The 144179-nt window shown below is 47.5% G+C and overlaps 2 protein-coding genes across 5 annotated transcripts in view; one reads left to right on the top strand and one right to left on the bottom strand.

Annotated features, from left to right (window-relative positions):
- FAM131B (family with sequence similarity 131 member B) overlaps positions 1 to 45224 on the top strand; it is a 51259-nt gene extending 6035 nt beyond the window's left edge. Inside the window, exons 2-7 of one of the 4 annotated variants that reach the window (XM_039518374.1) lie at positions 30418 to 30527; positions 31842 to 31877; positions 39266 to 39359; positions 40191 to 40388; positions 40686 to 40829; positions 41327 to 45224. In XM_039518374.1, the coding sequence (XP_039374308.1) occupies positions 30418 to 30527; positions 31842 to 31877; positions 39266 to 39359; positions 40191 to 40388; positions 40686 to 40829; positions 41327 to 41871 (1127 nt within the window). In that variant the 3' untranslated portion in view covers positions 41872 to 45224. Of the gene's footprint in view, positions 1 to 30417; positions 30528 to 31841; positions 31878 to 35335; positions 35691 to 38701; positions 38737 to 39265; positions 39360 to 40181; positions 40389 to 40685; positions 40830 to 41326 lie in introns of those variants that run through there. The other 3 variants (XM_039518364.1, XM_039518379.1, XM_039518387.1) reach the window with 3 other exon arrangements.
- A 14570-nt stretch (positions 45225 to 59794) lies between these two features.
- CLCN1 (chloride voltage-gated channel 1) lies at positions 59795 to 130749 on the bottom strand. The gene is made up of 23 exons (XM_039495906.1): positions 130551 to 130749; positions 108723 to 108876; positions 107111 to 107242; positions 105355 to 105483; positions 105111 to 105244; positions 102910 to 102987; positions 101913 to 101991; positions 96115 to 96240; positions 91837 to 91921; positions 87109 to 87210; positions 81987 to 82071; positions 81340 to 81489; positions 78810 to 78879; positions 77207 to 77317; positions 76898 to 77111; positions 76356 to 76489; positions 75866 to 76092; positions 75357 to 75462; positions 72615 to 72700; positions 63438 to 63476; positions 62829 to 62933; positions 61582 to 61668; positions 59795 to 61028 (listed from the first exon to the last, which is right to left on the bottom strand). The coding sequence occupies exons 1-23, from the start codon at positions 130737 to 130739 to the stop codon at positions 60636 to 60638; spliced, it is 3015 nt and encodes a 1004-aa protein (XP_039351840.1). The 5' UTR covers positions 130740 to 130749; the 3' UTR covers positions 59795 to 60635.
- Positions 130750 to 144179: the final 13430 nt, after the last annotated feature.

The raw sequence follows: 144179 nt of genomic DNA, 5'->3' as shown, positions 1-144179 counted from the left end.
AGTATCTCTCTGTCTCTCTTTCCTTCAGGCACTATAACCAAGTTGGCATAATGGTGGTAATATTTATGATGTGTACTGTGGTAGTGCCTAGGAGCCCGAGTCATGGACCAAAATCCCATTGTGGTAGGCACTGTATAGTCACAGAACAAAAAGATTGTCCTGTTGGCACTCTTGCTTTTTTTAATGAATCTGAATTTCGGCATCAGAGTGTCTTTGTCCAGACCAGTGGTCCCCAAACTTTTCATCTGGCGGGCGCCAGATGAAGGACCGTGGCGGCGGTGAAGCACCCGCTGAAATGCTGCCGAATTTCTGTGGCGTTTCGGCGGCGACGCCTCTCGATGATTTAGATGCCCCCGCAGGTGCCATGGCACCTGCGGGCACCGCGTTGGGGACCCCTGGTCCAGACCATCTTAGTGCATTAGGGCTTGTCTACATGGGGAAAAAGCTGACAGGAGCTGGTGCACAGCAGCTCTTCTACACTAACTGCCTACCTGGACACACTTACTGCACATGGAGAGTAACCCTTGTGCACATTAGCTTAATGCTCTTTGGAAGTGTACTAAGCCAAATTGCCTGATGGCACACTTAGGGTACGTGTACACAGGGATAAAAAAGCCTTGGCTGACCTAGGTCAGCTGACTCAAGCTCATGGGACTCAGGCTTTGGGGCTGAAAAATTGCTTTGTAGACATTCAGGCCTGGGCTGGAGTCCAAGCTCTGGGCCCCTGTGAGGGACAAGGTCCTAGAGCCTGGGCATCTACACAGCAATTTTTAGCCCCACAGCCCAAGGCCTCCAAGCCCAAGTCAGCTGACCTGAGCCAGCTGCGGCCACGCTGCAGGTCTTTTATCCCTGTGTAGACAAACCCTTAGTGCTCAGTAAGAATGTCCACATGGGGAGTTAGTGCGGAGTAGCTAGTGCACTTTAAATTCACACCCAGGCTTACTGCACACTAACTTGCTGTATAGAAAAGACCTTAGTCTGGTAACACTGGCACATTGTTTTTAAACTTTGAACAAAAGATTAAATTGACTTATTGGCAGTGAAAGCTGCCACATTTACAGCATTGGAAACTGAAGATCTGTACTGATCTGGTACCTCGTGGACAGTGGTTGTGCCGGTGTGACAGCCTCTATCATGGCTGACATCAGAGACCCAGAACAGAAAGCCAGCTTAAGCTAAAGTGCCGGGTTCCATAGGAGGGCCTGTAACAGACTCACATGCTTTATGGATTCGTTGTAATGGTAGGACACAACACACAGAGATCACGGAGTGTCTCCCAGACTGCTGCCAGCCAGCTGTAAGAGCAAGAGATTTCAGTTTTTTAAAATGAAAACATGGAGTCTGGAGCACAGTTATGTGCCAACTTCCAGAAAAAAAAGGTTATTATGCAGCTGCATAATCACATTGTACAAGGAACCCTATATTGGATTTATAGTACAGACAATGAAAGAAGTTAGTTGCCTTGATTATAGCTGTGGCAGAGCATTACCCTGCAGAGCTGGTCAGTGTGGTGAAGGCTCCCCCTCCTGTAAAGCAGACTTGTTGGTGATCAGTTTTACAGCTTCTTCATGTCAGAGACCATGATGTGGGTGGCCAGGCCTGCTGGTTGTAGTAGGAGTCAGTCACCAGGAATAGGAGCCCAAGGTCAGAGCAGAAGTCAGGAATCAGAACCATGGGTCAGAACTGGGTTACCTGGAATAAGCCAAAGTGGAGCAGGGCTGGGAAGGAGGCAGGAGCTACCACAGCTGTGGGTAAATGCTTTGAGCAGCCATCAAACTTTGGCTGCTGAGCTTAACAGCTGGTCTGATGACTCTTCCCACCAATCTGGCAGTGTAGCCAATCAGGCAGCAAACAGGCCAGCTCTGCTGGTTAGGGTGCCCAAAGATTGGCTCTTCAGCAGGCCCCAATTCCTGACAGCTCACTAGGAAGTAAGTTCAGTCATGTTAAAGCCAATCTCTCTTGAGCCAGTTGAACCACTCTCCTTGTTGAAGGTGAAGATTTCTCAATAAGATCTTGGAAGTAGTTAATTACTCTGCATGATGTGTTTTGTAAAAACTAATGGCAATGCAATCTCCCATTGACTGAGGTGTATAATCAATCTCTTCTGGGTGGAAGGTGAGGTGCCATCCTGGGTGAAGCATGCTGAGTGGTTCTTTCCAGTTATTACACAGAGTGACACATTCCCTTTCCCTGGAGAGAGTGATTGAGCAGCTTCATGACTGAGCAGCTCAGTAGGCATATAAATGAAATGGGATTTTATGACACCTTGCAACCTTATATGAGGACATGGAATGGCTCAAAGATGACAGTGGCATGTACAATGATGGAAGGAAGACAGTTCTGCATATTACTAGTCAGGACTAGAGCTGGGCAAATAATGAACTTTTGGCTTTGCTATCAATTCCTAACAATAAAGTGTGTGTGTGTGTGTGTGTATATATAGTTTCAGCTTGAACTGAAAATGATTTTTAAACTTTCTTTAGGAAATTAAAGAATACAAGAAATTTCATTTTCAAAAGACTACAAAATTTCCCAAAATAACTGAAATGTTTCATTTTGATTTCAAGCATAACACTTTTTAATTATGTTTTGATAAAATTAAAAAAAAATTCACATACATTTATTTTGAATAAAAAATTAGATTGTTTTGTTTCAAAAATGTCTAAACAATACATTTTGATTTTTTGATTGAAACAATTCAGTGAAATTGACAGGAATTCATGAATTTTTTTTGGTGTTGCCTGAACTATAATTTTAACAGAAAAAAGTTTCAGTTGAAAAATGTTGCCCACCTCTGAGTAGGACCATAATTTCCTGAAAGGTATGTAGTGTCCCCCATAATATAGAAGAGGGAGGACTCAGGTGTAGTCTAGATTTAATATTTAAGTTGACATAGCTACAGTGCTTAGGGATGTAAAAAAATCCACATCCCTGAGCGACAGATACACTGACCCAACCTCCAGTGTAGACACAGCTAGGTCAACAGAAGAATGCTTCTGTTACTGTCACACAGAGAGATGGAGTTCGTACAGCGATTGAAAAACCCCTTCCCATCACTGTAGTCGGCATCTACATTAAGGAGTTATCTTGGCAGAGCTGCAGTGATGTAGCTATGCTGCTATAGTCCCTATAGTGTAGACTGGGCTCAGTTGTAATGAGTATAAAGGGGAGTCTTAACTAATGACTTGTCTTCACTGCAACAATTAACTCAAGTTACTGAACTCACACTAGCTTTGCTAGGGTGAGAGTTACCATACTGCAAAACAACACTGGAGTTATATGCAGTGTATTTATAGCCATGTTGGTCCCAGGATATTAGAGAGACAAGGTGGGTGAAATAATATATTTTATTAGACCCACTTCTGTTGGTGAGAGACACATGCTTTTGAGCTACAGAGTTCTTCTTCTGAAGAAGAGCTCTTTGTGGCTCAAAAGTTTGTACAGATTGATTTGATTAGCAGCATGGAATGACTGGATTAGCAGAGTGGTTGGATTAGCTACTGATGAATTGTATCTCAAGCTGTTGCATTTCTACTGCATCACTAGCTTGAGCATCAGTTCTCAAGCTTCAGCTCACCACCATGATAGGCCAACTATCTTGAGTTAAAAGCACTACTTAACTCAAGCTAGAGATTTTTTTGTGTGGACATGAGTCAAGTTAGGGGTAACACTCAAGTTATCTGTGTTGTTGTAACCCTTCTGCCATTCAGAGTTGGCAGAAACGAGGGCTGGGTTCAGTATCACGGGGTTTCTTTTCAACAATACAACACAAAACCAGCTAGAGCCCCCACCCAGTGACCTGGAACAATTACATACCACTCACTGGGCGCCTCGAAGAGGCAATACTTCCCCTCTTGCAAGCAGAGTCTGAGTGTAGCAAATAAACTTTTAATAAAAGGAGATAAGTAACCTGGCATTAATTTGGGAAAATGCCACAAACAGGGTTCATTAACATAAACCATGAGCAAAAGACCTACCCTACCCCACCTAAGTAAGTTGGGCAGTATCCTTTTCCCTCAGGTTCTTAAGTCCAGCAAACAAAAATCCCTTTAACATGCCCATCCCTTCTCCACCCCCCACTCACAGTTGTTGTCCTGTATCAGTGCAGGCCCAGAGTTCAGAAGTACATCCGCAGAGTTCACCTCCCACCCTGGGTAGAAAAGAAGGCACCATGCTTGCTCCACTGTCCTGGCATTCACTCACCACTCCTCATTGCCAGCCACCTTGCTGGCCACTTGCCAGGATGTCTTCAGGTGCTACCACTTAACACAGCTCTCAGTGATTTTAGCTGTTAGTGGGGGATCCTCACTGCTAGTGCACACTGGGTATTCCCTTGCATCAGAGACACTGTCCCAAAGCAGATCTAATGCTGAAACCTATGTATCAATGATTTCAGCTCTTCAGTGTGTAAGACAACTCTCAATTGAGCCTAAATTAGCTCTTTTATTACCCAGTGGCAAGAAGACAGGTCAAATGAGCTCTTAAACAGCACCCACCCTCTCACCTCTCATTGGTCTTTGGAACCCATGTCCCCTGCCTAATGAATGTTGTTTAGTTTAGGGTGAGTCCTTCAATCAGGGTATGCCAAGCATAGTTCTGCTGCCTTTGATGCACATACCAAGGATAACAACCCCTTGTTACTCCTGCCTCAATAACAAGGAGCCTGAGGATCCAACACTAGCCAAAAGTGATCATTTGGGCAAGCAATCCCATCTTGCTGAGCACCTAGGCAGAGTGGGTGTGTCCATGCAAATGAGGTCAGCTCCTAAAGTGTTCTTCCACAGTTCATCACTAGATGTCAGGGGAGAGCTCATTCACACCCTGCTTTCACTGTTTTCAGCCAGCCAGGATGAGGGCAATTTAGTCTAGTGGTTGGAGCAGGTATCAGGCCAAGAGATTGGAGCAGGCATAAGGAACCAAGGACTAGGATCAGAGCTGGAGTCAGTAGTGAGAAGCCAAAGTCAAGGGTCAAACCAGAGCTCAGGAACTGGATACCAGAGCGAAGGGTCAAGCCGGAGGCCAGGAACTGGAGCGAGCAGGGTAGCACGCAAGGAAAGGACAATACAGAGGCAAGGCAGGGGCAGCAGAAACAAGGTAACACAGGAGCATGCATGGGCATGAGCATGAGCATTGAGCAGCCAGAAAGCTGCTGCTGCTGGCTTATGAGCTGGCCTGCTGTCCCTGCAGCCAATCAGGTGGCATGGTGAATCAGGCAACCTGCTGACCAGCTGTCCTGATGAGACTGCTTGGAGATTAGGTCTGCTGCAGGTCCTGATTCCAGACAATACTCTCCTCTGTAGGGCACCATCTAGGCCCTGGGGTCGGGTTTCTAAGGGTAAGCATGCTGAAAGGCACGCAGGAGAGCTGGGGCATGGAAGTGTTCTGTACATTCCCATGAATGTTTGTCTGGGATGTACCCATTCCAGTCAATTACATATTGTAGTTTCCCTTGGACCCAATGAGAGTCTAGAATCTGCTGAAGCACACGTTCTTCTTGGCTCTCTATCCCAAAGCCAGGTGTCAGCTGACGGGATAGGTCAACATGTCATTTGTAAGTTGCCCTGGTGACTTCTAATTTCTTCTGGGGTTCTTGGAGTGCCTGCTGGATGTGGGTTGTGAGTTTGGTAGCAACAGGCATTGATGATTCAGAGGGGATCTCTGGATGAGCACAAAGATAGAAACCATAATTAGTGAGCAAAGAAGGGAGTCTGTTTGGTGGAGACCTCTATAGCTTTGCTGTAAGCAAACTCAGCATGAGGGATCAGGGACAATCAGTAATATTGATGATAGATTTAGGGAGCCATGTAGTTCAAGGGCTTGACTGACTTGTTCTGCCTGCCCATTGGTCTTTGGGTGACAGGCCACTGAGGTTAGGGCATTGATACTCAGGTGGCATAGAAATTCTCACCAGAAGTAGGAAATAAATTGGCATCCTTAGTCAGACATTATCCTGCAGGCATGCAGTGGAGATGAAATATGTTGATCACAAACAAGCAGGCTGTCTCCTGAGCAGAGGGAGGAGGCACCTGCAATGGAACAAACACTATCTTGGTTAAGTGGTTGATCACCTCTAGAAAGCATGGCTTTGGGAGGGTGGTAATTCCATGATAATGTCCATGGAAATGATGGTCCACAGTTGAGGTGGAGTGGGTAAGGGCTGGAGGAGACCCAGTGGTCTTGAATGAATGGGGGTCTTGGTCTGGGTGCAAAGGTCACAGGACTCTACATAGGATGCCACAGAGGTACATACAGCAGGTCATCAAGTTCCTGTTAAGGTCTGGGCCTGGTTGTGGTGTAAGGCTTGATAGGTTTGGATGGCAAGGTGATTGCTAGGTAACAGAGTGGTCAGAGGCTACAGTGCCAGAAAGGACCTTGGAGAGCTTGGGAATCATGGACATTGTCTCTTCACCCAGTTTGTAGTACTCATCCTTTTGTGACAATGCATCCGCCTTCCCATTCCTTGTCCCCAGCTCGTAGGTGACCACAAACTTGAATTACATCAAGTGGAGGGACCAGGGTGCCTGTCGCTGGTTCAGGTGCCTGGCTGTTTTAGGTACTGCAAGTTTGTATGATCCATCAGAACTTGAACCAGGAACCTAGCACCATCTAGAAGATGCCGGTCCTTGAGGTAAGATGATATAAGCAAGAAATTCAAGGGTGTCCCAGTCAAACTCTCATTTCTCCAGCTTTGCATATAGATGAATCTGGTATAGCCTTTCAAGAACACTATGCAAATGCTGGTCACGAAGAACTGGGTCTTTGGAGAAAATCAGAATGTCATCAACGTACATAATGACAAAGTGGTCCAGCATATCTTGGAATATATCATTCATAAAGTGTTGAAACGTTACTGAAGCACTGCATAGGCCAAATAGGAAGACTACATATTCATAGTGGCTGTATTGAGCATGAAAGGTGGTCTTCCACTCATCCCCATCATGCATGCATGCCAGATTATAGGCACCACACATCTCTATCTTCATCAAAATACTGGCCACACATAACTGATTTAAGATCTTGTTGATAAATGGGAGCAGGGACCAGTTTCATATGGTCACCTTGCTCAGGGCCCAGAAGTCAACACACACATGCAAAGAGCTTTCCTTCATGACCAAAAAGACCGGAGAATCCACTTGGGATGTGGCTGGGCAGATGAAACTCTTCCGAGCTTTCTTCTGCAAGTTTGGGTTCAGAGAGAGCATATGTCTACCAAATGGGATCTTGCTTTTGAGCTTGAGATTGATCAGCCAATTGTAAGTCCCATTCGGAGGCAGGATGTCTGCCTTCACCTTGTCAAAAACATCAACAGAGTCTCAGTATTTGTGGGAGATCTTGGCTGTCGCAGATGGAGCTGCAGGGGCACTAAGGGTCCCAGTGGTTTTGCTGCCTGAGGGTGAGGGTCTTCCAGCACATGACATGAACCACAGAACATACCAGTCTGGTTCTCAGATCCTGGGAGGCAGGGTAGCCAGAAATATCTGGAGTTAATGTGTAGGATCCCCTTCCGCCAGTGAATGTGGGGGTCATGGGTGGTAAGCCAAGGTATACCTAGGGTGATGGGAGAATAAGGGGCATGGATTAATCCAAATTGTAGGATTTCCTAGTGCCCCCAGAGGGTGATAACCATTACTGGCAAGGTTACTGGTCCCAAGGAGAGAAGAGACCCAGTAAGAGTCTCAACCAGATCTGGATAGTCCTTGCATATGGTGGGAACCATATGGGTCTTAAAGTTCAAGACCATAAAGTTACCTGAGGCCCCCCGAGTCAACTAGGACCTCTAAGTGAATCTTGGAGCTTACTGGTAGTAAAATCAATAGAAGTATTCGGATCTGCATCGGAAACTGGATTGGGGGTCCTGAAGTGCAATTGTGGTCCCATGGGTGCTGCTGGGAATTACCAGAGGTGGGAGAAGACCATCTCTGTCTGGACCCACTCCTCCTGGCTTGGGACCTGGCATTTCCCACCCCTGGTTCCATCTGAGTCTTCACTGGATATGTCAAGGCAAGATGGCCAGGTTCCCCACAATATAAGCACCAATGCCGGGCATTAGGCTTGTGCTTCTCGGAGTCAGAGAGGTGCGGGAAAACCTGGTTAGCTTTCAAGAACTCTGGTGCCAGGGAAGCTCTGCGTGCTTGGAGTGTCATGGGTGGGGTGAATGGCAGCCTCTGGAAAATTGAGGTACACTCATGCCGCAGCTCTGTGAGGCGATCATTGATTCTGATGCACAAGTCAAACAGATTGTTCAAACTGGATGGAGGCTCCACCCACATAAGCTTGTCCTTGATATTCTCGTTTAACCGCAGATGGAAGTGATGGCTCTGTGCTGTCTCATTCCACGCAGTGCCAGAAGCCAAATAATGAAATTCAGCAGCGTACTTGGCAATGGGCCGGCATCCCTGACATAAGGCCTGAAGGGTTGGCTCAATGGTCCACACCTGGTTGCTGTCATCCACGATAAGGGACATGGTTTGAATGAATTACTCTAATTGTCACAAGAGGGGGCAGGACTGTTCCCGAAAGTGGGAATCCCAGGCAAGGACTCCCAGTCAACCACACGGGCCTGGTCCATGGGGAATGATCGGGAGTGTAGGAGAAACAGGAGCCAACACTGGTTCAGGAACCCACAAAACTTGTCCCAATCTCTGTCAAATTTGTCAGGCAGCAGAATCTTTGGCTCCAGGGAGGGTGGAGTAGGAGGAGCCAGCAGAGCAACCTGCTCCTGTAAGGCAGCATTCTCTGATTGCAGGAGAGTCACTTGTACCTGAAAGTTCTGGACAGTGTCCACCAGTTCCACTAGGACCTAGTAGGGTTCATGTTTGCACTGAGGATCCCTGGCCCTAATTTTAGGGGATGCTCAATCTGTCATCCAACTGGTCTGAGAATGACCTAGCCTAGTGGTTAGAGCAGGCATCAGAAACCAGGGACTAGGGTCAGACCTGGAGTCAGTAGTCAGAAGCTGGAGCCAACGGTCAAGCTGGAGTCTGTAATCAGAAGCCAAAGACAAGACGGAGGGCAGGAACTGGAGTGAGCAGGGCAGCACCATAAGGAGGGGTGCAAGGCAGGGACAGCAGGAACAAGTTAACCCAGGAGCAAGCAGAGTGGTGGCCATGAGCACGGAGTAGCCAAGGAGCTGCTGCAACTGCTGGCTGAAGAGCCAGCCTGCTGGCCCCTGCAGCTAATCACGTTGCATGACCAATCCAGCAGCCTGCTGCAGGCCAGTTGTACTGATGAGACTGCCTGGAGACTAGCTCTGCTGCAGGCCCTGATTCCAGACAGCTGTGAAGACATTTCCTGAGACTGTTGGACAAAGACAGACCCTGTGTGTCTCTGCGTTTGTCCAGCTCCCAGATTGACTAACACAGTTTGTGCTGGCTAGTGTCACTTCACACAGCCTCCTTAAATCCCGGTTTGGATTGAAACAGAATAGACTGCTGATGACACTAGAGCATCATCTCCATTTCTCCAACAGCCACTCTGATTTCTATGGTGCCTCCATGCTGAAATCTGCAGCAAACTTAAATTTTCCACAGCAACCTGAACTGGTTGGAAAAATATTCCCAAAAAATTAAAAACAAAGGAAATTTTCAATACAGAAGAAAAACCCAGGAAAACACAGGTGCTATCGAAACTGATGTTCGTGCCTTAGTATGTAAGTCTCTTCTATCAGTGAAAGGCAGTACTAACCTAGTGCCCCAGCATAGTGGGACAAGATGGTGAGCTGCTGGAAGAGCCACTTTTTGTATGAAATGTAAAACTGAGGTTCTGACAACATGGGCCATTATAAAATTGGCATTTTGTTGTAAGAGTAGGATGATAACCCCAGAGTCATGGCTAAATTCTAATTTGAGTAACTACATTTCATCTGCTTAAAATTTTCCCAGAAGCTTTAATTGCATATGGTATTAATCACTTTCTGTATGGTGTCCTGTTAAATGGCTGTTTTCTTCCACCCCAGAGATGGCTGTGTTTCAAAGATAGAGGAAGTGAGCCCTACATATAGAGTCTCCATTCCAGCGCTCTGGGAATCCTTTAGGCTGAAAAGGTGTTATAGAAATGTGAAATATTATCCTTATTATAATGTTAGATCTGTTTGCTTCTGACACAGCTTACCATGATGTGGAGTGTATGAAATGATATCTTCATCAAAGATCATCTCCACGTCTGGCACAAATGGACCACTTAGGGCGCGATTCCACTACTATTGTAATCATTATTATTGTTTGTTTATTATTTGTACTGCAGCCCTAGTCAGGAAAGTAGACACCATTGGTCTAGGCCAGGGGTTGGCAACCTTTCAGAAGTGCTGTGCCGAGTCTTCATTCATTCACTCACTCTAATTTAAGGTTACGCGTGCTGGTAATACATTTTAACGTTCTTAGAAGGTCTCTTTCTATAAGTCTATAATATATAACTAAACTATTGTTGTATGTAAAGTAAATAAGGTTTTTTAAATGTTTAAGAAGCTTCATTTAAAATTAAATAAAATGCAGAGCCCCCCTGGACCAGTGGCCAGGATCCAGGCACTGTGAGTGCCGCTGAAAATCAGCTCGCATGCCACCTTCGGCACACGTGCCATAGGTTGCCTACCCCTGTTCTGGGCCCTGTACATACATCGTACAGATAGACCCTGTCCCCATGTGCTTATGATCTTAGCATATAACAAACTAACAAAGGGAGGGGACAAGTAACAGTGAGAACGGTCATATTCAATATAGTAAGCAGTGGTCATTAACACACTAACTGCATGGCTATTGTCAAGAGTTTTGTAGGCATCACACAAGAGGTGAATTTGAAGGTGAGATTTTAAGGGGGACCATGGACAAAGGAGGCTTTGTGGATGTTTATGGGGCATGCCTCCCATGCATAAGGGGCAGAATGGGAGAAAATACAAATGGGCGAGAGAGAAAACTGGCATTTTTGGCAGGGTGGAGGTGGGAGTCAATAGCTCAATAACATATTAGAGTTATGTAGGACTAAACCATGAAGGGCCTTAAAGGGAAAGTCAAATTGTGTCTGATACAGGTGAGATCAGTGGTGGGATGCAAACAAAGATGATCTTAGCAGCAGTGTTTTGGATAGACTTGGGGGGGTGAATTTGTTGAAGACAAAAAGGAGAAAGTTGCAGTAGTCAAAATGGAAGATGATGGGAGCCTGAACTGGAGTTTAGCTGTGTGGACTGAAAGAAAAGGTCAGATATTAGCGATGTTGTGTAGAAAGTAGTGGCAAGATTTAGACACAGCCTGGATGACTGGTCTAGTCTACAGAGAGGGCTGAGTCAAAGGTAACACCTAGATTGTGGCCTGAATGTCTGGGAGGGTATGTCTACACTACAGGATTATTCCGATTTTACAGAAACTGGTTTTTGGAAACAGATTGTATAAAGTCGAGTGCACATGGCCACACTAAACACATTAATTCGGCAGTGTGCGTCCATGTACCGAGGCTAGCGTCGATTTCCGGAGCGTTGCACTGTGGGTAGCTATCCCATAGCTATCCCATAGTTCCCGCAGTTTCCCCCGCCCATTGGAATTCTGGGTTGAGATCACAATGCATGATGGGGCAAAACAGTGTCGCGGGTGATTCTGGGTAAATGTCGTCAGTCAATCCTCCCTCCGTGAAAGCAACGGCAGATAATCATTTCGTGCCCTTTTCCCTGGATTGCCCTGGCAGACACCATAGCACGGCAACCATGGAGCCCGTTTAGCCTTTTTTCACTGTCACCGTATGTCTACCGGATGCTGCTGACAGACAGACGCGGTACTGCAGTGCTACACAGCAGCATCCCCTTGCCTTTGCACGTTAGCAGAGACAGTTACCAGTCATATTGTACCGTCTGCTGCTGTCATGGGTGCTCCTGGCTGGCCTTGGTGAGGTCGGCCAGGGACGCATGGACAAAAATGGGAATGACTCCCCAGGTCATTCCCTTCTTTAAGTTTTGTCTAATGGAGAGTCAGTCCTGCCTAGAATATCAGGCAAGCCTACTAAAGAACCAGAGAGGAAAACAGCTGCTCCAGGTCAGAGTCCCAGACATCCCACGGAAATGATGAGCTGCATGCCATTCTAGGGGGTGCCCCTGCAACAACCCCACCCCTTGCTTCCCTCCTCCCCCACCCCTCCTGGGCTACCGCGGCAGTTATCCCCCCATTTGTGTGATGAAATAATGAAGAATGCATGAATAAGAAACAACACTGACTTTATTGCCTCTGCAAGCAGAGATAAAAGGTGTGGGGGGAGGCAGTCTCCAGCTGCTATGATATTCCAGGCAGGACTGAATCTCCATTAGACAAAGCTTAAAGAAGGGAATGGCCAGGAGTCATTCCCATTTTTGCCCAGGTGCCCCCGGCCGACCTCATCGAGGCCAGCCAGGAGCACTCAAGGGATGACGATGACAAATACCACTCATATTGCACCGTCTGCGGAAGGGAAGGGAAGGGGATGCTGCTGTGTAGCGCTGCAGAACCCTGTCTGCCAGCAGCATCCAGTAGACATGCGGTGACATTGAAAAAAGATGAGAAACGATTTTTTTCCCTTTTCTTTCATGGGGGGGGGGGAAGGGGCTGACGACATATACCCTGAACCACCCGCGACAGTGTTTTTGACCCTTCAGGCTTTGGGCGCTCAGCCAAGAATGCAAATTATTTTCGGAGAGTGCGGGAACTGTGGGATAGCTAGAATCCTCAGTCCCCCCTCCCTCCCTCTGTGAGCGTCCATTTGATTCTTTGGCTTTCTGTTACGCTTGTCTCAGCTCCTTAAGTTTCACGCAGCACTGTGTTGAGTCCCTATTGTGGCTTCTATCATAGCCTTGGAGATTTTTTCAAATGCTTTGGCATTTCGTCTTTTGGAAGGGAGTTCTGATAGAACAGATTCATCTCCCCATACGGAGATCAGCTTCGGTATCTCCCGTACTGTCCATGCTGGAGCTCTTTCTTGATTCTAGGACTGCATGGTCACCTGTGCTGATCAGAGCTCTACGCTGGGCAAACAGGAAATGAAATTCAAAAGTTCGCGGGGCTTTTCCTGTCTACCTGGCCAGTGCATCCGAGTTCAGATTGCTGTCCAGAGCGGTCACAATGGTGCACTGTGGGATAGCGCCCAGAGGCCAATACCGTTGAATTGCGGCCACACTAACCGTAATCCGACATGGCAATACCTATTTCAGCGCTACTCCCCTCGTCGGGGAGGAGTACAGATATTGATATTAAGAGCCCTTTATATCGATATAAAGGGCTTCGTTGTGTGGATGGGTGCAGGGTTAATTCGGTTTAATGCTGCTAAATTCGAAATAAACTCATAGTGTACACCAGGCTGGAAGGAGGTGGTATTGGGGAGGCAAGCTGGCTTCTGGGGAAAGATTAAATGGCAAAACTCCTACTAATTTAAGTGGAGAAGGATGAAGTCTGTAGTTGTAGTCTCATCAAAGGGTATGTCTACACTCCAGCTGGGATGGTGCTTCTCAGCACAGATGAACAGAAACATGCTAGCTCTGCTCAAACTAACACACTAAAAATAGCAGTTTGGCCACTCTGGCCCAGGGATGGCTTGGACTAGCCTCCCAAATTTAAGACTGCCTGATTCTGTGGGTACATGTTCAAGTGGCTGGCCTGAGCTATCGCGGGGACAGCATGAGGATGAGCTCACTGCTGCTGTCTATGCTGAACCTGTGGCCAAAGGAGGACTTTAGTGTCTCGGACTGTCACCCTGGCACCTTTCATTCACATCAGATTAAAAGTTTAAATTAAAAAAGTAATTGTGTTCACTAGACGTGTTTTGCTTTCCAATAAAGTGTGTGTCTGCACTCTGCTCTTGGGCTCTAACTGTGTTTATCCTCTCTTAGCAACCGCACATCAAATGTGCTCAGTTTTACAGCTGGTTGGAGGAATTTATTTTGGAGAAGTGTTATAGCCAGTGTTATGCAGCAGAGGTGGTGAAGCTCACTTTGAATGGGGAGTGGGTGGAGTCAGGGCAGCAGAGCTGAGGTGAGCGATCAGGGTCTCAGAGATAGGAGAGAGCAGGGTGGGTGCTCTGCAAGGGGAGTGATGGGAGCTAGTGAGACCTGGCAGCGGGGAGTGTGTTTCTTACCTGCTCCTCAGCTAGGGTCGCCAACTTTCTAATTCCAGAAAACCAAACACCCTTGCCCTGCCCACTGCCCCACCCCTTCCCTGAGGCCCTGACTCACCCCTTCCCAAGGCCCTAGCCCCATTCACTCCATTCTCCTCTCCCTCCATCGCTTGCTCTCCCCTGTCCTCTCTCACATGCTTATTTTCACTGCAAGGCTCTAACAGGCATATTTATAGTTTTGACAGATGTACTATGCTAAGTTCAGGTTTTATTTGTTACAGGACGCTAGAGCTGGCAGCAAAATAGTTAAAAAGGGTAATTAAAAAAAATTAATTTCACAGAGGTTTTCATGATTCTTTCCCTCCCCTCTTCCCATTTTTTGTGACCAGCTCCATCTTTTTTGTTCACTAAAGTTATTGTAATTTTATGTGTGGAATTAGGACCACACATTATCACAGCTACAATGGGTCCATTAAAGGCCCACTCCTGAAGCCCAAATACAAATCCATAGAGCACAACCACAGAAATGCACCTGTCCAGATACCCATATAAATAAATCTGTAGAAACTGACTCCCACACCTACATGCAGATACACATGTGTATTCATGTGTACACATCTAGCATGCACTAACACATATACTTCCACATTATTTAATATTACAATTGTTGTTCAGTGTTTAGAGACCCCAACTAAGATCAGGGCTCCAGGGTGGTAGGTGCTGGACATACACATAAAAAGAGAGAGTCTGCAACAAAGAGTTCATAATGTAGCTAAACAAAGGTGGGGAGAAATGTATGATACACTGGCTCTTCTTCACTTACTAGTCAGCAACATTCACTTCTTAAGAAATAATATATTTCTTTTAGAGTTCCTGTCTCTTTTAAAAACTTGTTATGAAATGAATACACACATATTTTGTGTCAATTTTTGTGTGTGTGCAAGCCAGGAAAACAAACAAAAGCCAAAGAGTTAGGCTGCAAATTTTATTCACACAGGTATACACACATGCGGCAATACACACACCTCCCTACACAAAGACACACAGTCTCTTACACACATACAGTGCATGCATGCACACACTTACCTACACAGAGACACTTTTTCATACACTTTTTCCAGGGCCTGCCTAAATCACCCAGCCGGAAAGGGAGGAGGGTGGGCTGGAGGGGAAAAGATGGGTGGGGCTGGGGATGGAGGAGAGAGGATGGGGAGGGAAAGAGGCCAAAGACGAGAGCAAGGTGGGAGAGAGAGGGGTCAGTGAAGGAGAGAGGAGGGGGTGTGGGGGGTATGTGGGGTGGATGGGGAGGCAGAAGGCTACAGGTGCTTGAGGATGTGGGGGGCACAGGGGTGTATAGGGACATAATGGGAGTGCAGCAGTGTATGGAAGTGAATGGGGTGCAGGGCTGTGGGGGGTGAGGGACATGGGGGTGGTGGATCTGGGAGGTGGATAAGATGGGTGGGAGAGCGCTGTAAAGGGTACAGGGCTGGGATGGGAAGGTGTGGGGTCAGGACAGGATGGAATGGGGAAGGGATGCAGTGAGGTGGATGGGGGCCAGGGGGGACAGGAAGGGATGCAGTGAGGGAGATGGGGGTTCAACCCCATTCCCAGCACTTGGAGATGGGGATACACGTACCTCGAACTCCTGGGTGCTGGCAATGGGGTGACAGACAGACCGCGGTTCGCTGCAGGGCACGTGCTGCAGCTCAAGGCCAGCCACATGAAGAGCGTGAGGAGAAGAGGGCCAGGCAGCAGCGAGAGAGGTGTGCACCACGCGACCCTCAACTGCTGCCTGCTGAACACACGCGAGTCATGCTCACGCTGTGCGGTGCAGTGCCACCACAGACTGGACAGTCAACGGCCCGGTCAGCAGTTCTGACCAGAGCTACCAGGATCCCATTTTGACAGGGCGTTCTGGTTCAAAACCAGACACCTGGTCACTGTATCCTCAGCCTGATCCTGAGCACTGCAGTGGCCTCCCCAGCCCCTGTGGATCTCACTTTTGCCTCCACTTCCTCCTCTGGCCCCTCCTCACAAATGCACAGTTTACACAGAATGATGTGCTGGGGGCAGATACCTAGATCAGCCCCCTACAGTATTTCCATTGCATGGGCGCTAGCCCCCACTGCTCCGAGTCCCACTACCCCTGTTATACAGGAGGTCAGGCTAAATGATCTAATGGACCCTTCTGGCCTTTGAATCTATTAACACAATCTAGAATCTGTGAACAGAAAATGGTAAATTTTGTTGTTGGAATGGAAATGTATTGTTACTGTTAATTAATTATATTTTCCAACAAGCCCTATTCAGTTTACACAGATATACTCTCTAACCACCAGCCCAACAGACTCAGCTTGGGCTCTGAGTGGCAAGCTGGGCTCTTTCCTCCTCCCACATCATCACAAGTAAACAAGGTTATGCAGGCCAAATTAGGCCTGTGTTGATTCTTGTGCAACCTCATTGCCTTCACTTGGTGCCTCTGTAGCTCCTGCTCAATCTCTTTTCTTCTCGGTGGGTTTGCACAGGGGTCATTGATTGGCATTTGGTAAACAATTCTTTTGATGAGGCCCAAAATGGAAAAGTATCCAACTTGCACTCTCAGAGCTGTGCTATCTCTGCAGGGCTAAAATGTAGAAAAGAGCAATAAAAACTTATTTTTGTCATTAAAGATGAGTTAGGACTCTAAATAGACATGGGGGTTGAAATTCATCTCTGTTAGATAAGCACAAGTAGGCTGACCAGATCGCAAGTGTCAAAAATCAGGACGGGGGGGTAATAGGTGCCTATGTGAGAAAAAGACCCCCAAATCAGGACTGTCCCTATCAAATAAGTACATCTGGTCACCCTAAGCACAAGGTGTGTATGTACTACTTCAGTTCCACTAAATCCCTCTTTTGAGGACAATAGTGCCTGTGCTGATCCTCTGCAGAAGAGTGAATTACTACAAACCTTTGGAGTCAAAAGGTGCCATTTTTACACTCACAGGATTATACATGAATAGATAATGTCATTCAATCAATTTTACTTTATATATGTTTGAAATATCCAGGGCCCAAAACTAACCAAAGATTATAACATATGGGACCAACCCCAGTAAACCTGCACCTGAAGATTTGCAAATAAATGCTATGGACCTGGTATTTGATCAGGAATATTACCACTGAAATAAATGCAGTTCTACCAATATAAGTGAGAGGAAAATCAGGCCCATTTTTAATACACGAATGTTTCCAACAATGGCTGAAATGTAGCACTGAGATGATTGTTTCCACTAGTTACTCTTCAAAAGGGAATATTCTGTTTCTGGTGCCATTGCAGTCAAAGCAACATATATTTCCTCAGTCACTGAAAGAATATCTTATTTTATAAATTTAACTTTTTTCTATTCATGAATCACTCAAAGAATGATCTGAACTTCTACAACTGTATTAATTGTTTGCCTAATAGTTTATGAGGAGAAATGAATGAATTTCATTATTCAGGGGGTATGATTGGTCAGCTAAGTTACATTACAGTGTTTTTGCTCCCTGATGGGATGATGGACACTTTAGAAACAGGAAATTATTTGTAAAGAATTAATAATATGACCCTACCAGTAGCAGTGGAGGGAAATCACTATGTTTATTTACAAATCACTTCTTGTATTATTTGACCAGCTTTAATTACAAAACACCTAAAAATGTGATAGGTACACACTCCATACCGGTGTACAGTAGCATCACTTCCAGCTCCCAATGACATTTACAACCAGGACCAAGAGATAAAACAACATTTAAAAATTGTACTTTACCCTAAACCAAATAAGAAAAAAGACAGCATCAGGCCTATTGTATGAGCAGGTGAAAGATTACAACAAATTAGATTGTTAGCAGGCCTGGCACAGATGACCTTATTAGAGTCAAATGAACAAAACACAGGCAGACTTACCAAATATAGTATCAATGATTACAGACTGGAAATAGGAACTGAGAAAACATACGGCCCATTGGAAACCCAAGAAGAATGGACTTGTAAACATTATGATAGAAGAGAAATTTAAAACAAGACACTCTTCGTACAAAATACAAAAGGCACAAGAAAGAGACAGAAATAGAAGAAAGTCACTAGAAAAAGAAAAAAAAATGACCCACTAAGAAAATCCCTGTATGTGTCTGGGAGAACTGAAAGACATGGCAGGACATATGGGACAGAATGTGACAGCCTGAGCCACTGAAATAGAAATGGGCAGTAATATAAAAATCCAGCCTAGCCCTTGGATGTTCCATGACATTTGTCACAATGTGGGTGAGTTCACATTGCTTTGGGAACTTTAACTTTTACTTTAAAAGTGGGCTGAATAGGGAAACAAGTGTTTGTGATGCCCAACCTCCATTTTTATTTTGTTTTATGTTTTGGTTTTTTATGGTGTCTGATTTTTTTTTTAAATCTCTTTGATCTTTCCCTTAGAAATACTAGGATCACCACTTTGGCTTTTCCTGATTTGATGGATGACCAGAGGACGTGAAGCTTTCCTGCCCTTTAGTTGTTGAAAGGATGGTAGTGTTAAATTGTTAACAAAGAGATCTTTTTACCAAACTGTTTGTCAGATGTTTGAGTTTAATTTGTGTTAAACAGAAACAGAACCCACCCTTCCCTCCAAAAAAGAGCTTTACATAAACATTCTGACTAAAAATACTTTCCTATTTCAGTTGCACAGGTTTCATTTCCTTTCCTGTAATGCTACATCCTACTAGTTTGCCCGTCATCTGTAGGGTCTTCCAGGAGAACATCGGAATTTCTAATGTAAAAAACTGCTGTAAAAAAAACCCCCAAGAAGACTCTAAAACGAACAACAGCTACAACAAAAAACAAATAACCCCCAAAACAAAAAGACAACCCTTTCAGCCCTTCCTTATACATTATACAGAAACAAAAAAGGTCATAAACTCAATTTTCTTTTCATTTTCTGGTTGCTCATCATTTTAACAGGTATGGCAGAGCTCTGATCTTGCTCCTGTGGGTCCTGCGCTTCTAGGCGGTTTATGCTAGCCTCAGTGGCTCACTGTGACCTTCCATGTAGCCCTTCTCTCTCTAGGGCCAGGGTTACAGTCTACTGAGCCCTTTTCATCATAGGCTGCAAGGAGGTTGGTGAGGGAACTCCCACAGTCTCTGTTCAGCCTCCTGTCCTGACAGGGACCTGACTTCCCCTTCCAGGAGATGTTCCTGTAGTGGTGGGTTGGGGGGAACCCGGGCCCGCCCTCTACTCCGGGTTCCAGCCCAGGGACCCTAATGGTAGCAGTTGTTGGCAGCCAACCTTTCACTGCCAGAGTTGCTACATTTCCCTGGGCCACTTCCCCACAGCTCTCCTGCTTCTCCCTTCTTCCCCCTTACCTTAGGGCTCCTTTAACGATGTTTTAGGGTGTCTTCAGTAACCAGCCCTTCAGCTGCACTTCCTCTCCCCTGACTCCCCTGCCTGACTGAAGTTAGCCCTTTTTATAGTATCAGCAGGGCCTTAATTAGAGTCAGGTGGTCACATTAACTGAATGGCCTCACCTGACTCTTTACAGATTAATTAGAGTCAGGTGTTCTCATTAGCCTGGAGCAGCCCCTGCTCTGGTCACTCAGGGAACAGAAAACTGTTAATCCAGTGGCCAGTATATCTGCCTTCTGCTATTCTGCTGGCCTGGGTCTATCACATAGGGCAATCAACTTGCTCACATTTGGAAGGTGATACCCTCAAATTAGCTATGTGACCCATTGACCCTTTAAAAAGGTCTCATCAACTTTATATGTAGTTTGAGCAATACCTGTGTTCTGGGAGAGGATAGAAGACCAGTTATGGAAGTAGCAATGGGTCAGAGAGATAATGATTAGTAGAGACTGGGATAAAGGTGGGTAAGGAGGGCAGAGTGAGAACATCGGAAGGGGAAAAAAGGTAAAATCAGAAAAGAACGTGAAAGTGCAACTTAAAAATGTAGATTTTTTTGTTATGTAAAGTATCAGAGGGGTAGCCGTGTTAGTCTGGTTCTGTAGAAGCAGCAAAGAATCCTGTGGCACCTTATAGACTAACAGATGTTTTGCAGCATGAGCTTTCGTGGGTGAATACCCACTTCTTCTTCTGCTTGCATCCGAAGAAGTGGGTATTCACCCACGAAAGCTCATGCTGCAAAACATCTGTTAGTCTATAAGGTGCCACAGGATTCTTTGTTATGTAACTGCACTCAAAAACAAAACAATGTAAAACTTTAGAGTCTACAAGTTCACTCAGTCCTACTTCTTCTTTAGCCAATTGTTAAGACAAACAAGTTTGTTTACATTTATAGGAGATAATGCTGCCTGCTTCTTATGCCGACTACCAAAGTGCCATGCTGTTCTCACTTTCAGGTGACATTGTAAACAAGAAGCGAGCAGCATTATCTCCTGCAAATGTAAACAAACTTGTTTGTCTGAGCAACTGGCTGAACAAGGAGTAGGTCTGAATGGACTTATAGGCTTTAAAGTTTTACATTGTTTTATTTTTAATGCATTTTTTGTGCATAATACTATATTTGTAAGTTCAATTTTCATGATAAAGAGATTGCGCTACAGTCCTTGTATTAGGTGAATTGAAAAATACTATTTCTTTTGTTTTTGACAGTGCAAATATTTGCAATAAAATATAAGCATAAAGTGAACACTGTATGCTTTGTATTGTGTGCTGTAATTGAAATCAATATATTTGAAAATGTAGAAAACATCCAAAAATATGCAAATAAATGGTATTCTATTATTGTTTAACAGCATGATTAATCGAGATTAATTTTTTAATCACTTGACAGACCTGATATATATATAATTCTCTGTTGAATTCTCTGGACATTTTTTTAATGACATTTTTTACTCCTTTTGAGTGCTCAAATAGCTACATCTAGTGACTTTTCAGGGTTTATCTGGTGACTTCTTGGTATGTGGAGTTGGCAATACTGCGAAGAGCCAGTAAGGTGGGGTGAATTGTGCCTCCCTGCTTTAGGGAGCAGCCTGCTTTGTCTCTCTCAGTTATGTGGTTCTTTTGTGTTATTGTTCTGAATGTTAAGCAATAAAGTAGTGTTACTTTGCAACCCTCTGGCAAGAGTATTTTATGTTTCTATTTAACTTTGCTGTGTGCATGCCATGAACATAACAACCTGTTCAGGAAAGAGAGTAGGTGAAAGAGACGAGGAGTGACACTCTACATTAAAGACACCATTACCTGTTTTAGAGATATTGATAAGTCAGAGGCACAGTATCTCGAATGTACAGAGATCAATATGCTAACAAGCAGGGGGTACTTTTGTAAATTATAGATAATTGTCTAACACAAAGGTATTGCACCCAACACGAGGTACCTGTTTTGGGCCTCATTATGATGGATAAAGATGAATTACTCGCTGGACTGGAAGTTTTGTGGTTGCCATGGGGACCAGTGATCATGACCTGATTACATTCAAACTGGGCACTGATGCAATCACTGCTGGAATACTGTGTCCAGTTCTGGTGTCCACAATTCAACAAGAATGTTGGTAAATTGGTGAGGGTTCAGAGAAGAGCCACAAGAATGATTAAAGGATTAGAAAATCTGCCTTCTAGTGATAGAGTCAAGGAGCTCAGTCTTTTTAGCTTAACAAAGACAGACTGTCAAGGGGTGACTTGATTATAATCTATAACTTATATGGGGAACAAATATTTAATAAAGAACTCTTCAATCAAACAGAGAAAGGTATAACATGATCCAATGGCTGGAAGTTGAAGCTAGACAAATTCAGACTGGAAATAAGACGTACATTTTTAACAGTGAGTGTAATTAACCATTGGAACAATTTACCAAGGGTTGTGGTGGATTCTCCATCACTGACAGTTTTTAAATCAGGATTGGATTTTTTAAAAAAGATCTGCTCTAGGAATTATTTTGGGGCAGGGTAAAGGCGTTCACTCACTGCAAGTGCACCTCCTTTCGGATAGGTCTGGGAATGAGACTCGCCCTGTCCGGCACCCACTTTTGCTAGTTGCTCGGGCTGTGGCCCTTCTCTCTTTGTGATTCAGAATGCTCCATCTTCATGACTCAGCCGTCTGTCCAGGTCAATATATAGTCCTCCTCTTCTGGAGTAACAAAGTCCACCATACACTATCTTAGACAGTCTTCCATTCCAAATCTCCACGTCCGGTGCCACTTTCCCAGTGGCTGACTGGGAAACCCAGGCCCTCCCTCTACACTGGGTTCCCACCCTGGAACCAGCAGCTAAGCTCTGCCAGTTCCATTCCATGCTGCTGTTTCCTTGGGCTTCCTTCTTCCCCACAACTTCTCTGGGTTGACCCTTCTTTCAGGGCTAGGATCCCAGGACTTATCCTCTCCCCTGAGTATCCTCCTCATCACCTCTTTGTTCCCAGAGAGTGACTGCAGACTCCCCTCTCCGCAGCCCTCTGCTGCTGTCAACTTCCTGCCTTTATACTAACCAGCCTGCTCCTGCCTAGTTGGGCTCCATTAAGCCTGGCTCTCCTTCCAGGTGCAGCCGTGTACCAGTACTGGCCTCTTAGCAGGGGCGGCTCTAGGCACCAGCAAACCAAGCTGTTGCCTAGGGCGGCCAAATCTAGGGGGCGGCAGGCTGGGCCGGTGGACCTGCCGCAGTCATGCCGGCGGGAGGTCCACCGGAGCCGCGGAGGACCGGACCTGCCGCAGGCATGACTGCGGAGGGGGCGCTCGTCCCGCGGCTCGGCTGGACCTCCCGGAGGCATGACTGCGGCAGCTCAAGCGGAGCCGCCGGACCCGCGAACCGTCCGCAGCCGTGCCCGCGGGAGGTCCGCTGTTCCCGCGGCTCCGGTGGAGCTCCCGCAGTCATGCCTGCGGCAGGTCCGCTCGTCCCGGGGCTCCGGTGGACCTGCCGCGGGAGCTCAACCGGAGCCGCGGGAAGAGGGGACCCGCCGCGGGACCGAGGAAGGGCGGCGCAGCGCACCGCGCTGCCTGGGGCAGCCTATTTTCTAGAGCCGCCCCTGCCTCTTAGGCCCACGTTAACCCTGTCAGCACTTGTGTGGGCTACACACCTCGTCACAGGAAGTCCTATGACCTGTGTAACACAGGAGGTCGGACTAAATGATCACAATGATCCCTTCCAGCCTTAGAATCTATGAACCTATGAAAAATAGACAATCCCAACCAGTATATATATCTTTCTTGATTGTGATATATATAATTACACTTGCTGCCTTCATGAACAAAACTGATCGTGAGGAAAAATTTAGACAGAAAAATATGACTGAAAATTGGGAGCTTTTAAGAAGAGTTTTTTTAGCTGGCCAAAAAGACATGATTCCACAGTCAAGGAAGAGGACAACTTTGGCTAAAAGGTGGGTTCAGTGGTGAAGTGATGGCAGTATTTAGAAATAAAGGAACAATATATAACAAATGGTAAAAAGGGGAATTAGAGTGCAATCAGTATAAATTAGAAGCTATAAAGTGGAGAAAATGTGTAAGGAAAGATAAAGACATCAGGGAAAAATCCATGGCTGGCAGGGCTAAGGATAACAAAAAGGAGTTTTTAAAGTACATTAGGAACCAAAGAACTCCTAGAAACCTTAGAAATCAATCCATTTCTATGCGGTGACGGTAAAAATGTTAATAAAGATGCAGAAATGGCAGAAGTGTTCAATAAATATTTCTATTTTGTATTTGAAAAGAAGCAAGATGATGGACTCGTAACACATGGGAATGATGAAGTACTTTCCAGGCCATTATTAATTAAGGAGGATGTTAAACATTTTTAAATCAACAGGCCCAGATAACTTGCACCCAAAAATCCAAAAAGAGTTGGCTGACAAGACCTCTGGCCTACTGATGTTCATCTTTAATACAGTTTGGAATATGGGGAAAATTTCAGAAGACTGGTTATGCCAATATTCAAAGAGGGCAAGCAAGATGATCCAAATAACTGCAGGTTGGGGAAAACTGATACAGGATTCAACTGATGAAGAATTAAAGGACAGGAATATAATTAAGGCCAGTCAACATGATATGATGGAAAATAAGTATTGTCAAACAAACCTCATTTAATTTTTTGATGAAATTGCAAGTTGTATTGATAAAGGTAACTGCATAGTAACTGCACAGTAAATGCAAGGTAACTGTAATATGCTTAGGGCGTGTCTACACAGGGAAAAACCCGGAATAGATATTGCACAATAGGTATTGCTGAATAGCTATTCCTCAATAGTTTGCTGTGTGAACACTCTTACTCTGCCTTTGTGTGGTTTAGCTTAATCCACTTTGGCAGTAGATAAACCTAAACCATAGAAAAAAAAACAGGAGTACTTGTGGCACCTTAAAGACTAACAAATTTATTTTAGCATGAGCTTTCGTGAGCTGCAGCTCACTTCTTCGGATGCATACACACTCTCATAGACATAAACCATAGACACTCTCAGGGCTTGGCTACATTGGAGAGTTGCAGCGCTGGTGGTGGCTTTACAGCGCTGCAACTCACTCACCATCCACACTTGCAAGGCACATACAGCGCTGCATCTCCCTGGCTACAGCGCTGGTTGTACTCCACCTCAACCTGGGGAATAACGACTATAGCGCTGCTGATGCAGCGCTGCTCCTCCAGTGTGGCCATCAAAAGCTCTGTTATTGGCCTCCAGAGGTATTCGGAGGTATCCCAGAATGCCTGTTCAGCCACTCTGCTCATCAGTTCGAATTCTACTGCCCTGGCCTCAGGTGACCAAGTGTCAGACCCGCCCTTTAAATGCCCCGGGAACTTTAAAAATCCACTTCCTGTTTGCTCAGCCAGGTGTGGAGTGCAATCAGTGAATCTTTCCAGGTGACCATGGCTCCACATGGCAAACGAGCGCCAGAATGGAGCAATAGCGAGTTGCTGGACCTCATCAGTGTTTGGGGGGAGGAAGCTGTGCAGTCCCAGCTGCGCTCCAGCCGTAGGAATTACGATACCTATGGGCAGATATCAAGGGCCATGCTGGAAAGGGGCCATGACCGGGACGCGCTGCAGTGCAGGGTTAAAGTGAAGGAGCTGCGGAGTGCCTACTGCAAAGCCCGCGAGGGAAACCGCCGCTCCGGTGCTGCCCCCACGACCTGCCATTTTTACAAAGAGCTGGACGCGCTACTTGGGGGTGACCCTACTTCCACTCCGAGGACCACGATGGACACTTCAAAGCAGGGGGAGGAGGAGGAGGAAAGCGAGAGTGAGGGTACTGGGGTGGGGGGAGACACCCCGGAGTCCCAGGAGGCATGCAGCCAGGAGCTCTTCTCAAGCCAGGAGGAAGGTAGCCAGTCGCAGCAGCCAGCACTTGGTGAAGGACAAGCAGAGGAGCGGGTTCCCGGTAAGCGGCTTTTATTTTCAGGGCTGAAATTTTTCGGGAGAGGAGGGAGGGTTAGGGCTGCATGCAGGCATGCCTAGATGCGGAACAGCGCATTGATGTGGTCTATCACGTCGCGGTAATCGGCCTCTGTAATCTCTGCAAAAGTTTCAGCCAGAGCGTGGGCCATGCGCTTGCACAGGTTTCTTGGGAGAGCCACTGTGGTCCTTGTCCCAGTCAGGCTAACGCATCCGCGCCACTGTGCCGCGAGGGGTGGGGGGACCATTGCAAGACACAGGCAAGCTGCATAGGGGCCAGGGCGGAATCCGCGTTGCAGTAGAAGACCCTCCCGTGCTTTCCAGGTGACTCGCAGCAGTGAAATATCTTCCAGGATAAACTCCTGTGGAAAAGGTTGGGAGACTGTTCAGTGTAGGTGCCCCCTGCAGCTGTTTGCTTTCCCCAACACACAGAAACCCTGAGGACAGTGCAGACCTGAAATAATCAGTCCCCCTTACTCACCATTTCGGGGCTCCCGTGGGTTATGTGTGCTCTCTTTGGGATGGGAAAATTATGCTATTGTGAAGACTGTTACCCTCCTTAACTGTGGGGGAATAACTATCTGGTATAAACAATGCTGCCTCTGTTAAGTGTTGCATTTTTGCCTTTACAGATGCAACCTTGAGATCTCGGCTGCCTGTGTTATCAACGACTGAGAGACTACAAAACCTCTGGAAGAAGCCGCGAAAAAGCAAACAAGACATGCTGCAAGCAGTTATGCAGCACTCTGTCACAGAGAATCAAAAAGTGCAGGACTGGAGGGAAAGGGAAAGCAGGATCCGCCAGAGAAATGCAGCAGACAGGAAGAAAAGCACAAAGCAGCTGATAAGCATCCTGGAGCGCCAAGCAGACTCTATCCAGGTGCTCGTAGCCATGCAGGCAAAGCACTACCGTGCCCGCCCTCCCCGCTGCCCTTGTCCCAAAGCTCTTTCCCTTGTGTCCCCATGTCAGCTCAAAACCCCCTTCCCCAGCATCCAGGTTCTTACCACCATCACCAGCTGCCTCCAACACCTGTATGTTCACCAACCAGCCCTGAGAACTACGACCCTTACCCTCTGCACTCAACCCCCCTCACCATGCAGTATAGCCATCCTGAAGTGCAGCAGTCATTGCACAGCACTCCAGACAGGACATATTCAAACCTGTGACTGTACAGTTCCCCACCCCACCCCTCTGCCCTTTTAGGTTCCCAAAAACTTGTGTGTCTGTCTGTCTTTCAATAAAGTTATATTGTTTTCAATAAATGAAGTCTTGGCTTTGAAAAGTGTCTTTATTATTGCAGAAAGTCAAAGATACCTTAGCCCAGGAAAGAAACAGGCACTGCAAATCAGCTTAGCAAACACAGATTCCTACTAACATTGTAACCACTGCACTTCACTCCCGTGCAAGGCACCAAACATTACTGTTGGTTTTCAGCCTCAAATTCCTCACTCAAGGCATCCCTAATCCTTGCAGCCCTGTGCTGGGCCTCTCTAGTAGCCCTGCTCTCTGGCTGTGCAAATTCAGCATCCAGGAGTTGAACCTCAGAGGTCCATGCCTGACTGAATCTTTCACCCTTCCCTTCACAAATATTATGGAGGGTACAGCACGCAGCTATAACCGCGGGGATGCTGCTTTCCCCCAAGTCCAGCTTCCCATACAGAGATCGCCAGCGCCCCTTTAAACGGCCAAAAGCACACTCCACAGTCATTCGGCACCGGCTCAGCCTGTAGTTGAACCATTCCTTGCTACTGTCAAGGCTCCCCGTGTACGGTTTCATGAGCCACGGCATTAACGGGTAAGCGGGGTCTCCAAGGATCACAATGGGCATTTCGACATTCCCTAATGTGATCTTCCGGTCTGGGAAAAAAGTCCCAGCCTGCATCTTCCTGAACAGGCCACTGTTCCGAAAGATGCGTGCATCATGCACCTTTCCGGGCCAGCCTGTGTTAATGTCAATGAAACACCCACGGTGATCCACAAGCGCCTGGAGAACCATGGAGAAATACCCCTTCCGATTAACGTACTTGGATGCTAGGTGGGGTGGTGCCAGAATAGGAATATTCGTCCCATCTATCGCCCCTCCACAGTTAGGGAAACCCATTTGGGCAAAGCCAGCCACAATGTCCTGCACATTCCCCAGAGTCACGGTTCTTCTTAGCAGGATGCGATTAATGGCCCTGCAAACTTGCATCAACACAATTCCAATAGTTGACTTTCTCACTCCAAACTGGTTCCCAACCGATTGGTAGCTGTCTGGAGTTGCCAGCTTCTCCACCGGCAGGGCAGCTCTCAATCTTGTGTCCTTATGCCACAGGGTGGGGGCGAGCTCAGCACACAGTCCCATGAAAGTGGCTTTTCTCATCCAAAAGTTCTGCAGCCACTGCTCATCATCCTAGACTTCCATGACGATGTGATCGGCGTTCCACGGTGCTGAGCATGTCTGTGAATGCCACAAGCAATTTCGTGTCGTACGCATTACGCGACTCGCTATCATCGTCGGACTCCTCACTGTCACTTTGGATCTTAAGGAATAGCTCAACTGCCAAACGTGAGGTGCTGGCGAGACTCGTCAGCATACTCCTCAGCAGTTCGGGCTCCATTTCCCACAGAAATTGCGCTGCACAGAAACCGTTGAAATAGGCAAGATGGCGCCAAACGTGGATGGAAAAATAGGGATTGCTGGTATGTGAAGCGATGCATCACGGGGCGTTGGGACAGGAAGCAGAATGACCCGCACCCTCCGCCCCCTTCCCACAACCCACGGCGCCAGAATGGGAAGAGGTGCTCTGTGGGATAGCTGCCCATAATGCACCACTCCCAACAGCGCTGCAAATGCTGCAAATGTGGCCACACTGCAGCGCTGGTAGCTGTCAGTGTGGCCACACTGCAGTGTTTTCCCTACACAGCTGTACGAAGACAGCTGTAACTCCCAGTGCTGCACACCTGCAAGTGTAGCCAAACCCTCAGTGTATAATAAGAAGGTCCACACAGGAACTTAGTATGGAATAGCTATTGCACTTCAAATTCACACCTTTCTTTATTCTGCACTTAGACAAGGCTCCTAAACTTTTGTAAGGCATTTGATTTAATACCACAGAACATTTTGATTAAAAAATCAGCACTATACAATGTCAACAAAGCACGCGTTAAATGGATTAAGAACTAGCTAACTGACAGATCTCAAAAAGTAGTAGTCAATGGGGAATCATCATCAAATTGGCATGTGTTTTTAGTGGGGTTTTACAACATTGGTACTAGGCCCAGTACTTTTCAAAATTTTCATCGCTGATCTGGAAGTAAATATAAAATCATTGCTGATCAAATTTGCAGATGACACAATGATTAGCAGAGTGGTAAATGATGAGGGCAGGGCAGTTATACAGAGCAATCTGGATCACTTGGTAAACTGGGCCAATTCAAGCAATATGTGTTTTAATACAGCCAAATGCAAAATTATACATCTAGGAACAAGGAATGCTGGCCATACCTGAAGAATGGGGGACCATATCCTCAAAAGCAATGACTCTAAAAAGGATTTAGGGATCACAGTGGACAAGCAACTGAACATGATTCTAAATGTAAATTATAGATTCTAAATCAGTGGAAGTGACAACTGATCAATGGATTGTTTTTGCTGTGGGAAAAAAAGACATGCAATTCTTGGATGTATAAACAGGGAAGTAGTGAGTAGGAGTAGGAAGCAGAGATGGCATGGTATTTACCAGAAGTGGGTTTTACCTGATAAAATCAGGGGGGGAAACTAATTAGTCCCAGTTTAAGGCATTTTCTATTTTAAAAACGGTTTCATTAATGCACACTACATTCCACTTAGTTTTAGTTACATATTCAAGTTATGGTGACATAAGGCAGTAGATTTGTAGATTTAGAGTTGTACAAACAAAATGTAAATCTGCAGTGAGTGTAATACTAATATACATAATTATAATCCTGAACATTGGAATGTCTGTATACATTCTGGTTCGGTATTTTCTCAAGGAAGTTGTACAGGTCATGACTCATTTCAGTTTTCAATATTATATAAACAGAAGTCAAAAACATTTGATTATATGAAAATGACAATAATGCAGAGTTGCAGGCTTGAAGCATTAAGCAATCAGAAGCATGCAGAGTTGCAAACTACTAGTCCAGGTCCACTTGGCCATGCAGCATCCTATAGCAGAAGACCAACTTTGTAGTGGATAGACCGCACCTATTCCTCAGTTTTGAATGGATGTATTCAAAGTTTGAAAAGATTCATTCTGTGCTTGCTGAACTTGCTGGCCACTGATGCCATTATTTTTTACAGTTTAACCTAGGTTTAAGCTAGTATTTACCCTGTCCTAAACTAGTTTTTCCCTGGAAATTGCCAACTCTGGTAGAGAGGTGGTTTTACCTCTGTACATGGCATTGGTGAGATAAGTACTGGAATACCGTATCCAGTTCTGATGTCCACATTTTTTAAATTGGAGAGTCTGCAGAGAAGAGCCACAAATTTGAGAGCTGGAGAAAATGCCTTAAAGTGATAGATTTAGCAGTGAGAGAGCTTATCAAAAAGAAGACTGAGTGGTGACTTGATTATGTTGATAACTACCTTCACATGAAAAAAATGCTGGGTACTGAAGGGCTCTTTAATCGAGAGACCGACAGAACAAGAACCAATGGCTGGAAGTTGAAGCCAGACAAACTCAAATTAGAAATAAGGCACAAAATTGTAATAGGGTGATTAACCACTGGAATAAACTACCAGTGGTGGGTTCTCCATCCCATATCAGTGCTGGATACCTGTCTAAAAGATATGCTTTAACCAAACACAAGTTATTGGGCTCAATACAGTGGATGAAACTGAATGGTCTGTTATATACAGAGGTCAGGCTAGATGATCTAATGGCCTGTTATGGCTTTAAGCGTTATGAATCTATGACACACACTCCTTCCTTTGCTCAACTCTGAAGCAGAACCCCTTAGAGCACTGTTTAAAGTGATGGAATCAAGAAATCCTGACTGGATGTTTTGTCCTGGCAGGGAATGAGGTGATTGCAGTGGACTGGAAGGGATTGAAAGATGTGGACCAGATCAATATGGACAGCACCAGCTCATTGCATGGCAGTAGCATCCACCGACCCTCCACTGAGGTGAGTGCCCATCCTATGCCCAAGGGGAGAAGACTGGAAAGTCTCAACCCCACTGAATACATATAAAAGGTCTGGGGTCACCAACCTCAACTGGGAAAGGCACAAAAGTTTTCCTTGCACTAGAGACTTTGGGGCATCAATTTTCAGAAGTGAAAGCTTTGATTTTCAGTTCCTAGAGTAGAACATGAAAAGTAGCTCAGGGTGAGTCTGAAAACCATTTCAGTCTGAATTGCTTGAGTGCTGGCTTAGATGGGAGGCCCTGGCATAGAACAGATCTACATTGTTGTGGGGAAACAAAGAGCATTTTAGTCTCTCGTTGCATTTTTTAGGGGGTATTCACGGTTAACTGCTGTTAAATTATTGGACAGTATCTCCTGTGCTGATTCATTTCTTGTTTTGAATGATGCAGCTTCTGTAACTTAACACATGAATTTTCTTTATTGGAATGTCCAGTGCATGCAATCACAAGACCTTTCACATTAAACAAAAAGATCAAGGCTCTTTTTATTCAATAGCCATGCCATGTTAATTTACAAAGCACATACAATTTTACACATTACAAAATAACAATATATAAGAATTGCATCTTGATTCAGCATTTCTTCAACTGTGGAGTGTAACTCCCAGAAACTCCTGTTTTAGGGAGTTGCGCCACAAACAGGAGATAAGTAACTCAAGGAGATCCTCAATGAACTAGCACTATAGGGGCAGAAGGGGACACTTGGAACTCGTTTGCAGAAGGAAGATTGGCTTTGTGTGGATGTATTTAATCATTTCAGGAGTGAATGGCTTTGTAGCCTGTTATAGAACCATTTTCGACTGAAATATTCGTTTTCTAGCTCACCTTTGAGTGAGTCCGAGGGCAATGCGGTTCCCACAGAGGGTTATGCACTTGTTACTGCCCTGAAATAAGAACCTGACAAATTCATCCTCTTTGAAAATATCTGACATTGCCAGTGTACAATGTTCAGCAACAGAAGGCAGTGTGAATGCAGGGAGTTCCTATCAGAGGGTTATATATTGTCTGTCTCTCTCTCTTTTTCCCTCTCTGTTTCTTTGTATATTTCCAATCCCTTATGTCATTAACCATGGCCGCATACATACAGACACCACAGTGATCAGGAGGGAATGAAGCCGGGACCTTCAGAACCAAAAGCACAAGACCATACCACTTGAGCTAAAGGAGTAACTCCTTTATCTGTGAGTAAGTAGCAGGCTGTTATAATCATTAGGACCAGCCACTAGAGAAATACATGGTCGCACACACTACACCCATGTGTTATATTAACATGTTCTCTTTCTTCTCTTCCATAGCAAACCCGGACAGATTTCTCCTGGGATGGTATTAATGTGAGTATAAACCTTGAAGCCCTCCTCCTTTCATGAGAGGCAGCAAAGGAGCATTTGCACAGCTGATGAGGATGTTCACGTTTCCACCTGGTGGAAGCCCAGGATTAACAGAATGTGTCTAACTCTGTCACTGTGAATAGTGAACACAATTATGGAGATATCTCTGGGGGCCCAGAGTGCCACTGGAATTCTGGGCATCATTATGGGGTCTCTGGCTGTTGATAGACCTTGCAGTAATATTTGGGGGAGTATCTGTGTGTTGGTGGATTTGGGTTGTCTCCAGGTCCCCTGTTGTTTTGCTAGTGAAGATAGCTATGGGATCTGTAGGTGCCATTGGATCTTGAGCTGTCGCTAGCCATTTTTGGGTGACTATGTGTGATCTCTGAGGCTGCTAGATTATTCTGGGGTTTCTGGGTATGGCTGGATTATTGAGGTATATCTGTGGCATATCTGGTTATTAATACTCTTGGTCAGGGCATAATATCACCTTCAGAGGTTAGGAAGAAATGTATCCTTACGGGACAGTGTTATACAATGAGGTGTTTGGGGTTTTATGCTTCTCTCTGGAGTATTCAGCACTGACCACTGTTGTCAACAGGGAGGAAAAAAAACCAAGCAAAGGCAAAGATTAAAAACAAGGCTTTTTCCATGCACTGTAAGAAAAGAGAAAAGATACAAACCATTGCTCCTACTTCTCCCCCTTTTTGCAGGTCATCTTTAAGCTGCAGTGACCGTATTTGTGTTCGTTTTCTCTGCTCGCTAGTGCAATATCAGTGCAGGGGAAAGTTTCCTGGTGCTGAAGCCATTTGTATTGGTTCCCCCAAAAGTATTTCTAGCACTGGCAGCTCGCAAGATGTGGGCTCTGAAGTTCATGTCATGTGATTATTGGGACTGCTCAGCAATGGAGCAACCCACACCCCAAAGGTGCAAGCAGTGCAGTAGGGTTGCCAACTTTCTAATGGCACAAAACCAAACACTCTTGCCCTATCCCCTACCCCACCCCTTCCCCAAGGCACTGCCCCTTCTCCAAGGCCCCACCCCCATTCACTCCATCCTCCCTCCCTCCATTGCTCGTTTTCCCCCACCATCACTCACTTTCATTGGGCTGGGGCAGGGGGGTGGGGTGCAAGGGAGGGTGTGGGCTTCAGGAGGGAGTTTGCATGCGGGAGGGGGCTCAGGGCTGGGACAGGGGGTTGGGGTGCAGGAAGAGGTGTGGGGTGTGGGATCTGGGAGGGGGCTCAGGGCCTGGGGCAGGGGGTTGGGATGCAGTCTCTAGGAGGGAGTTAGGGTGTGGGAGGGGGTTCCGACCTGAGAGAGGGAGTTTTGGGTGTGGTTTCTGGGAGGGGGTTAGGGTGTGGGAGGGAGTTCTGACCTGGGGCAGAGGGTTCGGGGTGCAGGTTCCAGCCGGGTATTGCTTACCGCAGGCAGCTCCCTGCGGTCAGTGGTGCATTGTGGCTAAGGCAGGCTCCCTGCCTGCCCTGGCTCCGTGCTGCTCCCAGAAGCAGCTGGCATGTCCAGCCCAGCTCCTAGGTGGAGGGGCAGCCAGGTAGCTCCATGCCAGCAGGTGCCACCCACATGGATCCCATTGGCTGCAGTTCCTGGCCAATGGGAGATGTGGAGGCAGAGCTCAGGGCAGGGGCAGTGCGCAGAGCTTCCCTGATCGCCCCTGTGCCTAGGAGCCGCAGGTTCATGCCGGCCGCTTCCCGGAGCAGCATGGAGCCAGAGCAGGCAGGGAGCCTGCCAGGGCCATCCTTAGGATTTATGGGGTCCTATGCAGTATTATTAAACTGGTGCACCTATGCCCAACGGCAGCCCGGGCTCACGTGTATTTTAGATAAGGGTGGTCTTTTGAAGGATTTATTTAAAAAAACATATGTCTGAAGATCCAAGCATTTAAGGCTAAAGATGAATACTCAGATTGTGCATCTAAAAATCTATGCAAGGATGTTTTAGAGATGTGATTTTATAATCTTCAGCAACACACTAATGAAATATTTTTAAAGCAAATTTTAAACTAAGGTCCTGTAGACTAACATGTTCTGAGTAAATATACAGTCATGCACAACTGTTTTGGTCAGTAAATTCAGAAACTGACAGTATATACATGGAGGTTGGCAAATGCCTGTTAAATGACTTCATTACCCCTTGAATGGCTCTTTAACAGTTTCAGTGTTGTGCTAATAGGTCTGGCAGGCTGGGAGGCCTTTTCACTTTTAAGTACTAGATCCCCTCGGGAGGAAGACTCACCAGGCTGCAGCAACCAGCTGTGGTGGGAGCCTGCAGGAAGGGTCAGAACAGGGATAGGAAGAGGCAGGAGGGTGGACACTAAGACCCAGGGGTGCTCCAAATTTCCGGGTGCCCTACACAGCCACCTATGCTGCTATTGCCTAAGGACAGCCCTGGAGCCTGCCTTAGCCCCACGGCACCACCGACTGGACTTTTAATGGCCCAGTCAGTGGTGGTGACCAGAGCTGAAGGGTCCCTTTTCGACTGGGCATTCCAGCTGGAAACTGGACGCCTGGCAATCCTAGCGCCAGGTACGCTGTGACTCCAAGGCAAGCACTATAAGTACTTCAGCAACTGGGCCTTGTAGGCTTAGCCCTGATGGGTCTCGCTAACCGCTCAGACACATGACCAAGGGAAAAGATATTTTCCTAGGGCTGGCAGGAAGGGGAAAGATGACAGATACCCTAGTTACAGAGGATTAAACAGTTGCAGTTCAAAGAAAGCAAGAGTAGTTCCTGTTTGGGTCCACGGGGAAGGCCTATAGACTATAGACTGTCAGGACTCTTCAGGCCTAGTGCCTGGGATGTCCTCTCCAGCCCAGTCTCTATTCACGCAAACAGGAGTTTGCATGTTTCCAGGACAGGCTCAGTTAGTGTCTCACTGGGGCCCCTCTGTACTGGCTCCCTGTCCAGCTGCTGCTGCTCCCCCATAAACTCTGCACAGCCCTGCCCCCAGCTGTGATGCCGGGCAGTCACAGCCCGATCCACACACAGCTCTGCAACTGTTCCCGCCTCCAGCTTCTCTCCAGCGCCCCGCTGCCACCATGTGGCCACTGCTTCAGCTCCTCTTCCCACAACCCCCACTCCTCCTCAGCTGAGCCCAGCCACCTCCTGGTTCAGGGCCTTTCTCCATACATGGCCACTAGCCCGGGAAAAGGGAATGTACAGTGTGGAGAGAGCTGAGGGGAGCTGTAGTTTCCTGCTTTGCAGATCCATCGCATTAACTGTATTAGCTGCCCTTCACAGGTCTGTTCATACTTATATGATTGTCCACAGCTAGGTGTTATGCAAAAGAGAGTACATGTTTTCTTGTTGGTTAGCTGAAATAAATTGATACTCAAGGGGAAAAATATACAAGTGAAACCAGGTACTACATGTAGGTTTTGCCACAACTGTCAGGGGATAAGGAACCTCCCCCGCCCACTCCCTCTCTCTCACACACACACACACCATTGAATCCCTACATTGGCTTTCCATTGTCCATCACACTTTTTATCAATACCCTACACAACTCTACTCTGGCCTAAATCTTTGACCTTGAATCTTATCGCATTGCCCTCTATTCCACCAGCGACAATCAGCCTTGAAATCATATTCATCTCCTTTGTCCACTTCCATCTTTGCCCTTTCCCACTCCACCCCATGCATGGAATGCTTTCCTTGACCTCATCCCTATTCTTCAGGCCGTCTCCTCTGCACATTCAGGTCCTTAATGAAGACTCATCTCTACCACAAGCCCCAGAAGAACTGTACCAACAATAACTCTGTGTGTCTCACCATGTACAGTACGTGGAGCTGGTCTCCAGGGGTAAATACATGTATCAGATGGCTCAAACTATTTTGTGCTTCCCTATCTTTCAGCCCTCATTGTGCCCACTCCCTTGGGACTCCTTCCAGCACTCTGTTCTCACTCAATCACCATTTTTCAAAATCAGCCAGCCACAGAGATGTTTCCTTCCCACAAGTATGATTTTCTCCCCCTAATTGCACCTGCCTGAGATCCAGAATAGATGAGGCTCAATCCCAGGCCACTGACAGATTTACATTTCAAATCTCGTGACACTGCTATGCTAGAAATAGGGACTTCATATCACTTGAAAGGGAATTCCCAGCTTCCAATGGGACAACTGGAAGTGCCTGAATTATCAGATCTTAAAATCATTATTTGTTCATATATCAAAATGCTATTTAATAAAGACATTATTTGGGGTTTCCATGGCTTCATATGAGCCCTGTACAGTAGGTAACTCGAGCAACTGGATACAAGGATAGAAATATACTAGTTAGAGTCCCAATAAAATTTGTAAAAATTCTTTTAAATGTTCCTAAAATAGTATTCCTGTAAAATCTGTGGCATGTACAGAATCCATGGTGGTGTGGTAGAGGAAAAAGTTTTATTGGCTCTTGGATGATTTGTGGCTTTGTCACTAGTGAGTAATGGAACCATCCCAAATTTATGCTGATAAAATCCTTGCACTAAACAATATCTGCATGCATTCCCTGTATATACAATTATTTACACTCCAAGGACCATTGTTTCAAAAATCCCTGTTGAGCACTTTCTTGAGCGGTTAGCCAATATTTGGGGCCTTGCTGAATTATTTCAGTTAGAAGGAGAAATTGATGATACAGTCAAGTATTTCTATGGTGCAAACCTGTTTGTTTACAAAGAATGTACAAAGTCCTGTTTCCCTGATTGCAGTAGAAACAAACAGCAACAGGCAGTTTCCTTGCTCACAGTTCCAAAGCCTGCCTTTTCAGGCAATCCTGTGTCCCAAGGAGCTCTGTCCCTCTGCTTCCTTTCATGGCCATGCTCATAACTGCTCTCTGGCTTTCTTGTTGCTTTCTCCCTTTGACACAGGAAGACACATACAGAACCCTATTTAATCAGTGGCCCAGATCAATCTCCAGGGAAATCCCTTGGCCATATTGCTTAGCTTCAGATTGGCCTTGCATATGGCTTAGTGCCCTGGATGGTGGCTTCCACTGTCTCCAGAAATCTTATTCCATAGAGGCATTTAATTGCTTCTTCCATTTAGCCTAAATGAAGGGTAGCTAGCACACTCATCAGCCTTAGCAAGTTCTGTGATTGCCCCTAGATCAAACAGTTGCTTGATAGCAGCTATTAACACCTTCCAGCAAAACAGTTCCATTAATTTTGAGTGTCTTCATTTTTGGGTGCCCAGCTTGAAACACTGTGGGCCTGGTTATAGGATGTATTAGAAATGGAAACAAAAGGGCAACAAAAAACATCAGAGATATGGAACAGATTCCATATGAGGAGGGATTAAAAAGACTGGAACTTTTCAGCTTGGAGAAGAGATGATAAAATCATGAATGCTGTGGAGAAAGAGTATAAGGAAGTGTTATTTACCCCTTCACATAACGCAAGAATGAGGGGTCACCCAATGAAATTAAGAGGCATCAGGCTTAAGAAAAACAAAAAGTACTTCACACAATGCACAGTCAACCTGTGGAACTCATTGCCAGGGGATGTTGTGAAGGCAAAAACTATAACTCTAAGCCTCTGACTGTCAAATGTTGGAAGTGGATGACAGAGATCACTTGATGATTGTCCTGTTCTGTTCATTCCCTCTGAAACATCTGGCATCAGCCACTGTCAGAGCCAGGTTACTGTGCTAGATGGACTATTAGTCTGACCCAGTATCATTCTTATGCTCTTATGATTTTCAAAAGGGCTGTTTACCTATATCTTCACCTGTAATTGGTGGGAGTGGGAGCAGTGGTTGCTCAGCCCCTGTGAAAATCAGCCCATAGGTGCCTAATTTTATAAGCAACCCCAAAGTCTGATGATTTTGGCTGGAATGTATGAGGGAACCTGGTGGATTTAGCTGGAACAACTAGCTCTTGTGGAGGAGCATGTGGAGTTCAAACCCTGTCATTCTCAAGGAAGAAGGATTAATCAAGGATTAATGTATTCCTAGGAGAAACAAACACCAATTAACCCCTGGCTTATGTGGTGGTTTAGTGTCCCCCTCTCTCTAGAGTTGAGGCTGAGCATAGGGAAGGGAATGGCTGGGAGTCACAAGGATGAGGCCATTATTATTGTTTGTTTGTGTGTTTATACATATATATATATAGCTGTGAATGGACAGAATAAAGAGGGAATCATCACTGACACATGCTTCTTCATTTTGTTTTTTTCAATACAGATTATTTAAAACGTGAGAAAAAAATGGTCAAAAGCATATTCTTCCCCTGTTATTACTGCTTCTTGCCTCCTGACCTTTTGAGCTGTGTCACCTCCTGTAACGATGCGGCCTCTGGCAGGACGCAACTGAGAGTATCAATTCAGGACAAATTGCTTAGAGCAGGGCAGTCACAGCCCCAGGCTGGTTGTTCTCCACCTCTGAGCACACCAAACCAGCCAAACAGAGAGGACTTTGGTCTCACCACACTGACTAACCATAAGTCATACAAGCAATTCCCTTAGACACTCCAGTTTCCCAGTATCACCACCAGGGCCACTCATTATGGGGACGAATGGTTATGAAAACCAATGCCCCAGTAAAAGAAAAAAGGTTCTCCCGATCCCAAAGGACCAAGCCCCAGACCCAAGTTAATATACAAGTCAGATCTTACCCACAAATCACGTGGTTGCTAATCCTTTAGAATCTAAAAACTAAAGGTTTATTCATAAGAAGAAAGAAATATAGATGAAAGTTAAAATTGCCATTTCTGTATGTAATTTAACCAAAGTTCTTGGTTCCGGCTTATAGCAGTGATGGAATAAACTGCCAACTCAAATCAAGTCTCTGGAGTACATCCACCGCTGGGATGGGTCGTTCAGTCCTTTGTTCAGAGCTTCAGTTTCAAGCACAGCTCCTCCAGAGGTCAGAAGCCGGATTGAAGACAAAATGGAGATGATGATGATGCCTTTTATAGTCCTTTTCCCATGTGGCTTGTGCTTCCTTTGTTCCAAGCACAAGCCACCCTGCACATGGCATGGAAAAGCCTTAGAGTTCTGTCCATAGGCATATCCCTGCATGCTGTGCTGAGTCACAAGGTGTATCTGCCTTCTCTCAATGGGTCAGTTGTACAGCTGATGGACCTTAATGGGCCATCAAGCAGGCTAGGCAGTGCTGATGCCAAATTGTCTGGGGTGTAACCCAGAGGCATAACACAAGTTTGAATTACAGACAGTATAGAGTCAATATCTATAACTCTAAATACAAAAATGAATCATGCATACCGATAGCATAATCATAACTAGCAAATCATAACCTTTTCATGGACACCTTATATGCCTTCCTGAACTCTTCAACTGATCTCTCATTTCTATCCCCTTCTTCTCCTTCTCTTGTTTTCTTTTTCCTTCATCTGTCCTTCTCTTTCACACCTTCATGCTCTCTCTCTTTTCAGCTGTCCATGGAAGACACAACCTCAATTCTCCCCAAGCTGAAGCGGAACTCCAATGCTTATGGAATCGGGGCTCTGGCTAAGTCGTCTTTCTCTGGTGAGAACCTCTGACCTGGGTTTATTTGCCACTGCTCCTCTCCCTTTGACCTTGGGCCTCTCCCCATTGTTTTCCCTGCTGCTGCTTCACAAACCCAGGTGTCTCCCCACTCTCTGTTCAACCTGAGACCTCTCCTTACCATTGCCCCATACCCTGAGGCCTCTTCTACTTGCTGCTCTCCCAACTGCTGCCCCTTAATCTGAGGCCTCTTCTCACTGCTCTTCTAATTGCTGCCCCTTAACCCTTGTCCTCTCCTCACTGATCTGCCCAACTCGAGACCTTTCTGATCTGCAACTGCCTAGCCTCAGGCCTATCTCAGTTGTTGCCTCTTAAAACTTCAAGTCTGTCTCATACCCCTCCGGATCTTCTCACTGTGCCCCCATGCTCAGACCTCTTCAATTTCTTTCCCTCAAGACTGTCCTGGGAGAAGACCCTTTTTCAGTCTCCTAGATCATCCATTTCTGGGATTTGCCTCTTGTACCCACTGTTCCCCTAACACCGAACTCTGTGCTGGGCAAAAAAGAGAATTCTTTCTCCAGGCTCTTTCACTTCTGGGTTTCTCCTCCTTTCCTTACTGTGCCCCCAGTGGGACCCCATCCATGAAATGATGGGAAACCATATCAGGGATGGGTATGGAGAGCAATTACAACTCCTGGAGTTGCTTAATAGGCCTTTTGAGCCCCACAGCAAGGGAGGGAGGGGGCACCATCTAAGGGAAGGAGTCCAGGGGACGATGGGGGAGCCCCTTTCCAGGGAAGGGTGAATAGAGTGACAAATAGCCGTGGAGCTGTGTAATAGCCCCTGCTTGTTTTCTGATGTCTGGCCCCTTAGGGATATCCCGCAGCATGAAGGATCACGTCACGAAGCCAACGGCTATGGGACAGGGTCGTGTAGCTCACATGATTGAGTGGCAAGGGTGGGACAAAGGTAACAGCCAGCAACAGCTGCATACACATGAGGCGGTGCGCAAGGATGCTGATGCCTACTCTGACCTGAGCGACGGCGAGAAGGAGGCCCGATTCCTTGCAGGTAGTCCTGACTTCCACCACACTGGGGTGCTGGGGTGTCTGAGAGCAGAGAGAGAAAGGGGAGCCGGAGAAGAGAATTGCTGGGGAATGCACACAGATGGGGTAGGGAGGTGCAGCTCAGATGAAGGCCCGGGGGACTCGCTGGGGGATATGCTTGGTGAGGAGGTGCAGGTCAGAGCAGGGGATATCATTGAGGCAGGAATAGATAGGTTCAGTGTTTCAGGGGTGTCAGTGAGGTGGGGGTAGGTGGGGAGCTCCTCATGTCTCCACTGTCTCTCCCTGTCTCTCTCTGGCGCAGGGGTGATGGAGCAGTTTGCCATCTCTGAGGCCACTCTCATGGCCTGGTCCTCCATGGATGGTGAGGATGTGAGTGTCAACTCCAACCAGGAGAACCCAGCAAGCAACTACAGTGAGAACTACCAGGAGCTGATGGAGAACCAGGGTGAGCCCTACCCCCTCCCGCTGGTCCTGGGACATCCCTGCCCTCCCCCATCCTTGCTGCCAGGTTCCTTTCCATCCCTACTAGTTTCTTTATCCTCTGTGGGGGTCAACATTGCCCTTTCTCGTGAGTTGAGATCTGGCAGACAGAGGAATATTCCCCACTCATGATGCTGCCCATAGAGTCAGGGCCCAACAGACAAGCTCCAGACCCCATTCTCCTGGGCCTCTGGGCACAGCAGGGGAGGCCAGCATCACCTGTTATACGCAGGTTCTGCAGATTTGTCTGTCTGCCATTTCCAATGGCTCCCATCTTGCCCTCCCTCTCTTTTCCTGTCCTCCCTGACCCCTCTCTCTGTTCTCCACTGCCCCACTCTGTCTCTTACTGTTTCTGTTGTCCTGTCTCACTCTCTTTCTCATTCTCTCTCTCCAATTCCTCCCTTTGCACTCTTTCTTTCCCCCCTTCACTCTCCCCCTTTCTCTCCCCTTCTCTTTCTGCAGATCACATGGCCCAGACACAGTATGACAGCTGGCCTCACTCCTATGTCTCTCAGGGCATGTATTGCCTGGGCTCCTCTGATGCTTGGGAGACCAGCGACCAGTCCCTCATTGCTTCCCCAGCTACTGGTTCCTACCTAGGCCAGAACTTTGAGGAGACCCAGTCCAACCTGCAGGAGAGCACAGTGATTCAGAGTAGCCTCATCCAGCAGCATCAGATGCAGCAGCAGCAACCACAGGCCCTGCTCCAGAACCCGGGGCTTGTTGACATGTGGCCCCCTCAGACTGCCTCAGTGGGTGGCGGTGGGGCCGAATCCAGCACATACATGGGGGTGCATACAGAGGAGGAAGGGAACCCACTACTGGAGAAGGCCCCGCTGCTAAACAAGAAGACCTCTCCAGAGGAGGACGATGCTGTATGCCGGGACCTGGAGTCACTGTCACCTCGGGAGGAGCTGGAACATGCCGCACTCAGCCGCAAGGTCTCGGATGTCACCTCGTCCGGGGTGCAGTCCTTTGATGAGGAGGAGGGGGAAGCAAACAATTGATGCTGCCAGTGAGGAATCCGTCACCACTACCAAATGGGAGAGGGGAAGGGGGAATGAAATGACAGGAAAACCTCTCCCAGGTTCCCAGGCGGACGCACCTGTCATTCTGACATTTCATTTTTAACAAAAGGGAAGTAAAGGACTGGAGGTGTTTGACAGGGTCGGAGCCCTCCTTGCCCACCATCATGGACTGATTCCGTGGCCCCCTGTTCTGGACAGCATGCTGGGGGCTCAGGGAACTCTGGACTTTAAATATTTTTGATACAAGGGTTTGGCTGTGGATTCAGACTGCTCAGATGCTGGGATGTGGCTACCAAGATACAAACAATGGCTTGAGACAGGGATATGGCTGTATGGATAGGATCTATCTTGGCAGAATTGATGTTGTTTTGGGGCTACAATCTGCTTTGATCCATGGGATATGTGAATACAGAGTTTGTTTTGAACAGGGCACAAGGCTGTGCAGATAGAGGTTGCACTGATAGAGGGATTATGGCTGATATACAGGATAAGGCTGTATGGATATAGCCACTGCACTAATAGGATGGATGAGCTATATGATAAATACTGTACAGTTCTTTGACATGAGAACCAAGGCTCTGCAGATACAGACTGTACTGTGGTATGGATGGTGAGGCTCTGTGGACAAGGGCTGTGCTCTGGGATGGGTGGCATGACTCTGTGGATACGGGCAGTGCTCTGGTATGGATGGCATAGCTCTGTGGATACAGGCTGTACTGTGGTATGGATGGTGAGGCTCTGTGGACACGGGCTGTGCTCTGGTATGGATGGTGAGGCTCTGTGGACACGGGCTGTGCTCTGGTATGGATGGTGAGGCTCTGTGGATACAGACCTAAACCCATACGGCAACAGCTGTGCTTCAGTCTCTTTGAAACATTTTTCTTTTGCTCCCTCTGACATGTCTGTCTGCCTGGGAGCTGCGGGAGAGAGGGGGGAAGCTATTTCCATATGGTGTTGGGCACTACATGCATGGGGAGGGGTCACCTGCTATTTTCTACTATATAGACACGGTAACATAAAGCTGAGTTTCCCAGAGGATTTGGGAGTTTGTCCACCTCTGTGCTGCTGGCTGAATCCTTCCCTCTTTTCCTCTTCAGGGAGGCCAGGAACAGCAGGAACAAACGGTATCACCATTTTCCAGTTTATATTGGAGTTTTGTTGCTGTTTCTTTTTCTACAGTTTTATATTGCCGGGTAATGGTTCTAAACACAGTGGTTAACAGAGGGAAAGGCCTGTGGGCTGGCCACCACTGACCATAACTACCATACCATGCTCAGTGTCCCCAGTCCCTCTGTGGTGCCAAATGTGGATGGAGGAAAGGGGGTGGGAGGGGAATTTTTCTCCTCCCTCCTGTTCATTTCTCTTTCCTGCTTTACATTTTCTGTTTTTTCTTGACAATGTAAATATTCCTTGGCACTGTTTTCTTTTTTTCTCATTCCTCCCATCTCTCTTTCAGGGGTGGGGAAGGCTGGGTTATGGGGTTTTTTCCCCATTTGTACGGGTTCTATATTTTTTTTAACAAAGTTTATGATTCATGGACTGATGGGGTTTTGATCCCATGTGATTCCCCTTCTTGTTGCTGCAGACATACTGCAGGAGAAAGGACTTTAAATAGGTATTTAACCAATTGTTTCCTCGCTGCTCTTGCTAGGGAATAAACAGGAGGCAAAAATTGTGTGGGGGCAATCATTGTTCAGACAGCAGAACATGACCACCAGGGGATAGTAGAAGTGTTGGGTGTTCGCTGAAATATGGGCAGTGTGTAAGCAAAGAAATGCCAACAAAGGGCAAGTTAAGGGTGGGGGACTGGATAAATTAACAAAGCTGGAGATTGCCCTCTTTCTGCACTACCCCGAAGGCATCTCATCCCCACTTGCTCCAAGCCAGAGCCGCTCTGTTCAACTGGAATACAGACATTTGTCTCCTCTCTGTCTTCTCCTCCCTGATGGTCAAATTGGTATTGCTGCTTGCAGGATGGGAGAGTGAGGTATGTTCCTCTTCTGATCCAGATTTGGAACCCAACCCACCTAGCAGGGAAGGAGTACATATCAGGAGAGGAGAATGTAGCAGGAATATTATCCAGGAGGCTAGGAACTGAGACAGCCACAGGAAAACAGAAGTGGATCATGTCCAGGAGTCAAGAGGAGGGTGAATTAGACATGGAGTCTTGGAGATGGTATTTCCGCCCACACCCTTTCCCACCTGCAATTGGGATTATAGGGAACTCCACAGTGAACTTCTGAGTCTCTCTGGCAAGCTCCGTTTCAAGAGGACCTGTCTTCCCTCTCCACTGCACCTCTAATGGAAACGCCACTGGGAGGAGTGTTTGGGAGGATTATGTGAAGCTGACGCTTGGGGGTGGATATGCGACAAAAGCATTTGTTACCACCTCTTTGTCCCCATTTCTTTGGAGCTTCCCTGTCTCTCCCAGGGGAGGTTGCTCCTTTCCTGGGTGATGAGGTTTCAATATCTACTTAAATATGTTTACACATTCTGGTGCCACCCTCCCAAGGTTGAGAAGGTTGGATAAAGCACCTCCCAAAATCCTGGGAGGACTCATTATCCTGAGTTTATCTGAACTGCTTTGGTCTGGCTGCTGCATGGATTGGGGAAGTCTCACTAGCAAGAACAGAGAAACTGGGAAAGCATGGGCACTGCAGCAGATGACATACAAATGAAAGTTAACTCAATTTTTTTTTTTGAACCTTCAGGGAAACTGAAGTTGTGTTTCTTTGGGGTGTTTCTTTTGCGGTGGAGTAAGGTTCAATAAGCCTGCTTCTTATTTTTCTGAACCATTCTGCTCTGAGGGCCTAGCCAGGACCAACCTGGATGTTTACGATAATTATATTTCAGTGTCTCTTCAAATGTATCCTGCTCCCACCTTGTCATTCACAGGACCAGGACAAGGGGGTAATCTTGGTTAGGTCTATTTTTTTTTAATGAAGACAAGTTGTGCATTTGGTAATATGTGTGACAAATGTATGAGGTGCATTTTCTCCATAGGAGAGAAGTGACAGAGGGACACACATTACATGGAAAACAAAGACTAAAAAAGAAAAAGAAAAGAAATTTACCTTATGAAAATCCCACAGAATGTAATAGCAAGTGAAAACCTTCCCACAGAGTTTTCTGACCGCTAGAGAATTATACTTCTGCTACAGAATTCTATAGCCCAATTTCAAAAAGCTTATAGATGGGATCTCATTGTCTATTAAACCCTACCGGTGTTTAGAGTAATTTCTACAGAAACCTATTATTTTCAAGTTCTTAAATTCTATAAGATTTTCCCATAAAGATCTTGCTTTTTTGCAAATAAAGATCTTACCTTTTTTGCACACGCACAAAAGAATTCCCCTGGTATCCCTACCATCCAAGAACACACATGCCTTTCTCATTGCCAGGAACCTGACTGGACACAGCATTCCCGTGGCCTCCAACCATTGCCTAAGTGAGACCCAAATGGACAATATTAATCACAAACTGATAGGTCACTTTGAGTCTCCTGAAAAATGTGATTCTACCTTAAAAAGTGACTGTATAAAAATGGGCTTGTCTTATGCAACAGACCTGCACCCTGCCTGTATCCAGAATCAGATCTTCTCACGTTGCTAAGGTTTTCAGAAGTGACACATGGTTTTGGATTCATCAGTTTTTGGGGGGCCAATTTCAGATGCCTTAAGGCTCCCTGATTTTCAGCACTTTCTGAAAATCAGGTCTACTGAAAGTATCCAAAAACTGAGAAATGCAAAGGTACTAGTCCCTTTTGAAAATCTTGGCCCTAGATTTTTACTTGCTTTTTACTCAAGTTATCCCTGCAGAGCCAGCCTAACTCAGAAAGAGGGTAATGGAACCTATTCCTTCTTGTGCAGCATCTGCAGAATTGTTTTCTATGTTCTAATTAGTAACACCTGTGCCAACCTCCTGAGGGCCATGGGGTTACCACAGGTGTCATTGGGGGCACAATTTGACTTGCAGATTCTTTATTCTAGGGGATGATCTGGAAAGAGTCCAGCTTGACTCTCAGAGCCCAGCTGAGTTTGCAGGGCTGACAGTCAAAAACAAACATCTTTTTATTTGTCAAGTAAGCAAGTTTGATCTGGAGTCGTCACTTGTGAGCAGAGCTGTACTCATGAAATATTTCTGAAATTGCTTGAAGCAGTGTAGCTAGAGGGTTCCCTGCCTTTGTTTGCCGTAAAGCCATTAAGACTTTAGCAGGAGCCATGACTTCTGTTCTTTGCTTAACAGAGAAATGTCTCTTTAAACGTGGGTGACTCTAGCAGTTGAATCAGCTCTCAGACAGGCAGAGCTCTTTCGCACTCCTGTGCCCTCTACTGCCACCAGCTGGCCAGTTCACATTACTGTTGTTAAACCCATAAGTTGTTCATGGGTTGGGCTGAGTTGCGTGTGGGGGGGGACAGGGTAGGTAAGAACTGGCTAGTCCAGAGTAATGGGATTTGGAGTCTTTGCCTCTAGGGCACCAGTTCCAGTGTGTCCCTGTGAGTGGCTGGCTCAGGGGAATCATGAAGTGGGATATAGGGTCTTTCATCTCTAAAGCACAATTTTCAATTTGGCTCCAGGTTGGGGTAACTGACTGAATGAATGGGACAAGGGGAAGGTGCCTTTCATCTGTAGGGCATCAGTTCCAATACATCCTTAGGTTTGGTGAAATGGCTCAGGGAGTTGAGGAAGGGGACACCGATCTTATCGCTTCTAGATGACTGGTTCCAATCTGTTCCTACTTCGTAGTGACTGACAGTCATTCCCATCTGGCAGCTCTTCGGTTTCCATGTGAATTGGCAGATCTCAGGCAGTGGCTAGTCACCCTTGCCAATTCCACCCCTTTTCTTTGACTACGCTGGGACTTCGGAGCTGAGAGGGAAAGGTAAGCACCACAGATAAGTCCTGTCCTGTGATTGTAGGGCAGCGGCAAGTCTGTGGGAAGTATTGGGCACTGTGGTGGGTTCCTGGGGTGATACAGCTTCTGCAGCCAAGGTACATGCCTATTTTCATGCCAGGTCCAAGGTAACTTGAGTTTTGGAATAGCCCTGAGATGTATAGGCTGGCCACGTGTGTGGCTAAAGCCTAGACCATCCTTACTATGTCCAGCAAATGGAAATTGTCTGTGGAGCCAGCAGGACAGCCAGGGAAAAGGACACTATTTTCTAAATCTGAAAAGGTGTGTGTGTTGGAGAAGGGAGGGAGGCAGCAGGGAAAAGGAGGGAGTGGAGGAAATATGTCAGCAAAAAAGATGAGAAAAGCTTTTTAAAAAATAACACCCCTGCAAAGGAGCTGGAGAGGTTAATCACAGAATAAGAAAGAGACTATCCCAACCTGGTGTATGTAGCTCAAGTGCTGTTACAGAGCTTAGTACTGCATAAGTAGGCTTGGCAGAATTCGATTTTTAATATATAATTTTGATGGATAATATCAATATTATTTTTAATTATTTTTTCTAGTTTTATCTATTTCAGTTTTCACAGTTGCATGAAATTATGGGGGGTGAAAATGAGGGAGGTCAGACAATGATTATTTAATGACAGATGTTGAGATTCAAAAAGTTATATAGCTTCATAAGTGTTAAAACACAAATTGTCAACATGTCATGTCAAAATATACAAAGTAAATATCTTTAGATCAAATGCAAAGTTCTCAAGCAGCATTTTTCTTACTTTGCCTAGCTGTAAATTTCATTTGTCAATGGAAATATTTTTTCATTAGTTTGTGTGTGTGTGTGTGTACAGTGAAATCAGCATTTACTGACCATTACCAATAAAAATCTAATCCTTCCAAGCCTATGCTTAGGCCATCTAGCTCGCCCTTCTGGAAGACAAGGAGGGGGAGGGAGATTTCTCCACACTCAAGAAGTTACCTACTTCTTTCCTTGTCTCCCCTGAACAGCCAGAATACTGTATTCCTCCTCCTGTGGGCACCAGCCAGCAACTGCCCCAAGTAAGAGCCCAACCCTGCTCCAACTGAAGTCAGCTGAGACTTTGCCTTTGTGGGAGCAGGGTGAGGTCCTGAATCACCAGACTCAGTCCCATTTATCTTAAATGTCAGATTAATTGTCCTGACAGAGGGAAAGATAAGTAAAAGGTAAACACCCCTCAATACTCTGGAGAGCAGCACAGGCTGGCATTAAGCTTAGCTGCACAATCCAGAAAGGTGTCACCTCAGCCTTCCCATGTAAGGAGAAGGTCCTTGCTCTCTCACAGCCTAGAACTGTTCCTTCCTGCCAGCTCAGACTATCTCACACTAGCTGGTAAGAGGGAAAGTTTCTCCATCTCACCCCACTTTGGATTTTCCTCATGGCTTGGTTCAGACATTTCTAAACAATGGGAAATGTCGTTTTAAGCTGCTGTTACCAAAAGAGCCTTCCAAATACAGCGATCGCCAGTGATCTGCAATCAGCATATTTAACGTTCTCTTGAGAGAAGTGGAGAGGAATTAACATTTGCTGTTTAGCTGGAGCTCAGAAGAGGGAGTCTGACAGGGATGTGCTGTGCCTTAACTCAGGGAACGGAAGGATAAACAGAGTGATATGTAGAATATGGATCTGATGTGCACCCATTAAATAGCACAGCAGAGGCAGTGTCAGTTATGAATGGAAGCCAGATGGGGCCCTCTTTCATATCACAGTTGCTCCCCAGGTGAGATAGATAGGGCTGGATCTGTAGGAGAGTGATAGACATCTGTGCCAGATCAGTATCTTTCTGTCTCTCTCCCCAGCACAGTGTTTCTCGCTATGCAGAATGTCTGGCCCCTTGCTGGAGATCACAGGCCCCTGCAAGCACAGACAGCTGTCTAGGTTTGTTGGAAAGTGATACAGACCAGATGGTCACTGTGTTACCAGCCCAGATATGGCAGGGTCTGCATTGGAGCACAGAGACCATCTGGGTCTTTGTTATATATTTGGCTCTTCCTAGCACAGACAGTGCAAGATATGTACAGGTGTGTGTGATGTGTACCAGTTAGGCTTTTTTTGGACATTTTTGTCCTTCCCTTGTATGGATATGAACAGGTCTGTACAAGAGTAATATGGACCAACTGGGGTTGTGCATTCCTCAGCACAGACAGATCTGGATTGGAATAGAAGGAATGTAACCAGGCCAGGCCCCTGTTTTGGACAATATTTCCACCCAGACCCTAGGATTTCTCCTGGAAATGTAGGGACTGACAGGTTATCTGTTCCGTCATGAATGTTGCTCCCCAGGTCAGTCAACAAGGCATCTGCCTGTTCTAGAATGATGGTTAGGGCTCCTGGTTAAGCTAAGTGGTACACTTAAGAAGGGAGGGTTGCTATCTTTCTATCACTGGTTGGGTGGGAACTCAGCCTCCACTTCCACCTTGCACTGAGTCAATGCTCAGTGTCTTCAGAAATCCAGTCTTGGTTCTGCTCCTCCCAAACTTACAACTAGTGTCCATCCTGTCAGGCAAAGTTCTTCTCCACCCAGGAGAAAGTTCATGCACTGACAGTTAATTCCAGGATGCCACAGCCATCCAGTCCAGGTTCACCTGAACCCCAGAGCCCTTTGCAGGAGGGATAGAAAACCAGTAAAATCATTTCCCCTTGTTGCCCTGCTCCCTTTCTAGAGGTCACAAATCCCATTTAGGTTCTTGACCTAAATGCTGTGCCCAGTCCATTCCAGGCAAGCACAGGCATCCACTCCACTTCTACCCACTGTTTCCATGTAGTGCGCAGATGAGCAGTGTGAAAAGCAGAAGCAGCTTTGCAAGTGTATTTTGTTTGATGGTTTCTGTTTATCTTCTCTGGTTTTGTGGTGTCTTGCATGATTGGGGGAGTCACCAATGGGTCCCCAGGATCCTCCAAACTACAGAATGAGCCTCAAAAATCATTTTATAATGAGCAGGACTTTTTTTAAAAGCTCTTTTCGGGCTTGGGTGGGTAAGGGCTGGGGAGTGGGAGGTACAGTGATCTCTGGGTGGTATGGGTGGGTGGGAGAATGGGGCGTGGTGTCTTGAAGCACGTTTAAAAGCAACCAAAGGTTTGGGGCTTAAGATTTTGTATTCTCAACATATGAAACTGCTTTTGCGTAAGGGGACAGGACAAGGAGGGGTTGTAGCAGGGCAATGTAAAGACCCTCTTCCCCAGCTGTGTGTGATTTTGTGGGGGACTGAATGGAGATTCTTTTCTTCCCTCAAGGATGCATTTTGTGGAGGGCCATGGCTCTTCATGGGGAAAGAAAGAACAGGAAGAGAAGGGGTCTGTCATTATAACCCTCCTACCCCTGCCTTGTCCCATGCCACCGCCAAATAAACAAAAACAAAACTGATTTGCCTTTGGTCTTCCAGCTCCAAAACTTCTTTGCCTGAAATCTTTTCGCTGGTTATTCGTCGCATGTTTTGATAATATGACTTATGAGAAAAAATCTCTATAGATATATATATATACCCTATCTATAAATATCTATCTATATATATATATAATATATATATATAAAAATTATACATACGGACATAGGAAACTATATGGCACTACACACCTCCATACCTATGTGTGGCAGCAGCCACTAAAAAAGGAGAGGATGTAGGCCAAAATGGCATGTACAGTCCTTATGGAGATATTATTAAACAGAATGTGGTCTTGCCATTCTGGCTGGTGGAAGTGTTTTATTTCTGGGGGGAGGATCCAAGGAACTTGCGTCTGAGGAAACAGTATCCTAGCAGGAGTGGAGGTACAAAATCATTGATAGGAGTAAAGCCAGAGCATGCTGGAGACATATACAAGGATAGGGGCAGTATCTCATGCTGGGCAGGTGAAAGATCTTTTTGCACTTCACTATAAAAAGATGACACTTCATCTGCAGCCATTGTGTCACAGAACAGAGGTCATTGTGCGAGCCCAACAATGTCTGTTCTGACACTGCTGCCCTCTTCCCTTATCTTTTCATTTAGCTGCGGTATTCATTTTCATGCTGATATTTCTCCAGAGTCTTTCATCTCAAAGCATGTTACAGACTGTACATATAAGAGTCATTCAGTTACCAATGAAATGCTGTCATCTTTGAGATGGTTCACAACATGCTAGACAGCAGGTCAGGACAGAACAGGCAGACAAATCCAGCAGCCAGATGAAACCACAGGGAAGGTTTAAGCAGGATGAGATCTATAATGACCTTGAGTAATCCAGACATTGGCTTTACATCTAATCCAAAAAACTGCACTTCTAGCTGCATGATGCCCCTACCAGTGTATTGGGGTAGTGGTTTAATGTTGACTCAGAGGGGAGATGCCCCTATGGAGTCGCCAACATTGCTGGCATCTCCTTGCAGCTTTTCCAAATTGGTTTACATCTGCCAACCAACATAGCTTCCAACACTTGAAAAACTAATGACCTAATACATCTCACTGTCAGGAAGGGTTTGCTGCTATTCATTCCAAATGTTTTTTACCTTAGTTTCATCCCAATACTTCTAGTTGTACCCCCTTTGCCACCTAATATAATTTCTCTCTTCCTTGGTGTGAACATACTGCAGATATGTCTGTACTATTGTGCCCCTTTACCTTAGATGTTGCTTTCACAAAACATACATCATTAACATCTCTAATCTTTCCTTGTCAGTGAGTCCCTCCAGCCCCCTAACCATTTCTGGTACTTTTCTCTGAACTACCTCCAGTTTGCCAGTAGTTGTTCTTGAAGTGGGGTGCTCAGAGTTAAAATGCTCCAAGTGTGCTTGCACCAGAGGCACAGAAGAGGGCTATCACTTTCTTGACCCATGAAGTGATGCCTCTGCATATACCAAAACCGTATTGGCCTTTTTACTGCCTGTTACACTACACACAGATGTTTAATTTGCTGTCTGCTGTAGCTTTTCAAGGTCTTTATAAGCATCTCTCTGTCCTAGGATTCTCCTCCCACTGAGTGTATTTTGGAGTCTTTTCCCCAGACAAGTTAGCTTTGTTTTCCTGCTATTTTCTTATCCTGTTATTTTCTTATCCCATTATTTTCTGTCCCAGTCTCAGCTCTCTGTAGGTCTCTTTCTTATTATTTCTCTGTCCTGTCTGGTATTCACTGCTTTCCCCAAATTATCGTCTGTGAGTTTCATTAGCCATGCCATTTACTTCCTCTTCCAGATTATTCATGAAGATTTTAAATAAGATTGGACCTGGAACAGTCCTGCTCGACACCTCCCCACCTTCTACTTTGCCATTTGCCAGCATGATTTGTTTACAGTTCTTCAGACAGTTCTTAGCTGCACATAGCAGTTCTCATATCCCAGTCACTTTGAATTATGACTGAGAGTGAGGACAGGTCTACACTTATAAAGCTGCGGCACTTTAGTGAAGCTGCTACTATGCTGACAGCAGAGCTTCTCCGGTTGGTGTAGTTAATTCACCTCCACAAGAGGCGGTAGCTATGTTGATGGGAGAAGCCCTTTCCTCAACATAGTGCTATTTACACTGGGGGTTAGGTTGGTGAATCATACAAACACCTCATTGGACCAAAATCCAAGTATGTTACAACTCCTGTTTTCTCTGTAACCATTTATATTGTATATCTCAGGAGCAAAAGGCAGCCAAGTTTGTTGGCAACTTATTCTTCATAAATCTTCAGTGCTGCCTTTTGCACACAGTTCTGTTGCACTTGGGATTAGATGTTAGGTTTTGAGGAATTGTAGCTTCAGCTCCTGTGGCTGAAATGCTGACTTTATTTTAGTGATTTTCCTTTTTCTACCTAGATTTTTTTCTTTCATTTTCCTTCATTATTCAGAGTCACAGATGACTTTGCCATTTATTATTGGGCAGCTTTAAGACATTTATTTATATACAAATAAATAGTTTACATTTTAAAATCTGTCTTCATTATGGTTGTTTAAAAACTTGTTATTGATTGGAAAATAAAGTCAGTAATAGCTCTTTCATGCCCTCTCTCTCCATGTTTGTCTCTTTCTAGGTATTTATACTGATTAATCATCACAGTAGTAGCCAAGTTCTTCCTTTAGCATCTTCCAGCTCAGGAACTTTGAGGCCTTAACATTAATGAACTGAGCCTCCCAATGCCTCTGTGAAGGTACCATTGGTAACTATAATTCTCCCCACTGTATAGGTGGGGAACACAGAGGAACAGAGTGGAGACTGGTTCTATTATGGCTGCTCTGTGTGAATCCACTGAGTTGTGTGTGGGAAGGAGAAGGAGGCCCCAGGAGCACTGTCTACCCCTTAGCACATCTTGGCAGGAGGCAGCTGCCAAAATGCTACTGCTGCCTGTGCTCAGAGTGCACTGGGGTGGGATATGCCTGGGCACAGAGGGAAGTGGGGAGATGTGGAGAAGGCCTGGCTTCCCTTCCACCCCATATACCAGCCATTGTGGAAGTGCAGGCCTGTGGGGAACATGTGCTATATCTGTCTTTCAGCTGCAGCAAGTACCGCTGCTCAGCTCCCTCCCTCAGTGCCTCCCTCCACACTGCCTTGTTACTGACAATATCCCCTCCCAGGACACATACTCCACTCGCAAGAGTCAGAAGTCTGGGTGGGATTGTCTGTCTGCTCTGGAGAGAAAAGGGCTCAGGAAATCACCCAGAATCATTTTCTTTCACCCTTCCCTTACTGCAGTGCTCTCTGGCTAAGCACTGGGCTGGCAACATCCAGTGACAACAGGCCACTCTGAGCATGTGGAGTATTGCATCCTTCAAGTGAGGAGATGGGAAAGCGCAGAGGTATAGAAAGGCTAGGGGAGTTGGGCAGGGCAAGGTGGTGCTAGGGAGAGATACAATCTGTTTTCAATTCCATATGCTCCAGGGCTTCTTGGCTCTGAAGGGTTCAGTTTTGTAGATGAAGGTTGAGCATATAGACCTAGGTTTGAATTTGTAGAGAAAGTTCAAGGTGATGGTTCAGTTGTGGGATGAAGTTTACAGGTTTGGGGGAAAGATTTTGGTTTTAAAGTGAAGCTCCCTGTGTGTGTTTTATGGGGTAGAAGCTAGAGATTCAGGTTCTGGAGTGAAGGTTTGGGATTCATGTTGTGGAGCAAAGGTTTCCAGGTCAAACTTTGAGACTTCCTGCAAAGGCGTCAACTTTCTAATGTACCAGGGGGTGTTCGACCCTGTAGCTCTGCCCCAGGCCCCACCCCACTTCTTCCTGCAAGCCCCCACCCCCGCTCCGCCTCTTCCCGCCCCCGCTCTGCTCCCGCCCTGCCCCCACTCTACCTCTTCCTCCAAGCCCCCACCTCCGCCTCACCTCTTCCTGCCCCACACCATGTTCCACCCCGTCCCCCAAGCTGCCCAGCCCTTGCTCCTCCCTCCACCCAGTGCCTCCTGCATGCCGTGGAACAGCTGATTGTGATGGGCAGGAGGCACTGGGAGGGAGTGGGAAGCTGGCTGCTGCAGCACCCACCATTTTTTCCTCATGGGTGCTCCAGCCCTAGAGCACCCACAGAGTCAGCGCCTATGGCTTCCTGTACAGCACACAGGACCGCTTCCATGCATGGAGAAAGGTATCCAGGAAAAAAAACAGGTCTAAGAAGGGAGTGTGGTGCCTTTACTGCCCAGAATATTTACTGCGTGTAATGGGAAGCCTGGGCAGAGTCAGAGGCTAGCACTCAGGGGAATCCTTCACTGCGCTACAGCACCGGTGTGCTGGCTACATGGCCCAAAGGGGCTGCAGAGCAGCCTTTAGCATTCCTGAGAAATACCCAGGTACATGGGACCCCATGAGAGCTCTGCAGATGCCCTGCAGGATTCACCAGTGCTGGGGGCATTCTGGGCCAAGGGCAGGAGGAGTCATGGATCAAGGATTCCTGCGCCTGATTATTCCCCAGCTTCCACAAGGCCCTTAGGGACTACAGCAGCTGAGGTGCATATTGAGGTAGATCTGGGGTCTGATCTTATTAGCTCAAGGACTGAACTGGCCCCCAGGATCAAGCAGACACAAGCTTCCTCCTCTTGTTCTATTTGCTGGCCTCAGTGCTGCCAGAGGATGAATCCCCTTCTCAGCAGGGCATAGAAATGCTTTCTTATACTTTTAAGGCCAGAAGGAGCCATTATGATCATTTAGACTGAACTCCCTAACACAGTCCAGAGAACCCACCCAATAGTTTCTGCATCGAGCCCATAACTTCTGGATGAGCTAGAATGTACCTTTTAGAAAGACATCGAGTCTTCATTTAAAATGCCAAGTGATGGAAAACTCACCAAATCCCTTGTAAGTTACCTTCAGAGTTAAAAATGTGTGCCTGAGTTCTAGCCTGAATTTGTCTAGCTTCAGGTTCCAACCACTGGATCTTGTTATGCCTTCTGCTAAAATCAAAAATCTCTTCCCGTGAACCAATCAAATCACCTCTTAGCCTTCTCTTGGATAAACTCAACAGTTAGCTTCTTATGGCTCTTACTCTAAGGCAGGTTTTCCAGGCCTCTAATTATTCTTGTAGGTCTTTTCTGAGTCCTTTCCAATTCTTCAACAGCCTTTTCAAAGTGGATAACAGAACTGGAGCCAGTATTCCAGTAATGGTCTCACCAATACTGTATCCTGGGATATACAAATCCACAACCAGTTCTACTTTTTTGCCCAAGGGTTGCAGTGAAAGACTATTCCAGGTGCTCAAATGCATCTTAGGCTACTGTATTGGTACAGCTATCCCAACAAACCCTTTGATAGAGATGCAGCTTATACCTGCAAAAATCACCTTTTGCTGATATAGCTGCATGTACACTAGGGCTTTTGTAGCATAGCTATCATAGAAATGTAGGGCTGTAAGGGTTCTCAGTAGGTCCAAATATACTTAGACCACCCCTGACAGGTGTTTGTCCAGCCTATTCTTAAAACCTCCAGTGTGGGGAATTCCACAACCTCCCTTGGAAGCCTGTTTGAGATTAAACTATCCTGCATAGTTAGAAAGTTTATCCTAACATCAAATTTAAATCTCCCTTGCTGCACATTAAGACCATTACTACTTGTCCTACCTTCAGTGGACATGGAGAACTGATCACCATCCTCTTTATAACAGCCCTTACCACATCTGAAGACAGTTAGCATGTTCTCCCGCGTGCTTCTTTTCTAAGACAGAACATGGCCAGTTTTTCTAATATTTCCTCAGAGGTCAGGTTTTCTAAAGCTTTTATCATTTTTGTTTTTGTTCTCCTCTGGGTTCTCTCTGATTTGTCCACATTTTTCTTAAAGTGTGAGGTCTAGAAATGGACACAAGACTCCAGTTGAGGCCTTACCAGAGCAGGACAATTACCTCTTGTGTCTAACATACAACACTCCTGTAAATACATCCCAGAATGTTATTAGCCTTTTTAACAACTGCATCATATTGTTGCCTCGTATTCAATTTGTGATCCAATATAACCTCCAGACCTTTCCAGCGGTACTACCGTCTAGACAGTTAGCTATTTCAGGGTGTGAGTTTTTCACACTCCTAACCCACAGACAAAAACTCTTTAAGTGTAGATGAGGCCTTATTTTGAGCTGCCCCAGCCACTTGTGTGCATCATCCCAAGATTCCCTCTCCTTGTATTACTTGGTCCCCATCTTAAGACCATAAGAACAGCCATACTGGGTCAGACCAAAGGTCCATCTAGCCCAGTATCCTGTTTTCCAACAGTGGCCAATGCCAGGTGCCCCAGAGGGAATGAAAAGAACAGGTAACCATCAAGTGATCCATTCCCTGTCGCTCATTCCCAGCTTCTGGCAAACAGGGGCTAGGGACACCATTCCTGCCCATCCTGGCTAATAGCCATTGATGGACCTATCCTCCATGAATTTATCTAGTTCTTTTTTGAACCCTGTTATAGTCTTGGCCTTCACAACATCCTCTGGCAAGGAGTTCCACAGGTTGACTGTGCATTGTGTGAAAAAATACTTCCTTTTGTTTGTATTAAACCTGCTGCCTATTAATTTCATTTGATGACCCCTAGTTGTGTTATGAGTAAATAACACTTCCTTATTTACTTTCTCCACACCATTCATGATTTTATAGACCTCAGTCATATCCCCTTAGTTGTCTCTTTTCCAAGCTGAAAAGTCCCAGTCTTATTAATCGCTCTTCACATGGAAGCCGTTCCATACCCCTTTTCTGAACCTTTTCCAATTCCACTATATATTTTTTGAGATGGGGTGACCACATCTGCACGCAGTAGTCAAGATGTGGGCATACTATGGATTTATATAAAGGCAATATGATATTTTCTGTCTTATTAGCTATCCCTTTCTTAATGGTTCCCAACATTCTGTTCACTTTTTTCACTGCCTCTGCACATTGAGTGGCTGTTTTCAGAGAACTATCCACAATGACTCCAAGACCTCTTTCTTGAGTGGTAACAACTAATTTAGATCCCTTCATTTTATATGTATAGTTGGGATTATGTTTTCCAATGTGCATTACTTTGCATTTATCAACACTGCATTTCATTTGCCATTTTGTTGCCCAGTCACCCAATTTTGAGAGATCCTTTTGTAGCTCCTCACAGTCTGCCTGGGACTTAACTATCTCTTCTCTGTCTGTCTCTGTCTCTATGTTGCTCTCATGCACACAACTCTCTCTCTTTCTCCGATTTTTTATTTAAAAAGCCATCTTCAACATCAGCTCAAGCCACAAACCTTGCCTCCCAGAAAGGTAGGGACTCAGGCTTGGTGGCAGCTCACAGAGCCCTAGTGCTGATGGGGCATGACACAGCAGATAGTTGCAGGTACTTTACAAGAAGATAAGCCTTGTTTTCTTTCTTTCCCCCTTCCCCATGCTTTAAAATATACCACTACTGCCCCCAGCTGAACACAGGGCAGGCCAGATCACAATGGAGACCCCCAGCTTCAGAAAGGGTTCTTGTTTACATGTACAAGCCTAATTGCTAGAATTCAGGCCAAGGAGAAATTCTCACTAGTACATTGGCAGGTGCCCCAGGATTTTTACCTGCCTCTGCAGCACTGCAGGGGAACCATCTGCTTAAATAAGCTTGGCAAACCCAACATAGTTGGTGTCTCCCAGTTGCATGAACAGGGAACAGGGCAGGAACTGGGAACCATGCTGCCTCTGGTTTTGTCATAGCCTCCAGGCAGCCAGCTCGTGGAGGTGCACCTGGCCAGGCATCAGGACGTATCATAAAGTGCCTGGGATCTCCTCTCCTCACAGCCTGATGAGTGGGATTGTGTCTGGCAGAGGCCCAGGCACTGCTACCTGGTTTCTTTGATGAAAATTTTACAGTAGAAAGCTGCACAATGGCTGGGGAAATCTGAAGACTCCACAACATTGAATTTTGCTATTGTACTGAGAAAACCTGGCAGGAATAGCGAGTTAGCCTGGCAGGCTCTCATCTCTGAATGTCAGGGTATCACATGCATGAACCAAGCTGCTGCAGCATCTCTCCTCCGGACACAGGTGAAGATGGAATAGCAAAGGGTGCTGTGAGTTACCATTGAGATGTATTGGCAGAGCTGTGTGGAGGGTACCCAGTCCTGGAGTAGTAGGAGAGCAGTGTTTAAAGAGAGGAGCCTTCCTGTGCTAGCAAAGGGGAAGGCGGGGGAGCGGCTTCTCTCTGCTGTTCCTCATTTCTCTCTCATCAGCCTGCTCCCAGCCCACAATCTCCCTCCATGGGGGATTGTAAAGTAATGCACACTGGAAAAAATAACCCCAATTATACATACAATATGATGGGGGCTAATAAGTAATGCACATTGGAAAAAATAACCCCAACTATACATATAATATGATGGGGGCTAATTTAGCTACAACTAATCAGGAAAGAGATCTTGGAGTCGTGGTGGATAGGTCTCTGAAGACGTCCATGCAGTCAAAAAAGCAAACAGGATGTTACGAATCATTAAAAAGGGGATAGAGAATAAGACGGAGAATATCTTATTGCCCTTATATAAATCGATGGTACATCCACATCTTGAATACTGCGTGCAGATGTCGTCTCTTCATCTCAAAAAAGATACACTGGCACTAGAAAAAGTTCAGAAAAGGGCAACTAAAATGATTGGGCGTTTGGATCGGGTCCCGTATGAGGAGAGATTAAAGAGGCTAGGACTTTTCAGCTTGGAAAAGAGGAGACTGGGGGGGATATGACAGAGGTATATAAAATCATGAGCGGTGTGGAGAAAGTGAATAAGGAAAAGTTATTTACTTGTTCCCATAATACAAGAACTAGGGGCCACCAAATGAAATTAATGGGCAGCAGGGTTAAAACAAATAAAAGGAAGTTCTTCTTCACACCTGTGGAACTCCTTGCCTGAGGAGGTTGTGAAGGCTAGGACTATAACAGGGTTTAAAAGAGAACTAGATAAATTCATGGAGGTTAAGTCCATTAATGGCTATTAACCAGGTGGGTAAGAATGGTGTCCCTAGCCTCTGTTTGTCAGAGGATGGAGATGGATGGCAGGAGAGAGAGATCACGTGATCTTTACCTGTTAGGTTCACTCCCTCTGGGGCACCTGGCATTGGCCACTGTCAGTAAACTGGGCTGTATGGACCTTTGGTCTGACCCAGTATGGCCATTCTTATGTGAGCATTCTTATATGTTAAGACTATAACTTCATAGAAATTGCCGATAGTGGTTCAGAGACAAACACATGAATATCTGAAAGATAGAAACATATATACAGGCTTACTGCTCATTCATCCATGCCTTTGTGACCTCTGACCAACCCACTCCAATCTTGGCCATTCTGCTTAAAGACTTCAGTGAGCCAACCAGAAAACAAGGAGTCTTTCCTCCCATCCAATTCTTTTTTAAAGTCCTGAGTATATTAAAGAACCATGACAAAGATCAGGCAGCCTTTCCTCCCTCCCAACCATGCTTGTGTCAGCAGTAAGAAACCTCCCTCTTCGTGGCAGCACTGGCAGGCCCAGGAGAAGCCCCCAGCATTCCTCACACCAATGAAAATACCAGAGGGAGAATCCAGAACAAGACCCAGTGTTTCTGGACAAGAATGTTCATAGTGCGCAGGATGGGAGAGGGGCTTGAAGGGGCTACAGGGGCATGGAGTGGTGGGCTTCTGAGATGGAAAGTTGCTTCTAGGATACAAGTGTGGGAAGTGTGTGTGTTTGTGAGGTGTCTGGGAAGATGGCGACCACCCTTAGGAACTGCAGGGACGGGTGTCATGCTAATGAATGAGCCACTGTATATAAAGCTATTATTACCCCAGGGATGCTGGGTGTCTCTAGGTGCCAGGCTGGCTCAACCCACAATCTCCGTGGATACAGCTGTGGCTGGGTGGATTGTACAGAAGGATGTTCGGAGGGCTTGCCCTCTCCTCTCTCATTGCCTGCACAATCCCCCTGCCCCTGAGAATTTTCACTAGTCAGAAATCCTGGGTTGGGGGAAGGTTCCTGCAGGAACTGCTGGGGGGCAGGGGAAGCAGAGAAAGTCATGCTGTTCTGCAGGGTGTTCTGAAATGGAGAAGAGGAAGGGCTGTGGCCCCCATCCACTCCCCACCACTCTCTCACAATGGCACAATCAGTCCAGAGCATATGTCCCTGCAGCCAGTGGTGTCTATGCCTCATTATGGTTCCTGCTCCCATGAGTTCTGGGAGTGAAAGAGTAGGGCCCTTAATCCCAGCAGCCCCCTTGCCACCTGAGGGAGTCCATCTCCTCCCTCACACATGCACCCCATCTGTCCCAGGTAGCACAACACTCCAGGCAGTGAGGGCAGCAGACGGAAGGGCAGTCCTGTGACCCCTCCCCCAACTAAGCTACTGCGGATGCTGGAGCATTGGCGAGAGAGTCCTCAGGCCTCTCCCTGAGGAGCATGTGTAGCAGGGCTGGCTCACTGACATCCCCTCCTCCCACTGGTTATAGGGGCACATCCTCTTCATCGTCCTCCTCCAGGTCCGTGGAGCGCAGGCTCAGGTCCTTGAGGATGTCTGAGATGTTCTCAGGAGCAGGGCCAGACAGCTCCATTTCCTCCAGCTCAGCGTCAGCAGCTGAGACAGAGTGCAGCCCCTTCCCCTCCTCAGGGAAGGGCGGGGGCTGTGGAGAGGGGGAACTGGAGGGCAGTGGGCTCCCCATCCCTGAGTTCGCAGCTCTTTTCACAGGCACCACACAGCTGTCCTGCCGCCTCCACACCTGTGGAACCTGGCTACTCTGCTCATTGCTGACCGAGGTCCGATTGATGTCTCGGAAGCTGGCGAGGGGTGGACGGAGGTGGACACCAGAGCGTGTGGAGCCCTCAATTGCCTTCTGGAGCTATTGGAGGGGCAGAAGGTCAGAAGAACAGAGAGGGAATTAAAGGGCAGCTCAAAAACCACAGCACAACAGTTCAGCTACTCTCCAAAATAAAAAGGCAGGAGACTAGCCCCTGGAGAGATCAGATTTTGCCTCGCTATAGTGCCTTTCATTCCACAGCACTTGGCAAACTCCAAGCCTCAGTGTAGCCACTGCTGGGAGGGACACTGGCTAAATGGATCCAGCACGGGCCACACAGGTAAGAGCCCGTCTCTCACAAAAAGGACTAGCAGATCTTTACTACCCATGTAAAGCAGACAGGCCCTTGGTTTGTTAAGGCTCCTTCTGAAAAACTCACATCCAGGAACACAATTTCTCCCCTCAGAAGGGAAAAGGGCTAAGTCAATGCTGCCAGGACTTGAAACTGGAATGCTAGGAAATGTACTGACTGCAGAGCTGAAACTTCCATCCCAAAGCTGGTTCTTGCCTGCTGTGGGATATTGCGATAACACACAGAACGTCTGGGGCTGAGCAGGAGGTGGGAGTGTCTGCATGAAAACTTGACTGTATTTACCTCTTCCAAAGCCAGCACTCCCTTCAGCTTCCCCTTACTGGTCACATAGGCATGGCTGAGGCCCAGCAAGGAGAACAAGGTGTGTGTCTGTGGGAGAAAACACAAGACAATCTCCATTACCAGTCACATAGGGCTTGATGTCCTCAAAGGCTGGGAATGAGAGTCTTGGCGCTAAGCCTAGGCCTGAGATCCTCTCCGGGCTCCAAAGCTAGGAGTGGGAATCCCAACTCAAATTCCTTCGGGTTTGGCACCACCCTGGTAAGAAGCTGCCGTAGGAGTGGGAAATCTAATGCTAATCCTCAGTGAGTAGCCTCATTGCACTTGCAGGGTGGTTGGTGGGACTCCGGGGGACCTGGAACTCCTGGTATATACCTGTAGTTAACCCAGAGCAGCAGTCCCATACATCTTAAATATTCCTTTTATTCCTGAGACTTCTAATCAGCCAGGACTCCCCTCAGGTCACACTGGTGCCTGCTTGGGGTGCTTTAGGGACACCCAGAACATTCTCACCCTAACTCACATCCCCACACCTGGCATATGGCTACGAGGCTGCAGATCCCAGTCCACTCAGGGACCAGTGCACAGTGGGGTAGATCCTGCTGTGCTTTGGGGCTGAGAGTGGATCCCAGCAATGATATAATCAGTGACAGACCCCTAATAAATAGAGTGATAAAGGCATGCAGATCCCATTGCACGCCCAGGCAGGGAGTGTCAGTCCCAGTATTCATGTGCTGGGATGGAGGTCCCGGGGCCCGGAGTGTGAATCCACCCCCAATGCTGCATGTGGATCTTGCAACGCTCAGATGGGCTAATGTAGGAAACCCATCATTACTGTATCATTGCTTTTACAAACACCTGATGTGTGGCTGCTGCTGCTGCACTCAGAGCCTAGGAGTGGGAATCCCAGTGCTAATGGGTGTGTATCTAGACAGCCCCCAGAGGCTGGGAGAGGGAATTCCAACACTAATGCAATGGCTGGTGGATCCTAGTGTGGTTCTCTGAAGCTATTTTATTAAACTAATCTGCTCATGTTCCAGGAGACTGCAGTCAGACACTGTGCTGATGGGAGTTCAGTGAGCTTCTCAGATAGAGACGGTGACAGAGAGAGAGAGAGCAAGAGAGAGAAAAATGCAAAGCAAGGGGAGGGAGATGGGGAGAGGGGAGGGGATGAGCCGTGGGGTGGGCTAGCACAGAGACAGACAAGTTGGAGAAGGATGAACAGTAGCTGGGAGGGAGGTCAGACCCACCTTGTGCAGGGAAGTCCTCTCCACTAGCTGAAAAGGGGAGGGGTCTATGCGGCAGCTGTCAAAGCACACTTCCTTATTCAGCTCGTCCTGCTCCCATGCATCTATCTGACACAGGGAAGAGGGGATCACACTCACAGTGACCAACACTGCTCCCAGCCCACACTCCAAGCCGCCCCAGTCTCCTGCTGCTTTTTGCCCATCCTCCCCATCTGCCGCCCTCAATATATTATTCCTCTGAAGTTTCCCATCCCTCCAGCATGAGTTGGGGCCTCCCCTTGGGAACGTGGTGATGCTGCAGCACTAGAGGTGCCATTGATTGACATGCCCCCAGCAAGGGTGACACAGTGAGAAAAGTAGCCAGGAAGGTGAGGGCTTCCCCAGTCCAGCTTAGAGGGGATGAGAGCGCCCTGTCTCTCCTTCCTGAGCTCTCCCTGCCCCAGTCACTCCAGGATAGTCTGCCCCATTTCCATGGGTTGAGGGAATAGTTTCTCTCAGGATGGCCTCTCCTTGTAGCATATGAGCATATCCTGGCCACTGGACCTTCCCAGGAAGGAGACAGCTTCCAGGGGTGAGAGGAGAGCCAGCCCCCCAGTTCTCATCCAGACTTACCTCCTCTGGCTTCATTGTATCTATAACCTCTACAGACTCCTGGAGAGAACAGAAAACAGAGCCACGGTCAGCGGAGGAGGACACAGCCCTAACTCCACAGCAAAATCCTGGAGTGCAAGAACCCCTTATTCCTAATCTCAGCTGTATCGCCCACTTTCCAGCAACTAACCTCCCTGCCCCCTTCCTCCGCCCACTCATCCCTAAGCCCAGAAAGTCGCCATTATACTCAGTGTCCCTCTCTTCCTGCTAGGGTGACCAGACAGCAAATTTGAAAAATCAGGATCGGGGGGGGGAGGATAATAGGAGCCTATATAAGACCCAAAAATCGGGACTCTCTCTATAAAATTGGGACATCTGATCACCCTACTTCCCGCTCACTCCTAATCCCCACTGTGCACCCCCCAGATACTCAGGGGCCCTCATCTTTCCCTGGGTGTCATTGTCATGGAGGGTGGAATCTGTGCACTGGGATGCTTCCGATCTGCACACTGGTCCAGGTCCTGGTTTGGTGTGGGGTTTTGCTTTGTCTGCTCTTGATGCCTTTTGGACAGCCCCCTTGGATCTGAATAGATCATCATGAAGCCTGCCTCAGAACCTGCAGTTTTCAGTCTGCTTCCTTCCCCAGAGCTGGTGAAGAGCTCTGTGTAGTTTGAAAGCTTGTACCTTCCACCAACAGAAGTTGGTCCAGTAAAAGATATGACCTCACCCACCTTGTCTCTCTCCGTACTGGCAGCACAGACAGCACCTAGCCAGCAGGATCCTCACTTCCCCATGCATGCCATGGCCATCCTCTTCTGCAGAAATCTCTAATCCTTTACCAGGAGCTCAGTGTAACAGAGTGAGGATTTTTCCTTGTTATGTTGTATGTTAGCATATGTGAGTCTTACTGTTGAGCCTATGTGAGTTTTACTGTGTGTGCCTCTGTTTCCCTCTGTGCTGCACCAGTGCCTAGGTGGTGGTGGGAATAAGGGTGTGTGACTTTGGCTGAGACCCTCAGAGGCAGGTGAGGCTGCGTCTGCTGCCTGCACGTAGGCTATGGCCAGTGCCTTTGGTAACCTGAGACCCAGGAGGGGAATGCAACCAGGTGACACATTGCCTGGGAAGCAAGACAAAGACCAGAAGGAGGAGCAATGGGGGTGTCTGAGGTCGGGTCGCTGGTAGCTGGGCAGTCTGCTTGGGGGGCTGGAGGTGGGAGTCCAGGGCATCTGGCCTGGGATTCCCCCAAGATGGACTTGGCTGAAAGTCACTGATTTCTGTGCTAACAAGTTCTGTTCTACACTGTGTTCCTGTCGACTAATAAACCTTCTGTTTTATGCTGGCTGAGAGTCACTGCTGACTGCGGATTTGGGGTACAGGGCCCTCTCACTTCCCCAGGAGCCGCACACGGGTGGACTCACTACAGGAAGCGCACGGTATGGAAGGGGATGCTGAATGCTGTAAGGTCAGACCCAGGAAGGTTGAAGCTGTGTAAACTTCTTGCCCTGGTGACAGGATGCTCAGAGAGAGGAGGCATGCTACCCCAAAGTCCTGACTGGCTTCATATGGAGTAGTTCCAGAGCATTGGTCAGTGACTTTTTAACAACTGGTGGGAGCGCTGGGATAAACTGCACCCGGTGGAGAGTGCATCCTGCAGTAAGTGACTGGGGAGCAGTAAAATTAAGGTGGGATTTGTGGGAGATAGGCGTGCAAAAGGCTCAGTGAGGAGCGGTTCCAGGAGGCAGAGGAGCCTACAGCTTAACCCCCGAGATAGACTGTGACCCCTAAGAAGTGCTGTCACACTGAAGGGGTTCCTCCCAGAGACTGTGAGGAGCTGAGAGAGCACAGGCCTGTGAGTCCCTGACAACTTGGGAACAGCGAAGAGATGGCCTATAACCATCTCCTTAAGAAGAGCATTGTAGAGTTGTGCAGAGAAAGAGAGGGCTGCGCATTGGAAAGTTCACCAAGGTCCAGTTAATTGCTCAGTTGGAAAAGGATGATCACTCTAAGGAACCGGTTCTTGACCCAACTGGGGCCACAAGAGAGGCTGGGAGCAGTCAGGCAGCGCCAGGACCCACATTGGTTCCTGATCCAGCTGTGGCCGCAAGCGAGGTTGGGAGCAGCTGGGTGCCCCTGAGACCTGCATCCCTGACCAGCAAGGGGTCTCCACCGGATTCCATGCTGGTGGATCTGAGAGGGATGGAATTGGAGCTGATATCGAAGGAGTCAGAGGACTGTGAGAGACAGGGAAGGCATGAGGCAGGACAGTAGGAGAGACAGTAGCAGCAGGAACTGGTGATTGCTGAGCTGAGAGGTAGAGGGACCTGTCCAGGGGATCCAGGCCCTGCTCCTGTAACAGTCGAGGATTTAATTTGAATTCAGGGAACCAATCGGCTGAGACTGAAGCGGTCAGTGTAAATGCAAATGGCAGAGAGGAGGAGTTGCTAAGCTCAGGTGCCCTGCCTGTCTGTAACCAGACCCCTGGAGCTGAGTGGGACAGTGAGATGCTCCCTGCCCCTTTGTGTGGGGGGGGAGGGGGGAGAGATGGCTCATGCTGGCTCTGATACTGTGAACAAAGCAGCAGGCTCGCTGCCTGCCCTCTCTGGGACAGCAGGGGTGAAGCTGAGCCCAGGGGAAAACTGATTTTCCATGGAAAGCTTGCTGAGCTCATGGGTCTGGCCCAGGAGAACCTAGCCAGGGCCCAAGGGAGGCAAAAGGTCTGGTATGACTCCGCACCTGCTCCTATGGCACTGGGGACCAGGTGAGGGGTCTCATCCCAGTGAGGAAGAATAAGCTGCATGCTGCCTGGGATGGCCCCTTTAAGGTCATCACCCAGCTGAATGAGATGAACAATGTGGTGGAACTGCCAAACTGGGCTCACAGCCACTGAGTGTACCATGTCAACATGAGTACCTAGTATTAAACGAGGATATTGATATAATAGGCATCACCGAAGACTGGTAGAATGAGGATAATCAATGGGACACAGTAATACCAGGGTACAAAATATATCAGAAGGACAGAACAGATCGTGCTGGTGGGGAAGTGGCACTGTATGTGAAAGAAAGCATAGAATCAAATGAAATAAAAATCTTAAATGAACCAAATTGTACTACAGAATCTCTATGGATAGTAATTGCATGCTTGAAAAATAAGAATATAGCAGTAGGTCTACATTACAGACCACCTGACCGGGATAGTGTTAATGACTCTGAAATGCTCAGAGAGATTAGAGAGGCTATTAAAATAAAAAACTCAAAATAATAATGAGGGATTTCAATTATCCCCATATTGACTGGGTACATGTCACCTCAGGAAGGGATGCTGAGATAAAGTTTCTTGGCACCTTAAATGACTGCTTCTTGGAGCAGCTAGTCCTGGAACCCACAAATGGAGAGGCAATTCTTGATTTAGTCCTAAGTGGAGCACAGGATCAGGTCCAAGAGGTGTATAAGCTGGACTGCTTGGTAATAGTGACCATAATATAATTAAATTTAACATCCCTGTGGCGGGAAAAACTCCACAGTGGCCCAACACTGTAGCATTTAATTTCAGAAAAGGGAACTACACAAAAATGAGGAGGTTAGTGAAACAGAAATTAAAAGGTACAGTACCAAAAGTAAAATCCCTGCAAGCTGCATGGAAACTTTTTAAAGACACCATAATAGAGGCTTAACTTAAATGTATACCCCAATTTAAAAAACATAGTAAGAGAACCAAAAAAGAGCCACTGTGGTTAAACAACAAAGTAAAAGAAGCAGGGAGAGGCAAAAAGGCATCCTTTAAAAAGTGGAAGATAAATCCGAATGAGGAAAATAGAAAAGAGCATAAACTCTGGCAAATGAAGTGTAAAAATTTAATTAGAAAGAACAAAAAAGAATTTAAAGAACAGATAGCCAAAGACGCCAAAAGTAATAGCAAATTTTTTTTTAAATACATCAGAAGCAGAAAGCCTGCTGTCCCAAATTGAGGTGTCATTAGAGGAAGTTTTAGAACAAATTGATAAACTAAACAGTAATAAGTGTCCAGGACCTGATGGTATTCACCCAAGAGTTCTGAAGGAACTCAGATGTGAAATTGCAGGATTACTGTCATCTGTAACCTATCATTTAAATCAGCTTCTGTACCAAATGACTGGAGGATAGCTAATGTGAGGGCAATTTTTAAAAAGGGCTCCAGAGGTGACCCTGGCTACTACAGACCCAATAAGCCTCACTTCAGTACCGGGCAAATTGGTTGAAACTGTCGTAAAGAACAAAATTGCCAGACACATAGATGAACATAATTTGTTGGGAAATAATCAACATGGTTTTTGTAAAGGGAAATCATGGCTCAGCAATCTACTAGAATTCTTTGAGGGGGTCAACAAGCATGTGGACAAAAGAGATCCGATGGATATAGTATATTTAGATTTTCAGAAAGCTTTAGACAAGGTCCCTCACCAAAGGCTCTTAAGCAAAGTAAGCTGTCAGGGATAAGAGGGATGGTTCTATCATGGATTGGTAACTGGTTAAAAGATAGGAAACAAAGGGTAGGAATAAATGGTCAGTTTTCAGAATGGAGAGAGGTAAATAGTGGTGTCCCCCAGGGATCTGTATTGGGCCCAGTCCTTTTTAACATATTCATAAACGATCTGGAAAAAGGGGTAAATAGAGAGGTGGCAAAATTTGCAGATGATACAAAACTACTCAAGATAGTTAAGTCCCAGGCAGACTGTGAAGAGCTACAAAAGGATCTCACAAAACTGGGTGACTGGGCAACAAAATGGCAGATGAAAATTAACGTTGATAAATGCAAAGTAATGCACATTGGAAAACATAATCCTAACTATACATATAAAATGATAGGGTCTAAATTAACTGTTACCACTCAAGAAAGAGATTTTGGAGTCATTGTGGATAGTTCTCTGAAATCATCCACTCGATGTGGAGTGGCCAGGGGCGGCTCTAGACCCCAGCGCGCCAAGCAGGCGCTTGGGGGGGCTCTTGGGGGGGCGCATTTGGCTCGGTTGCGCTGAGCCGGCATGCCTGCGGCTGCGTCCACCGGCGCGGCGAACGGACCTCAGCACGCGCGCGCATGACGCCGCCGCCGTCTTCCCGCTCCCTCTCCGCCGCCCCGAGGCGGTCGCGTCCCGGCTGTCCGGTCCGTGCCGGCCCGGGCCGGGGCCCGCAGGCATGCCGAGCGAGGAGCAGGGCCGCGAAAGGGGAAGAGGGGCCCGACCGGGGGACGGCGAGCGCCCGCGCGCTGCTGCTGCTTTTCCTACTTACTCCCTTGGGAGTGGCAATCAAAAAAGCAAACAGAATGTTGGGAATCATCAAGAAAGTGATAGATAATAAGACAGAAAATATCATATTGCCTCCGTATAAATCCACGGTATGCCCACACCTTGAATACTGCGTGAAGATGTGGTCCCCCCATCTCAAAAAAAGATATATTGGAATTGTAAAAGGTTCAGAAAAGGGCAACAAAAATTATTAGGGGTATAGAACGGCTTCCATATGAGGAGAGAGTAATAAGACTGGGACTTTTCTGCTTGGAAAAGAGGTGACTAAGGGGGGATATGACAGAGGTCTATAAAATCATGAGTGGTGTAGAGAAAGTAAATAAGTAATACTCCTTCTCATAATACAAGAACAAGGGGCCACCAAATGAAATTAATAGGTAGCAGATTTAAAACAAACACAAGAAAGTATTTTTTCACGAAACATACTGTCAACCTCTGGAACTCCTTGCCAGAGGGTGTTATGAAGGCCAGTACTATAACGGGGTTCAAAAGGGAGCTAGATGGATTCATGGAAGATAGGTCCATCAATGGCTATTATCCAGGATGGGCAGGAATGGTGTCCCTAGCCTCTGTTTGCCAGAAGCTGGGATTGGGTGACAGGGCATGGATCACGTGATGGTAACCTGTCTGTTCATTCCCTTTGGGGCACCTGCCATTGGCCACTGTCAGAGGACAGGATACTGGGCTTGATGGACCTTTGGTCTGACCCAGTATGGCCGTTCTTATGTTCTTATGGAGCCGTACTGTGACAGGGAGAGGCTGGTACTGGCCATGTGTGGTCAGTGGGGGAAGGGGGAAGATCCCCTGGTGGGTATGTTCTCTGAGACAGGAGCCAGCCCCTTGCTAGAATCAATTCCCTTCTCTGACCAGGTAACTCCTGCCCAGCAGGCAGAGATCAGAGAGGTGCTGCGTTCCTACTCACAGCTGTTTTCCAACCAGCCTGGGCTCACTAATGAAGCCGTCCATTGGATGGAGCCAGGAACCAGCTCTCCCATCAGGTGTTCCCCATTTAGAGTCACTGGGAACACAGCCCAAGCCCTGAAGAGTGATGTCAAAGACATGATGGTTTTGGGGTGATCCAGCCATCCACCAGCCCTGGGGCCTCTCCCATGGTGCTGGTCCCCAGGAAAAATGGGTTGATACCATTCTGTGTGGCCTATCGGAAGCTCAATGCCATCACCATGTCTGGTGCCTGCCCCATAACTATGCCTGATGAGATCCTAGACACCTTGGGGAGCGGACTCAGTACCCCACTACCTGGGATCTCACCAAAAGCTACTGGCAGGTGCCTTTGGAGCCAGATGACAGGTTGAAACCTGTTTTTGTCACCCCTTTGGGGCTTTACAAATCCCTGGTCCTACCTTTCGGCCTCAAGGAGGCACTGGTCACCTGCCCGCGCCAGATGGATCAGTTATTGAGGGGGATGGAGAATTTTACCCTAGCATACATTGATATTTGTGTCGTTAGCCAGACCGGGGAGGACCATGTGTCCCAGGTGAAGAGGGGCCTGGAATGCCTCCAGGATGCAGGACTGATTGTAAAAGCTGGGAAGTGCAAGGTGGGGATGGCAGAGGTGTCGTACCTGGACCACAAGGCAGGGAGCGGCTCCCTAAAGCCAGAGCCAACCAAGGTGGAGGCAATCAGAGATTGCCCTGCACCCCAAAAACAAGCCCAGGCCCTTTATAGGGATGATGGAGTACTACCAGAGGTTTGTGCCCCGCTTTAGCTCTGGGTCAGCTCCCATAATTGAGTTATGCAAGAAGGGTAAGCGAGACACGGTGGTCTGGACTGAGCAGTGCCAGAGGGCTCTCTGCACATTGAAGGAGGATCTGGTCAAGGGCGTGGTGCTGGTAAACCCAGCCTTTGATAAGCTCTATACGGTGTTCACAGATGCCTCAGACAAAGGGCTGGGTGTGGTGCCAATGCACACTGATGCAAACACCCCATCGTGAGCAGGAAGCTGCTGCCCCGGGAGCAGAGCTGTGTGGCCATAGAAAAGGAATGCCTCACCATGGTGTGGACTCAAAGGGCTGCAGCTGGATCTACTTGGGCATCACTTCATTGTGTACACTGACCACTTACCCTTGCCATGGCTGCACCAGATGAAAGGAGCCAATGCCAAGCTACTGCAGTGGAGTCTATCTCTCCAGGATTATGACATGGAGGTGGTCCATGTTAAAAAGAGTTCAAATGTTATAGCCGATGCTTTGTTCCATAGAGGGAGGCCTGAGCTTCCCCAGTTCACCGGCTAAAGTGACCCCACTCAGTTCGGTCTCAAAGAGGGGAGAGATGTGACGAAGTGGGGATTTTCTCTTGTTATGTTGTATGTTAGCATATGTGAGTCTTACTGTTGAGCCTATGTGAGTCTTACTGTTTTGCATTAATACTGTGCGTGCCTCAGTTTCCCTCTGTGCTGCACCAATGCCTAGGTGGTGGGAATAAGGGTGTGTGACTTTGGCTGAGACCCTCAGAGGCAGGTGAGACTCCAGCTGCCTGCATGTAGGCTACGTCCGGTGCCCTTGGTAACCTGAGACCCAGGAGGGGAAAGCAACCAGGTGACATATTGCCTGGGAAGTGAGACAAAGACCAGGAGGAGGAGCGACAGGAGTGTCTGAGGTTGGGTCACTGGTAGCTGTGCAGTCTGCTTGTGGGGACTGGAGGGGGGAGTCCAGGGCATCTGGCCTGGGATTCCCCCAAGATGGACTTGGCTGAAAGTCACTGATTTCTGTGCTAACAAGTTCTGTTCTACGCTGTGTTCCTGTCGACTAATAAACCTTCTGTATTATGCTGGTTGAGAGTCACTTCTGACTGCGGAGTTGGGGTGCAGAGCCCTCCGGTGGACTCACTACGGGAAGCGCACGCTGTGGAAGGGGATGCTGAATGCTCTGAGGTCAAATCCAGGAAGGTCAAAGCTGTGTAGGCTTCTCGCCCTGGCGACAGGATGCTCAGAGAGAGGAGGCATGGATGCTACTCCAGAGTCCTGACTGTCTTCATATGGAGTAGTTCCCGAGCACTGTCCCAGTGACTCTGACACTCAGCATCATTCATGCATCTCCCTGTCTGACACCACTGCCCCCACCCTATGGCCAAGATCTCTCAGAGGGAGCCTTCATTCCTTCACCTTCCCTCCCTCATCATAGGCGCCGACTTCTACTGGTGCCGGTGGGTGCTCGACCCCCCCCTCTGCCCCTGGCCATGCCCTGACTCCACCCCTGCCCCACCCCCTTCCCCAAAGTCCCCGCCCCAACTCCACCCCCTCCCTGCCCCTATTCCGACTCCTTCCCCAAATCCCGGCCTCAGTCCCGCCTCCTCCCCTGAATGTGCCACATTCCCGCTCCTCCCACCTCCCTCCCAGAGCTTGGTACAGCCAGGGCCGGCTTTAGGCCAATTTTCCCAATCCCCGGCGGCCCCGCGCCTAAGGGGCCCCCCTGTGCAAGTTTCTCTCTTCTGGCTAGAGGCACCTTTTTTTTTACTCACTCACCAGGCAGCGGTCTCGGTCGCAACACTTTGGCAGTGGGTCGGGTCTTGCTCTGGCTCTTTCAGCGGCTTTTGGCGCTGGTCCTTCAGTGCCACGAAGACCTGGGCTGGAAGCGAGTGAAGGACCCTGTCGGAGCAGTACAAGCTCCATGTGTTTTGATGTTTTTTTATTTTTTTTATATTTATATATATAGTCCCCCCCCCGGTACAGCTGTGTGCTGGCAGCAAGTGCTGGGAGGTAGATGGAGGAGCGGGGATGCGGTATGCTCTGGGGAGGAGGCGGAGGAGGAGCTGAGGTGGGGCAGGGCGGGGAGCTCGGCTGCCGGTGACTGCAGAGCACCCACTAATTTTTCCACATGGGTGCTCCAGCCGCGGAACACCCACGGAGTTGGCGCCTGTGTCTCTCATTACTGCACAGCTGAGCTCTCTGGGCCCCTAACCTGGGCAACGCTCTCCATCTCTGGTGGCCGGTTGTAATGGCACAAAAGCTGCTGGATCAGATGCCTCAAGCTCCAGAAACTCCTGGCTGCAGAAAGAGAAGGAACAAAGAGGAGAAAAAATGAGGACAAGTGAGAGACTAAACACAAGGCAGCAGGCCTATCCCCTCGCCCAAGGCAGACTGGGGAGAATTCGGAGTTAGTAGGAAAGGGCCCAGCCAGTCAGAACACACCATTCCACAGGTGACAGGGCAAGATCTGGGACAGGCAGGAATCAGTCACACTAATCCATGCAATATCCCCTACCTACGGAGGGGAACTAAACCTGCACACAGAGAGCCTTGGAGGGTGGCTATCCAGAGAGCAATGTTTCCAAGAAGGAGCCAGAAGCAGAGGGCCACTCACATGCAAAGTCCCAGTGCCATGCTGTTCACACAGAAAGGGTTGTGGAAACCCTGAGAGGACTTGTAAAGAGGGGTGATGATGTCCAGGGCTTTGGAGCTGTGCTCCGGCTCCGCTCCAGCTCCAGGCAAAAACCTGCAGCTCCACTGCTCCAGAGCTGCTCCACACTCCAGCTCCAGGCTCCGCTCCAAAGCCCTGATGATGTTAGAGGGTGAGGGTGAGGAACATGAGTCTGGCAGCATTTTGGTTAAATTACAGGGGACCAAAATGGATGCGGCAGGGGCAGGAATGTGGTTTGGGCAGCAGGGACAGAAAGGGCAGGATGGGATCTAGAGCTGCTGTAATAGACAAAGCAGCAGCTGAATTTGTCAACAGTCTGAATGTGAGGGGTGCAGGAGAGAGGGTCAAGGATGACACCATGGGCCTGAGGCTGGGAATGGAAAGGCCCATGGATTATTCATCCTGATGGGAAGGAGAAGAAAGGAGACATGATATTGCTATGCAGAGTTTAAGCTGATGGGGGAAGACCCAGGAATAAAAATGAGAGAGGGGAAAGCCCTGTTAGGGCACATTTGCTCCGTCCCCTCTTCCTCCTGCCACCTCAGGATGGCTCCCTGTAGCCTATTCTGCAGGGCTTTGTCTAGCCTTGTTTAAAATGGCTCAAGTGATGCCCCACCCCCATTTCTCTTGGGGTGACTATTCCCCAGACAAATAGACTTTTGCCATCTGGTAAGTAGCGGGATTAGCTGGTATACTGCTCTGCAACCACACTGAGCATATAAGGGACCCTATTGTGCCTTAAAGGCACTGGCCCACATTGGTAGTGCTGCAGAAAGGGGAGTGCGCCCAATGCTTCACCCCCAAAGGGGTGCAGTGAGGAAGTGCTCTCATCCCTGGCCAGCCAGCTTTACTGGCCAGAGTGGGCTGGAGAGTGAGACTATGGTCCCACCTCCCCTCTTCCCTTTTGGGCGGCCCTGTCTTCCTTGCTCACCCTCAGGGGCTGTCCACCATTAGGCTCTCTCTGTGCAGTTCAGGAGGCACAGAGAGAAACTACAACATGGAGGAACAAAAGTGATTCAGGGATCAGAAGAGAGACATGACTAGAGTCAGGAGAGCTCTGCTTATATGGTTCCAAACAGGGAAAGACAATATGTCACTGTACATACACCCCACGGATGGAGCTGGATCAGTAAAGATGTGTGTATACGTGGGGTAGGGAGGCTATTCAGCCTCAGGATATGGCACTAAGGAGATAGTCTAAGCTATTAAGGATGAAAATGTAGGGTAAGATGTCAGGACAAGAGTCTCCACATGCAGAACAATGTGGTGCAGGTGGGCAAGTGGTGGTGGTGGCAACTTCACCACAGGTTCTCTAGAGCTGGCTAGAAGAGATATTAGTGAGAAAGACGGTGTGATGAGTCCTGCAATGTGAGGGAGCCAGACCTGCCCAAGCTATCACAAGTCTACGAAAGGCTACAGAGGAAGCCACGTGCTTTTTGTATATGGTAACAAGGCACATTGCAAAGAGTAATTTCAACACAATCCCCTTAACATGAGGAGAGCAGATTGGCTCACAGCAGCCAGCACCTTCCCCACATCACTCATATACCCAGATACAGGGTCTCAGATACAGCTGGTCAAACCTCACAATTTTCATTTTGCAAGAAATTTCCACATTTTGAAATTTGTTTTCATTCTGAATTGGAACAAAACAAATATTCAAAATTTGCGTGCTTTTCCCTTGAAACAAATGTCTATACAATGTCCATTTTGGAAAATCTGCATTTCAGAAAGTTTGGGATTTTTGTTTTGGAACTGTGAATCTTTATTTCAAATGTCAAACTTTCATTTTGAATTTAATTGTATTTTTCATTTGTATGCAATTTTTACCTTACTTCCTGACATGTCAGTAGTAGTTGTGCCTAATATTGTTAAAATCATTAAGAGCAGCTGCTATTTTAAAAAATAAAATAGTTCCTCTATTATATTATGTCATATTATGACATGTCAATAACAGTAGTGCATTATATGTACTAGTCATATGTACAAGTTAGAACACACTATAAAAACAGTAAAAATAATATAAAAATAAAAAATAATAACATTTGAAATAAAATTTCAAAATGAAACAAACAAAATTTGTTTTGAAAAAAATTTCTGTAGTAAATTGTCAAAATTGACAATTTAGCAAAAAAAAAAGTTTTGTTAAAATAGTTTTTCCTGTGAAAATTTTCCAGCCAGCTCTAGCCTCAGCCCCTCACACTCACACAAGCAATAGGCAGTGTGGCTTTCCCAGTGTTGACTGGGATGTGGCAAGCTGGGGCACTCTGGAGGTCACCATACCTGGGGTTTCCTGGGGTCCCGGTGTTTCTGGCATTGGTTTATGAGGAGCCACTGGGCCATTGGGTTCCTCAGGGTGACTCGGAGCAGGAGAAGGTTGCTGAGGTGGCTACCAAAGGAAAGGAAATAAAACAAGAATCACCCTGAATAGCTCCTTTCCCTCCCTTTCCCAGGGCCTCTCTGTTTCTCAGGGCTCGTGTACGCATACAGTGCTGCTGTAGCGCATAGTGAAGATGCTGCATATGCTATCGGAAGAAGCTCTCCCCTCAGTGTAGGTACTCCACCTCCCTGAGAGCAGTAGCTATGCCAGCAATGGGAGAATCCCTCCCAGGGACATAGTACTGTCTACACTGGGACTTCAGTCAGTATAACTGCGTCACTCGGGGTGTGGATTTTCCATACCCCTGAGCAATGGAGTTATACAGACATAAATTTCTAGTGTAGACCAGGACTCTCTCTCTCCTCCACATCTCCCCACCTCAGTCTCTTCCCCACCCCCACCTCCCGCTTACCTCAGCCTTCTCCTCTTCATCTTCATCCTCATCCACGAAAGCAAAAGATTCGCGCTTCCAACTGGACATGGCTGCCCACTGGCCTTTGCTGTGCCCATCGTAGGGTGCCTCAGCCAGCTTCTGCTCCATCTCCTTGATGATGCGCAGGCGCCGCTCCTGGCCAATATGCCTCTGGAGAAGGGCCTGCAGCTCTGACCGCTCCACTGAGCCCAGCAGGATCATGGACTCTGCAGGAGGAGATAACATGGGGAGCCAGTCGAAAGACGGGTCTGAGCCAACGCTCCCTGCCCAAACTGGCCACGTTAGCCCTGAGGAATGGAGAGGGTGGTGTTTTTTTGGACAAGGCCATACAACAAATCAGCAGCAGAGCTAGGGTCACATCTCTGGTTTCCCAGGCTGGTTCCCTATCTTCCAAACTACATACCTCCAGAAACAGACTCTTTCAACTAAGGCAAGCTTCAGAAAAGGTCAGATTCCCCATACTGCTTACCTGGTGAATCCACTAGAGGCAAGGTCTTGACAGTTGTGCTCTGAAGCAGGGTCTGCAGGTCCTGGTATGTACAAGTAGAGGAGATGAATTTCACATCACAGACCATAATATCCTCAACAAAGATATTGTATTTGCTAGAGGAACAAAGAAAATAAAGAGAGGGGTTAACATATCATTCAAATATGTCTAAAAGAAAAACGTCCCAAAGAGGAAAACAAAACAAGAGCTCCTTTCAGATGTGTGCTTTATACAGCCAGATACATACTCGCAAGTGGGAGTAACTACAGGGGAAGTGAGACCTTCCACAAACCAACTGGGTTTCCACTCAGGCAAGGTTCTGCTCCCTCCCATCATGGATGAGCCCCTCCTTCTCCACTGCCCTCCTGCTTTTTCACAGCCTCCTCCCACTCTATTTATGTGTCTGCCACCCCCCATATTTGCTCCATTTCTTTGTGGCCAAGCCTATACCCCTTTGTTTCTCATTGCCATTTCTTCTGCTGTGTTTCCCCTCCTCTCCCCAATCCCCACTGGTGGTACCATACCTTATGTAATTCCAGCCCAGGTCGGGCAGGTAAGGCAGCTTCTTCATCTGGATGATGCTGTCATAGAGACTGGGCTGCAAACTCTGAGCCACCATGTTGGCGAGGATGACAGCAACCATCATGGGCAGGATGTGGGAGATCTGACCCGTCAACTCAAAGCAGATCACTGCTGTGGAGACGGTGTGGCTCACTGCTCCTGTCAGGGCTGCTGCACCTTTCCCAGTTGTGGGGGAAGAGGAAAGACGGTGTCATGTGGACCAGGGGATTTGTGCAGGCAGGGATAGAAAAAAGAAAAATGTGGAGACTCACCAATGACGGCGTATCCTCCAGGTAAGATTTTGTAAACAATGCCATCAAAGAGGATCCCATCAGGGAAGAGTGATGCCATAATTTCACCAACGAGACGGCCAAATGCAGCCCCTGGAAAGCATCACATGAAGTCACTGGTTAAGACCCATCCACCCAAAATGGCTGTGCTCTTCAGGGAAGGGAATATGTGTGATCTCTGCTGATAAAAGCCATTGGTAATATACTAGTGCTTATATGTTAAAACAAAAACTACATTATGATGGAGTTAAGATATAGATTTTGTATCAGCAATAAAAGGGCAAAAACCACTCCAGGGAGGGTGTATTTATCCCAAAACAGAAATACAATCCAGGAAATTCAGAACTAAGTTTACACTTAAAATAAATCCAAATATGTTCAAGTCTGAAAATGCACAGTTAAGCCACCCCAATAACCTTAACTCTGCACTGTAGTGACACCATGCAATGACCATACAATAATGATTACTATGAGTCTGTGGTCCCAGACTGGACAAAACTGATTTTTGGATCGTATTTTAAATGGTATCTATATAGTGCAAAGTTAAGGGTGTCCTGCGTGTCCAGACATGTTTGGATATCTTTTAAGTACAACCATAGCTGAATTTCCTGGCATTGCAATGCTTGGTTTTGGGATAATTACTACATTTTACTCTAAATTAAAATAGAACCTCAGCATTATGAACACCTCAGGAATAGAAGTTATTCATAACTCTGAAATGTTCGTAACTCTGAATAAAACATGATTGTTGTTCTTCTAAAATTTTACAACTGAATTGACTTGATACAGCTTTGAAACTTTACTAAGCAGAAGAAAAAATGATGCTTTCCCTTTTTAAACATTTTTTAGTAGTTTACATTTAACACAATACTGTATTGTATTTGCTTTTTTTGTTTTGTTTCTGCTGCTGCCTTATTGTGTACTTCCAGTTCTAAATGAGGTGTATGGTTGATTGATCAGTTTGTAACTCTGGTGTTCGTAACTCTGAGGTTCTACTGGACTAATATGTACTCTCAATACTAATGACTTTTTAACATTTTTTTTCTGTTTTAGGATTAACAATCATTAATCAGTCATCAACCACTTGTCATGAGTCACTTAATAAACCATGGCTGAGGCTGTAACGTACTGGTTCTGAGTGAAGGCTTGATGTTGCTGTCTTATAGCTGGGGCCACAGAGACAACTGGGGGCCTACTATTAGTACCAGCTAGGGGAGCTTTTCTTCAGCTCAAGAGGCTGGGACCTGAGTTTTTGGAACTGAAGTGTCAGGGTTCAAGTCCTGACCCTGGGTCTGGTTTATCTAGTAACTATGTATGTTGTTTGCAGTGCGCAGTCCGTTATGTGGAGAAACTACAGGAATTTCCAGATCAGCATTTGTGAGTTTGGGAAGAAAGAGAGAGGAGCAGAAGGTCAGAGGCTGGGTAACTGGACTGTTAATGAAGCTCCTCATAGACAGCTTGTGGGAGCCATGATCTGAATTCCCTCTTAGAAACACCCTTGTGAGCTTGCTCTCTCTGTTTCCCTGTCAATAATAATTTCTCTCTCTCTCTCTCTGAGAAGCCCAAGAAGGAGGTTAAAACTCACCCAGTACAAAAACAGGCATGAAGCCTCCACAGGGTATCGGCATGGTAGTGGCGACAACAGACATCCAGAACTAGGACAGAGGGATATGGGGTGATAGTTAGTGTGTGGTAACAGCATCTCCTGCAGCTGCACCACAGCCTCCAGCCTGCCTTCTTATGAGGAAATGCCTTTGGGGGAATCTGACAGACTCAGCAAGAAAGCCAAGGGCAGCTGGGAATGTGGGGAGCAGAGGAGAGTGGGAGAAATTCATGCAAACCATCAACACTCCCAGAGACTGTCTACTGCACAGAGCTTCCCAGGAACTGTTGTGCTGGTGGGGAAGCTAATCCATAAGGGATGGAATGAACATGGAGAATTACCTTCCCTTTGATCCACAGAGATGGGGTCCCCCCTTGCTGCAGAAAGTTTTACTTATTTATAAAATGGTGCAGGCCACAACCTCTGGCAGAGCCGTTATCATGCTGGAACTGGGAACCCCTAAACCTATTCCTAGCTGATCTCACAGTCACCTTCCTCAGGAAACAGACCAGCCTTGTCCCATGCCCTGACGGCCAACACATTTGGCCTTCGTCAGATTAAAAGGGTGAGTGGATTCTACCACTGAGGGCTCCACGGAGAACACTGCCACCCGTCCCCAGAGAGCTCACATCAAGGGATTCTCAGCAGGTGTGGCCCAGCAGATCTCAGCTGCTGAAGCGGTACTGTTCCTAGGGAGAGAGGCGATCTCGATGGTATCCAGAGAGCAACACCTTGAATTTCCTCTAGGAGAGCTGAAAGTCAGTAAGTGCTTCAGAGAGTGGGTGTGACACATTCTGCATCATGTAGTTGCTGAGTGCCTTTCAAGGGCAGCTTTGTGCAGGGTAGTTGATGTAAAAAGGGCCATAAAGCCAGTAGATCCAGCCACACCCCCAGCAGATGGAGAACCTCCAAGTGGTATGGAGCCTGCAGAACAGCTCTACAGCTTCTAGTGTAGCGACATGCTAGGGGAGAGCAGCCATGGCCTGAGCACCTCCACACTCTGGCTATTCTTGGCTGCTGCAATGGGCCCTTGGGGCAGCAGCCCTGTGGCTACTCTAACACAGAGTCTTGGCTGGTCCCAGAATCTGGGGAGCTGCAACAGAGGAGTACAACCAGCTCTGCTCCCTTTCCACTGAGTAGTGCCAAACTCAGTCCATATGTAGCTGAGTATTGGAGCTAAGATGCAATGCAGTGGAAAATCAGGCTCATGGGTGGCGGGTCGCATAGACTGGGAGAGGCTTTGCCTCCCCAAACAGCCAGGTGTGACCCCACCCCCTGCTTACCACTGCTCCCTGTGTGCGGCTCCAGTCCTTCAGCCCCCAGTGCTCCGCTGGGGAGGCTGGGGCAGCGCCGCCTGCCCTCCCGGCACTCCATTGGGCCTGGGGTGGGTGGCTGTGGTGGAGGGGGGTGGAAGGGGCAGGGCCTCGGGCCAGGGCCGGCTCCAGACCCCAGCGCGCCAAGCGCGCACTTGGGGCGGCATTTTGCCGGCAGGGCGGCAGCCGGCTCCAGCGGACCTTCCGCAGTCATGCCTGCGGGAGGTCCACCAGAGGCGCGGCTTTGGTGGACCTCCCGCAGGCATGACTGCGGAGGGTTCACTGGTCCCGCGGCTCGGGTGGACCTCCCGCAGGCATGCCAGTGGATGCTCCACCGGAGCCGCGGGACCAGCAGAACCTCCGCAGGCATGTCTGCTGGAGGTCCCCCGGAGCCGCGGGACCGGCGACCGCCAGAGCGCGCCCCGCGGCGCGCCGCCCTACTTGGGGCGGCGGGATTCCTAGAGCTGCGCCTGCCTCGGGCGGAAGGAGTGGGGCTGGGGCTAGCCTCCCCCACCCGGCGGTTCACGCGCCACCCATGATCAGGCCCAACCTTTGGCCAGAGCCACAGAGGTAGGGCTTCTTTGCATAGCCTACTCCTCTTTAACACAAACCAACAGCAAAATAAGCAGCCTGAAACAGCTACTCTAGCAGTTTGTCACAGCAGCAAAGAATCTAGAGGCAGGAATGACCTATCACACTATATGGGAACATTCACATGACTTTAGAAGGATACATTTCTTGCATTACAGATCAGATGTACACTGCACCACTACTCCCCATGGCCCACCGTCTCTCAGTTCAAATAAAAAACCTTTTATCTGCATGACTAGCCATCCCAGCATTACCAAAGAAGCCGAACCTGTTAGCATCCATTGGAAGTACATACAGTCTGCCCAGGATAGTGTATTGGGACCCCTGTGCCCACTGGCCATTATTGTCCAGTCCTAATCTGGGGGATGCTGTCTCTCTTCCTTCCCCCAGGATAACACACAGTTTGTCCTCATCACTATTTTTCTGTAAGAAAATCTCATTCGTGCTAGTTCCTATTTTGGAGTCTTTTCCTCTTTCAGTCTCAATCTCTTCTCTCGGGTTGAACTTTGTCGTCAGCAGATCTAAAGCACTTTACAAACAGCAGGGTAGTGTCAAGAGCTCTGACCCCCACAAGAGGGGAGACAGTCCAGGATGGGTGGGCTTCCTACCTTCATGACAAAGAAGAGCAGGATGATGACGAAGACACTGACTTTGGGGTGGATCCAGATGGCAGATTTCCCTAGGATTTGTGGGTCCCCCATGTGCTTTGCCCAGGTGTAATTATCAAACAGGGAGCTGATGGCTTCCCTGGGCATCAACTACAAAGAAAGAAGGGACAAAAACTGTCAGTGATTCTCAAAAGATTAAATGGGGTCAGTGTTATACCCAGGTTCCCCACCAGAGAGGATCCCCACATTTGATTTTCTTTGGATATTTCCTTCTAGAATATGAAGAGTTAAACCTTAACCTGTCAGAAAAGAGAGAGGGCTTTGGCTGGAGGAGAATCTAGTTAATCTTCTCCAATGTTCAAGGGGTTAAATTTCCCCACCTAAACCCCCTAGGTGGGAGTGGAGGGACCTTCTCCAGATCTGCCTGAAAGGGAGCATGGAGATTATTACTCTCAGAGAAATCTCTCCTTCCAGCCCAGGAGAGGTCAATCTCTTCCCAAGCAGGAGGCAGGGAGAGATTTAGAAAGGGGACACCTCAGAGTCCTTCTCACTCACCATGGTGTGCGTTTGTTGATCTGGGGATTGGGGAGACGGTTACATGTGTTTCTTTCAGAATTACACATTTACTCCTTTATAACTACTCTCACCTCTCCAGCCATGAACTGCCCGAACCCCGGCGGGAAGGTCACCGTTGCTATAAGGAAGGTTATAACTCCTGGGTATACAAGGCGGCTGAAACAAGAAAGAAAGAAGTTGAACACAATATTACAGTTTGTTATTTTCCTGCAGTCCTATTTCCTTGGCTGTGACTGTGTCAGATCATACAAGCAGGAGTGGGCCTGGGAAATCACTCAATAATTTGCACTGTTCTGTTCACTCCCTCTGAAGCATCTGGCACAGGCCATTGTCAGAAGACAGGATACTGAGCTAGATGGACCATTGTTCTGCCCCAGTATGGCTGTTCTTATGTTCATAATACTTGCAGAAGAGTCAACAATTAAGGTGCTAGACAGACTACAGAGGATAACTCACTAGGGGATGCTCTCCTCTCTGAGTCAGCATTGGCCCCAAGGTGCCAGGGGGTGCTGTGCTGCAGGAAGTGGGGTGGGTGGCTCAGTATTGGGGAGGGTGCTCTCCCTGCTGAATTGGTACTAATCCCAGTGCCCTAGCATGGTACTAAAGGGAAGTATGTTGCTTAGATGATGTAAAGTTGCGGCAATGGAATCCTTTGGGGCAAAAATATGATTTCAGTGCAAGATATTGTTATTCATCACACTTGTCTGAATTCCTCCCATGCAGCTTTTAGTATTAAACACAGGTTATTACTAGCTTGGGGAGAGGGATAGCTCAGTGGCTTGAGCATTCGCCTACTAAACCCAGGGTTTTGAGTTTAATCCTTGAGGGGGCCATTTCAAAGTCTCAGGATTAGCACTGCTTTGAGCAGGGGGTTGGACTAGGTGACATCCTGAGGTACCTTCCAACCCTGATATTCTATGAAGCCAGTTCTTTTGACACTTAAAGGGAAATATCATCATTTTCCTTTAACTAGGAGCTCCTCACTACTCAGACCTGCAAATTGCTAGCTGTTGAGACCACTCAGCAACTCACAGGATAAGGCCCTTAAAAAATTTAGGAGGCAATACAATATTTTATTTATTCTTTAAAGGAACAATGCTCACTTAAAACCCACATGTTGCAAACAGACATGTTTCTTTCTCTGTGTTGGTAATAATAATTTAGGATTTATTAGCGGTGAAAGATATTTCAAAATGTCCTGCACAAATGTCATTACTGTAAGGCGACAAAGTGTCCCATGGCACCTTATAGACTAACAGACGTATTGGAGCATAAGCTTTCATGGGTGAATACCCACTTCGTCAGACGCATGTGGTGGAAATTTCCAGAGGCAGATATAAATATGTAGGCAAGAATCAGTCTAGAGATAACAAGGTTGGTTCGATCAGGGAGGATGAGGTCCTCTTCTAGCAGTTGAGGTGTGAACACCAAGGGAGGAGAAACTGCTTTTGTAGTTGGCTAGCCAGTCACAGTCTTTGTTTAATCCTGAGCTGATGGTGTCAATTTCCCATTCCTAATATCTGACTTGTGTCCATTTATCCTTTTACGTAGGGAATATGTAAAAAGCGACAAAGTGTCCTATGAAAGGATAAATGGACACAAGTCAGACATTAGGAATGGCAATATACAAAAACCTGTAGGAGAACACTTCAACCTCCCTGGACACACAATAGCAGATTTAAAGGTAGCCATCCTACAGCAAAAAAACTTCAGGACCAGACTCCAAAGAAGAAACTGCTGAACTTCAGTTCATTTACAAATCTGACACCATCAGCTCAGGATTAAATACTTCTGTTAATCTATAAGGTGTCAAAGGACACTTTGTCGCTTTTTACAGATCCAGACTAACACAGCTACCCCTCTGATTATTTTAAAGCTCTTTGTTATCTTTCCTTTTAATATGCCTTTCTGCTGGGACCAAGAACATCAACAGAATCAGTTTCACTGTTTGTTCTCAGGGATGCAATATTTGGGTTGATGTAGGGCAGACTAGCACTTTTAGCACTTTATTTCTACACCAAATTTGCTCAAGTGTTTCAAAGACTCCTGTCCCGACTGAGATTAAGTACCTCGAGAGTTTACATTAGCAGAATAGGCTGTTTTTACAGAATTCAAGTATAGCAACTACCTGAAAAAATGTAATAACCCTTTTTTTTTTGTACTAGGAAGGGGGAACTCAAAAAGGCAGAAGAATTTTCCATAAATGAATTAAATTCAGGGACGAGAATGAGCCCATGAAACTTCATTCCAGAGAGTAATGATTTCAAAAGCTCTCTGTGCCTGGATAGAGAGGGTAATACTGCAAGCAGCAGCTTACCCATAACTCTATTAAAATGGTTCTATAGCTGTGTATACAGATACATGGACGGATGTTACAGCTCAAACTCAGACTCCACTACATAGGTGTCTAAGTGAAACCCAGAGTGTAAACCCAGTAAACTATGCACTTTGGAACTGTATGAAGTACAATTAGAGTCCATGGTCCTCTAGAAAGTCTTATAGCATGACAGAGAGAGTTTTTCCTAGGAACCAGCAGAGGGTGCGGTTTCCTCTTCAAGGCCCCTTCATTCAGGCTTTTGAAAAAGCTCCAAAGTATTTTTTTTTTCACGAGCGCTATGAAAAATGGACTAGAAAATGCCACAAAATTACCAGCCTGGGGTGCGGCTCCCTTGGCGGGTCCGCGGGGTCCAGAACATGAGAAAGACTTTACAAAAGAGGTGATCCATTGTAATTCTGTCCGAAGGAACAGTGCAAGCTATAAAAAACACTATAGCAACTCATTGAAATATTCACTGCCACACATGTAATATTGGCCTCAGGCGCTCACAGAACTCTCCCCGGTTGCTTTCTCAGCCATACTCTATTTTGGTGACCATTCCCTTTTAGTTGTCTCTCTTCACAACCCCATCTATCTAGTGCATCTCCACAATAAATTTCGCAGAGACTCTCTTCTCGGGCTGCCCCACATTAGTGAGACTTCACCATAGGCTACAGGTACAGCAATGTCTCTTCAGCCTTGACCATATTGTAACAATGCTAAAGAGCTGAACAATTAAAGGGAAGGAAAGATTTGCTTCCTTTTTCACTCCGCCCCAACAGTTTCTACCTGCACCCTGGAGCTGCAAGGGGAAGTAGAGTGCTCCTGGAGAGAAAGGGAGAGGAAAATTAAAGGATTTTCTGTATGTCCTTCAAGAGGGGAGGCTAAACTTCGGAACAGGGGCGGCTCCAGGCCCCAGCACGCCAAGCGCGTGCTTGGGGCAGCATGCCGCGGGGGGCGCTCTGCCGGTTGCCAAGAGGGCGGCAGGTGGCTCCGGTGGACCTCCTGCAGGCGTGCCTGCGGAGGGTCCGCTGGTCCCGCGGCTCCGGTGGAGCATCCGCAGGCACATCTCCGGGAGGTCCACCGGAGCCGCGGGACCAGCGACCGGCAGAGTGCCCCCCGCTGCGTGCCGCCGTGCTTGGGGCGGCGAAATGGCTAGAGCCGCCCCTTCTTTGGAACCTATAGTTATGTATTTACTTTGCATGTAGAATTGCATGTGTGTTTGAAATCTTTATCATCTATGTAGAAAACTATTTAAAATCAATACTATATATAGCCCAGAGCTTCTCTCAATTAGAGAACAGAAGGATGTTGCAAAGGTAAGGTTGTGTCAGCCGCATAAATTGCAGTAAATGATGAAGGACTGCATGGTAATGGGAAACTGTTTGGATCCTTTATGTGTTCATTTCTCATTTTTGGAGGTTATGTTAATGAGCAACTTTACTGATATTTAATGATGTTTTATATATGCAGATGCCTGCCTTCTCCGAGATAGATAGATAGATAGATAGATAGATAGATAGATAGATAGATAGCAGTGTTTAATTGTTTTTTTTTAAAAAAACACTTTTTCACTGGGATTTTTTTTAACGTGGAAACATTTCTGTCAGCCTTAATTTTATAAATGTTTGTTTTACAAAACTGAAATACTGGGTCAGATTTCAACTGGCATTTTCTCCTTGATATATTCTAAAAATAAACTGTGGCTCTTATGAAGAAATTATTGATTTTCTACTTTAAGAACATTTCCTGTCTAACCAGTTATATTTTCTCCTCCTAATAAAAATTGCAGGGAGATGTTAGACTGTCTCTCCTGGACGAAGAAGCTGTTTATGGCTTGTAAAGACAAAAGTTCAGCCCAGAAGAGAATTTCTTCCCTGCAGATAAAAATATCTTAACATGAATTAGACCAGATGTGGGAAAACTATGGCCCGCAGACCACATCCAGCCCGCGGGACCATCCTGCCTAGCCCCTGAGCTCCCAGCCGGGGAGCCTAGTCCCTGGTCCCTCCCCCTCTATCTCCCCTCCCCCGCAGCCACGCCGCTGCATGGGCCATGCTCTGGGCAGTGTGGGGAGCGCAGCTGGCTCTGGCCAGGTGTCGTGGCTGCGAGCTCCTGCTGCTGGAAAAGGGGCAGGGAGTGGGGAGGTTGGGGAAGGGAGCAGGGGATCCTGGGGGGTAGTCAGGGAGCAGGGGGAGGTTGGATGGGGTGGAGGTTCTGGGGGGGTAGTCGGGGGATAGGGAACAGGGAGGGTTGGGAATGGGAGTCCCGGGGGGGCCTGTCAAGGGGCGGGGATGTGGATAGGGGTCAGGAGGGCAGTCAGAGGACAGGGAGCAGGGGGGGTTGGACAAGGGGGTGGGATCCCAGGGGGCAGTTGGGACGGGGGATCCCAGGAGGGGGTGGTCAGGGGACAAGGAGCAGAGGGTGGTTGGATAGGGGGTGGGAGTCCCGGGGGGGCTTTCAGGGGGTGGGAGTGTGGAGAGGGGTCAGGGCAGTCAGGAGACAGGGAGCAGGGGGGTTGGATAGGAGGTGGGTGTCCCGGGAGGGGGCAGTCAGGGGACAAGGAGCAAGGGGGGTTGGATGGGTTGAGAGTTCTGAGGGGGGCAGTCAGGGGGCAGGAAGTGGGAGGGGCGGATAGAGGGCAGAGGCCAAGCTGTTTGGGGAGGCACAGCCTTCCCTACCTGGCCCTCCATACAGTTGTGGAACCCCGATGTGGCCCTCGGGCCAAAAAGTTTGCCCACCCCTGAATTAGACTCTTTGGGCCAGATTCTGATACGCTTACTAATATTGATTTGCACCTAACTCCACAGTTATTATCCAGTGTCAGGAAGGATGATGGCCTCTAAGGCAGAGTACTGCTGTTCAAGCACACTCACTATTTGGTGAGAAATTGGCTCAGAGCCGTATGCCGTCGGACACACAGAACCACCTGGCGATTGAGGTAAACGAAAAAGGCTCCAAGGAACCCACAACAGATCCTAAAGTGGAGGAAATGAAATAAAAAGACATGAAGCACAATAAACAAAATGCCATTTATCCACCAGGGAATAATGCCTAAGTATTTGTCACATATGGATATTCACCTGGCCTTTTAAATGGCAACAAATGGGCAGAATCAAAGTTTGCACCTAAGGCTGTGTATCTCAGTCAGAGCAGCCATTTACTGATGTCACTGGGGTTTCTGGTAAAGGGAGAAAAATGTATTTGAACCCCCTTCTCCCCCACTTTATATCTTAAACATTCCCATGTCCAAAAGGGGATCCAGAACATGTGTTAGAAGGGGATGTCCAGCCCTGTGTGGCACAGGAAACTCCCAAGGGTGTTCCAGTCTTTTGTCTGCTGCTTTCCAGCTTTTTATTTATTTTTTTGGAGGGTGCCATCTGTTACAGAGGTCTCCAAAGATGTTTCTGGAGACACATACACCCCACTGCCCCATGGAAAAACCCCACAGTCTGTGTTACGTTGGTTGCAGGGATCCAGTGCAATGGAGAGGATACCGCTTTTGCTCAACAGTGGGATATAAGACTTGTCAGAGGTTCCACTTGGCATTTACCAAGATGGAGACCAACCACACTGCACATCACTGTATCTATGTGTACAAGCAACCAACTAGTTGCTCAGAGACCAGGGTGATGGGAGAGGTGTAAGAAACTATGAGAGTTTGACAGATCTAACTGGAGGATGAAAGAGGGGATCCGGGCCAAGGTGGAGGACCAATCTGGTCAGAAGAATTGAGAAGTCAGATTGGACCAGGAAATACAATCATATGGCGTATACAGGGACTCTGGCCCTGACTCAGCAAAGTAATGGTACCACTCATGTGCTTAAGTGCTTTGCTGAACTGAAGCCTATGTTCCTAATTATTCATTATTTAACCAAAAAGTGTGACGGACTCTCTGTGCTAGCATTGGCCTCTGTACTTCCTGCTGTAATCAGAACCAGGGAATGTAACCTGATAGACAGGGTTGCATCTCATTCACCCAATGAAGTTAAAAGGCAACACACTGGAAACTGGTAAAAGGAAATTCTGTTTTCACAGCACATAATTAAGCTGGGGAATTCATTGCCACAAGATATTGTCAAGAACTCACTTTTCATTGCATGCATTTTCAAAATTGATTAATTTTTCATTTTATGAAATTTTCTATAGAATTTTTTGCCTTTTTAATTTCCAACTCAGTCATTCCAAATATTATTTTTTATTTCAAAACTGAAAACTGACAAAAAGAGACATGTCATTTTGAAAAATTCCAGCTATGTGACTGGCCCCACCAATCAAAACTGGCAATGGGAACAAAAACCACCCACAACCAACCACTGGGCCTCACTGGCTGCACAGGCCACAAAGAACCTCTGGCCAAGCTGCACGGGCCACACCTGCCACACCACAAACACCAACAGCCCTGCACAAAATAAAGACAAAAACACCAGCAACTGAGTGTTTCACATACAGCGTCTCTCCATATTTTTCAAAAGAAGAAAAACCCTAATCAGGAAACTTTCACTAAAATGTTCATTTTTAAAATAAGACCATTTTTCAATTAAAAAGTGTTTTGTTCTGAAAATGTTGACCAGCTGCCTTTACTCAAGAGAGAAATATTTTTACAACCAGACCTTTAACCAAGCTCTAAAATATTTTCTGGGTATAGCCACAAGGAAAATGTAATCTTACTGCCAATCCCAAGCACTCCAAACTCATGAGTCAGGCCCCAAAAATCTTGAGATTGGCTTAAAAATCATGAGATTTTAAAGCAATAAACAGGGGAGCTGTATTTCTTGGCCTTTCAGTTTTGGAGCCTTTGAAGTTCACTCAGGTGCCTTTTCAAGCTTTTCTTTGAAATCACAATGGCTAGAAACTTACTTTATTTCAATAAAAGCAGAAATTATTGTGAAATTATGTAACTCCAGGACCTGGTGTTTTAACAGATGTGCCAAACAGCATGAGACAAAATAAAATCACATGTGTTGTCTACACTATGTATGTAGTTTGTTTAGTTTCTGGTTTTAACAGAAAAAAAATTCCCTGTGGTGGACTCAGGTGGTGCTCTCTCTAATCTGAAGTGGATTTCTGTGCTCTCCTCCCCACCACCCTGGCACTGAGGGGAAGTGTTGCTCCTCTTAGAACAGTCTTGTACATTTACAAGCCCAGGAAAACAAAATCTGTTCACCCATGTTGCCTGGACTTGTGTCTTTTTTGTGCTGCCTGAAAGTGAGGAAAGATGCTGGCTGGAAAGGAAGAGAGGGGGGGAGGCGGGAATTTGCTAGGGTGGGGAGAATGCATTTCTAAAGGGGTGGGGGATTAAAGCTAAGCTGCAATGAGCTTTGTGAGTGCTTGTGAGTTCCAAGGTGGCACCTGGCTTCCCCCAGAGGAGATTGTTGTCTCCCTTTATACCACACCCATCGCTGTGATTTCTGACACTCCTTTTCAGCCTCAGAAGGTTTTTTTTTCATGTCCCATCAGTACACCCCTTTCCCAGTAGCGGGGTGGTGTTGGAGAAGAACAGAACTACAGTCTGAAGCAGTTCAAAAGGCAGCTGCAGGAGCTGTCACAGTCCTACAGTTTCAAAGTTAAAGAGCCAATTTCCCCTTGCCCACCCAAACAAATGGTCTCACCTACAGTCAGTGAGAGAGTGAACCTTTGAAAGCAGCCTTAGAAGCAGGAGAACAAACTGGATGAGTGGGATTTTCAAAAGTGACTTTCAGTGGGACTTGTGTCCCTAGCTCACTATGGGTATGTCCGCACTGTGAGCTGGAGGTGTAAATTCGAGCTTGGGTAGACATATCAGAGCTAGTGCACTACAAATAGAGTGTGGCACAGCCAGAGGTGCTGGAACAATTTGTGTAGTGGGGGTGCTGAGAGCCATTGAACCCAACTGTAAACCCTGTATATGATGGAAACCACTTCAGCACCCCTAGTTCCAGCATGGATGGGCATGAGCAGTAGGAGAGGCTAGCTGCCCCCAGTATGTGCCTAGTATCTCAGATGGGTACATACGTACTCAAGCAGCTAGCCCCTTCCATCGCTTGTGCCTGCAGCTACACTCTATTTTTAGTGTGCTAGCTCAGTCAGAGCTCGTGTAAGTGGGGGAATGGTTCCCCTATTGTGGGGAACTTTCCTGGCTTATCCACTACCCCGGCGAAATGGGCTAGCGGAAGGATCTGAGTCCTCGCTCCCACTTCCTTTACCTAGAGGCCTCCCTGCCGTTGAGGGCGCCCCTTCCACTCTCCTGTCTGGCAGAGTCCTTGTAACCCCAACAAGGCTGGGCCCAGGATTCCTGGGGGACTCAACCCCCAACCTTTCTGTGGACACCTAGGACAGGGGCGAGGATGTCCCCATTCTGGGTACTCTTTTTTGCACTGGACATTTCCCTGACCCACTGATCATTACATACAATTTAAAGCAAATACAATTCATTTAATCAGCAATTAATTAAAAAAAGAATAAGGAAAAATGGGAAAGGTTAAAGGAAAACACATTACCCCTCTCTGTGGCAGGGAACATTACAAACAGTGTCTCTGGACTGTCAGTTCACAGTCTGTTTCTTGTAGGTCCTAGGCGTCCTTCTCAGGCCCTGGCTGTGCTGCAGGGATGCTGTGGGTTGGACACTTGCTTTGGTGGTGGCCACACACCTTCGGGCTTTGGGTGGTGGGACCCTTCTTCCCAGTGTCAGCCTCCCGTCGGGTTAAGATCCCCCTACCAGTCTGGCCTGCAAGGACCCTTGGTTGGAGGTGTCTTTCTGCACTGGGGCCTTTGCCCAGGGTCCCTCCTTGGCTGGCCCCAGTTGCTCACCGCACCGGGCTTCAGACTGCTCCAGCTCCAGCCCCAGTTACACTGTTCTAGCTCTGGCTCCACTCTGCCTCAGCACTGATGCTGCTTCTCTGCCTTCAGCCCCCTGAGCTGCTTCTCTGGCCCCTTTGGCTCTGTGGCTGCAGCCCTGCTACCAGCATAGGGTCTGCTCTTTCCTTAGCTCGGCCCCACTCTGTCTGACCCAGGCAATTCCAGCTCACACAGAGGACAGGACCCCCCTGGCCTCCTGACTCCCTGATTAGCCTGCCTGCTCTATCAATCAGGCTGACCTGGAGCACTAGCCTCTCCCCATTGCCCCTGGGGACTGTCAGTCTCAGGGTCCTGATTTCCCATTGACCTTCCCCTTTTGGTACTGGGAGCTAGCCAACAAAAACACCCCCCACTGAATGTTAATAAAACAGTCCCTTACACCAGCATGGATATATCTCCTCACACTGGAAGGTACACCTCCAGCTTGAAGTGCAGACATTAGGTGCTTTTGAAAATCCCACTGCAGTTCTGTATCCCCCTAGAATGGATTTGGGTGCAGCCTCCCAAAAGAAGGTGAAGAACCTGAACTGGATTTCTGCACTCTTCGAATGGGCTCTGGGTTCAGACCCTGTGAGCAGTCAAAGAACTGGGACTGGGTTTCCATGCTCGCTCAAAAGTGGTTGTGTTGCAATAGCTCTAAGGGCAAGCCTCCAGAAAGAGTTCTATGGTCTAAACAGACTGTCACTCCATTTTATGTGAAGATTTCCAATGGAGTCCGCTTGATATCAATTTAGCACTGCAATTTGTTGAGTCCCTTTGGACTTACCCTATCACAGCAAAGGCTGGCAGCTCCTGCAGATCAAAGGGGAAATCCATTCGAAAGTTAGTTCTGAACAGGGCCGTGATGGTGACTGTGTGAGAGAAGAGAGAGCAAGAGATGGGAAGGGGGAAAAAATGGTGAGAAAGTCCAGTCTGCATTACTGAATGAGAATACGAGATAGGATCTGTGGGGAAACAGCAGCATGGGCTTGGGTCACTAAAGTCTTCATGGCAATGCACATGCCAAATTAAGTGTGTGCAGACAGCTTTAACTTGGGCATTTCCTGCATTTTGAGTGCTTCAGTTTGTACCCTTAATGTTCTTTTAATTTGTGTGGAGAGGGAGGGTAGAGGGTTGATGGAAGTGATGTACTTTCAATCTAACTTCAGTTTGTCAAAGTTTTCTGCTTGGGAATAGTTTCTTATCCTCAGAAGATAAATGGGAACTTTCCTTTCCATTCGCTGTATCTCAGTCAGCCCCTGATAAGATCATCCCTATCACAAACTGACAAGATCACCTCATGGGGACAAAGCTGGGCTCCTCTCTGGGAACTGCATTTACCCAGTTCTCATAAGAGGTACAGAAGGAATTATCAGAGTCATAGAAATCAGAGAGGGAAGAGACCAATTAGGTCTCATCGTATCCACCAGCCCCTTCCTACCCTTCTGCTCCCCCACCCTCACTGTGTTCCACCTTAGTTTTAAATGACTCATGTGATGGGTTTCGACCTCTTCCCTTGGAGCCACCTACCCAAGAGTTAAAACTATAGATATCTAGACGTTCAAAAGCTAGAATCAGTGAACTAAGAAGGTCTTGCAGCAGATGAAGATTTTGATACAATAGGCTTTATGGAAACATGTTGGAATGACAAACATTCATGTGATACTGCAATATCTGATTATAATCTATACAGGAAAGGCAAACTAGGCTGAAGAGGTGGAGGAGTGGCTTTGTGTCTAAAGGTTTCCATAGAATCTGGTGAGATACAAATGTAGAGTGGACAGAACCACACAGCTAAATCTCTAGGGATACAAATCCCAAAATGTAAGAATGTACTACTGGCCTCCGGATCGAGGAAAAGAAATAGAGTGCACAATGTGGAGAGAGATCAGAGGCAGGAGAACCTAATAAACGGTGATAATGGGGGGACTTTAGCTACCTACATATAAACTGGTCAAACAGCACAACATGACCAAATTTAGAGAAACAATTTCTTGACTCTGGGGTGATTGCTTCTTGGAACAGTTAGTTCTAGACCACAAGTGAAGAGAGGTTATTCTCAGCTTACTCTTATGAAACAGAGTTGCTAATTCAAGAAGTGACAGTAGCTGAGTCACTAAGTAACAGTGACCACAGTATAATAAGGTTCAACATCCCAGGAGCAAGTAAGGTACCAAAAAGTGACACTAAACTTTAAAAAAGGGAGACTTCAATAAATGAGATGGTTAGTCAAAAGGCCCTAAAGTTGAAAGTAAAAGAGGTAAAAGCCCTCCAGGTGGAATGGATGCAATTTAAAGAAACAATAGTACTCTTAGAAGACATGTGCACCACTGAACAAAAAGACAACCAGGAAGGCAAGGAGTAAACAAATATAGCTTCAGGCAAGGCTTGAGAGCCTATTCAAGCCAAACAAAAATCCTTCAAAATATGAAACTCTGACCCTAGTGAAGCCAGTAAACAGGAAAACAAACTATAGCAGGCATTAAGTGGGAGAGAAATTAGAAGGGCCAAAGTGGAATTTGAAGAACGAATAGCTGAAAACCAGTATATGGGAAACTGGAGAAAGAATTGGTGGGTCCCTTGGCTCACTCCCAGGAGTTAAAGGAAGAAATTCAGGAAGACTTGGCTGAGAAGATAAGATGCATCTGTCTTTGCTACTGAGAATGTTGGGGAGATTTTGACCCTGACCTGCTCTTTCCTAGTATTAGAGATGAGGTCTCAGAGATTGAGGTGTCAGAGAAGAGGTGCTGGAACAAAATGACAACTTCAAAGGCAATAAGTCACCAGGCTTAGATGATTACATGCAAGAGTTCTGAAATAATTTAAAGATGAAGCGGATTAGTTGTAAATAAAAAATACACTCTCTCTCATTAACAACAGCCACTGCTTCCAAAGACTGGAGGGTAGCAAATGTACCTATAATTTAAAAAAGCCCTAGGGGTGCTCTGGGGAATTAGCCTTAGCTCCATGCCTGATAAACTGGTTGAAATAATAATTAAAAACAATAACAAAGTTTATGATCTGACAGGTTGTAACCTGCATGGATTCTACAAAGGCAAGTCATGTCTCATTGATCTCTTAGACTTCTTTGAACATGTCAGTAAAGTAGGGGCTGGTTGAAATTTATTTAGATTTTCAGAAGGCCCTTGACAAGGTCCCGCACAAGATGGTAAGAGGCGAAGTGTTCTCATGGAGCAAAAACTGTCTACAGGACTGATAGCAAAGAGTGGGAGTAAATGGTCAATTTTCATCATGGCTAAAGGTTAACAGTGGGGGCCACAAGGTTCTGTAATAGGTTCTGTGCAGTTTAATATATTAATTATCTGGAAAAGAGGGTGAGTAATGAAGTAGCAGAATCTGAAGATGGCAGAATTATTTGAGTTAGTCAGGAGCAAAGAGGATTGGGAGGAACTTCAGAGAGACTTAAACACACTAGGGGAATGAACAACATGGTGGCAAATGAAATTCAGTGTTGATTAATGCAAAGTAACACACAATGGAGGGAAAAAAATTAAACTTATACACCGTGTAGGGTTCTAAATTAACTGTATCAACTCAGGAAGGGGACCCAGGTTTCAAACAGCAGTGGCGAGCTTTTCTCAATGTGCAGCTGCAATCAAAAAAGCAAACAAGATGCTAAAATGCATAAGGAATGGGATGGAGAATGATATGGAGAACATTATAATACCTTGATATAAAACACGGTACAACTTCATCTGGATTGTGTGTGCAGCACTGGTCACCTCATCTCCAAAGGATATTGAAGAGCTAGAGAGAGCTCAGAGAAGAGCAATGAGAATGATCAAGGACCTGGAAAAATTCTTGTATGAAGAGAGATTGAAAAGATTGGGACTGTTATCTTAGAAAGGAGAAAAATAACAGGGGAGAGGATAAAAGTCTATGCAATAATGACTAGTCTAGAGACGGTAGAGCAAGAACTTCTATGCTCCTTGCCACTTAACACAACAACAAGGCGACATTCAATGACACTGAAAGGTGGGAAATTCAGAACTACAAGAGGAAATGCTTTCCCACCCAACTTGGGATTATACTGTGGAAATCGCTGCCCCAGGAAGTAGTTGTGGCCAAGCACTTAGCAAGATTCAGAAAGAGACTGGACAAGATTAACAAGAATATCCAGGGGTTTCATAGTTAATGACAGTAAGTATTGGAAGGGATATTAAACTCCATGCTTCAGGCCATAATTTAGTCTCTAACTACTAGAGTCTAGGATGAGGCCTAATGTGGGGGGCAGATCTTCATAGTGCAGTGCTCTTATACCTTCCGCTGAAGCAGCTGGTCCTGGCTACTGTCAGAGATGGGACACTGGACTAGATGGACCATGCACAGTTTAACAGCCCCTCAACATTAGGAGATATTTTCCTCATATCCAGCCACTTAATCTCTCTGTCTCCATTACTGCAGTATCTGAAACATTCCCCTTTACCTCCCTGCACCATCCTGAACAAGCCTCACCCTCTGTGGTGTTAATGTCTGCATGAAAATGCACTTACCCTCTTCTGCTACCTGTAGAGTTATTTTGTCCTTTTTTCATCATCATTAGCCAGTATATTTTGCTCTTTCAATTTTTCCTCATAAATCAGTCCTTCCAGCTTCCTAATCAGTTGGTTATTGCACTTGTCTGAATTCCCTCCAATTTGTTACCTTTCTGCTTGACAGCCCAGTGTGAGGCTGTAAATACTGCCACCTCCCTGCTCTGGGATGGCATGTCTCTGTGTATGCAGCCCTACATTACATTGACCAACTGTGAATTCTCACCTCAAGAATCCTCCCAGTTCTTGGGGATTCATGTATCCCCATGGTGAATTTTTTGGGCAACTCCAGACACACCTAGAACTGGGAGGAATCGGGGAGTTAGCTAATTTTTGACATAAGTTTGCCACTCTCCCCCTTCTTTCCCTCTCCCTGCCTGTCATGTATGCAAGGAAGACGGTGGAGGAAATGTCACATCCCCACTGTATTTCTGGATTTGGGGAGAAATTGGAGATGAAGTAGATAATAGAGGCCTGGGCACCAGACACAGTGGTCATGGTTCTAGCCTTACCTGCATCCTTGTTCCACACGGCCAGCACTCGGAAGATGAAAGCACTGAACGTGGCTGCAAAGAAACCACGCCAGTAATTGCGCACGGCAAAGTAGGTGGAAGTGACCTCAATGCTGAAGAGCACCCCTAGAGAAGACAGAGATGTTATCACCTGGACATATACCTGGAAATCTCCCCCGAACTTCTAGTATCCCGTCCAGCCATCATTGCCCACTGCTCCCATCAAGTTTGGGTCAAAAAGGTTTTGCAAAGGAGGAAGAGTTAAAGAGATGGCAAAAGTGAGAGGGCAGAGTCTCTTGCTGCTGGAGGTTGTCTCTCAGTGGGGAGGACATACCAGGGAATGAGTGAGGGTGAGGCTGAAACTATAGGGAATGGTCATTGAATTGGGAGTTGGGGACGAAGGTACCCTGAGGAAAGGCAGAGGAAGGGGAGCAGCCACTTGCCTCCAAGTGGTGTCCCGAAGCAGCAGCCAACCCCCACAGCACAGCCCACAGTCAGGACATCAGTGTAATAATACGGCTGCTACTGGTGGAAGAGATAGAGGAGAGACAGACAGACAGAAGACAATAGGAAAGAAAAGGGAGAGTGAGTCACAACATTAGACCAAGTGTCACAGCTTGTCACCAACCCGCTACCACTAATGCTTGTGGGGTGTATGTCCATAATTGCTCTCTCATTCCTTCCTCCTGGACACCTCCAAAATATCCAAAGGGACTGAAGTAAAATTGGGTCTGGAATAAGGCATAGGCACTAGTCAGGTGATGAAGGCACAGTCTGAGCTTTCATTGAAGTACATGTATTTCTAGCCCTTGTGGTTGTGAAAAAATGCCCCAGCCAGGAATTCTGTGTTGTGGGGACTCTCACGGCAACCACTTCATCATGACTGCTGGTATGGTGTCAGCAGAGGCCCCATATGCAGACTAGTGGGAGCTAAGTCCTTCCTCCTCCAGTGCAGAGGCAACGCGTGGGGGAGCATGGGGGGGGGGGTCAAACGCAGGGCAGGGAGGGAGAGGGGCTCTATCCTCCTCTCCCTGTGCCTTACCCCCCCACCCCACCTGGCATGTTCAGCCTCTCTCCCTAGCAGCCACGCGGGGAGTGGGACGGAGCTGCAGCTACCAGGGAGAGCAGCAGAACATGCAGGGGGGAGGTGCAGAGAGCTCACCCCCTCACAGGTAATGTGGAGTGGGGAGAGTGCTGTGGCCCTAGGCTGGGCTCAGGGTGGGAGGGGTCACTGGGCAGGGGAGACATGTGGGGCGGTCACGTGTCCTCACATTAACCTTGTGCCTCTCCAGCATGTCTATTGCCTGCCTGAAGAGAGGGGGTGATGGTCTAGAGCAGGGTTTCTCAAACAGGGGTCGCTGCTTGTGTAGGGAAAGCCCCTGGCGGGCTGGGCCGGTTTGTTTATCTGCCCCATCCGCAGGTCCGTCCGATTGCGGCTCCCATTGGCCACAGATCACTGCTCCGGGCCAATGGGGGGTGCAGGAAGCGGCGCAGGCCGAGGGACGTACTAGAGACAGGGGAGGCCCCAGTTTGCCCAAAGAGGAGCGCTGGTGGGTCAAGGAGGGTAGAGGCCATAGCTATAGTGCAGGAGCAAGGCCCAGGGTACACCCAAGTGGGGAAGTGCCTAGGGACCCATCTTGATTTAATCTTGCCCGGTGTGAACCCCTGAAATCCACTGCTTAAAAATGAGGAGAGAGGAACACACCATTCCTTGTGAAAATATATATCAAAAAGAAAATTACCTCAGAACAAATCCATCCAAACAGGAAATAACATTAAACATATATCTAAACAGGAAATTACGTCAAAAGGAGCTAGCTAGGACAAGAAATGACCTCTACTTGCTACCGTGGCAGAAACAGGAAGCTAAATCATGGTTATGGACAAAAAAGCCATTATGAAAACATGGCATCTGGATATCTCTGCATTTATTTGCCCCACCTTCAAGGCTGGTGGGCCCAATCAGTTTGTGAGTCTGGAAGGAGGTTTCTTTCACTGCTGTTAGCACCCCCAGCTCATTCCAGCAGTGTTTGCATTGTGCATGCACATCTCTGATAAGCAGTGAGAGTCCCACAATCAGAGAAGACTCAATGAGGTTGGCAAAAGTCAAATGAAATGCCTTTTGCTCCTTCTGTGAGTCTATCAGCTCCACATACGTAGTTTGGAGGGCAAGGAGACCATGGGAAGGGATTCTCCTGTGGTGTATTTATCTTTGTAATTGCTACGTTTCCTCTGTGCTGCACTTCTGCATGTCCAGGAATCTGCTATTTGCTGGGGTGGCTGCCATTTTTGTAAGGCGGAGTTTCTGCAGCCTGTTGCAAAGGACAGACACACATTGGACTGTCCCATGGAGAGGCCACTTCCATTTGTTTCTGTTTTGCTTTCTTTTACCACTTCCCCACAAAAATATTCCTATGGGAAGCACTGGATCCCCACGCAGGTATTGTCACTGGGGGGTTGTGGTACCCCAGCCCCTTCTAGATATTGGACAGCATGCTCAGTGGCCAGCACTAGAGGTGCTCCACACACCATGCTCACATTGTGCATGAGCAATGGAGGATTCTTTACTAGGGTTTGGAGACAAGAAAGGGTGCATGTACACTAGGTGCAAGGCTTAAACATGTATATTAACTGATGTCACAGTCCAGTAGAGAGGTAATGGGCTGCCCGCAGGGGTTAAAATATAGTGGGGTGGGGGCATTTCTCCCCTTCCTCTGCTAAATGCAGAGGGAGCTCCCCCTCTTCCCCCTGGCTTGGGTAAGCAGTGCCCCTCCACAGCTCACCCTGCTCCTTGGTTGGTGCTGTAAGAGAGCCCTCCGCTGTTTTAATTTCCTTTAACCCCTAGTTGCTCCTCTAGTCCATCCCTCTTTTGGAGGTGATTAAGTGTTGTCCTTCAGATCCCACTGGCCCATCGTCTGCGGGGAGCCCCTTTGCACTGTCCTCTTGTCGTCCAGATAGTGAGAGTCTCACGCCTCCTGTTTGTACAGGGCTCCTCCTGTGTGGTGCTGCTGGCCCTCAGCCAGTCACAGCCTGCTTCTCCGCTAGACACCTAGCTCTCATCCAGCCTCCTGGTTGCAGCTCTCAGGCTGCCTGCTATCTAGCCTTCCCTCTGAAGCCAACTTCAAGCTGCCTCCGGCCTGCTGCTCCAGTCTCACACACCTACCTCTGTCTCTCTCCCTGAGAAGGATCCCCTGCCCTCTGGATGTCTAGTCTGTTACCAGTCTGCTAAGCATCCAGGAGCCCTCTATTGGCTAAATACTAAACTGGCTGGTTTTTGTTTATGGCAAACAGTAATGAAATGATCTCTTTCGGCTGGCCTGAGCCAAGACTGGGCTACAGTTTATTACTCCCCTCACTCACTCCATCTAAAGACAGGAAATGAAGTATTTGCTTCAAGGAAATAACACAGTATTTGAACAACCATCAAACTTTGAATACCCTCAAAATTACCCTGGGCACAGTGTCCAAGTGATCGGAGTAGGGCCTTGAGGCGGGGTGGGCACACTCAGACACACCCTCAGGACTAATCAAAAGGGAAACATTCTATGACAAATGATCTATGTATCAGTTTTCTCTAGGGTGGCCAGACGTCCCGATAAAATCGGGACCATCCTGATATTTAGGTGTTTGTCCCACGTCCCGAACGATCTTTGGTCGGGACGCAATTTGTCCTGATATTTCGCTCTGCCAGCAGCACTCGCTTTTTTTTTTTTTTTCCCCCCCTCCTTCTAGCTGCTCTGCCGGCAGCACTTTTTTTCTCCCCTCTGCCGGCGGACGCCCCTCCCCCCCCCCATGTGTCCCAATATTTTCTCCCTCTCATCTGGTCACCCTAGTTTTCTCCCTCTTGACTGGAGGCTGTTGCACCTTGTGTACTTTTGCCTTGGGACTTGCCCATCTAGCCAAAGGATAAATACAGCTCTGTCATGTATATTATTTAAGACAGTGGCTCTGATTCAGAAGCAAAGATGTGAGTGATTAACATTAACATTTTTCTCCACCGCCATATTATTCTCTAGCTTACTGATAAAGAGTTTATTTTGCGCACTAAAAATATAACTTCCTGTTCATAAGTAATATCACTTGCTGTCCATGAGTGATGTCACTCCACACCACTATGTTTTTTGGTCCTTCCTCTCTATTGTAGAAGGTGGTCTTTACTGATTGTGTAAGCAGACCCACCTTTGGATGTTCGGCTTGATACATGGGGACTAAATAGGCTCAGCCATTAGTGATGACACTTCCTGCCCAAATGTCACTTCCTCTGTGGCATTTTTCCCATAATCCACCTCACCATTCCCCCCCTCCCTTGCCTTTCATCCTCCATGATTACATGAAAAAAGAAATAACGTTTCACTACAGAACTGGAAAGAAGTGTAAGCAGAGTCAGGATGAGCCCCACCCTGACATCTGGTGGTAAATTATGGGGAGTGCGGAAAGTGTTGCATTGGTATTTCGGTTATTTGCATGGGCACTCCCACCCCACTTAGCATACCGCAAAGCAGCATGGGATGGTTATTTTCACAGCTGTGGGAGCCCCAATTTCGTTGTTATTGGGGCAGGAGGAATGAAATGTTGTCACCCTGATTGGGTAAATGGGGAACTACAAAATTGTCTTGTGATGGGGGGTTTCATTGTCAGCTGGATAGCGCTTGCTAGATGGGGCACATGGGTTCCAAAACCCATTGAAAAGAAAGAGGCTGGGGACAAGTATCTGTACTTGGTGGTGCAGGCTCTTTGTGTGAGTCAGAAGCACCAGTTCCACCTGAGCTTCTCTCCACTGTGGAATGTCAGAGTTAACTTTTGATTCCCTTAAGAATCTAGATGCAGGTTACTGAGCTGAATTCGCTGGTACTGGGGCTCCCCTACTATGAGCTGAAATCACTGAAGAGCTGGACTTGCTGAGCTGGACTTGCTGAGCTGAGAGCACTGTGCTAATGAGTGGAGCTGAAATCACTGAAGAGCTGGACTTGCTGAGCTGAGAGCACTGTGCTGATGAGTGGGGGAGCCTGAAGCAATACTGGCAGAGCAGAGTGGAGCAGTTTGTGCAGCCACTGGGTGAGTGGAGCTGAGCAGCTCGTGAGGACGGCTGGAGCGGATCACAGGACAGCTGGTGGACCAGAGCAGCTGGCAGAGTGGAGCAGCCCACAGAGTAAGCGGAGCTGAGCTGTTTGCGGGGACGACTAGTGGAAGCAGAACCCCACGAAGAGGCAGGGCAGTTGGCCCCGAACCACGTAAGGTGCCCCTTTCTACCCAGGCTGGGGAGGGGGACCTCTGCAAAGAGACTCTTGAACTCTGGGCTGCCTGACCCGGGACAGAGACTTTTGAATTGTGGGACTTTTGGGACTGTGGGTGATTTAGGGGGGTTGCTGGACTCAAGGGCCCAGAGAGAAGGACACGGCCCAAGTTGCTGGGGTGGGTCTTTGCTCACGGTTTGACCTATGAACTCCAGTTGAGGTATTTTCCAAATTTCATGCTTGTTGTTGTTTATCTTATGTAATTAAACCTTTTCTGCTACACCAAGAGTCTGTGCTTGCGAGAGGAGAAGTATTGCCTCCTTGAGGCGCCCAGGGGTGTGTGTAAGATTTTCCCAGGTCACTGGGTGGGGGCTCGAGCTGGTCTGCATTACGTTGTGGGGAAGGGACCCCTAGGTATTGAACTTGGCCCTTGCTGCTATTGTTTCAGCCTGGCAGAGGGGTTACAGAAGGTAAGTCTGTGCAGAACTTGTTTTCATGCAGGAGATTCACAGTGAGAGAGTTAAGGTGATGTATACAAAATGTCATATATAAGAATACACTTGCCTCCAAGAGGAGCCCCGAAGCAACATCCAACTCCAACCGCGCAAGCCGCCACCACGAGTTCGAGCTGCCTGTACACATTCTGGAACAGAGAGCCCAGCCAGAGAAGGGCATGCCAGGGTTAGAGGCAGCACAGCCACAGAGTTAGTCCCCACATCCTCTGAAGTGAAGCAACAGCCAGCAGCAAATGCAGCCGTCTCTGCTATGGTGAGCCGGGCTCTACACACTGCCAGTCTTTAGTACAGTAAGCTTGTCTCTAATATGGAGATCTGGTCAGTAAGTACAGCCAAGGTCAACTGTACTACAGTGATGTGGTGCCCGCATGCCACCAATCTACTCCTGTGCATCAGTCTCTATACAGATCTGGTATATATAGACAACTGCTGTAGTTATCTTATATTACACAGCCAGTCTCTGCAGGGAGCCAGTCTGCACAAGCTGTTTCTATTACAGTGAGTCAGTCTCTCTATACAGCATATAGTTAGCCTCTAGGGACACTGCCAGTCTTAATAAACAGCTCATCACTCACTACAATGATCTTTTTACTGCAAAGGCTGTTTCTACAGCAGACATATAGTCCGCTCCTATGATTAGCAGTGCTCTGTGCATGCACATTCTAAGACAAACTGGTCTTTATGCAAAGCTACTTGGCAAGTCTTTATGCATGGAGAGTGACTACAATGAGGCAGCTTATGGCTTCTGCACTATCAGAAACTAGACTTGCCAGACCATATTCCTAGCCAGTCTGTTCTGTAACTTAGTAGGCCACATACCTGGCCAGTCCTTATAGCTTACTGGACTGTATACCTGGCCACTCTCCATAATCCTGGTCAGTACATGTAATGTACTGGTCTGTAACACCTTGGTGAACTCACTGCATTTCCTGTACCAATATCCTGCCCCCTCCCCTGCTATGCCCTCCTCTGGAGAAGAAATCATGTTGCCTCTCCCAGGAGATGGAGAGCTTCAGGATAAGTGCACATGGGAACCTGTGCCTTACCTCATACACACCACAGAAGATTGACATGAACTTGCTGAGCACAGCAGCGCAGATGCTGGCAATGTGCACGAAGGGACCCTGTCAGAGAAGAGAAGGGGAAAGATGATGAGGAAAGAGGGTCAGTGACATTGTGCCACTGACATGGATTTAATAAACACAGATGTTGGTGCACGCTCTTCTCTCTCTCTCTCTCTCTCTGGTCATCTCTGCCTCTCTCCCCCCATCTCTCCCCTCTTTCTCTCAGGTAGGAAATCAGTGATTTGAAGGTAACTTAGCATCTTCCTGTGACAGGTTCAGTCACAGAGACCCCCTTGTGAATCACTCATCCAAATATTTATGAAAAACAACTAGAAAGAGGCTGTGACAGGTTCAGTCACAGAGACTCTTTTGGAACTGTCACCTGATGTGCTGAGATTAACTCTGAGCCCATTTTCCCTGCCAACGTGGGACTCCAGAACCCTGCCTTGTTGAGCCAGACATGCTAGCCTACTGCAACACAGACCTAGGTCTGGTCCTCGCCCCCAAAGGTGCAGACTTTAACCAAAAACTGCTCGGCAAGTACTCCTGTCTCCAGCACCCAGATGCCCAGTTCCCAATGGGATCCAAACCCCAAATAAATCTGTTTTACTCTGCATAAAGCTTATACAGGGTAAACTCATAAATTGTCCGCCCCCATAACACCTATAGAGAGATATGCAGCTGTTTGCTCCCCCTGGTTTTAATCACTTACTCTAGGTTAATTAATAAACAAACGTGATTTTATTAAGCATAAAAAGTAGGATTTAAGTGGATTCAAATAATAACAGACAGAACAAAGTAAGTTACCAAGTAAAATAAAGCAAAAACACACAAGTCTAAGCCTAATACATTAAGAAACTGATTACAGATAATATCTCACCCTCAGAGATGTTCCAATGAGCTTCTTTCAAAGACTAGACTCCTTCCTAGTCTGGGCCCAATCCTTTCCCCGGTACAGTCCTTGTTAGTTCCAGCTCAGGTGGTAACGAGGGTTTACTCATAGACTTTAAGGTCAGAAGGGACTATTATGATCTTCTAGTCTGACACAATGCAGGCCACAGAATCTCACCCACCCATTCCTGTAACAAATCCCTGACCTATGTCTGAGCTATTGAAGTCCTCAACTTGTGGTTTAAAAACTTCAAGGTGCAGAGAATCCTCCAGCAAGTGACCCATGCCCCATGCTGCAGAGGAAGGGGAAAAAAAAAAAAACCCCAGGGCCTCTGCCAATCTGCCCTGGAGGAAAATTCCTTCCCGACCCCAAATATGGCGATCAGCTAAACCCTGAGCATGTGGGCAAGACTCACCAGACAGACACCCAGGAAAGAATTCTCAGTAGTAACTCAGATCCCACCCTATCTAGTGTCCAATCACAGGCCATTGGGCATATTTACCGCTAATAGTCAAAGATCAATTAATTGACAAAATTAGGCTATCCCATCATACCATCCCCTCCATGGTTTTCTCATGACTGCAGCCTTCTTTGTTCTCTTCCACCCCCTTTTATAGCTTTGGCACAAGGCAGGACTCTTTTGTCTCTCTGGATCCCTACCCCTCCTTCTAAATGGAAAAGCACCAGGTTTAAGATGGATTCCACCATTCTTCCTGGGCTGGCTTACATGAACACAGGAAGGCTTGCAAGTAAACAGAGCCATTTACAACCAATTGTCCTAGCCAATGGGAGCCATCAAGATTCTAAACCATCATCAATAGTCCACACTTTGCATAATTACAATAGGACCTCAGAGTTATACTTTATATTTCTAGCTTCAGTTACAAGAATGATACATACATACAAATAGGATGAACACACTCAGTAGATTTGTAATGATACCTTACAAGAGACCTTTTGCATAAAGTATATTCCAGTTACATCATATTTACACTCATAAACATATTTCCATAAAACATTATGAAGTGCAGCTTCACACTTCCTTTAATCCTTTCTCTGTAGAACCTTTTACAGAGTCAGGAAACTGACCAATGGGAGGTCAATGCTGTAGGAAAATTCAGAAACAAAAGCAGAGCAGTGGCGGTGGGGTGAAATGGCCCCTTGTCCAAAAAGATAAGATAGTTATAGCCCCTTCCTCCCCAGGGCTTCACAGTGCCCAAAGAGACACCTATACCTGCCTCCCCCTCCCTGGCCATCACTGCACATACACACACACAATAGCAACACTCACCTCTTTCCCTATAGGCATGCCACTCCCCAGCCCAGCTGTCAGGCCTACAACTTTGGCCACAAAAGCTTTGAGTGTGAGGTATTCCTTGAGGACCACTCCCCGCATGATTGTCTTCAGCTCAGGAATCCCAGACCCTGAAAAAAACCAGAACAGACAATGAATAAATAAGCCATAGAAACAAGCAACATGCCATACAGAAAAAGAGACAGACAAAAGCAGATCTTCCCTTGCCCTCTGCTCTCACCAACAGCCTGTGGGGAGACGAGGTGGCAAAAGACAGCGGCAAAGAGGATGAGGATGAGGGGGTAGGTGACCCAGGCCAGGTACTGCATAGGGACACTCGGGTGCAGCTCCTTGTACATCCACTTGTAAGCTGTGGACAGACAGAACAGGAGTCAGCGAGAGCAGCACCTCCCCAAAGGGGTTCATGGGCATCAAACAAACCCAACTCAAAAGTACAAGTTGGCCCAACCAAGAACAATCCAACCACGTCCAGGACTGAACCCCTCAGCAGAAAGGGGTCCTGCCAGCAGAGGGCAGGTGTCACAGGGAGCCGTGTGTATTAGGGGGATGTGAAACACAAGGCTGAATGAACCTGAAAACTGAATTCACCCCAGTAGAAAGAGGGTCTCCCAAAATAGGCTGTGGGGGCTGTGTGTATGTATGTATCTTGAGGGGAGAAATATAATATTAAATTAACAGGACTTCATGGTCAAGCCTTACTGTTCTACCTTGGCCTATAACTGTTAAATATCCTAAGCTAAGCAGGGGATATCTGGCCTATGTTTTGAGGCGAAACTTCCAAATAAAATGAATGTTCTGCAAGTACTGTGTGACTCTAGAGCAGTGGTCCCCAACCTTTTTGTGGCCAGTAGCACATTCATGGTTTCAGAAGAGTGTGGCGGGCGCCAACAATTTTTCAAGGCTTATTTTGTATTTGTACATTAAATAATATGAAAAACATCATATTTAATATTACATAATATATGAATCCTTAAGATAAAAAGGGTAATTTTACATGTAAAAGGTATTAATTAAATTATTCAGCAATTACTCTTTCACCTTACTGTGTGAATTTGCTCTTTTTTATCTACCAGTAAGAAAAATTAAGGCGTTTTTACAAAATAAATATCATAAACAGTTTTCATCTTATTTATTTAAAAAAAGTAAAATGTTGAACTGCTGGTCTAAATATATTTATTTATTCTTACTTTAATATAGAATGAAGCCTACAGCCCCGGAGTTCTCTGTCCCCGGCATGCGCGGGGCCACGGTTTCTCTCCAGCTTAAGCCGCAGCCCCGCACCTGCCGGGGACAGAGAACACGGGTGCCCGCAGCCTGCAGCCCTGGAAAAGCCGGAGAGAAGCTGGGGCCCCATACCTGCCAGGGACAGAGAACGCCGGCGCCCGCAGCCTGCAGCCCCGGAGTTCTCTGTCCCCGGCAGGCGCGGGGCCCCGGCTTCTCTCCCGGAGAGAAGCTGCTGCCCCGCCCTGGCTGGGGACAGAGAACACCGGTGCCCACAGCCTGCAGCCTCGGAGAAGCCGGAGAGAAGCCGCAGCCCCACGCCTGCCAGGGACAGAGAACACCAGCACCCGCAGCCTGTGGGCCCCGGAGTTCTCTGTCCCCGGCAGGCATGGGGCTGCGGCTTCTCTCCCCTGCTGGGCACTAGTCGGGTGCACATAAATGCCCAGGCGGGCGCCATGGCGCCCGCGGGCACCGCGTTGGGGACCATTGCTCTAGAGGATACTCTCCCCTCTGGGTCATTACTGATCCCAGTTCCCCAGCAAGAAGAGCTGTGCTCAGGGAGTAGTGTGGGTGACAAAATAGGGGATATTCTGCCCTGGGAGTTAGAACTGACCCCAATGTCCCAGCATGGCACTATGGAGCAATGTGCAGCAGGGAGTTAGTGCTGAAGGATGAGGAACATGGGATATTAGGCATAGAAGTGAATTGTTCATGTGATTTATGAGGCAGTTTCATAGCACCTGGATGGGACCCACCCTGCAGGCTCTTGGCGCTGGCATAATCCATTCCCCAGCTCACCAGCGCCATGACCAGACCCAACAGAACCAGGAATATCCAGTCTTCTCCAAGCTTCTTGGTAACATATTTCTGAATGTGTCTAGCACAGTCTGTGGACGAGAAAGAGTCTTGAGGCAAGATGTTAAGCCAGGGAGGGTCAAGAAATATGGAGGAAGACCCCTGTCTGTCCCTTCTTTCCCTTATTGAGAATGGCAAGATAGCAGTGTGACATTCTATACCTTGGGGGAGCACCCTGTAACCCCATATTCCTCATTTATATATAATTGTAATCTTGCATATAAAGCAAGCCATGTGAGGTATCAGGGGAAAGGTTATAATCTGCTGAAAGTCATTTTTTCTATCCATATATGTATATCATTAATGCCTATGAAGTTGTGAGATTGTGTTGTATGGTTGTCACTAAAACATGCTGTAAATTGGGGGAATCAGCCAGATATTAGCTCCCCAGAGGCAACAGCAAGGAAAGTAACCAACGCCCTGGCGGGGTATCAAACAACCCATCAACAGCCATTGTCCAGCAAGGGAGCTACAATGCAATGACTCACCTGCATTTTAGGGACTGCAATATCCAGTGGGGTGAGAAAACTGCTTAATCTAGATGTTGCCCAGTCTAATAGGGTTGAGAGTTCAGACTGCCTGCTTATATTTTATTTCTTTTAGTAACTAACTCGGACTTTCTGCCTATCACTTAATAGCAGTTAAAATTTATCTTTTGTAGTCAATACATTTGTTTAACTGTTTATCTTTACCAGCGAGTTTGAATGAAGTGTGTGGCAAATCTGCTCAGGTTTGGCAAAGGCTGGTGTATATCCACTTTCCACTGATGAAGTGGTGAACCAATTAATAAATCGGTATTGCTCATCTTGAGCAGTGCAAGACAGTATATTCCTGGGGTACAGTGCTGGGAGCTGGGGGGATTTGGCTCTGGTGCCTGTCTCTGTGAGATTCATGAGTGGCTCTGGGAGCATTCTTGCAACCTAGCTGGGTGTGGGGCTCCACATGCTGTTGTGCTGAGTGATCACAGCGCCTGGAGGGGTTTGCTGCTGGTCACTAGCAAGGCATTGTGAGAGACAGCGCAGGCTGGAGAGAGTTCAGGGGGCACAGCGGTCCCACAGTCCCAGGCTGCACCCCGGGGATCCCATCAAAAGCAGCTCCTGTGGAAACATCATGTTTGAGTGCTGGAGGACTTGGCACCTATCTCTGTGCTATACAGTACTGCAAAGTCCTCTGCAGTATGGGAAGGATGGGGAGTTTAACCTCTTGTGCACTGGAAGGAGAGATCTCCTCAAATGATCCCACAAGTGTGAGAAAGGCCTCTCCATCCTGGACAGGAGATCTGTAACCTACTGTGTGATGGAATGAGAGACTGCTCTGAGAAAAACTATCCCTTGTAGCTTCTCCTCTTCCACCCAATGGAAATTCTTCCTCCTTCTGGAACAAGGCTCACTTGTCCCGCTTTTGCCCCTCTTGAATTCCATCCCTATGCACCTCCAGCTTGAACAGTGGCAGTCTGTCCATCTTTTGGTAATAAAGTGAGCCTGTCTGTCCAGTGAGGCTGAGTGGTCCTACCTTGGCGTTTGGAGTACCGCTCCTCTTTGACCTCTGTCCGGCTGTCCCGTTTCTGGGGGCTCTGGCTGTTCCCTTGGGTCTCTTTCTCACTCAGTAGTTTTGCCGCTTCCTTCTGTGCAAAGTCAGAGAGCTGGTCTGTGTACTGCCCATAGAGCTAGAGGAGCCGGCAGAGGGAAAGATGAGAGGGGAAAAGCAGGGTTAATCTCCCAATTCACAGACAGAGACAAAGAGACAGCTCCACAGATGGACAGAGAGTTCCACAGACAGTCAGATGCACAGACCCAAGCAAACCCAAACAGAGAAGACAGAAACACAGGAAGACCCAGACAGACAGAGTTTGTCTCACTGTCCTTCTCTGCTGGTCCCTACCTATTGGGAGGAAACGAGTTCACACCCACAGTAACTGATCCATTGTTCCCTGCCTACAATCTCTCCCCATCATCTCCAGCCACTTACAACTGGGCATGATCTCTGTGAGCAGCTCCCCTCCACACCAAGTGTGGTCTGGGATTGCGGGTGGCATGAATACTACATACTCCATGTGACAGATCTTCCCTCAAACATGTCTGTCTCCTGTCACCATATTGCTGGGGCCAGGCCACCATCCAGAGCCTACTCCGGGGCTACAGACTCCCAACAACTTCCGTTCCTAGCAAGGACCAACAGGCTCATTTAGAGCAGAATGGGGCTTTTGCTGACTGTCCCATCCTCCCTCCAAATTGTGCCAGAATTGATTTTGTGATCGTTAAACCACCAGTGATAGTTCAAGCTCAGCTTGAATCTCTCAATGGTGACAAACCATCTTTCTCCATAGCCTGGACTTAACTGTAGTATTAAAGCTGCATTTTCCCTACTGTGGTTTAAAATGTGGCCTTGCTTTAAAAAGCATCTCCATATAAATGCCATGAGAGGGCTACGTGTTTATCATTTCTCAGATCAAACGTATGCAGTTTACTAGTAAAAAACCATTTTCACCTGCTGCCAACTTTGCACATTCAGCCTGGTATTTGAGAGTCAAGCTGGGCTCCTTCCCTCTTCATAAACCATAATAAAAGTTCTGCTACACAAATTATGTCCTCACTGACACCTGTGCAACCGCATTGTCTTCAAAGTGTAGTCTTATTTGTGCCTGTAAACTGCCCCCCGCAAAAAGGTACAGGTGTCACAGAGATCCTAATTTGACTGTTATTATGTTGATGTTGTGCATAGAATCTCTATGGATAGCAATTCCATGCTCTAATAAGAATATAACAGTAGGGATCTATTATCAACCACCTGACCAGGACAGTGATAGTGACGATGAAATGCTAAGGGAGATTAGAGAGGCTATCAAAATAAAGAACTCAATAATAGTGGGGGATTTCAATTATCCCCATATTGACTGGGTACATGTCACCTCAGGACGAAATGCAGAGACAACATTTCTTGATACTTGAAATGACTGCTTCTTGGAGCAGCTGGTACAGGAACCCACAAGGGAAGAGGCAATTCTCGATTTCGTCCTGAGTGGAGCGCAGGAGCTGGTCCAAGAGGTAACTATATCAGGACCACTTGGAAATAGTGACCATAGTATAATAACATATAACATTCCTGTGGTGGGAAGAACACCTCAACAGCCCAACACTGTGGCATTTAATTTCAGAAAGGGGAACTATGCAAAAATGAGGAGGTTAGTTAAACAAGAATTAAAAGGTATGGTGACTAGAGTGAAATCCCTGCAAGCTGCATAGACACTTTTCAAAGACACCATAATAGAGGCCCAACTTAAATGTATACCCCAAATTAAAAAACACAGTAAAAGAACTAAAAAAGAGCCACCATGACTTAAAAACCATGTAAAAGAAGCAGTGAGAGATAAAAAGGCATCTTTTAAAAAGTGGAAGTCTAATCCTAGTGAGGTAAATACAAAAGGAGCATAAACTGCCAAATTAAGTGTAAAAATGTAACAAGAAATGCCAAAAAGGAGTTTGAAGAACAGCTAGCCAAAAACTCAAAGGTAATAACAAAATGGTTTTTAAGTACATCAGAAGCAGGAAGCCTGCTAAACAACCAGTGGGGTGATCGAGATACAAAAGGAGCACTTAAACACAATAAAGTCATTGCGGAGAAACTAAATGAATTCTTTGCTGGAGTCTTCATGGCTGAGGATGTTAGGGAGATTCCCAACCCTGAGCTGTCCTTTGTAGGTGACAAATCTGAGAAATTGTCACAGATTGGAAGTGTCACTAGAGGAGGTTTTGGAATTAATTGATAAACTCAACATTAACAAGTCACCGGGACCAGATGGCATTCACCCAAGAGTTCTGAAAGAACTCAAATGTGTAATTGCAGAACTATTAACTAGGGTTTGTAACCTGTCCTTTAAATCGGTTTCTGTACCCAGTGAGTGGAAGATAGCTAATGTAATGCCAATATTTAAAAAGGGCTCTAGAGGTGATCCCGGCAATTACAGACCAGTAAGTCTAACGTCAGTACCGGGCAAATTAGTTGAAACAATAGTAAAGACTAAAATTGTCAGACACATAGAAGAACATAACTTGTTGGGCAAAAGTCAACATGGTTTCTCTAAAGGGAAATTGTGTCTTACTAATCTATTAGAGTTCTTTGAAGGGGTCAAACAAACATGTGGACAAGGGGGATCCAGTGGACATAGTGTACTTAGATTTCCAGAAAGCCTTTGACAAGGTCCCTCACCAAAGGCTCTTGTGTAAATTAAGTTGTCATGGGATAAGAGGGAAGATCCTTTCATGGAACTGGTTAAAAGACAGGGAACAAGGGTGGGAATAAATGGTAAATTTTCAGAATGGAGAGGGGTAAGGTAACTAGTGGTGTTATCATAGAATCATAGAATCTCAGGGTTGGAAGGGACCTCAGGAGGTCATCTAGTCCAACCCCCTGCTCAAAGCAGGATCAAACCCAACTAAATCATCCCAGCCAGGGCTTTGTCAAGCCTGACCTTAAAAACCTCTAAGGAAGGAGATTCCACCACCTCCCTAGGTAACCCATTCCAGTGCTTCTCCACCCTACTAGTGAAAAAGTTTTTCCTAATGTCCAACCTAAACCTCCTCCTCTGCAACTTGAGACCATTACTCCTTGTTCTGTCATCTTCTACCACTGAGAACAGTCTAGATCCATCCTCTTTGGAACCCCCTTTCAGGTAGTTGAAAGCAGCTATCAAATCACCCCTCATTCTTCTCTTCTGCAGGCTAAACAATCTCAGTTCCCTCAGCCTCTCCTCGTAAGCCATGTGCTCCAGCCCCCTAATCATTTTTGTTGCCCTCCGCTGGACTCTCTCCAATTTATCCACATCCTTCTTGTAGTGTGGGGCCCAAAACTGGACACAGTACTCCAAATGAGGCCTCACCAGTGCTGAATAGAGGGGAATGATCACATCCCTCGATCTGCTGGAAATGCCCCTACTTATACAACCCAAAATGCCATTAGCCTTCTTGGCAACAAGGGCACACTGTTGACTCATATCCAGCTTTTCGTCCACTGTAACCCCTAGATCCCTTTCTGGAGAACTGCTGCCCAGCCATTCGGTCCCTAGTCTGTAGCAGTGCATGGGATTCTTCCGTCCTAAATGCAGGACTATGCACTTGTCCTTGTTGAACCTCATCATATTTCTTTTGGCCCAATCCTCTAATTTGTCTAGGTCCCTCTGTATCCTATCCCTACCCTCCAGCGTATCAACCTCTCCTCCCAGTTTAGTGTCATCTGCAAACTTGCTAAGGGTGCAGTCCACACCATCCTCCAGATCGTTAATGAAGATATTGAACAAAACCGGCCCCAGCACCGACCCTTGGGGCACTCCACTTGATACCGGCTGCCAACTAGACATGGAACCATTGATCACTACCCGTTGAGCCCGACCATCTAGCCAGTTTTCTATCCACCTTACCGTCCATTCATCCAGCCCAGACTTCTTTAACTTGCTGGCAAGAATACTGTGGGAGACCGTATCAAAAGCTTTGCTAAAGTCTAGAAATAGCACATCCACTGCTTTCCCCTCATCCACAGAGCCAGTTATCTCATCATAGAAGGCAATTAGGTTAGTCAGGTATGATTTGCCCTTGGTGAATCATAGCTGACTGTTCCTGATCACTTTCCTCTCCTTTAAGTGGTTCAGAATTGATTCCTTGAGGACCTGTTCCATGATTTTTCCAGGGACTGAGGTGAGACTGACTGGCCTGTAGTTCCCTGGATCTTCCTTCTTCCCTTTTTTAAAGATGGGCACTACATTAGCTTTTTTCCAGTCATCCGGGACCTCCCCTGATCACCATGATTTTTCAAAGATAATGGCCAATGGCTCTGCAATCTCATCGGCCAACTCCTTTAGCACCCTCGGATGCAGTGCATCCAGCCCCATGGACTTGTGCTCGTCCAGCTTTTCTAAATAGTCCCAAACTACTTCTTTCTCCACAGAGAGCTGGTCACCTCCTCCCCATACAGTGCTGCAGAGTGCAGCTGTCTGGGAGCTGACCTTGTCTGTGAAGACAGAGGCAAAAAAAGCATTGAGTACACTAGCTTTCTCCACATCCTCTGTCACTAGGTTCCCTCCCTCATTCAGTAAGGGGCCCACACTTTCCTTGACTTTCTTCTTGTTGCTAACATACCTGAAGAAACCCTTCTTGTTACTCCTAACATCTCCGGCTAGCTGCAACTCCAAGTGTGATTTGGCCTTTCTAATTTCACTCCTGCATGCCTGAGCAATACTTTTATACTCCTCCCTGGTTATTCGTCCAATCTTCCACTTGTTGTAAGCTGTTTTTTTTTGTGTTTAAGACGAGCAAGGATTTCACTGTTAAGCCAAGCTGGTCGCCTGCCATATTTACTTTTCTTCCTACACATCGGGATGGTTTGTTCCTGCAACCTCAATAAGGATTCTTTAAAATACAGCCAGCTTTCCTCGACTCCTTTCCCCAAGGGTCAGTCCTAGGACCAATCCTATTCAACTTATTCATAAATGATCAGGAGAAAGGGGTAAACAGTGAGGTGGCAAAGTATGCAGATGATACTAAACTGCTCAAGATAGTTAAGACCAAAGCAGACTGAAGAACTTCAAAAAGATCTCACAAAACTAAGTGATTGGGCAACAAAATGGCAAATGAAATTTAATGTGGATAAATGTAAAGTAATGCACATTGGAAAAAATAACCCCAACTATACATACAATATGATGGGCTGCTAATTTAGCTACAACTAATCAGGAAAAAGATCTTGGAGTCATGGTGGATAGTTCTCTGAAGACGTCCACGCTATGTGCAGCGGCAGTCAAAAAAGCAAACAGGATGTTACGAATCATTAAAAAAGGGATAGAGAATAAGACAGAGATTATCTTATTGCCTTTATATAAATCCATGGTACGCCCATATCTTGAATACTGCATACAGATGTGGTCTCCTCATCTCAAAAAAGATATACTGGCATTAGAAAAAGTTCAGAAAAGGGCAACTAAAATGATTAGGCGTTTGGAACGGGTCCCATATGAGGAGAGATTAAAGAGGCTAGGACTTTTCAGCTTGGAAAAGAGGAGACTAAGGGGGAATATGATAGAGGTATATAAAATCATGAGTGGTGGTGAGAAAGTGAATAAGGAAAAGTTATTTACTTGTTCCCATAATATAAGAACTAGGGGCCACCAAATGAAATTAATGGGCAGCAGGTTTAAAACAAATAATAGGAAGTTCTTCTTCACACAGCACACAGTCAACCTGTGGAACTCCTTGCCTGAGGAGGTTGTGAAGGCTAGGACTATACCAGGGTTTAAAAGAGAACTAGATAAATTCATGGAGATTAAGTCCATTAATGGATATTAGCCAGAATGGGTAAGGAATGGTGTCCCTAGCCTCCGTTTGTCAGAGGGTGGAGATGGATGGCAGGAGAGAGATCACTTGATCTTTACCTGTTAGTTTCACTCCCTCTGGGGCACCTGGCATTGGCCACTGTTGGTAGACAGGATACAGGGCTGGATGGACTTTTGGTCTGACCCAGTATGGTCATTCTTATGTTCTTATGCAGCATGGAAAGACCCCCAGCTTGACCCTCACATCTCAGAGGAATTTTGTGATGCTGCTTTTAAAAAGAAAACTGTTTTACTTGTAAACGGAGTACAGTTGATCTGGAATCACTGAGATGGTAAATACTAAGGATATGTTTACACTTTGAGCTGGAAGGTGTAATTAGCAGCTTAAGTAGACATACCTGCACTAGCTCTGACTGAGCTAGGGTGCTAAAAATAGAAGTGCAGATGCAGTGGTGGGAGGGGCTAGCTGCCCAGAGTATGTGCCTTGCATTTTGGATGGGATCATACTTGTGGCAGCTTGCCATTTGCACCACTCTGGCTACTTCTATTCTCAGCGCACTAGCTCAATCAGAGCTATTGCAGGAATGTCTACTCAAGCTGGGAATCACTAGGGTGACCAGATGTCCCATATGTAAGCCATCCTGCAGGTGTCCTGACTTTTTCTTTAAAATGGGCAAATTGTCCCATATTTTCTGTCTCCCCCCCCCCCCCAACAGTACTGGGGGGTCCTGCTGCTGGCTGGATCCCTGCTCACCAGCCACCAGCCCACCAGCAGTGAGTGGGGAGGGGGTCCACTGGCTGACAATGTGGAGGGGTGTTCAAGGCTGGTGACAGAGCAAAGATGCAGCATGCGGGGCCAGCTGCTCCCCCTGCTGATCCGTCAGCGCAGCCCCTGCTGCGTGCCAGCTTTCAGCCAGCAGGGCCCACCCTGCATCCCATTTCTGGCCAGCACTGGCTGCGCATTTGCGAGCTGCGGTGGTTGGTGAGTGCTCGCAAGCACCAGGCGGCGGCTGGTTACGTGTCGCCTCTGTTGCCCACCCATTGGCCTATTATGATATTCTAGCACTAGAAAAGGTTCAGAAAAGGGCAACTAAAATGATTAGGGGTTGGAGAGGGTCCCATACGAGGAAAGATTAAAGAGGCTAGGACTCTACAGCTTGGAAAAGAGAAGACTAAGGGGGGATACGATAGAGGTATCTAGGGGGGAGGGATAGCTCAGTGGTTTGAGCATTGGCCTGCTAAACCTAGGGTTGTGAGTTCAATCCTTGAGGGGCCCATCTGGGGATTGGTCCTGCTTTGAGCAGGGGGTTGGACTAGATGATCACCTGAGGTCTCTTCCAACCCTAATAATCTATGGCTACGTCTTCACTACCCACCATATCAGCAGGTAGCAATCAATTTTTCAGGGATCGATATATCGCGTCTCATCTAGACACGATATATCAATCCCCGAACGCGCTCCTATCGATTCCTGAACTCCACCACCGCGAACGGCAGTGGCGGAGTCGACATGGAGAGCCCCAGACATCGATCCCACGCCGTGAGGACGCGTAAGTGATCGATATAAGATACTTTGACTTCAGCTACGTTATTCACGTAGCTGAAGTTGCGTATCTTATATCGATTTTCCCCCTTAGTGTAGACCAGCCCTATGATTCTATAAAATCATGAGTGATGTTGAGAAAGTGGATAAGGAAAAGTTATTTACTTATTCCCATAATACAAGAACTAGGGGTCACCAAATGAAATTAATAGGCAGCAGGTTTAAAACAAATAAAAGGAAGTTCTTCTTCACACAGCACACAGTCAACTTGTGGAACTCCTTACCTGAGGAGATCGTGAAGGCTAGGACTATAACAATGTTTAAAAGGGGACTGGATAAATTCATGGTGGCTAAAGCCAACCCTGCCTGAATGTGCATTTTTTAAATGGCATTTTTTTAAAATTTGTCTGAAGGTGGCAGGGGATAGGAGTTTGCTCAGTATTTCAGTCTTTTTTCCACTGCCTGCCAGCCAGCCCTCAGTCTCCTCTGAGACCCCATTTGGGTACCAGATGCAACCACAAGTGTCTCCAGTTCTCTTCAGCTGAAGAGAAAGATGTGCTGAGAGATACCATTTGGGGAATCTCTAGGGAATACATACAGGGGGCTGGTGCAGCTCACAGCAAGGTGATGCCCTGAGGGCTGCCTCATGCGTTAGGCAGCCCCGTCACACCTCCCTGCAGCCAGCTGAGATCTCACACATCCAGATGGCTGCAAGTATTGCCTCCAACTGCTCTTCCTGCCAGGGTGGGTGGCTGTGGGACTGCCCTGCAGGCAGCATGGCAGCCACTCTGCCTCCCCTCTCACTGCTACCCCTGCTGGATTCCAGTGGGGAGGGATACAACGGGCAGAATCAGCAGAGACATGTGAGGCAGACCTAGTGCTGGCCTCAGCCACTCCCTCAAACAGCCCTGTCTGAGCACATAGCTACCCCAGGCCTCAGAAACTGAGCACCCACCCAACCTACCACTCTCCAGCACCCAGACCACTATGTAGCACCCACACACCTCCTCCACCAGAGATGCCTACTTCTGTGTGGCTCCGCACCCTATCCCCATCACTGCTTGAAACTATAAGGCTATGTGAAAATTAATTACAAATATGCAAATTAAATTATTTATATAAAATGTCCCACATGGAGCTGCACCCAACTTGGCAGCCATGCCACTTCACAGAGAGAAAGAGCAAGAGCAGGAGGGAGATGGAGAGAGCTCTAGGCAGGGACACACCTGAGCTGAGGGAGATGGACCAGCTCAGAACAGCATGACTTCCCCACCCTTTAATGTCCTCAGAGACCAGGTACTCTTAGAAGGTCAGGGGTTACATGGAAACTGCAGAGATCCTGGCTGTGCTCTCTTGTAGGGTATCGGGCTCCAGAGGGAGTAGCTGCCCTCCCTCCTTCTGGGCTCAGCAAGTAGAGTGGGGAGCGATTTGTTTGAGAAGCTGAGAATAGGAAGCTCCTCATCACATGACCTTCAATGACCCGATTTTGGCCTGAGGGCTCATTGGCGCTCGTGTTCCCCTGCTGGTGGCATGTCCTGAGGTCTTGGCACTTCACACCTCCCAGAATGTAGCCCTCCTCCCCTTCTCCAGCCCACACACACACAAGAGTCCTTTAAGATTTTCTGAGTGCCAGGAGGGGGATGGGCCCTGCTTGGAACAGCAGAACCAGACACTTCAGCAGGAGAATCACAGGATATAAAAGAGAGAGACATAAAGCATCATGAGTTACCCTGAGCCCCATACATGACAGTTTGTCCAGCCTCATTTGTAAGTGCCCCAGGAGATGGGGCTTCCATCACGTCCCTTGGGGACTCTCACCAGCAGGGCCGATGCAACCATTTAGGTGACCTAGGCAGTCGCCTAGGGCACTGGCATTTGGGGGGCACCATTTTCTTCAGCAGCGGCCGGATCTTCAGCTACCCCGGTCGCCGCCGGCATTTAGGCAGAGGGAGCTGGGCAGGGGAGCGTGGGGAGGGCCGCCTGCACCAAGTAAAGGGCGGGGGAAGCACGCAGGGGAACTCCCCACCCCAGCTCACCCCTGCCCCGCCTCCTCCCCGAGCACGCCGTGGCTGCTTCACTTCTCCCGCCTCCCAGGCTTGTGGCGCCTAAACTGATTGGCGCCGCAGCCATGGCGTGCTTGGGGAGGAGGCGGGGCAGGGGTGAGCTGCTTCACTTCTCCTGCCTCCCAGGCTTGCGGCACCAATCAGCTTAGGCGCCGCAAGCCTGGGAGGCGGGAGAAATGAAGCGGACATGGTGTGCTCGGGGAGGAGGCGGGCCAGGGGTGAGCTGGGGCAGGGGGGGTGCCTGAGGGTGTGGGGTGGGGAGCTGCTGCAAGGGGTGGCGCCTCAGGGCGGAGCTGCCGCGGGGGAGGGTCGCCTCAGGGCAGGGGCGCGGGGGTGGGGGAGGACGCAAGGTGGAAGTTTCGCCTAGGGCGCGCAACATCCTTGCACCGGCCCTGCTCACCAGCCCAAAATGTCCCCCATTTGCTGAAGTTCAGCCATCTCCACTCATACCAGCCTGAACAATCCCTCTCTAGAGTCTTTGGTGTTTACACTCTGGAGACACTTGTAAGCAGTTATCACGCTCCTCTCACTCAGTCACTGCTTTTCCAAGGTGTTTTCCTGGCTGTCAGAGACTGCCCAGTTCCCCCTGCACACTGTATGGTCCCATACCACCTGCTGGGCATGCTCCTCAGCTAACTACCCTGCTGTTGGAAATGCTCCTCATCCCTCCTCCACCCCAGAAATGCAGCTTGCCTACTGCAACACTACAGTAGGCCATTCAGGGACAAGGAGGGAACTAGTGGGTGAGGAGTAGAAGCTGGAAGGGCTAAGGAGTGGGGAGGAGGGGTTAGTATGTATCTTGAGTACTTGGAGGGTGTTAGATTATTTCTGTAGTGGGGATGTTGTGTAACTGGAGGCCTCAGCATTGTGGGAAGGGGATTGGGAACTGAGGGAAGGAAACCTGCAGTGGGGCCAGGTTAGGCACTTTTGGGAGGCAGAGACAGTCTGTACGCTGAGATAGAGCCAAGTCTCTGGACAAGGGAAGAAAGGAACAAGGAGTTAGAACAAGGAATTTCATTCTTACTGCCAGTCTTTTAGGATAAATCCATCTCCCCAGCCCTTAACACGAGCAGGAATTACCCACACTAAGCCCTGGTCTACACTACGAGTTTAGGTCGAATTTAGCAGCGTTAGATTGATTTAACCCTGCACCTGTCCGCATGACGAAGCCATTTTTGTCGCCTTAAAAGGCTCCTAAAATCGATTTCTGTACTCCTCCCCAGGACCCCAACGAGGGGATTAGCGCTGAAATCGACCCTGCTGGGTCAAATTTGGAGTAGTGTGGATGCAATTCGATGGTATTGGCCTCCAGGAGCTATCCTAGAGTGCTCCATTGTGACCGCTCTGGACAGCACTCTCAACTCAGATGCACTGGCCAGGTAGACAGGAAAAGCCCCGCGAACTTTTGAATTTCATTTCCTGTTTGGCCAGCATGGAGAGCTGATCAGCACAGGTGACCATGCAGAGCTCATCAGCACAGGTGACCCTGGAGTCCCAGAATCGCAAAAGAGCTCCAGCATGGATCAAACGAGAGGTACTGGATCTGATCACTGTACGGGGAGATGAATCTGTGCTATCCGAACTCCGTTCCAAAAGACGAAATGCCAGAATATTTGAAAAAATCTCCAAGGGCATGAAGGACAGAGGCTATAACAGGGACTCGCAGCAGGGCCGTGTGAAACTTAAGGAGCTCAGGCAAGCCAAGTCAGAGCCCCAGACATGCCGCTTCTATGATGAGCTGCATGCCATTCTAGGGGGTGCACCTACAACCACCCCACCCCTGTGCGTGGACTCCATCAATGGATTGTCACGCAACAGGGATGCAGATTTTGAGGAGGAGGAGGAGGAGGTTGAAGATAGCGCACAGCAAGCAAGCGGAGAAACCGTTTTCCCTGACAGCCAGGAACTGTTTTTCACCCTGGATCTACTACCCTCCCAACCCACCCAAGGTGGGCTCCTGGACCTTGAAAGCAGAGAAAGGACCTCTGGTGAGTCTACCTTTGTAAATATAATACATGGTTTAAAAGCAAGCATATTTAATGATTAATTTGCCATGAAGACTTGGGATGCATTGGCGGACAGTACAGCTACTGGAAAAGTCTGTTAACGTGTATGAGGATGGAGTGGAAATCCTCCAGGGACATCTCAGTGATGCTCTCCTGGATGTACTCCCAGGGTCACCTGGATGAAATAGGAGAATTTTATTAAGGGGACATTCAGAGGTGGCCGTTCCTGCTGGGCTGTTTGCCTGTGGCTGAACAGAAATCATCCCCGCTCATGACAAAATGTTCTCTGAGTTCATGCAGTCCTCCCACACTGAAAGAGCCCAGCAGAATTCCTGGAGGCTGACACTGTCAGAGTGAAGGAAAGCACAAAATGAACGTGAGGACAGGAGCAAGAGGAGAGATGGTGGGATCAAGATGATCCGTGGCGTCAGTGAGATGAGAGGAGGCAGGAAGTAATGCTTAGGCTACTGGAGGATCAAACTGATATTCTCCGGCGTATGGTTGAGGTGCAGGAAACGCAGCAGGGGCACAGACCGCCACTGCAGCCCCTATGTAAGCAACTGCCCTCCTCCCCAAGTTCCATAGCCTCCTCACCCAGACACCCAAGAATGCGGTGAGGGGCCTCTGGCCACCCAGCCACTCCACCCTAGAGGATTGCCCAAGCAACAGAAAGCTGGCATTCAATAAATAAGTTTTGAAGTGCAGTGTGGCCTTGTCCTTCCCTCCTGCCCTCTTCTGCCACCCCACCCGGTGCTTCCCTCCTCCCCAACCCCTCCCGGGCTCCCCCCATTTGTGTGACAAATTAATAAAGAATCTGTGAATTTGAAACAGCAATGACTTTATTGCCTCTGCAAGCGGAGATCAAAGGGGGGAGGGGAGGGCATTTGGCTTACAGGGAAGTAGCGTGAACCAAGGGGGCAGGTTTTCATCAAGGAGAAACAAACAGAACTTTCACACTGTAGGCTGTCCAGTCATTAAACTGTTTTTCAAAGCTTCTCTGATGCACAGCGCACCCTGCTGTGCTCTTCTAACCACCTGGTGTCTGGCTGTGCATAATCAGTGGCCAGGCGATTTGCCTCAACCTCCTACCCCGCCATAAACGTCTCCCCCTTACTCTCACAGAGATTGTGGAGCACATAGCAAGCGGCAATAACAATTGGAATATTGGTTTTGCTGAGGTCTAACCAAGTCGGTAAACTGCGCCAGCGTGCTCTTAAACGTCCAAATGCACATTCTACCACCATTCTGCACTTGCTCAGCCTACAGTTGAACAGCTACTGCCTACTGTCCAGGGTGCCTGTGTATGGCTTCATGAGCCATGGCATTAAGGGGTAGGCTGGGTCCCCAAGGATCACTACAGGCATTTCAACATCCCCAACTGTTATTTTCTGGTCTGGAAAGTAAGTCCATTGCTGCAGCCGTTCACACAGACAAGAGTTCCTAAAGATGCGAGTGTCATGTACCTTTCCCAGCCAATCCACGTTGATGTTGGTGAAATGTCCCTTGTGATCCACCCGTGCTTGCAGCACCATTGAGAAGTACCCCTTGCGGTTTATGTACTGGCTGCCTTGGTGCTCCGGTGCCAAGATAGGGATATGGGTTCCGTCTATCGCCCCACCACAGTTAGGGAATCCCATTGCAGCAAAGCCATCCACTATGACCTGCACATTTCCCAGAGTCACTACCCTTGATAGCAGCAGCTCAGTGATTGTGTTGGCTAACTTGGATCACAGCAGCCCCCAGAGTAGATTTGCCCACTCCAAATTGATTCCCGACTGACCGGTAGCTGTCTGGCATTGCAAGCTTCCAGAGGGCTATTGCCACTCGCTTCTCAACTGTGAGGGCTGCTCTCATCTTGGTTTTCTTGTGCTTCAGGGCAGGGGAAAGCAAGTCACAAAGTTCCATGAAAGTGCCCTTACACATGCGAAAGTTTCGCAGCCACTGGGAATCATCCCAAACTCGCAATGCTATGCAATCCCACCAGTCTGTGCTTGTTTCCCAGGCCCAGAATCGATGTTCCACAGCATGAATCTGCCCCATTAGCACCATGATGTCCAAATTGCCAGGGCCAGTGCTTTGAGAGAATTCTGTGTCCATGTCCTCATCACTCTTGTTACTGCGCTGCCGTTGCCTCCTTGCCTGCTGTTGAAGTTTCCGGTGCTGCATATACTGCAGGATAATGTGCATGGTGGTTACAATGCCCATAACTGCCACAATGATCTGAGTGGGCTCCATGCTTGCCATGGTATGGCATCTACGTGGGGAAAAAAGGCACAAAACGATTGTCTGCTGTTGCTCTCACAGAGGGAGCGGCGACTGATTACATGTCTTACAGGGAATTAAAATAAACAAAGGGGGCGGGTTTTCATCAAGGAGTTATACACACAGCTGTCACACCGAAGCCTGGCCAGTCATGAAACTGGTTTTCAAAGCCTATGTGATGCGCAGCGCGCCCTGCTGTGCTCTTCTAATCTAATCGCAAACAGCCTAGTCAGCAAACAGCACCAGCACGCTTTTAAACATCCAAAGGCACATTCTACCACCATTCTGCACTTGCTCAGCCTATAGTTGAACTGCTCCTTACTACTATCCAGGCTTCATGAGCCATGGGAGCAAGGGGTAGGCTGGGTAGGTGCAACCGCACAGTGCTGCTGGCTGGGAGAGCAGCCTGAGGCAGAAGCCTCCAGCTGGCATGATATTCCAGGCAGGACTGAATCTCCATTAGACAAAACTTAAAGAAAAGAGAATGATCTGGAGTCATTCCCATTTTTGTCCAGGCGCCCCCGACTGACCTCACCGAGGTCGGCCAGGAGCACCCACAAGACGACGACGGTTAATAGTCATATTGCACTGTCTGCCAATGCAAGGCAAGGCAAGGAGATGCTGCTGTGTAGCACTACAGTACTGCGTCTGTCAACAGCACTCAGGAGACATTTGGTGACAGTGAGCTGAGCGGGCTCCATGGTTGCCTTGGTATGCCGTCTGCACGGGAAACCCAGGAATAAAAGGTGAGAAACAATTGTTTGCCATTGTTTTCACGGAGGGAGGGAGGGACGGGGGGGGGGGGCGCTGATGACATGTACTCAGAACCACCCGCAACAATGTTTTTGCCCCATCAGGCATTGGGAGCTCAACCCAGAATTCTAATGGGCAGCCGAGACTGCGGGAACTGTGGGATAGCTACCCACAGTGCAACACTCCGAAAGTCGACGCTAGCCTTGGTACTGTGGATGCACTTCGCCAACTTAATGCACTTAGTGGGGCACACACAATCGACTGTATCAAATCAATTTCTAAAAAATCAACTTCTATAAAATTGACCTAATTTCATAGTGTAGACGTACCCTGAGTTACAGAAGAAAATGTCTTCCTCCTTTTTCTTCTTCCAGAACCCAGCTGGTTGTCACGAGGACAACTGCCCATACCATGAAACATAAATGTGCTGGGCAGAGGAGCTCAGAGCACACTGCAGGCAGGTCTGGGAAAGAGAGGGTCAGTTTCATTTAGTTACTAACTGCTTCCCTGGCCAGACATTTCCATCCAAGGATCTCAAAGCACTGTAGAAGCCTGAAGATATTATACCTTATAGCCTCCTGAGGCAAGGTAGCTCAATATTATTAAGCCCATGTTACGGAGAGAGAAATGGAGGCATCCCGTAGGAAAGGGACTTGCTCACATGGCAAATAAGTATCAGCATCGCAAATACAAACCTAGGAGTTCTGACTCCCAGTTATCTGCTCTGGCCACCAGACCATGCACCTTCTTTCATTCGTGATGTGGATTTTCACCCGGCCACTGGATTTGAGTGTATCTGGATCACCTCACCTAACGTTGGCTCCATTATCACATACGGACCAGGGATGGACTCATTGGTTCAGGTCAAATAAACAGCATCCAAGCTATGAACTGGAATCTGACCCATGTATGATGCTCAAACCAGACTGCTTAGAGTTCACTTACAAGTACCTTTCCACCAGGGTCCAGCCAGGATTCTTGGGTCTAAAGAGACCTGAAAGCAGAAGCCCCAGGGGACCACCAAGCTGAGTGCTGCTGCCAGCCAGTCAGCCTCCTGCTGCACTTGCCCGGGCAGCCTCATTTGACAGAAGGATAAAAGAGTCAGGACTTGGAGGGAAATGAGTTAGTCCCAGGGGGCAGGGAAAGGACTCGGAAGAAAGGTCTGTCCTGTGAGGATGGGTTAAAGTCTGTCTGGAGCTTGTGTGTGTGTGTGTGTTTATTGGGGAAGAGTCTTGCAAGAAGGAGGAATCTGAACTAGAAGAGGCCAGGTGAAAAAGCCTATCTGGAGTGGCTAGAAAAATTAGTTGATTCAGGCTGGTTAGACTGGATGCTCCGGAAAGGTTGCAATAGCCCAAGTGAAAGGCCATTCATACAGCAGTTCCTGCCCAACTGGAAGCAGGAGATACCAAAAATCACAATAAAGGTCCACATAGGCAGCGAGTTCCATACCCACGTGGTGCTCGGGCACCAGCAATATTCAGAGCCAGGGGCCCATCTCCACCAAAATTTAAGGCCGGGGTGCTTCCCCCCCCAGCCCCACCTGCGCCCGGCCCCCCTGAGTGTCCCATGGCCCCAACTTGCTGCCCTTTCCTGGGAGCAGAGCACCTCTGTCTTTGCCTCCTCCATGCTGCTTCCCTGCAGTCCTAGTGCCCCCCTCTCCATTGCCAGGGCAGACTGACTCTGAGCCTGCCCTTCCCCCTCAGACCCTTTCATTTTCCAGTGGGACCCCCAGCAGCACAGGCCCCCCACACACAGTCACCGCTCCTGCCCCACGCTGGGCAAGGGGCAGCCCCATCCCGCACCCCCAGTGAGGCTACAGTCAGGGGCAACAGCAGGGGAGGAGGCGCACGCAGCACCCCCGGCACTTGCCACGGGGGAGGCGAGGGTGATTTCTGGACCTGAGAGGGGCCCTAGGAGCACATGCAGTGACAGTGGTGGGGGTGAGTGTGCTGCTGGGGGGGGCAGGAAAGGGGGGCTCCTCCCCCAGAGCTTGCTGCTGCCAGCAGGGAAAGGGCTGGGGGGAGTCCTCCTCTCTGGCCCCTGTCCCGGAGCAGCCTGCCTGCACCCCAAACTCATCCCCAGTCCTGCCCCACCCCAGAGCCCACACCCCCAGTCAGAGCCCCCACCACACCCTCAACCCTCTACCCTAGCCCTGGGCCCCTCCAGCACCCCAAACACCTTATCCCCAGTCCCAGTCAGAGCCCTCACCCCCCACACTCCTACTCTCGCCCTGAGCCCTTCCCACACCCCAAACCCCTCATTGCCAGCCCCAGACAGAGCCCTCACCCCCTACACTCCTACTCTCACCCTGAACCCCTCCCACACTCCAAACCCCTCATCTGCAGCCACAGCCCTCACCCCTGCACCCCATCCCTCTGCACCCCTCCCATCCCCAAACTCCCTCCCAGAGCCTGCACCCTGCACCCCAATCCTGTGCCCCAGCCTAGGACCTGCATCCCAGGCCTCCTCCCTCACCCAAACTCCCTCCCAGAGCCTTGGGCAGGGGTGGGGGGAGGAGTTTGGGCAGGGGCGGGTTCTGAGCATCACCAAAATTTCTACAAACATGCCACTCCTGAATGTCCACTCCTGACTGCAGACCAAATATCCAGGCTTGTAGATGCTTCTACAGACCGCTGGAATTGTCTGAGATCATAAGGAGGAAGGGGTAGGGGTAAAGAGTAGGACAGAGCCTTGAAAATTAGAGCATCTGGCATTCCTAGTACTTAGAAAACTGGGATGTGCCAGGAACTCCCCATTCTGTCAGGGGAGAAGAGATGTATAAGTAAAAAAATAGCACACAGGTCTCCTGCCATTGACTGGGGGTGGGGTGTGTGAGAGAGAGACAGTCCCTCTCTGGATGGGACTAGTTCAGTGACTGCACTTTTTCAGCACAGGGAGCAACCTCAGTACCAGAAAACCCCAGGAAAATTGCAGAGGATCCTGAGAAGCAGCTTGAGGGATGGACCTGAAAGGAAAGATTAAAAGGGCTAAGTTTGTCTAGCTCGGCTAAATGATGACTAAGAGGGAACATGATAACAGTCTGCAAATATCTGAAGGGTGTAAACACCGAGGAGGGAGAAGAAGCTAAGAGTAAATGAAATGAAATTGGGTGATGGTAAATTTCAAGCTGGATATAGGAAAACATTTTTTAATGCTGAAATCTTGTAATCTAGTAGAGCATAGAATAGATTCCCAAAGGAAGTAGGGGAAGCCTCATGGCTTGAGTTATTCTAAGGGAGGCTAGAGAGAGCACCAGGGAAATGTATGTACATAGTGATGATCTCACGAGACTTATTGATTTGCTATTCTTGTCCTGGGCAACTGCACGCAGTTGCCAGTATAAAACTCAGTCCAAAACACGAACTGATTCCCATTCACCTCAGGCTTAACAGCAGCCTCCTCATCCCCTGCTATTCCAGCCCTGGGCTCCCCTCACAGCTCTGCCAATGCCCCTCAGTCCTGCCCTGCAGCCCCCTGCTATTCCAGCCCTGGGCTTCTTGCACAGTCCTCCCAATGCCCCTCAGTCCTGCCCTTCTTGCAGTCCTACTTCAACTAGCAGTGTGATGTGGCCACAGTTCCTTTTAGGCTTGATGTTTGAGACCTCACTATATTCATTTAATGTGTAATTTTAAATGTCAAGATAAGTCTCTAGACTTAACAGGTGGGACATAAAGTCATTGCCTCATCCACCATATCTCCCACAGCAATCTCCTGGTAATCATTGTGCCTCCCAATTCCCCTTATGCTTGCCCACCACTGCTCAGAGAACTCCCTGCTGCGAGTGGGGGACCCAGAGTGGGTGACTGCTCTAGGGTGACACACTACCTGCTCGTTGCACTCCCTGCAGCACCTGGAACTTCCTTGGGAAAGCGTCTTATTTCGGATGTAGAGAGAGAATTATCCAAAACTCAACTGTGCAGCAGTGTTCAGGTATAGATGATTCTTTGTGGGCATGTATCAGACAGTGTGTGTGCATGAGGGTCGGTGTGTGTGTATGTGGCAGAGAGCAAGAGACTCTGTGAGTGGGAGGGTGGGAGGCTGTGTGCATGCACATATATGCACAAGAGGTTATGTGCATGCACGTGTGTCTGTGCAAGGTATGTGTGTGAGGCTGTGAGTATCCACCTATGTATTTATGCTGGGGGGATGTGCACATGGAATATATGTGTGTGAGATATGTGTGTGCAAGGCATGTTTGTGCATGAATGTATCTTCTTGTGAAGCTGTGTGTGCATGTGCATATGTTTGTATGTTTGAGACCTATGTATATAATGCTATGTGTCTGAGTGTGTGCATGTGTTCAGTGAGTGTGCAAACATCTGTGCGGCTGCATGTGTATGGATGTTGAAGGAGAATGTGTGAGACCATGTACACATATATATGTGGGGGGTATGTATGTGTATGTTCATGCACACATGTGACTTCATACTGTTTTTTGCATGAGAGTGTGTTTATGCATGTGCACTCAGGTAGAGGACATTGAGGGGAAAACATGTGTGTTTGACTACTTGAGTTATGTGTCTGCTTATAACTCCATGCAGTGTCTGGGAACCAGGGCATGCATGTAGGGTGTGTGGTGTCATTGTTTGTGGTGTCTGTGACCCTGTGTGCTTGTTTGTGTGTGAGAGCGGGTGGGCATGGGGGTAGCATGTGGCTTTGTGTGTGTCTAAGTAGCTCTGCTTGTGCGTGAGGTTGTGTGTGTTAGTGCACCTGTGTTTGTATGGATGTGCTTTCATGATGAAGCATGCATATATTATATAGCATCTGGGTATGTGTGTGTGTATGTGTTTATCCATCTGTCTCTCATTCTGTGTGTTTATTATAGCTGGGCAATCTTTAGAAGAGAACAATTTATATATCACAAATTTAGACCACGTTTCTGTTTGCAGACACCTTCCAATTTTTCCATATTGGTTGGTTCTTCCAAATTATTCAGCAAATAGTTCTGTGAATATATTTCAGTCTAGGGGCCACTTGTAACTCTTTGCTGTGGCTGCTATTGCTGATGAAAGTTTGTTATTTTTGTCCATGTGATTGGTCACCTAAGCCACATGATCTGGCATCTTGTTCCCCGATTGGATGGCTGACATCTTTCTATCCAGGAGGGAAATCAAAGCATTCTCAAGATGGGAAGCTATGCATGAATATTCACCAGATTGTCACTTTCTGCTACCAACAAAAATCACTCATCCAAATATTTATGAAAAACAACTAGAAAGAAGCTGTGGCAGGTTTGGTCACAAAGACTCTCTTGGGACTGTCCCCTGACGTGCTGGAATTAACTCTGGGCCCATTTTCCCTGCCAGCTTGGGACTCCAGAACCCTGCCTTGTTGAGCCAGACACACTAGCCTGCTGCAACACAGACCCAGGTCTGGTCCACTCCCCCAAAGCTGCGGACTTTAGCCAAAAACTGCTCAGCTGGTCACCTATCTCCAGCACCCAGACACCCAATTCCCAATGGGATCCAAACCCCAAATAAATCCATTTTACTCTGTATAAAGCTTATACAGGGTAAACTTATAAATTGTCCGCCCTCTATAACACTGATCGAGAGATATGCACAGCTGTTTGCTCCCCCAGGTATTAATCACTTACTCTAGGTTAATTAATAAACAAAAGTGATTTTATTAAGTATAAGAAGTAGGATTTAAGTGGTTTCAAATAATAACAGACAGAACAAAGTAAGTTACCAAGCAAAATAAAATAAACATGCAAGTCTAAGCCTAATACATTAAGAAATTGTTTACAGGTAAATCTCACCCCCAGAGATGTTCCAATAAGCTTCTTTCACAGACTAGACTCCTTCCTAGTGTGGGCCCAATCCTTTCCCCTGGTACAGTCCTTGTTAGTTCCAGCTCAGGTGGTAACTAGGGGATTTCTCATGATTGGTAGCCCACTTTGCTCTGTTCCATCCCCTTTTATAGCTTTGGCCCAAGGCAGGAACCCTTTGTCTCTCTGGATCCCCACCTCTCCTTCTAAATGGATTTCAGCATCATGTGATATGGTCACATGTCCTGTGAGACTTCATTCTTCCAGGGCTGGCCTGCATGTACCCAGGGAGGTTTTCAAGTAAACAGAGCCATTTATAACCAATTGTCCTAGTCAATGGGAGCCATCAAACTTCCAAACCACCATCAATGGCCCACACTTTGCATAATTACAATAGGACCTCAGAGTTATACTTCATATTTCTGGCTTCAGATACAAGAATGATACATACATACAAATAGGATGAACACACTTAGTAGATTATAAGCTTTGCAATGATACCTTACAAGAGATCTTTTGCATAAAGCATATTCCAGTTACATCATATTTACACTCATAAGCATATTTCCATAAAACATATGGAGTGCAACGTCACAGAGGCCAGAAAAAACATCCAAACAAACCAGCATCATTTTATTCAAACAAATTTCTGCAAATACTTTCCAGCTGTGCACTCTCTCACTCAGTCTTTCACTCTCTCACTCTTTCTGTCTATAATCACTGGGCTAAATTCACTGTCATTGTAAAGCCCCTTTGCCGCCAGTTAAACCTGAGCAAAGTGGCTGCAAAGCAGATATAAGGGCCTCCCCAGGGAATACAAGTGGAGGAGGCCTTTCTGTCATGTACAGAGCTAGAATAACCAGCTCCTCATCTGCCCCCACTGGAGTCTCTGGTGCAGGGGACATGCCAGGGGCAGGTCATGAGCATGGCCAGTGGAGGGAGGTTGGCATGGCCAGGACACATCTATGCCTTGGCTATCTCCTGTTGCCACTATATGCATCATGGCTACAGCAGCTAGGGTGCAAATCAGAGCAGGGTTAGGCGTTGAATAAACCTTAATCTGCACGAGGACTCAAACCAGGCCCCAGAAGCCCCAAGATCAGGGAGGGGAGGTGGTGAAAGCTGTTTCATGTCGGTCCCTGTGCTGCGATCAGCACTAGTGTAGGGATAAATCATGGCATTGGTGTGTGTGTCTCTTTCTCTTTTTCTCTCTCTCCAGATCTCTCTAAATATTATCACGGTGGTGTCTCAGTGCCATGCTATTGTGGTAGACTAAATTTCTCTTATCACACTGTATGTGTGTTATGGGGGCAGTTTTCTTTTCCCCACCCCACTTTCCCCATCTCCACTAAGTATTCAGTGTCCCCTGAAGGTGGGAGTGACACTGGACAGCACTATTCAGCATTCCTGAATGTAAGTGCCATCACAGAAGCCTGGTGGAAGGGCCAATTCCGGCTCTGCAGGCCAAGGAGCAAGGGGAGGGAGAGGTTTGGAAGGGTACTCCGATAGGGCTGCATGCTCCGCATCACCTCCAGCAGGACTCCCCAGAACCATTTCAGCCTCATACACCCATGTCACCCCACGGAGATCTATGTTGCCCCAATGTCCCTATTGCCCAGCCCTACCTGCGGATGGCTGAGGGAGTTCTCCAGGTAGTGCAGGTCATCCCCCGTCCCCCTGGCCTCGCGCCCTGCCTCCGACGGGATCCCGTAACTGGTGCACTTCTCAAAGTGGACATAGACGTACTGGGGAGCACCACCCCACAGGGTTGAGTCCAATCTGGGCTCCTCCATCTTATGTTCGGAACTCTCCATGACACTGCTCTCCCCCCCTCCCCCAAACACACACTCTCAGCTGTGACGATGGTGCTGGTCTAGGCCCAACCCTGAACCACCTAGCCGGCTGGCCCAGAGTATGGCCTCTGCCTGTCTTGCACTCCTACTCCTTCTCTCTCTCTCTCTCTCTCTCTCTCTCTCTCTCTCTCTTTCCCCTTCACCCTCCTCCTTGTGTCTCTCTTACTTTCTCCTCTTCCTGCCCAAAGGCGTCTGGGGCAGTGATTGCAGGGTTTAACTATATTTATAGCAACCTTCCTCTGTCACATGACCCCCCAGTGCCACATCTGATCTGAGCGAGAGGCATTAACTCTGCCAGGATTGAGTATCAGGTGTGTGGGAGGGGGGAATCCTGAAGGAGCGGGACGGGGTGGGTGGGGGGAGGAGAAGAAGGCACTGAGGGAGAAAGAGAGCTACACAGTGAGAAAAAGACCCAGAGGTACAGAGAGACAGAAGGAGGAAGTGTGAGAAGGAAGGAGTGCCTGTCCAATGGCTCCCCTGTCCCTGCTCATCTCTCCTGTCGTGAGTGTGCCACATTTACAGTATCCCATTAGTAGGTTGTCTCTCTCCTACGTTTCTCCAGCTCCCAAGAGAGCCTGGGGCACCAAAATGAAAAGGGAAAGGGGACCATGGGTCCCAGTGTGGAATCATGCAGCTAGGACAAACTGGGAATGTGCACAAAGCCCCATAAGTGTGCAAGGCCCTAGTGGCTGTGAGAGTAGCAGCACATGGAAGAGGGGTCCTGGAGCACCTCCTGAAGGTACTTATAACTAGTCTTTAACCACATCCCTGCTGACTGCCCCGAGGATTAACTCTCTGTAAGAATGTAACTGAACTGAGTTTTGTGGATGCTCAGCCTTGGCTCCCTTCAGAAATGTATTTGTCCTGGTGCTAAGGTCCCCATGGACAAGAGCAGCTAGGACCTTCACCCACTCTCTCTGCCTCCCATTTCACAGCTCTGCTTGCAGTCAGGCTGGGGAACTGGGCCTCTGAGCCTGCCAGCCAGTGATAAGAATAGGGAGCACGTTCCTCCACATGGCCCAGCGGCAGGTCTTCACGCTGTTATTGGCCTGTCAATGACTTTATGACTTTTAATGGGCTATTAATTAATGAGGTGAGGAACCCAGGAATATTTCTTTGGCAGGAATTGCATGCAGGGAAAGAGGAAATCACATGCCTATTATCAGCCCCCTCCTTCCTCCTGTGGAAGCTAAAGAGGGTCAACCTCTCTGAATGGCCCCAGTCCCTTGTGTGTATCTCCTGGGGTCTTATCGCTCTCTCCATGATAAAGGGGCTGCCCCAGTCCCCACACAATCTCCCCAAGAACAGGGATTACCCAGCTTTTCACTCTGGGGACCACTTTTCGGGGAAGACAGCCCTTTCATGGGCTCAACACAACAGTTCTGCAGTGCTTGTGGTCTCCAAATGTTCCATTCCACAGCCACATCTTGAGACCCCCCCACTGCTGCAGCTTTCCAACCCTTCCCTCTCTCATTCTGTTCTATTCAGAGCTGCCCAAAATCCCCTGGTGAAGATCCCCTAGAAGAGATTCCCGCTCTGCATCTCTCAGCCCCTCTCTCCCTATGTGACTCTTATAGTTGGTCACCCGGCTCGGAACTGCCCAGACTCCTGTGTGCATCCCCTGTCTGTGTCTCTTGCCATCAACCTCTCACCTCTGCTGTGAATCACCCCAGTTCATCCTCCATGTATCCCCTGAAGTGGTTTCCCTCTGTCTCTCGCCCTCCCCCATCTCTCTTACTGCCCTCAGCCCCCCAGTCCTCCTTGCTAACTGGTTTAGTCATTGCTTGGCATATCACTCCCCTTCCCTCAGGACACCGCAGCATTGTACTGGTGCTGCTTGGCAAGTGGCCCATGTGACCCCACCTCAGGACCAGTAAATATTTCTCATTTTGGCTAAGTGTGCAAAGCAGGCAAGGAGCCTTCATTATCAGCACAAACTCAGGGGTGGCTCCTCGTTACTGCTCCAGAATCTACCCAAGATAGCTGACTGTGCTGGAGGGTTTATGCTGTAGAACTGAGCAAATAATGGATCTTGGGGTTCAGGGGCCAAACTAAAAAATCTAGGGAAAAATCCAGTTTGATTTGAACTGAAATAATTTTTTTCAATGTTTTCCATCGAATTGAAAAACTAGGAAAAAATTGATTTTGAATCAACCAAAATATTTCAGTTCATTTGACATTATTTTTTTCTTTAGATTTTCATTGTGATTGGGCCATTTTGGGTTCTTCACCCTCTTTTGTGTTTTTTTTTAATTGGCCAAATCTGAAAACAAAATGCCATTTTGAAATGAAAAAATCAACATGAAATGTCTCAAAATGGTTGAAAAGAAACATTTTGAATTTTTGGAAAAGATCAGGGGTTTTGTCCAGTTTGATCCAATTCATGAAATGTTTCAGAGCCCCCTCTCCCCCTCCAAAATGCATTTTTGGTGAAATTTCTACTCTCTGAAAAAATGTCACTCTGTTCTAATACACCTCAACCCCTCACAGGCATGGCCCCTCTGCATGCCTGGCAGCAGTGGGAGGGAAGCTCTGGATTCCTCCAAAGTGCTCATGGCACTCCTCTCGGGTTGCAAACCCCCATCTCAGCACAGCCTTGTACTCTATTTTTATTTAAAACAGCATGAAACAGAAAGGAAGAGAAATGGAAGGAACACTCACGTGAGATGGGAATCTCCTCCTGTCAGCCATCTCTCTCTCTCCTTCCCTCACCAGCTCTCTCTCAAGCCCCACGTTCTTGCCTGATCCCCAGTCTCTCACTCCAGTCCAACACTCCCTTCTTCTGTCTCTCAGGATGCTCAAGTCACCTGTTTAGACCTGCTATAATATAGTTCCTAGTCTCCCACCCACTCACCCACCCAAAACCTCCCCACCTGCCACCTTTATGATGAAAACAGTGAGACTTCCCCTCCCAGGTTCTCACTCAAGGGGAGTGAGAGGAGGGGGCAATATCTAGACTGACCTTGGGTGCTAGCACTTCTCTCACAGCCCTGTCCTGGAGGAGATTTATTACCTCAAATCCCAGTGCTATCAATCACCAGGGGCAGGACTAATACTACCCACTGTGCCCTGCCCATACAGATTCTGAGCCTTCTGTTCAAACCAGGCATTAGAGGAATAACAACCTCATACATTTCTCTAGCAGTTTCATTCTAAAAGACCCTAGAACACTTTACAATCTCTGTGTATAAGAATCTCAGGTCCCTCCATCAGAATGCAGCCACCTCCTAGATGAAACATGGCAGCTGTTTAGTGGGTCATTCAGCAGTGCTACACAACAGCTTAGAGCAAAGGGTGAAGAAGAATCCTATATTGAGTTAAAACTTCAGGAAGATGAGGAAAGATTTTGAGGAGGCAGAGTTACTATTATGCAAAACAACTTGTACAGAGTGCCAGCAAGGTAGACAGAGCTTTACACACAGAGAGAGCAAGGAACTTTCCTTGCTCCATTCAGATCCTAAAACAGGCAATATAAAGACAAGATATGTGAAGAAAGAGATTATCAGGAGACAGGGGCAGCTCTAGGTATTTTGCCGCCCCAAGCACGGCAGGCAGGCTGCCTTCGGCGGTTTGCCTGCAGGAGGTCCCCGGTCCCGCGGATTCGGCGGCAGCCTGTGGGAGGTCCGCCGAAGCCGCGGACCAGCAGACCCTCCACAGGCATGCCACCGAAGGCAACCTGCCTGCCGCCCTCGCGGCGACCAGCACAGCACCCCCTCCCCCCCGTGGCTTGCCGCCCCAGGCACACGCTTGGTGTGCTGGTGCCTGGAACCGCCCCTGTCAGGAGATTATCAGCGAGAGGTAAGGAAGAGGTGGGATTTGAAGGAGAGAGAGAGACTGGTAGACAACAAAGGGGAGACTATCCCACAATTACAAGCAACATGACAGAAGGCACAAAGCTGAGAATAGGCAGAGTCAACTAAGGAGAGAGGACTGGAAGAAGTGGAGGAAGCAAGAGGAAGAATATGAAGAAATTAAAGTGGACTGTACTACAGGAAGAAAGATAGATATAAACACAGAAAGCAAGGGAGATGTAGGCGATAGACACTGGTGGATGTAAGATTATGTAGGGTCTTGTAGGTGAGGATGAGGTGCTTGAATTTGATGCATTATGAGACAGGAAGTCAAGGAAGGGTTCAAGGAGGTGGGTGATGAAATCAGAGCTTTGGATCAGACAATGTTAGTACTGCTTTGGACAGAGTCGAGCAGAGGAAGTGAGAAGAGAGTTACCGTAATGAAAGAAAGGCATGATCAGAGTATAAACAAGGGTTTCATCAGGGCATAGCAAGGAAAGGCTGTGAGATATTACATACATATGAAATGGTATTAAAGAGGGATGACTGGACATAGTGAGAGAGACTGGGGGTGGAGAGATGAAGGATGAGTCAAAGATGAGGCTGAAAAGACAGTGGAGTTATCAGAGATGGGAGACAAGGCAGGAGGTGGAAAGATAAGGCATTCTGTTATGGACAGCCTGGGATGGCAGCAAGGTGTCCAGGAGGAAAGGTCGGAGAGGACACCAGACTGAACAGAGCAAAAGAGAGGGTAGTGGAGCAGAGATGGTAGCTATGTAGCTAGATAAGCACTATGGGAGCAGATGGGGTCAGCAGGAGAGAGAATGTTAAGGGAGAAAAAAAGGGGATCTGAGGACTGAAACCAAAAGTGATGAAAGGATGAGAAGAAACATCCAAAAAGGTACCACCACTCCAGCTCCTACACGCTCCATTGGGAGCTGCAGGGGCGGTGCCTGCGGATGGGGCAGCGTGCAGAGCCGCCTGGCCACACCTCTGCGTAGGAGCTGGAAAAGGAACACGCCACTGCTTCTGGGAGCTGCTTGAGGTAAGCACTGCTCAGAGCCTGCACTCCCTGAGCCTCTTCCCATGCCCCAACCCCCTGCCCCAGCCCTGAGCCCTCTCCCCCTCTCCAAACCCCTCGATCCCAGCCTGGAGCACCCTTCTGCACCCCAAACCGCTCATCCCCAGCCCCACCCCAGAGCCGGCACCCCCAGCTAGAACCTGCATCCCTTCCCACACCCCTGCCACAGCCTTGATCCTCCTCCCACCCTCTGAACCCCTCGGTCCCAGCCCAGAGCACCCTCCTACACTCCAAACTCCTCATCCCCAGCCCCACCCCACAGCCCGCACCCCTTTCCACACCCCAATATCAATTTTGTGACCATTCATGGCCCGCCATACAGTTTCTATTCCCCGATGTGGCCCTCAGGCCAAAAAGTTTGCCCACCCCTGCTCTATCTCTCACTCTTTCTTACATGCATTTAGAGCTAGTGTAAACTACACAAGCTTTGCAGATACAGTTATTGGCAGAGCGTAGACACAGCATATGTCAACACATAGTCACACCACCTCCCTGAATGATGGTAGGTATGCTGGCAGAAGCACTTTGTTGACATAGCTGCATCTACACTGAGGGTTTTTGCAATCATAGCTATGTTGGGCAGGGCATGTGGTTTTTTCATACCCCTATTAGAGAGACAAGGTAAGGCCTGTCACAGAATCATAGAATCATAGAATATGAGGATTGGAAGAGACCTCAGGAGGTCATCTAGTCCAATCCCCTGCTCAAAGCAAGACCAACACCAATTAAATCATCCCAGCCAGGGCTTTGTCAAGACGGGCCTTAAAAACCTCTAAGGAAGGAGATTCCACCACCAACCGATTCCAGTGCTTCACCACCCTCCTAGTGAAATAGCATTTCCTAATATCCAACCTAGACCTCCCCCACTGCAACTTGAGACCATTGCTTCTTGTTCTATCTTGTAAACTCAAAAGCTTCTGTTGGTCCAATATAAGATATTACCCTCCCACCTGTGGACACATTTATACTGGTATAAAAATGCTTATTCCAGTTCAGCAGGATGAAATAAACTATACTGGAATAACTGCATCTACGCTAGGGCTTTGCTGGTCTAGTTATGTTGGTTAAAAAAATCACACCACTTACCACACTTATGTCAGTAAAACTTTTTAAAAGTGCTGACCAGGCCTCATGCACACAGATACACATCTCACTGCAGCAAATGTATCACAGACTTAGGGGGCTGGAGTCTCTCTCCTGCTTCCCACAATATGATCCACAGTGATGATGTGACAGGAAATGAGAAACAAGGGTAAGAGAGAAGACCAAGCAGCCAGTGTAATAAATCCATTATGGGTGAGGCCAAAGCAATTCTCTCCTGGTGATAACCTTTTCTCCTGCGAGAGCTGTCACTGGCCACAGATAAGGGGAGGACTGTGAGACCGAGCATGACGTTGGTGGGACCCTCTCTCAGCTTTTGGGCTTTCAGGGAGGAGTGGGAATCTCAGAGGAGTTGGGGCAGGGCAGGGGAAGGGGAAGTATGTGGGCAGACAGACAGAACTGAGGCTGCAGCATTGGATGAAGCTTTGTCACCACATTACCAGCTAAGGCTGTAAAAAAAGCTCTCTCTGCAGAGCTCATAAAACTGAAGCTGCAAAAGATTAACTAGCATGAGCTGAGAGACTGCGGCTGCTGCAAAGGGGAGGAGGATGTTGAGAATATCTCAGACCCAAGATGGAGAGCCACCTGCTGGATAATGTGGACAGCCTTCTGTCAGGTCTAGATTGAGCTGCATTGGTAGAGCTTTGAGGGCTAGCACTGGAATAACACGGCGTCAGGATTGAGGGGCATTGGCAGAGCTGTGTGTGGGCAGGGGTGGAGGAACAGGGATGGACTACAGAAATGGAAATGCAGAGAGCAAATAACAGTGCTGGAAACTGTCTCAGTCTCATTTATCTTGGCAATTGAGAGCTTGGACTTATTAAACTCAGTTCGGACATGAGAACAGACTGAATTTAGAAATCCTGTTTGAGTGTTTACCTCAAGTGACATTGCTTATAGCTCACACATCAACTTGGCCTGAGAGGTCAGCAAAATCAGTCAGGGTGCTTTTAACCTGGTGTTTGGGAGCCAGCCATGTGGTCCTGGCTTCGATTCAGCGTCTTCCCATCTACATCAGGGACATATGCCAGGGGCAGTCACCACGCCATCAATCTGTGGCACATTTCAACAAGAACCAGTCAGAAAAGGATTAGAGCAGACATGCTCCTGAAGAAATTCTCTCAAATCCACCAATAGTATCCCTGAGGGAGCCAATCCTTTGAGAAGATGCAGGGAAAATAAAGAAACAAGTATGTGTGTGGTGGGTGGGAGAGAACAAAGAGAAAAAGGATGGGGCAGCAGAGACAGTTTAGACCTCTTCCACCCACCGCTCCCCAATCTTCTAATGGGTTCCCAATCTTACTCTAGAAGGATCTTTATGTTCTTTCAGTCCAGGGGTTCATACCCTTCTGTGCATGAAGAATAGATTTTAATTCATATTCTAAGCAGGAAGTTTTCCCTCTGAGTCATTACCATAGTTGTGAGCAACCCCCCACGTCTCTCTTTTGTGTAACCTTCCCCCTAGTGAGGGAAAACAGACAAATAAAAGCATAAATCCTTCTTTTTTTTTTTTAAAGAAGGGGAAGCAAAACCATAATGTTCTGGAAGTGTGGAGTGAGCTGTAACCTTGGAACTAATCCACAGTTATCAAAGGGCTTGATAAGGCTAGATAAAAACTTCTGGGCAAGGGCTGTAGCTGGCAGAAGAGCTGATATCTGATACAAATGAGGGGCTGAGGTAAGGGGGTGTTTAATCACCATTTCAGTGTGACTCATACACCATATATTCAAGGACAGCTAATGAATAGAAGCCTACAGGTTGGGATGGGCACCTTGCTTTCTCACTTCTCAAGATTCAGAGAATGTGGGCATGTCTACACTGGCAGAGTTACAGTCCCAGGATTGCAGCGTTGCTCAGAGAACGTTGAAGGGAAACCGCTGTTGTGTGTTCACACTGTCAGCTGCCTGTGCAATAGCATGTTCACACTTGCAACACTTGCAGTGGTATTTCGGAGAGGTGCACTCTGGGCAGCTATCCCAAAGAGCACCTCTTTCTCTTTCTGTTGTTAAGAGCTGTGAGAAGGTGGAGGGGGTCATGGGGCATCCTTGGTCCTGTCCCAATGCCCCATGATGCATTGCTTCACATCCCAGCAATCCCTGTGCTTCCATCCACATTTGGCGCCTTCTTCAAAAGGTTTGTGTACTGTGCTCCCTGTCTTTTCAGGCTGCAGGAATGGATCCCGAACTGTTGATCAGTATGCTGCTTGCTCTGACCAACACGTCACGAGTGACAGTGGAGTTATTCCTTAAACTACAAATGCAGACGAGTGCGACACTGATCTTGCCATGCGTAGTAGCTATGACACAAGATTGTTTGTGGCAATAACAGAGACTTGGCCCTGGTCTACATTACGAGTTTAGGTCGAATTTAGCAGCGTTAGATCAATTTAATCCTGCACCTGTCCACACAAAGAAGCCATTTTTGTTGACTTAAAGGGCTCTTAAAATCGATTTCTGTACTCCTCCCCGATGAGGGGTTTAGCGCTGAAATCAACCCTGCTAGGTCAAATTTGGGGTAGTGTGGATGCAATTTGACGGTATTGGCCTCCAGAAGCTATCCCAGAGTGCTCCATTGTGACAACTCTGGACAGCACTTTCAACTCAGATGCACTGGCCAGGTAGACAGGCAAAGCCCCGCGAACTTTTGAATTTCATTTCCTGTTTGGCCACTGTGGCAAGCTGATCAGCACAGGTGACCATGCAGAGCTCATCAGCACAGGTGACCCTGGAGTCCCAGAATCGCAAAAGAGCTCCAGCATGGACTGAACGGGAGGTACTGGATCTGATCACTGTATGGGGATACGAATCCGTGCTATCCGAAAGATAAAATTCCAAAACATTTGAAAAAATCTCCAAGGGCGTGAAGAGGCTATAAGGGATCCATAGCAGTGCCGCGTGAAACTTAAGGAGCTCAGGCAAGCCTACCAAAGAACCAGAGAGGCAAACGGCTACTCTGGGTCAGAGTCCCAGACATGCCGCTTCTATGATGAGCTGCATGCCATTCTAGGGGGTGCCCCTACAACTACCCCACCCCTGTGCATGGACTCCGTCAATGAATTATCACACAACAGGGATGCAGATTTTGGGGATGAGGAAGATGAGGAGGAGGTTGAAGATAGCGCACAGCAAGCAAGCGGAGAAACTGTTTTCCCTGACAGCCAGGAATTGTTTTTCACCCTGGATCTAGTACCCTCCCAATCCACCCAAGGTGGGCTCCCAGACCTTGACGGCGGAGAAGGGACCTCTGATGAGTGTACCTTTGTAAATATTGTACATGGTTTAAAAGCAAGAGTGTTTAATGATTAATTTGCCCTGAAGACTTGGGATGCACTCGCAGCCAGTACAGCTACTGGAAAAGTCTGTTAACATATGGAGTGTAAATCTTCCAGGGACAGCTCAATGAAGCTCTCCTGGATGTACTCCCAAAGCCATTGCAAAAGGTTTCTGGGGAGGGCAGCCTTATTCGATCCTCCATTACCACACCAGGCCAGTCGCACGTAGTCTGGAATCATTGCATAACAAAGCACGGCAGCATATGGTCCCACTGTTTGCTGGCATTCAAGCAACTTCCGTTCTTTATCTTTCTGTGTTATCCTCAGGAGAGTGATATCATTTATGGTCACCTGATTGAAATAGGGGAATGTTATTAAGGGTACATTCAGAGGTGACTGTTCCTGCTGGGCTGTTTGCCTGTGGCTGAACAGAAATCATCTCCTCTGTGTGTCATATGGTGTGGGGAGGGGTGAAGCGATCATCTCAGAGAATAGGGTGGGGTGGAGGGGTTTAGTTGGGTTTGTGCTGCATGTTACCCAAAAACTGCAGCCCCTCCTTTTAAATGGCCAACCCAATGGGTGCTTGGTATGGGACATGCGGGCACTGCCACTTGAAACCATTCCCACATGTTATGAAGGTTAAAGAAGCCAAAAGATTATGGCTTATCATGTCTGCCTGCAAGCCGAATTCTGTTGCCCGCCAGCCCTGCGTGTGTGATCTCTCTCACCAAACTGGCAGGCCCTCAATATAAGAGGCAAAATGCAACCTTGTACTGAAAGCACATGTGCTATGTAATGTTAAATGCTTGGTTCACTGTGAAAGAGTCTACCCATTGTTCTCTAAAATGTGTCTTTTAAAATACTACTCTCCCTTTTTTCCCTCCCACAGCTGCAAATGTTTCAATGCTCCCCCTGTCATCTCCGTCCCAGAGGCTAACGAAGATTAGAACGCAAAAAAAAATGCATTCACGATGAAATGTTCTCTGATCTCATGCAGTCCTCCCACACTGAAAGAGCTGAGCAGAATGCCTGGAGGCTGACACTGTCAGAGTGCAGGAAAGCACAAAATGAACCCAAGGACAGGTGGTGGGAGCAAGAGGAAAGGTGGTGGGATCAAGATGATAGGTGGCGTCAGCGTGATGAAAGGAGGCAGGAAGCCTTGCTCAGGCTACTGGAGGATCAAACTAATATTCTCCGGCGTATTGCTGAGGTGCAGGACAGGCAGCAGGAGCACAGAATGCCACTGCAGCCCCTGTGTAACCAACCGCCCTCCTCCCCAAGTTCCATAGCCTCCTAACCCAGACGCCCAAGAACGCGGTGGGGGGGGGCTCCGGGCACCCAACCACTCCACCCAAGAGGACTGCCCAAGCAACAGAAAGCTGGCATTCAATAAATAAGTATTGAAGTGCAGTGTGGCCTTGTCCTCCCCTCCTGCCCTCCAGACTGCTACCGATCGGTCGCTAACCAGTTCAGAGTGGGAAAGTCTACCCTTGGACTCATGTTGACGGAAGTCTGCAGGGCCATTAATCACATCCTGCTCTGAAAGACTGTGACTCTAGGCAACGTGCATGACATTGTAGATGGCTTTGCACAGATGGGCTTCCCTAACTGTGGAGGGGTGATAGATGGCACCCATATTCCAATTCTGGCACCAGACCACCTAGCCACCAAGTACATTAATCACAAGAGGTATTTCTCAATTATTCTCCAGGTACTTGTGGATCACCTTGGGAGTTTCACAGATATGAACACAGGCTGATCTGGAAAGGTGCATGACGCACACATCTTTCGGAACACTGGGCTGTTCAGGAAGCTGCAAGCAGGGACTTTCTTCCCAGACCAGAAGATCACCATAGGGGAAGTAGAAATGCCCATTGTGATCCTTCGAGACCCCGCCTATCCCTTAATGCCATGGCTTATGAAGCCGTACATGGGGCACTTTGACAGCTGCAAGGAGCGATTCAACAACAGGCTGAGCAAGTGCAGAATGACTGTTGAATGTGCTTTTGGCCATTTAAAGGCCCACTGGTGCTGCCTATATGGGAAGCTGGACCTGACCAGTGACAATATTCCTATTCTTATAGCCACATGCTGTATGCTGCATAATATTTGTGAAGGGAAGGGTGAAAGCTTCACTCATGGCTGGACTGCTGAGGCTCAGTGCCTGGAGGCTGAATTTGAACAGCCACAGACCAGGGCTATTAGAGGGCACAGAGCGAGGCCATAAGGACCTTGAGGCAGCAATTTGAAGCTGAAAGCCACTAACTTTGATACGGTGTCCCAAAGTATTCTTGTCAGCAAGTTAAAAAGTACGGATTGGATGAATGCACTATAAGGTGGATAAAAAGTTGGCTAGATTGTCTCAGTCAACGGGTAGTGATCAATGGTTCAATGTCTGTATTTAATAAAATCATTTTTTACTTATTAATTAACTCAGAGTATGTATTAATATCTGGGGAAGGTAAACAGCTGTGCATATCTTTCTATCAGTGTTATAGAGAGTGAACAATTTACGAGTTTACCCTGTATAAGCTTTATACAGGGTAAAACGGGTTTAGTTGGGTTTAGACCCCATTGAGAGTTGGGCATCTGAGTGTTAAAGACAGGAACACTTCTGTGAGCTGTTTTTGGGTAAACCTGCAGCTTTGGGGCAAGTAATTAAGACCCTGGGTCTTTGTTGGAGCAGATGGGAGTGTCTGGCTCAGCAAGACAGGGTGCTGGGGTCCCGAGCTGGCAGGGAAAGCAGAGGTAGAGGTAGTCTTGGCACATTGGGTGGCAGCTCCCAAGGGGGGTTCTGTGATCCAACCCGTCACAATATGTTAAAGGTGTGACGGGTTGAATCACAGAAATCCCCTTTGGGACTGCAACCTGAGGTGCCAAGACTACCTCTGAGCCCATTTTCCCTGGCAGCTTGGGACTTCAGTGCCCTGCCTCGTTTGAGCCAGACACGCTAGCCTGCTACAAACACAGATCCAGGTCTGAACAACGTCCCCCAAAAGTTGCAGGCTTAACTGAAAACAGCTTGAGAAGTGTTCCTGTCTCCAACACTCAGATGCCAGCTCCCAGTGGGATCCAAACCCCAAATAAATCTGTTTTACCCTGGATAAAACTTATACAGATTAAACTCATAAATTGTTCACCCTCTATAACACTGAAAGAGAGATATGCACCGCTGTTTACAGCCCCACCCTCCCCCGTCCCAGGTATTAATACATGCTCTGGGTTAATTAATAAGTAAAAAGTGATTTTATTAAATACAAAAAGTAGGATTTAAGTGGTTCCAAGTAATAGCAGACAGAACAAAGTGAATTACCAAGCAAAATAAAATAAAAACATGCAAATCTAAGCCTAATACAGTAAGAATGTGATTACAGATGAAATCTCACCCTCAGAGATGTTCCAGTAAGCTTCTTTTACAGACTGGCCTCCTTCTAGTCTGGGTCCAGCAATCACTCACACCCCTGTGGTTACTGTCATTTGTTCCAGTTTCTTTCAGGTATCCTTTGGGGATGGATAGGCCATCTCTTGAGCCAGCTGAAGACAAAATGAAGGGATCTCCTAGGACTTTATATAGTTTCTCTCTCATGGGTAGACCCCCTCCCTTCCCTTGTGTAGAATGGAGTTTTGGAGTCACATGGGAAAGTCACATGCATGACTCAGAACTTTATATAGTTTCTCTCTCATGGGTAGACCCCCCTCCCTTTCCCTGTGTAGAATGGAGTTTTGGAGTCACATGGGCAAGTCACATGTCCATGCATGACTCAGAACTTTACAGTCAGCAGCCATTGCTCACGTGCTACCTTGAACACCCCCAAGTAGACTTCTTATGTGGATTGGAGTCTTCCAAGGTCCATTTTCCATTAAGCGTTTCTTGATTGGCCACTTAACTTGCAAATTCCTTTCTTAAGAAGCTGACCAAATGCCTTACTAAGGCTACTTAACATCAATAAGTAAACAGCCAATATTCATAACTTCGAATACAAAAATGATACATGCATACAAATAGGATGAATATATTCAGTCGATCATAACCTTTGCAGAGATATGTTACATGGCATATGTAGCATAAAACATATTCCAGTTATGTCATATTTACATTCATAAGCATATTTCTATAAAGCATTATGGGGTGCAACGTCACAAAAGGGATATCCATT

Source organism: Mauremys reevesii, linkage group 1 (genome assembly GCF_016161935.1).
Source record: "Mauremys reevesii isolate NIE-2019 linkage group 1, ASM1616193v1, whole genome shotgun sequence".
Classification (NCBI taxonomy): Eukaryota; Metazoa; Chordata; order Testudines; family Geoemydidae; genus Mauremys; species Mauremys reevesii.
The sequence above is the reverse complement of the archived record's forward strand: the minus strand, read 5'-3'. Positions and strand labels throughout refer to the sequence as shown.

Excerpts from the sequence above, each read along its gene's own strand:
- CLCN1 (XM_039495906.1), bottom strand. The coding sequence starts at position 130,739 with ATGGAGAGTTCCGAACATAAGATGGAGGAGCCCAGATTGGACTCAACC. Across the intron at positions 105,484-107,110 it reads CAGCGCCAAGAGCCTGCAGG|CTTACAAGTGGATGTACAAG; the intron begins GTGGGTCCCATC and ends GTCTGTCCACAG. Across the intron at positions 102,988-105,110 it reads GCATGCCTATAGGGAAAGAG|GGTCCCTTCGTGCACATTGC; the intron begins GTGAGTGTTGCT and ends CTTCTCTGACAG.